The sequence below is a fragment of the Xenopus laevis genome, chromosome 5L, assembly GCF_017654675.1.
Source record: "Xenopus laevis strain J_2021 chromosome 5L, Xenopus_laevis_v10.1, whole genome shotgun sequence".
In the NCBI taxonomy this organism is placed as follows: domain Eukaryota; kingdom Metazoa; phylum Chordata; class Amphibia; order Anura; family Pipidae; genus Xenopus; species Xenopus laevis.
In genome coordinates this window covers 160,457,511-160,601,689 of record NC_054379.1, presented here as the reverse complement: position 1 = coordinate 160,601,689, position 144,179 = coordinate 160,457,511, and the positions used below count along the sequence as shown (strand labels likewise).

The 144,179-nt window shown below is 39.7% G+C and overlaps 3 protein-coding genes and 1 pseudogene across 3 annotated transcripts in view; 3 read left to right on the top strand and 1 right to left on the bottom strand.

The window, feature by feature from the left end:
• The window catches only part of crisp1.1.L (cysteine-rich secretory protein 1 gene 1 L homeolog), a 21,820-nt gene extending 14,920 nt beyond the window's left edge, over positions 1 to 6,900 (bottom strand). Inside the window, exons 1-4 of the mRNA XM_018262372.2 lie at positions 6,868 to 6,900; positions 3,894 to 4,013; positions 2,026 to 2,116; positions 1,240 to 1,385 (exon numbers count right to left, since the gene is read on the bottom strand). Of these exons, the coding sequence (XP_018117861.1) occupies positions 1,240 to 1,385; positions 2,026 to 2,116; positions 3,894 to 4,013; positions 6,868 to 6,900 (390 nt within the window). The remainder of the gene's footprint in view (positions 1 to 1,239; positions 1,386 to 2,025; positions 2,117 to 3,893; positions 4,014 to 6,867) is intronic.
• Positions 6,901 to 67,145: 60,245 nt separating this feature from the next.
• rhag.L (Rh associated glycoprotein L homeolog) lies at positions 67,146 to 103,563 on the top strand. The gene is made up of 10 exons (XM_041563597.1): positions 67,146 to 67,359; positions 88,173 to 88,356; positions 91,742 to 91,889; positions 92,982 to 93,129; positions 93,601 to 93,767; positions 95,025 to 95,162; positions 96,465 to 96,586; positions 96,954 to 97,027; positions 100,696 to 100,769; positions 103,080 to 103,563. The coding sequence occupies exons 1-10, from the start codon at positions 67,191 to 67,193 to the stop codon at positions 103,146 to 103,148; spliced, it is 1,293 nt and encodes a 430-aa protein (XP_041419531.1). The 5' UTR covers positions 67,146 to 67,190; the 3' UTR covers positions 103,149 to 103,563.
• A 6,372-nt stretch (positions 103,564 to 109,935) lies between these two features.
• Positions 109,936 to 115,634, top strand: LOC121393859 (annotated as a pseudogene).
• Positions 115,635 to 122,029: 6,395 nt separating this feature from the next.
• On the top strand, positions 122,030 to 133,479 carry XB5848842.L (cytochrome P450 2K1 L homeolog). Its single transcript, NM_001089919.1, is given in 10 exon segments — positions 122,030 to 122,185; positions 122,188 to 122,254; positions 123,762 to 123,924; positions 125,601 to 125,750; positions 127,224 to 127,387; positions 129,935 to 130,108; positions 130,957 to 131,098; positions 131,489 to 131,673; positions 131,954 to 132,095; positions 133,057 to 133,479. Coding segments are annotated over 10 exon segments (1,485 nt in total). The 5' UTR covers positions 122,030 to 122,069; the 3' UTR covers positions 133,239 to 133,479.
• The last annotated feature ends 10,700 nt before the right edge of the window (positions 133,480 to 144,179 follow it).

The following is a 144,179-nucleotide window of genomic DNA, read 5'->3' as shown; positions in this document are numbered from 1 at the left end:
TTTTGAGATTAGGAGAAAGGAGGTTCCAATTTAAAGTGCAGAAAGTGATTTTTACAGTGAGATGCGATATATATAACTCTGAGTATCACTCATGTATTATAAGGGATAATGTACCCCCTACTGTAAATGATAAGGATATTAGAAGTCACTGAGGGGTTCTGTGACCATATAAAGGCACAAGGCTGAGTTATACAGGGAACTCTGAGTATCACTGATGTATTATAAGGGATAATGTACCCCCTACTGTAAATGATAAGGATATTAGAAGTCACTGAGGGGTTGTTCTGTGACCATATAAAGGCACAAGGCTGCAGGCTGAGTTATACAGGGAACTCTGAGTATCACTCATGTATTATAAGGGATAATGTACCCCCTACTGTAAATGATAAGGATATTAGAAGTCACTGAGGGGTTCTGAGACCATATAAAGGCACAAGGCTACAGGCTGAGTTATACAGGGAACTCTGAGTATCACTCATGTATTATAAGGGATAATGTACCCCCTACTGTAAATGATAAGGATATTAGAAGTCACTGAGGGGTTCTGTGACCATATAAAGGCACAAGGCTACAGGCTGAGTTATACAGGGAACTCTGAGTATCACTCATGTATTATAAGGGATAATGTACCCCCTACTGTAAATGATAAGGATATTAGAAGTCACTGAGGGGTTGTTCTGTGACCATATAAAGGCACAAGGCTGCAGGCTGAGTTATACAGGGAACTCTGAGTATCACTCATGTATTATAAGGGATAATGTACCCCCTACTGTAAATGATAAGGATATTACAAGTCACTGAGGGGTTGTTCTGTGACCATATAAAGACACAAGGCTGCAGGCTGAGTTATAGAGGGAACTCTGAGTACCAAAAGACATAGGAGGCACACACTTATTATTATTAAATTGCTACAGTAATTATACACCATCAGAATTCAGAACAAAAAAAATCACTGTTGCTAAATCGACAAAATCCAACAAATCGCTGTTTCAGTATCAATAAAAGTGTTGGTTGAATGCAGTTCTTGCCAGATAGGTATGAAAATGGCAGATCCACAAACCAAAGCCTGGACTAATCGCACAGTCGCACCACTAGGCATAAGGCTTCCCATGCGAGAGAAATAGGGTCCACAAGGCAGAGGGGCAATAAGTTCCACCCCAATCACATGGCAAGTCAAACAGTCTTTACTGATCAGAGATCAAAGACAGGAGCAAATACAAATATAAACACTGTAGGTACCTGGGTATAATGTCCAACGACAGCTTTTGGGGTCTTGGCTCCTTTACCGTATTCAAAATCCTTATATTCATTAAACCATGCTGTAATTGCCTCCCTCCAAGAGGCGGGATAGGACGACATGAAAAGGTTTTCCCCACATGTGAAGTCTGAAATTGATAGGAATAATATTGCTCAGTATTTACCAAGCCTGTATATTGTAATGACTGTGGTTTGGAATATATATTGCACTTGTTGCATGTTGTGCTTTTATTCTTTATATAAAGTTAAATTGTTTTACCGCAAACTGTGTGTTTTATTTTCCTCGTGGAATTCCCCCTGAAGGTTTGCTCCACTAGGTGGAGGCGCTGCGCTGCAAATCCCAGTTCCCAGTATCTTTCATGCAAAGGGAATTCAGGGCCCTGGATTGCAATGGGTTAATTGCTATTTCAAAGGGTGTGATCTGATTCACAAGCAGTGTGGTAAGGAAAGGGTTACACATGCATGGTGCTGTCTTTTTGAAAAGAGTAAGAAGGGGTGACGCAGATGCTATTCTAAAAAGAGTAGGATGGAGTCAGTTCCATCAGTAAATGTTTTCCTGTGTGCAGTGCCTGCAAAAGAATCTAAGCAATAATTACATTTCTGTACCTTCAATATTTCAGTATGGAAAAGCAGGACAATTCATGCCAGGCACAACCCCACCCCATTTCCCATAAAGCCCTGCCCATTTTGAGGCCTGTTATTCTGGACTGTTCCACCACAAGAAGGACTGTATTTATTTATATATATTTCTGATGACTTGATACTTACTGGTAATCTTGCGGAGATCTGGGCTACTATGATTGAGGCTGCAAGTTTTTGCCCAGTCCTTTGCTGTTTTTGCAACTTCATCATTCCACACCTACAAAAAAATAAAACCCATCTATTGACATCTCAGGGCAGTCTAATGGAAGATTCTGGCTTTGGTGGATGCCAGGTCTAGGGAAAAAAATCCTTAGGGGCCGATTCACTAAGCTCGAGTGAAGGATTCGAATGAAAAATACTTCGAATTTCGAAGTATTTTTTGGGTACTTCGACCTTCGACTACGACCTTCGACTTCGATTCGAACGTTTCGAACGAAAAATCGTTCGACTATTCGACCATTCGATAGTCGAAGTACTTTCCCTTTAAAAAAAACTTCGACCCCCTACTTCGGCAGATAAAACCTACCGAAGTCAATGTTAGCCTATGGGGAAGGTCCCCATAGGTTTGCTAACCTTTTTTTGATCGAAGGATTTTCCTTCGATCGTTGGATTAAAATCCTTCGAATCGTTCGATTCGAAGGATTTAATCGTTCGATCGAACGAAAAATCCTTCGATCGATCGAAGGAACGTTTAGCGCTAAATCCTTCGACTTCGATATTCGAAGTCGAAGGATTTCAATTCGAGGGTCGAATTTCGAAGTATTTTTTACTTCGAAATTCGACCCTTAGTGAATCTGCCCCTTAATGTACAGAGTACAATGGGGTAAATTTATCAAAGAGTGAAGTTCCGCCACTAGAGTGAAATTCCGCCACTCTCCATTCATTTCTATGGGATTTTAAAAGGCGTATTTATCAATGGGTGAAAGTGAAAGTTCACCCTTTGATAAATACGCCTATAAAAATCCCATAGAAATGAATGGAGAGTGGCGGAATTTCATTCTAGTGGCGGAACTTTACTATTAACTTCACTCTTTGATAAATATACCCCAATGACTTTTGTAATGAGTGTTCCATCAGTTGTATTGTCACTACTGCCATTGTATAGTATACTGTAGTATCCCATTGCTGCTGTCATTGGTGGAATGTCTTTGGGCCATCCCACAAACAGGAATCCTGGAATTTCTTCTAGAATTAGATACTATATGACCATCAGTGCTTTCAGGGCACATAATGGTTGGTATTAAACCACATACAGTAGCATGTATTTTGGGTAATTGTACCAGAGAAGGCAGTGCTGTACCGATGAGGGCCATTAAGAGATTCTGCCATGGGTTATTTTTCAAAGTGCATCAGTTAATAGTGCTGGTCCAGCAGAATTCTTCACTGAAATAAGTTTTTCAAATGTGTAAACAGATTTTATATTTTTTATAATTTATTTTGAAATCTGACATTGGGCTAGGCATGTTGTTAGTTTCCCAGGTGCCCTCAAATCACAAAGTGCTGGCTCTTTCTGAAAGCACAGGATCAGTGACTTGAGATGTCTACCTACACATCAATATCACAACGAAAAAATACGCTTGCTGCTTAAATGGGGTCCTTGTATGGGTCCTCTCCAAGTGCCTCCTGACAGATATTTGGTCTAAAATTGACCCAGTATATCTATCAGCAGGAAAATCCAGTCAAACAAGGAACACATTGTTATGTTGATGAGGTCCTCTTCTCAATAGGCATGCATTGGCCGCACTGTATGATCCAGTTTTTGGACCTAGGGCCAATGATTGGGTTGTCCAGATTTAACTCTCCACATAAGTGGTCGAGTTGGGGTCAAAAGTCATCAAGCAAATTAATTTGACTGGGTATGCCAAGCTTGAGAGTTGCACTCATGTGATAAACATCTAGGAAACTGCACCCTCAGAGCCAGCCAATAAGTACCAGCAACAGCTTATTATTTACATGCTCCTCTGACTTTAACTCTATTCTTTTTAAGCTCTTACCATTTTCAACATGTTCATCGCTGTCGGAGTTGCATTAATTCTGAAGTTGTTGTGTATGTCAGTAATCATCGCTTGATTGGTTTTATTGTCAACTGAGAGTGTAGAAAATGGAACTCCAATCTAGAAAAGTTATAGTTTCATTGGACAGCAATCAAACATCAACATTGCCAGAGTCAACTACAGCCATTTGGACTAAGATCTATTATATTCATGTCATCATATTAAGAGTAGAAGAATGCAAAAGAATCTTTTGAAGTTTCCATATGGTACAGGCATCTTGAGACTATCTTGCACGTCCTGCCCTCTTGTCTTATCCTAAGACTAAACCAAAACATAATTTACAGTGGCCAAACCCAGGAATACATTCTTCAACTATAAATTAGAAAATTCCACATAGCGAAGTCTACTCTGGTGATGGATGCTCTCCACCTGGTAATTTATACCTTCACACAGAATGATTCGAGTGATTGTAGTTTTATTTTCACCGAAAACTCGATCTCGCAGAATCAAGATACCATTCGAGTTTATTTGAGGTATAAAAAATTCTAACACTTGTTTGATAACCCCCATAGACCTGGCACCTGTCTGTACTGGAGGGTTTAGATTGAGGATAGTAATAGGTGGTCCAACTAGCTCAAACCATAATCTCTGGGTTTTTGTTGTTACAAGCTCTCGATGAGGTCTGTAGATTGGGGAGTAAAACTTTTTTTTTAGGGTTTGTTGGTTTAATTGTTATTTTGGAAGCAACGACAACTCACTTTAACCATCAATTACACTTTCTTCTCCACCTGAAAATCTGTAGAAGCAAAATGTATATCTTTCTATGGCCTTTAGCCACCAAACATGTATGTGTGCATTTCCCCGGTTATGTTTGATTTCCTAAATACCAAAACCTCTTGATCATTTTGACCAAGTTCTGCTTTTCTTATAAACCATATTCCTCACCCCTTGTGGCCATTTCCTCCATCAACTTCGCTTCTTAGTATGAAAGGCTATTGAGTCCTCATTTACCTTTTACCTTTTTCTTTACCTATTGCACTTTTTTTTTATTTTATATAATCACCAAACAAGGATGCAACAAATCCATGATTTTTTTTCAGATATGAATATGCAAAATTAGCTTATTCAGTTCTGCATTTGACCTAATTTTTGGTGGAGGATACAGGTATTTGACCAAAACATTATAGATCTGATACATCCCACCTTAAAACACACAAATAAAAATATATTTCAGTATGCCTGTTGATTTGTGATCCAACTAATTTGCGGTACAGACTACATAGTGTTAGGAGACCATTATGACCATTATATGCGGTATCTGGCCCATCAGTAAACTAACCTTAAATCAACATACTGGGAAGGGTTTGTAAGTGAACAGCTCCCGTTGACTTTTTTAATAAAGTCTGCAATAACTGTGACATTTTGTCAGTACAACTGTACTAAGGCAATACTGTACCACTTTATAATAATCCATGAAAAAGATATTACTGGGGTAATTTATTAAAGTCCAAATGCCAAAAACTCAATGTGAGGGTTTTTTTACTATAAAATCTGAGTTTTAGTGGAAAAAAAGCTCAAATTTTCTGAGATCATTTATTTCCAGAGGATGGAAAAAGTCTGAATCTGAAAATCTGAAAAAGTACGAAAAAAATCTGAAAAAATCGTACAATTACAATTTTTGCTAAATTTTTTCATGTTTGTCCCAATACGATAAAGTCATGATTTTTTAATAATAAATACAGACCAATCGTGGATTCTAGTTTGGTTTGACTTTTTTCATTAAAATTTCAGATAAATTCGAACTTCGATAAATAAAGCCCTTCAAGTTGATGCTCAGTAACCACCATATGTTGCATAGTTTGCCCAGGTACACTAACCCATAGTAACCAATACGATTTTTTTTTTTAAACAGGTGACCAATAAATGCTCCCTGCTTATTGGTAATTAAGCCTCTAGTAAACTTTGCATATAATTAACATAATATAAAATATATATAAATAGTATTCATTACATACCGCCAGAGTTGAATACTGACAGAAGGACGTGACACAGAGGACCAGAAGCAGCATCATTATCCCTGAAACAACATTTTTACAGTTTACAACAATGTCATTATTGTTCAGGCTGAAGAAGAGGTGGCTTAGAAACTTCTGTCTGTAATTACTAAAAGACGTTTTGCTCTGGGAAATTATTTTTGTATTAGAGGTTTGTCACTTTTGAAATTGAGTTAATAAGGATGGTTTTATTTTATTATTACACCTCTCAGGTTCATGAACTGTGTTAGTTCACTGAGAAGTGGACGTGTCCAACAGGTCCTTCTCAGTAACAAAGTAGGGTGTTGGTAGCAAGTCCGTACTCTGGTCATGATCAGGTTTAGCAAATTCACAGTTCATAACTAAGAGAATATATATATATTCAAATCTATCACAAATCTATTTTTCTCTAGAGCAACATTTTGCTCTCCATCTCCTTGGATGTTGCTCACGGTGGCCTCGAAGCAGTTGCTCATTTTTGATTTCCAGGCTTGGGGCAAGTTTTTGTTGCATAAAAACCAGGTCTACTGCCAAAAAGAGTCTCCTGTAGGCTGCCATTCCATATAGGGATTACAAAATAGTCAACCACAGCCTTTATTTGGCACCCCAGGAACCCTTTTCATGCCTGTGTTGCTCCCCAACTCTTTTTACATTTGAATGTGATGGGTATAAAAGGTTGGGGACCCCTGCTCTAGAGTAACCAGATAACCAGGCAGAGGTCATCATGAGATTATAATAATATATAATAAGATCTTTCTTTCTTTCTTTCTTTCTTTCTTTCTTTCTTTCTTTCTTTCTTTCTTTCTTTCTTTCTTTCTTTCTTTCTTTCTTTCTTTCTTTCTTTCTTTCTTTCTTTCTTTCTTTCTTCTTGTGATGTGGAAGCTCTATCAAGAAACTGCCTATGAGTGTCATATATTTAGGGGCTATCCATGTTTACTTACTCTGTCCAGCCAAATTTTCTCCACTCGCTCCATCCTGGTCCAGTCCTTGGGGCAAATTCACTAAGATTCGTAGTTGCGCCAGGCGTAACTTCGCCGCACTTCGCCGCACTTCGCCACACTTCACCAGGCGTAGTTTCGACAGCGCTTCGCAAATTCACTAAAATCCGAAGTTGCGCTCAGGGGTAGCGTAAGGTTGCGAAGTTGCGCTAGAGTTGATTCGCTATGTAAAGCGAAGTAACGCTAGCGAAGGCTAATTTGCATACGGCGCCAAATTCAAATTTCAATGGAGGAATACGTATCAGCACTAAAAATGCCTAGAAAACCTTCAAATCAGCAAATAAAAATTCTATTTTGCCCTACACATGTAGGGGGGAAGGAGGGGAGCCCCCCAAAAAAATTCGATCTTTTTCAGCCTATCACCCATAATGTAGAAAACACGCCAGCGTTTTTTGGGAAAAATCCCTATCTACTCGGAAACAATCCCTATCTATTGCGCTTCGCCAGGTCTGAGGTGGCGAAGGAAGTCTGGCGTAAAAGGTAGCGTTCAGTACACTGCGCGCGTTAGTGAATTTGCGTAGTTACGTCGCTAGCGAAACTTCGCCAGGCGTAAGGGTGCGAAGTAACACTAGCGAAACTACGCCAGCGTTCGTTAGTGAATTTGCGCAGTAACGAAAATGACAAACGCTATCGAAGTAACGCTATCGTTCGGCGCTTCGCGCTTAGTGAATTTGCCCCCTTGTCTCTTCCTACTCTATCCTATTACAGGTTCTTCCCTCGCTCTATCTTGGTCCAGTCCTGGTCTCTACGCACACTCAGTCCTTTCACCAGTTTTTCACACGCTCCGTCCTACTCCTGCCAGTCTCTGACTCTTTGTCCACATTGTCCCTATCCTGTTCCTGACTAGCGATGAGCGAATTTTCCCCGTTTTGGCAAAAAAATTGCGAAACAGTGTGAAACAGCGAAAAAATTGCAAAATGCATTAAAGACTTTGGATGACTTTTTTGTTGCGCAGACTTTTTTGAGTCTATGGGCAACTTTTTTTCTCACTCCAATTGAATTAAAGTCAATGGGCGTTTTTTTTATCATTTTTTTTCCTCACCCCTAATGTTTGTGTTTTATCTCTGCAAATTGTTTTTCTCTCTGCAAATTGTTTTTTTGTGAAAAAATTAGAAATCTCGCCGTGAATCCATGTGTGGCAAATAAATTCACTCATCACCTGACCTTTAGCCTCTCCTTTTTCATTACCTATTGGGCGTTAACAGCACCTTGTCTGACTTGCTTGTTCATCTATATGGATTCATGTACATATGATAGGTGCTGCCATTAGTGATGGGCGAATTTTTGCCCGTTTTTGGCGCCGGCGCCCATTTTTTGACGCCAGCGTCCGTTTTTCGAAAAAAAAAATTTGACGCCGGCGAATTTTTACCGCGAATTTTCGCAGGCGTTTCGCAAATTTATTCGCTCGGCGCGAATCGCGCAAATTCGCCGCGAATTCGCGCCTGGCGAATAAATTCGCCCATCACTAGCTGCCATATTACTTGTGCCCGAAGTAATGCACTTGTACCCAAAATAATGCACTTGTACCCGAAGTAATGCACTTGTTCTTGAAGTAATGCACTTGTACCTGAAGTTATGCACTTGCACCTGAAGTAATGCACTTGTACCTGAAGTAAAGCACTTGTACCTGAAGTAATGCACTTGTACCTGAAGTAATGCACTTGTACCTGAAGTAATGCACTTGTACCTAAAGTAATGCACTTGTACCTGAAGTAATGCACTTGTGCCCGAAGTAATGCACTTGAACTTGAAGTAATGCACTTGTACCTGAAGTAATGCACTTGTGCCCAAAGTAATGCACTTGTACTTGAAGTAATGCACTTGTACTTGGAGTAATGCACTTGTACCTGAAGTAATGCACTTTTACCTGAAGTAATGCACTTGTACCTGAAGTAATGCACTTGTACCTAAAGTAATGCACTTGTACCTGAAGTAATGCACTTGTGCCCGAAGTAATGCACTTGTACCTGAAGTAATGCACTTGTACCTGAAGTAATGCAATTGTATTTGAAGTAATGCACTTGTACCTGAAGTAATGCACTTGTACCTAAAGTAATGCACTTGTACCTGAAGTAATGCACTTGTGCCCGAAGTAATGCACTTGTACCTGAAGTAATGCACTTGTACCTGAAGTAATGCAATTGTACTTGAAGTAATGCACTTGTACCTGAAGTAATGCACTTGTACCTAAAGTAATGCACTTGTGCCCGAAGTAATACACTTGTACTTGAAGTAATGCACTTCTACTTGAAATAATGCACTTGTACCTGAAGTAATGCACTTTTACCTGAAGTAATGCACTTGTACCTGAAGTAATGCACTTGTACCTGAAGTAATGCACTTGTACCTGAAGTAATGCACTTTTACCTGAAGTAATGCACTTTTACCTGAAGTAATGCACTTGTACCTGAAGTAATGCACTTGTACCTGAAGTAATGCATTTGTACCTGAAGTAATGCACTTGTACCTGAAGTTATGCACTTTTACCTGAAGTAATGCACTTGTGCCCAAAGTAATGCAATTGTACTTGGAGTAATGCACTTGTACCTGAAGTAATGCACTTGTACTTGAAGTAATGCACTTGTACCTAAAGTAATGCACTTGTACCTAAAGTAATGCAGTTGTACCTGAAGTAATGCACTTGTACTTGAAGTAATGCACATGTACCTGAAGTAATGGACTTGTGCCCGAAGTAATGCACTTGTACTTAAAGTAATGCACTTGTGCCCGAAGTAATGCACTTGTACTTGAAGTAATGCACTTGTACTTGAAGTAATGCACTTGTACCTGAAGTAATGCACTTGTACCTGAAGTAATGCACTTGTACTTGAAGTAATGCACTTGTACCTGAAGTAATGCACTTGTACCTGAAGAAATGCACTTGTACCTAAAGTAATGCACTTGTACTTGAAGTAATGCACTTGTGCCCGAAGTAATGCACTTGTACCTGAAGTAATGCACTTGTACCTGAAGTAATGCACTTGTACCTGAAGTATTGCACTTGTACCTGAAGTATTGCACTTGTACCTAAAGTAATGCACTTGTACCTGAAGTAATGCACTTGTACCTGAAGTAATGCATTTGTACCTGGAGTAATGCACTTGTACCTGAAGTAATGCACTTGTACCTGAAGTAATGCACTTGTACTTGAAGTAATGCACTTGTACCTGAAGTAATGCACTTGTACCTGAAGTAATGCACTTGTACTTGAAGTAATGCACTTGTACCTGAAGTAATGCACTTGTACCTGAAGAAATGCACTTGTACCTAAAGTAATGCACTTGTACTTGAAGTAATGCACTTGTGCCCGAAGTAATGCACTTGTACCTGAAGTAATGCACTTGTACCTGAAGTATTGCACTTGTACCTGAAGTAATGCACTTGTACCTGAAGTAATGCACTTGTACCTGAAGTATTGCACTTGTACCTGAAGTATTGCACTTGTACCTGAAGTAATGCACTTGTACCTGAAGTAATGCACTTGTACTTGAAGTAATGCACTTGTGCCCGAAGTAATGCACTTGTACCTGAAGTAATGCACTTGTACCTGAAGTAATGCACTTGTACCTGAAGTATTGCACTTGTACCTGAAGTAATGCACTTGTACCTAAAGTAATGCACTTGTACTTGAAGTAATGCACTTGTGCCCGAAGTAATGCACTTGTACTTGAAGTAATGCACTTGTGCCCGAAGTAATGCACTTGTACCTGAAGTAATGCACTTGTACCTGAAGTAATGCACTTGTACCTGAAGTATTGCACTTGTACCTGAAGTAATGCACTTGTACCTAAAGTAATGCACTTGTACCTGAAGTAATGCACTTGTACCTGAAGTAATGCACTTGTACCTGAAGTAATGCACTTGTGCCTGAAGAAATACTTGGGAGAACCACTTGATCCCCTTGCTTCTAATAACTTTATGTGCATCAGTGTAATAAAAAGGTATTAGTGACTCAGAATTAGTTATAGGATATCCTGGCATGAACCTTGAGTTGTTCGAATGTTACAGGTACTGATCACTGTATTCCTGTAAAGTCACCGGTAACTTGAGTTCCATCTTTGTTATGTCACTTCTCCTGCTTCTACTGGGAGGGAACTCTCTGAGAAGAGAGAGCTTCATTTTAGCTGGGAACATCACCACCCGGTGTAAAAGGAAGGGTGAGAAATTCCAAACTCTTCTATGTGATCCGTATAACAAGCAACCTTTTAGCAGTAGTAAAACAAGTGTCCTAGTCCCTGTATGAATGCATTGTGCAGTTTATTCGGAATTATTCACCTTTATACAAAGTAATCTGATATGGGAGCATAGGATCTCTTTTGTTGTCAGTACTTATTAACCTTCAACTTCTGTAAGGCAGGGATCTAGCTTACATAACATTACATTAAGTTGAACCATGCCAAGAGGAAGGAAAAGAAACCACCAGTCACGTAGTGACCTGATTTATGGTCTGTTTATAGTACAATTTATCAAAACACAACCAGCAACATAAAAACATAAAAGAGATTGTGCAAGGGCTTATTAAGACTATCACAATATATCTATAAAACACCCACACATTTCCAGGGATTCGCACTGGGATTTAATACAATAGACACACAACCCTCTAAAACAACAAAAGGCTTTATATCTTAACTAGTACTGACTGTGCTAAACCAGTTATATCAGAAGTGCTGTGTGTCTTTGCTTTTCAATCACATGCAGAAATTATAGTAATTGAGGCTGTGGCAATTTATTTAGAATAGAACAATATTCATTTATGATACATCCGTTTTCTTTTGTGTTTTATCAACACCGTGTGCTCCCCTCTTTCTTTTTGCTGTTTTCTGTTCTTCAATGCAACTTTTGTTTCACTTTCTTCTTCTTTCAAGACCGAGGGGCCCATTCACTAAGTTCGAGTGAAGGAATAGAGGAAAAATAGTTTGATTTTCGAATGGTTTTTTTGGCCATCGAATTGGCTACTTCGACTTTCGATTACGACCTTCGAATCGAATGATTCGAACTAAAAATCGTTCGACTATTCGACCATTCGATAATCGAAGTACTGTCTCTTTAAAAATTTCTTCGACCCCCTAGTTCGCCACCTAAAACCTACCGAGGCCAATGTTAGCCTATGGGGAAGGTCCCCATAGGCTTTCCAAGTTTTTTATGATCGAAGGATAATCCTTCGATTGATGGATTAAAACCCTTCGAATGGATTTAATCGTTCGTTCGAACGAATTGCGCAAAATCCTTCGACTTTGATATTCGAAGTCGAAGGATTTTAATTCGGCAGTCGAATATCGAGGGTTAATTAACCCTCGATATTCGACCCTTGATACATCTGCCCCTATGAGACCCATTTATTAAAGGTTGAATTGTGGTGTCTAACAGCTTTTTGAAATCAAGATAAAACTCTTTCTAAAACTACAATTGCCATAAAAATGAAAAGATCCAAATTCATAGGGGTATTAACTAAAACTCGCTTTTTTCTCACTCTAAGAAAAAAAAATTAGACCAAACTCCCAAACTTGAATCCCCTTAATTTACTTGTAAATCATCTCAAAAAAAGTTGTTGTGAAACTTTGCAACAAAATTGTGTATCAATTCCAATCATGCAATTTTTTCGGATTGACGCTCCAAAAACTTGACTTTATTGAATTATTGAACTATGATTATCGGACTAAAACCACCGAAGATCACAACGTCAAGAAACATCTTCAGGGACCTCTGCCATTGACTTCTACGTGACCTCGACAGGTTTGAAATGGAGTATTTTCTGATTCTAATTTTTAGCAGCTTTGGGGTATAGTAAATCTCTAAAAATTCCAGTTTTTTTCCTCTAAAAATTCAAGTTTTCCCCTTTAAACTCAACCAGGACAATTTGAAATTTAATAAACAGGCCCCATAAAGTACAAATGGAAAAAAAGTGCTGTACAACTCAAAAAACTAAATATTGTGAATACCTCTAAAAATTCAGATTTTTCAGACAATTACTAGGGAAGAAAAATCTCTAAAAAGTCTGAATAGGATCAACTCCCATTGACTTCTATGGGACCTTGACTGTTTTACATGGTGAATTTTTGTATTAGAGTTTTTTGTGGTTTTTATATTTGGGGGCATATTTATCAAGGATCGTATTTCAAATTGAAAAAACTTTGCAATTCGAATTCAAAAAGACCAACCCAAATTAAGTCAAAGTTTTTTTGGTCAAATAGGTCAGTTTTAGATTGAATAGGTCCATATTCGGCCAAATTTGAATTGTACGAATAGCGCATTCGATCGAATTTGATTCCCAGTTTTTCCCAAAAAAATCTTATTCCACCAATTGACTCCAAATAGGTTCTAGGAGGTCCCCCATAGGCTAAAACAGCAATTCGGCAGGTTTTAGATGGTCAAAGCCTTATTTTTAAAGAACTAGTACATGATAAATTTCGAGATTCGATTTTTTTTCAAATTCGAATCGAATTTGGACTATTCCCTAGTCGAAGTAGACAAAAAATAGCTAGAAATTCGATTTTTTTTTCAATCGAAAAGTTCACCTTGACCTTTGATAAGTCTGCCCCTAAATAAATCTCAAATTTTAGAGTAATAAAAATCATGAACTTTTGGAGGAAAAATGAATTTGTGGCAAAAAAAGGAAATCCGAATGTTAGTTAATAGGCCCCATGGGGTTAAGTTTACAGTTTTTTTGAAAAGACTCATCTTCCTTTTAAATGAACCTATCTCTCAATCATTATATGGCACTGAAATAAATTCAAAAGGGGGATTAAAAAACACAGTCCCCAAGCTGGACTTCTACCTCCTCCATCCCAAACAAAAAGTCAGATTGCTACAGGAGTGGATATTGGATGTGGACATGTGAATGTCAGGAGGACCAATGATTTCTAAGGTTTGGTTTATATAATATATATATCAATAGTTTCTCAATATTAATTGAGCTTTGATTTCATCTTTAATTGGATAAATGGGAATGGAGAATGCATTGATCAGCCATACTTGCCTAACTAGAAATCATGAAGACCACAACAACCATGTCTTGTGTGGCTCTATAATTATATCTTTCTGTCTATAATGTGTCACATAAAATTGAACTATATGTGTCATGACCGGCACCCAATACCAGAACAAGTGCCAAGCACCCTGGTCTCGGCTTCACCAGTAGTGTGACCACCGTTGGGCTTCGGGAGGAGCCCTCATCTTACTTGGGTGCCATCTGGACTTAACGAGGGGCAAAGGGGCACGGCTGTTAGCAAAGTCTTTTGGGCCGAAGGTCAAGCAGGAAGAGTTGTCGTAGGCAGGCGAGGGTCAGGATACAGAATGCAGAGTAGTCAAGAACAGGCTGGGTCAAACATGGGTAATCAGACAGACAGGATACAGATCAGATGCACAAGGCTACAGGGAACCACAAGAAATTAAGTTCTATCACGGGCATCTGTCTGCAGTCAGAATGGGCCTTTTATAGGGGAAAGAATTAGTGCCAAAAACGTGCACATTCGCGCCAACACGCAGACCCACTAGATCACCAGGGCAGGTAGGTTTTATTACATTATGCATGATGAGTCAATTTATCGCATTATGATATGTTGTGCCTCACCAAATGTTTCATGTCTAAGGCTTTTACTAAAAAGTAAAACAAAGTGACGTTGCCTCCTTGATATGTATTTCAGCCATGAGGTGAGGTGGAATGTTTGTCCAAGTCAAGTTGATTGGGTTGTCTGTTTTGCCACTTCAGTAGGGAAATTGCCTGGATTGTTCCTAAATAACACTTGCTAAATCAAACAGGTTTCAGGTTTTTCATACCAAACTTTTGGGTGGGAAACACTTATCTCCTACACATCAAAAAATGTAAAAACAGTCCTTCCTCCTGAAGACCGGGTTTCTAGAACACTTTTTATCATAGTTCTTTCTGTGAGACAACTTTGAATTTCAGCCTCCCATAAGGGTTCAGCCCTTTTTTTGACTTCCCCTCAGTCTTCATGTGTCCTCCAATTGCAGTTTGTCCCAACAGTCTCTTTGCTGAGGTCCCCATTTGGATCACCAAATCTTCAAAACTCTCTTTCATCAGCCACCCTAAGATGCTTCCATTGCTTGCATCCATCGTCCATCATGAGTTTTTACATGTTAAACCCGTGAGATTACTTTTTCTTATTGAATCTGGTCCATTAAACTTTTTTTCACCGAGGGCCAGATTCAATTCAGTGAGAAAAAGTTTTATCACATAAAAAGTCATGGACAAGATTCAATTTGAGATGAAATTCAATTCAGAAAAACTTATCTCACTGTTTATCACGTGAAGTCTATCGGCAAAAACACTAGAACCGAATTTGGAGAAAAGTTTTCTCCTCAAATTGAATCTCGTCCATGTGTTTTCATGTAATAAACTTTTTCTCACTGAATTGAATCTGGTCCATTGAGACAGATTCAATTCAACGAGAAAAAGTTATCTCAGGCTTTATCACATAAAAACTCATGGGTGAGTTCAGTTCAAGGAGAAAAAACTTTTCTCCAAATTCAATTCCAGTTTTTTTCCCATAGACTTCAAACGAGTTTTCACTAGTGATGGGCGAATTTTTCCCGTTTCGCCTTGCAGAAAAATTTTGGAATTTCCCACGAATTTTGAAGCCAGCATCAAAATAATTTTGATACCGGTGACAATTCCGACGCCGGTGACAATTCTGACGCCCATTAAAGTCAATGGGCACCTTTAATTGACGCTGGTGTCGGAAGTGTCATAATTAACTTGCCAATCACTAGTTTTTACGTGATAAATCTTGAGATAAGTTTTTCTGAATTGAGTCGCATCTCAAATTGAATCATAACTTTTTATTTGTTAAACCTTTTTCTCACTGAATTGAATCTTGCCCATTATATGAAAACCAGAATATGCAACCTCAAGTGGAAGTTTAATAACCTTAAGCTCTGTGTCACCTCCCTTCCCATTAATGGCACTTGCTATTCATTCCTGCTCCTCCCGAAAATTAATAGCACACAGGTATTATGTTTATTGGTGACAAGGCTTACAGTTAATACTACTTTATACATCACGACTTACAGTATAATAGCATTGTTTCCAGCTGGCTGAGAAAATAAAGGTGAGGCAGCATCAGCTTTCCAAAATCCCGCATAAAAATTGAACTATTTTTGAATAATTACTCACAACTTGTTTTACTCTTTAATGGGGTTTCTCAATATAATGAAGATTGTAGGGGTCATTTGAGACTCCGTGGGTGCAAGAGCACCTCAACAGACCAATGATGGGTCTACTACATAAGCAAGCACCTCCGTGTGCATTATATATGTGCTGCAGATGATTTGCATCTACTTTCCCAGTGTTAGTGGTCTTACATATCCACAGTAAGACTCACAGCACTTGGTGTATTATCCACTGGTGTTTTTAGGACGGCAGATAAGCACCAAACCAATTTGTTCAGTCTATCATTAGCTTTAATAGATATAGGAATGCATGGTTTATAATGGAAATGTAAGAGAAGAACTCATGCCAGGTTATCCGATTAATATGAATGCTCCCAACACTACCCACCCGGTTGCCGCTGTATTATGGCAACTCCCAGTGAGGTGCAAATATTACCTTGAAGATGTAGTTCACCTTTAACTTAACTTTTAGTATGTTATAGAACATCCAGTTCTAAGTATCCTTACAATTGATCTTCATTATTTATTTTTTATAATTTTTTAGTTACTTGTCTTTTTCATCTGACTCTTTCCAGCTTTCAAATGGGGGTCACAGACCCCATCTAAAAAATGAATGCTCTGTAAGGCTACACATTTACTGTTAGTGCTACTTTTAATTACTGATCTTTCTATTCAGGACTCTCCTATCCATATGCCAGTCTCTCAATCAATGCATGGTTGCTAGGGTAATTTGGACCCTAGCAACCAGTTTGCCGAAACTGCAAACTGGAGAGCTGCTGAATAAAAAGCTAAATCACTCAAAAATCACAAGTAATAAAAAATGAAAACCAATTGCAAATTGTCTCAGAATATCTACTCATCATACTAAAAGTTAACTCAAAGGTGAACAACCCCTTTAAAGGAGAAACAAACCCCTGGTGTTCAAGACAGCCATTTTACGAGTCTTCGGTAATCTGAGAACGAGACCAGCATAGCGGCGCATGCGCAGTTGGAGCAATTTTGTGGTCTGCGACAACTGCCCATGCGCCAAAATGGACGGAAATTGCCAAAGGGCCGAAAAAAGACACGGAGACCCGGAAGATGGCTACGATGAACTCCAATCCCTGAATCTGCACCGAGGTATACTACCCCCTCTACCCTACATAGATCCCCCTCCCTCCTCACCCCCAGCCCGGGGTAGCAGCTAGGCTGGGGGTTGAGGAGGGAGGGGGGTTTATGTGGGAGTAGAAGGGTTTTTTTTTAATAAGGGGTTTGTTTCTCCTTTAAGGCTTCTCACTCCAGCAGATCACTGATTGATTTCTAGGCACAATTCAACCAGCTTGGAAATAAACTCCAATCCAGGTGCTTCTCCAACAATGAATTTCTTTATAATGCAGTCAATCCGAATATCACACAATATCCAGACAGTGGAATCTGATGTGGTAGTAAAACCTGTCTTGGTGATCCTTCCCCAGTACTAGGGTTTCCTCTGGGTATCTTTCTTTGCTTCTGAGCTCACCCACTCATGCCCCTGTCTGGCTGCTTTATCACCTCAAGGGTGCTGACCCCAACTAATCTTGGAGCGCACAGCTGCTCACTAAATAGACTGCCACTAATTTTCGCTCCTAGAGCAACCCTTACCCTGGAAAGAGAAATAGTCACCCAGGGCTTACTGAGGACCACCATAGGTGTCCAAATTAAAAGCAAACTGCCTGAGAAAAGCACATCTAACCCTCAGGGTCTCTACAAATATTATTGATACAATTGGCTGCTTTGTTCTACTCTACCTGGTGACTAATCTCCTTGTGCTTATTATTCTTTGACTGAAGCAGCAGCAGCAGCAGCAAGATTTTGCACTGTGGGATATACCATGACAAGTGGCAATTATTAACATTCCATATCCTTGTCAATGGATCAGTACTGCAGCTCATCATAATTCAGTAAGAAATGTTCCTACCAGGTACAGTTACTATTTGCCACCATGAATTGGTCTATTGAAATACTACACTTGATTTTTCAACTTGATTTTTCAACTACGTAGTTTCTATAATCTAAAAGACCAAAAGAAGTTGGGATCCCAAATAACAATGACTTGTTTCCTGTCGATTAGTTCATTTCCAGTGTTTTAGAATAGGTAAATATTTAGCATGAATTAGTGGCCAACCATTCAGTCTCCAGAGAAGGAAAGCAGTCTCACGGCTAACTGTTCCATACATTACTTTTTAGATCACAATCAATAGGAGCCCACACCATACAATACAAAGAGGCAGATTTAAAGGGATGCAAGGAAATGGGGGCTTCCTCCCTTCCCATACATTAGAGAGCATTCGTTAAATGAGTAACCTTTGAAATGTCAAGTTCAAAGAGTTAGAGTTTAATGGATTCAAGAACAGAAGAGAAATTTCAGCAAGGCTGTTTTCTTAACTTAAATGAGATTAAAATGTAAGTGATGTGGCCCCCCTCGGACCCCAGGAAAGTCTGGGATCAGCAAAATAATAAAAGATAAAAAGATATATGAATTATAGGGTATCATCATCATCATCATTTATTTATATAGCGCTGTCAAGATACGCAGGGTATAAATATAAATAGAAACAGAGGAGGATGGGGTGTTAGGTAAGGGAATATCTTAAATGAGGGTTATAAATGAGAATTGGAAAGGTAGAAATAGCGGGTGGGGGTTTTGGTAAATGGAATCAAGTGAAACTATTATTTAATCAATCTTTGAGTCAAATTAAATTCATTGAGAAGAAGTATCTCATGGTTTATCACGTGATAAACAGTGAGATAAGTTTTTCTCAATTGAATTGCATCTCAAATTTAATCTCGTCCATGAGTTTTCATGCGATAAACCCTTTTTCTCACTGAATTGAATCTGGCCCTTTGTGAGTCTCAGTTGGGTCTAAGCTCCTGAAATCTATGAATCTCGGTCAAGTTGTAAAGCCAGTCTTTTATTAGGGGTTTAACAGGTTTAGGACATGGACTACTTATGGAGACATTGTACTGGTACCTATGATACCCAGGCTGCTTTAGGGCAGTAGCAACTCAATGCAAATCCCAGTAGACACATATTACATAGGACTCTTCTCTCTCAGGTGGCTCCTGGCTTAGCTTTTGGAGGAACAGTTAACCACACAGTATCTCCACCACATATCAGATTCTTTAATTAAACTTGGGCGTAGGCTCTCTCAAACAAATTAATCTTTTATAGGACAGATGATACACAATTTAGAAATGGCGGTGTTAACTTTAATCTTCCAGTTTTAAATCAGTAAATGCTTCAAACCCTTTCTCAATCAGTTCTTACTCACACAATGAATTATTCACAACACCCAGAGGTAGTGTTGTCTTGGTGAAAAATACCGAGCTCCAGGAATCTATTTCTGAGCCTGACCCCTTGAGGCCCTTTACTGGTAGCTTTGACACCACAGATTACTTACCCTTACTAGCCTCCTAGTTGGACTAACTGCTCTACTAACTATCTAGATCCTGCCTCTCATTCCTAGAGTGAACAATTACAAAGCTATCCTTGCATTTACTTCTCCCGCTGGAGACTTTCTCCATTCCAGGCCCTCCATTACCACACCTTCTTCAGCAAGTGGGTAGATCAAAAGAGACCGAGCACATGTGGGCTTTACTTTTTTTATAAACTAGTGGAATCCTGGTAACCTCTGACCAAAAACTGATCTGCCAAGGAACCTGCTCCTCCTCCTAATTGTTATATAGACCCAAATCTAGCTGGCCAAAACCTTTCTGGAAAACAAAATTGCCAAAACCTTTACCCTCCTGCAGGGGACTATCAGTCTGTCTCCATTTAATTGGAATAAGGGCCTTTGCCAGATATAGCATTATATCTTGTATAAAAATTGTCGCGCCTAAATTGCTGTACGTCAAAATAATTTTGATGCCCATTGACTTCAATGGGTTTTGCAAATTTTTTGCTGTTTCATGAATTTTGTGGGAAATGCTCGAATTTTTTCAACAAAGCGAAACCGGACTAATTCGCCCATCACTATTAACGATTTATAACCACAGTTTTTAATAAATTGGTCCCTACATGAAGCCTATGATTAAGGGATTGAATGCCATCCTCTTTGGTTGTTGGAACCTACATAGCCATTGCCATTTAAATTAAATCCAAAAACAGATTTGGTGTAACATTGTTTGGACTCTAGTATACAGGAGAGGACTTTGGACTGGTGAGCATTAGAGTTTCCCAACCTTTCAGGGTAAGATCTTAGGCAGTAAGCCTCATGAACATTACAAGGCTATTATATCCATTTTTGTAAAAATCTGAAAAGTAGCAGAGAATGAAATATCTTTTAAATGTGCGTTGAACTGGTTCCAGATTTCCTTGTTTTATGGGTTTCCCTTTCCTTGCTGTAGGATGCTGCTTTACTCTCTGACATACTGGAACAATAAGACTGACTGTAAAGCTGTCTAAATATTGGTATTCGGACAACATTTTAGTGCTTTTTCTACGAACTACTAATTTTGAGCTGCAAAATAATTAATTGTTGTTTTGCCTTAAAACCAATTTTGCCTGAGAAAATATTGTCTTTATTATTTATTTACATTTAAAAGAAGATATATTTATATATTTGATTTATGATGTAGACATTACAATTTTCCCAACAAAAACTATTTTTGTTTGCCTGCATACTGTATACAGATATGGGACCTGTTATCCTGAATGCTGTTTTTCCAGATAACATATCTTTCTGTAATTTGGATCTTCATACCTTAAGTCTACTAGAAAATCATATAAACATTAAATAAACCCAATAGGCTGGTTTTGCTTCCAATAAGGATTAATTATATCTTAGTTGGGATCAAGTACAAGTTACTTACAAACACAGGAGTTAGTGGGGGATCTGTAAGTGGAGTTACAAACACAGGAGTTTCAAACTAAAGGAGGTTCAAACTAGGTCAAAAGCTTGTTCTAAACCCTAAAAAATGTTTTTCCCCGTTTTGATCTGTAGCTGGGATAATGAGTGCTGGCAAGATTGAAGGTCTGACTCAGTGCACAGTCTGCCATATGTATGCAGATTTGGAACAAGAGATCCAAAATGTTTACCTCTGTGGGGGTTGTGAGCAAATTGCCACTTTTGAGCACTAGACACTGCGGTCAATTCACAATCTTGAAAGGAGTCTCTTGCTCACTGAGCAGGACCTAGCGGGGTCAGATAGTTTGGGGGGAACAGAACAGCAGCAGGATATTGAGGCAGCTAGCTGGGTGACAGTTAAAAAATCTAAGGTGGGCAAAAGGAAAAGGGAGGCTGATCCGGAGCTTATACATAGCAAACAAATTTGCCGGATTGTGTGATGATGATGGAAGTATGACCTCTGAATTCTAGATGGGGCTGATCTCTCTAACAGCCGAGAGACCAGTTTCTCTAGTAGTGGTGGGGAGGAGAGTAGAGTCAGGCCTAAGCAGATTGTGGTTGTAGGGGACTCAATTATTAGGAAAGTGGATAGGTTAATTTGTCGTCCGGATCGCTACAACCGAACAGTTTGATGTCTACCTGGTGCCAGGGTTCTGCATGTGGTTGATCGGATAGACAAATTATTGGGTGGGGCTGGGCATGACCCAACTGTCTTAGTGCATATCAGTACTAATGACAAAATAAATGGTAGATGGAAGACCTTAAAGAGGTCTAGGGATCTAGGCTCTAAGATCAAGGAAAGGTCTTCCAATGTGATATTTTCGGAAATTTTGCCCCTTCCACATGCAAGTTTAGGAAAACAGTGTGAGTTTAGGGAGCTAAATGCGTGGCTCAAGTCTTGTTGTAGGAAGGAAGGGTTTGGGTTCCTAGAGCACTGGGCTGATTTTTCCTTGGGGTACAACCTATACAGCCGTGACGGCTTGCACCTCAATTGAAAGGGGGTCCGCGGTGCTAGGGGAAAGAATGGCTAAGAGGTTGGAGGAGTCTTTAAACTAGGCAAGGGGGGTGGGTGAGAAAGAATTATGGGGAAGCTAGGGTAGACGGCGCAGTGGGATTAGTAAGGGGTCATGGGGGAGGAGTGAGGGGGGCATACAGTTTACCAGCTAAGGAGGTTCCTCTATTACAAGGAAAGCAGAATAATACTAACTTAACATATAATTCTCCACTAAGTAATGCAAATTTCAAAAGTAAAAGTACTAACCTCCGCTGTGTGCTGCAAATGCACAGAGTTTGTCAGGTAAAATGGGAGACCTGGAATTAATTGCATGCTCTAAAAATTATGATATAATTGGTATCACTGAGACCTGGTGGGATGAAACATGTGACTGGACTGTGAATTTAAATGGTTACACACTTTTTAGGAGGGACAGAGGGATTATATAGCGGGTGGAGGAGTGTGTTTGTATGTAAAGCCTGAATTAAAGCTATGCGCTAAAGAAATAACCATAGCTGGCACTGGTGAGGGTGTAGAATCACTCTGGGTAGAGATTTTGAATGGGCAAAAGGTAACAAAAAGAATTATCATTGGTGTATGTTATAAACCACCTTGTATAAGTGACGAGTATGAACCCCAGCTACTCTTGCAGATACAAGCGGCTTCACAACTGGGTCAAGTTGTTGCTATGGGCGACTTCAATTATCCAGACATTGACTGGAAGGTTTGTAAATATGCTGAATGACAACTTTTTATTCCAGCTCATTCAAGAACCTACTAGGAATAACTCACTTTTGGACCTTGTAATAACTAATAATACTGAACTCATCTCTAACATTTGTGTGGGTGAGCATTTAGGGAATAGTGATCATAACATGGTCTCCTTTGAGATTCTGTTGCAGAAGCAATTCTATAAGGGAGTAACTAAAACACTAAATTTCAGACGTGCAAACTTTGACAGTATAAGGGCATCTCTGCAATATATTAAGTGGGAAATGCTTTTCACAGGGTTAAACACCGAACAAAATTGGGAAGTCTTTAAAATGCTGCTTAATAAACTTGTCAGTATATTCCACTTGTAAGCAAGGAACGTCGTTGCAAAGCAAAACCTTTTTGGTTCAATAGAAGGGTTGGTGTTGAGGTGGGTAAGAAAAGACCTGCTTTTAAGGCTTTCAAGTTAGCTGGTACAGCCGAAACATTTATAAGGTACAAGAGGCCAATAAATCATGCAAAGAAGCTATAAGGCAAGCTAAAATTGATATGGAAAAGGATATTGCAGCAAGCAGTAAAAAAATCCAAAATTATTTTTTAAATATGTTAATAGTAAAAAAATGAAGCAGGAAGGGGTGGGACCTTTACTATCAGAGGGGGGGCATCTGGTTGATGAAAACAAAATTAAAGCGTAGATTCTGAATTCATATTTTTCATCTGTCTACACAAATGAGGAACCAGTTAATGACGGTTTCCTTCTTAATAGTCCCAATTCTAGTAATACAACTAATGATGTATGGTTCACACATAAGGAAATTCAAAAGAGACTAGAACATGTTAAGATTAACAAAGGTCCGGGGCCAGATGGTATTCATCCCAGGGTACTTAGCGAGCTTAGCTCTGTGATTGCCAAACCTCTTTACTTAATTTTTCAGGATTCATTGAGATCTGGCATAGTGCTGAGAGACTGGTGAATTGCTAATGTGGTGCCTCTATTCAAAAAAGGATCCCGTTCTCAGCCTCAAACTATAGGCCAGTTAGTCTGACGTCAGTAGTAGGAAAGCTTTTAGAAGGGTTAATAAAGGATAAGATACTGGACTTCATAGCAAATCACAATACTAAGAGTTTGTGCCAGCATGGTTTTATGTGTAATAGATCTTGCCAGACTAACTTAATTTCTATTTATGAGAAGGAAGGTAGGGACCTCGATTCTGGGATGGCAGTGGATGTGATTTACTTAGACTTTGCTAAAGCATTTGATACAGTGCCACACAGAAGGTTACTGGTTAAATTAAGGAATGTTGGCCTGGAACATAGTATTTGTACCTGGATAGAGAAGTGGCTAAAAGATAGACTACAAAGAGTGGTGGTAAATGGAACATTTTCTAATTGGACCAGTGTTGTTAGTGGAGTACCGCAGGGCTCTGTACTAGGTCCCTTGCTTTTCAACTTGTTTATTAATGACCTGGAGGTGGCCATTGAAAGTACTGTTTCTATTTTTGCAGATGAGACTAAATTGTGCAGAACTATAGGTTCCATGCAGGATGCTGCCACTTTGCATAGTGATTTGTCTAAACTGGGAAACTGGGCAGCAAACTGGAAAATGAGGTTCAATGTTGATAAATGCAGGTTATGCACTTTGGCAAAAATAATATAAATGCAAGTTATATACTAAATGGCAGTGTGTTGGGAGTTTCATTAAATGAGAAGGATCTTGGGGTTTTTGTAGATAACAAGTTGTCTAATTCTTGGCAGTGTCATTCTGTGGCTACTAAAGCAAATAAAGTTCTGTCTTGTATAAAAAAGGGCATTAACTCAAGGGATGAAACATAATTATGTCTCTGTATAGGTCCCTGGTGAGGCCTCATCTGGCCATTTCTCTTGGCAGTTGGCTGGTGAAAAAATTTGTTAGTGATCAGCCATGGAGAAGGTCAGGGAAGGAAGGGATTTATAGGTAGGGGTGCCACCCTTACAAATACTAGTATGGCATCCGTTATTCGAAAACCCGTTATCAAGCTCCAAATTACGGAAAGGCTGTCTCCTGTAGACTCCATTTTATCCAAATAATTAACATTTTTACATATGATTTCCTTTTTCTCTGTAATAATAAAACAGTAGCTTGTACTTGATCCCAATTGAGATATAATTAATCCTTATTGGAAGCAAAACCAGCCTATTGGGTTTATTTAATATTTACTTGATTTTCTAGTAGACTTAAGGTATGAAGATCCAAATTACAGAAAGACCCCTTATCCAGAAACCCCAGGTCCTGAGCATGCTGGATAACAGGTCCCATACCTGTATACTGGCAAATGTATTTTTGGAAATTTTAGTCCCAGCCCTAGCTGCTGATTTGCTGGCTAGGCCGCTGAAATACTGTCTGGGCACCGACCCTATGTACTGGTCTGAAGTAATTTCTCATCAGACATGTATAATATATATATATATGTAACGCTATTTTGGTTACTGTCCCTTTAAATAATAGCTTCCTTGGCAATTCAGGGGCCCTGAGTCCCTTTTGCAAGTCGAAAAGTACTGGGAACTAGGAATCACAGCGCAGTGCCTCCACCTAGGGAGCACTGAGGAACTTACCTCAGAGGAATCCCCTAGGAAATAATAAACACACACTTTGCGGATAACAATATTTAACTTTATATAAACTGTAAAGTAGTAGCTAATACACAAGTCACGCCTGTATGGGAATATAAGGGACACCACCTAAATCCTTATTAGGTTTTAACTATCTGTTCAACACAGTTCTTATAGTATCACAGTCCCACTTGTCTGGAAGGGTTAAAAGCACACAGTTCAAATTGCAATGTCCCTTTCCCCAGAGCTCTTATTCCCCCGGTAGCGCTACCTTTCCCAGAGTACCTTTTCCCTCGGAAAATAGCAGCTTCCCACGTAGCAGGCAAAATTACACAAGGCCTGTCTTCCTGTGGCAAATCCTCTCTTCAAGGGATTTACTCAGCGCTTTCTCTCAGAGGCAGATCACATTGGAATCACAAATAACTCTTCTCCAGAATCACTCTCACCAATGGCACTTTCCTCCTCTGAAGCTTTAGCAGCGTGGCAGGGTCAGACAGCCTCTTTCTGCACTCCTACACACCTCACAGATCCAACAGGGCCTACACACACAGCTTCACAGTCGGGCACACCCTCTCCTCCCAGGATGCACTGCGGTCTCCAGCCAATCAGGTCGCTCTCCAGCCTGTTACTGGGCTGAATGATGTCACAGACAGAAAAGCAGGGGAAGGATTTCTCTTCTCCCCTACATTCTCCCCTTGGACAAATCGGCAACGTCCTCGCTTGCCGTATGCCCTGGCATGCCTGGACAGCAAAACAGTCAAAAATGTCTTTATCACTATTGTTACCTGGGACCCTAACATTGGCCTTACCTGGAGACCTGCGCTTACCCAGACCCAGTACTTTAGATCTATCGGGGGTATCAAAGGTTTCAGGGGCCACCTTCATGCCAATAGGGTTCTCCACAGTAGTCTTCTCTCGACTCAACACCCTATCCTCTTCAGGGGAGTCACTCTCACAGACAGAAGGCTCATAATAAGACTTCTGTATGTTGGGATTTTTGTAAGTCTTACAACTTCGGGCCTGATGACCCATCACCTGGCACTTGTAACATCTCCCATGGAATCTTCTACGCCTACGGCGTACTTTACACAGTGCAGATTGGGTTTCACCTTCATCAGGAACTGGACAGTTTGGCTGGATGTGGCCAAGCTTGCCACACCGGTAACACTTAGGAACTTTCTTAGCCTCAGCTGGGGGTGGTCTGGCTCTCTCAGACAGTTGAGCTTTTAACTCCTCCAACTCTTTGCGAAGCTTCTTGTTTTCCTCCAACAGTTTAGCATCAGCAGTGGATTTCTCTGTATGCCCTGAAGTGGGACTTCGTCTGACCCTCACATAGGCATCCGCCTCTTCTCGCCGCACTCTCTCCATCAGAGCAATGTACCCAGGGGTAGCTTATCCTGGTAGTGTGCTCTAATTGTCATGGCAACAGGGTCACTATTCAGGGTCCCTCTCTTCAATTGGCGAATTCTCAGAGGATCCATTTCACTGTCTGTAATTGCACCACGGCTCACTAGCAGTCTCAGGCCTTGTTCTAGCCGCACAAGATAAACAGACAAATCTTCCTTCTCTTTCTGAAAGGTAGAGTGGAAGCGATGAAGCATCTCTGTAGCACTCTCTACAGGGCCGAACGTCACCTCCAGAACTTCAATCAGATCACCTGAAGTAGCATCAGGGTGGCCAACCATATAGGATTTAACAACATCCACGGCAGGACTACGGAGACTCTCAAGGATTTTCCTTCTCATAGTCATCTCGGGGCCAGTCCAATCTCTCACGGACACAACAGTGGAGTCTCTCCAGCTCTCAAAGGACTCTTCACCAGTAGGTACAGGATCTGTCCCGGAAAACACTTTAAGTCTCTTAAAATTACCATTCCAGGCCAGCTGTGTCAGTTGGTCAGTCAGTTGTCCCAGCGCGCTCACAATCTCTGGGGTATCCAGCCGGCCACCAGAACTATGGCGACTCCCCTTGGAGACCACGCTCTCACAGGATGGACATCTCTTTATGTGACTCTTTTCAGCTGGCGAATCAAACAACGTCTTGTTCAGTTGCACACTCTCCGGTGCCTTCACTGCATACTGAGTAGTAAGGGCATCACCCTGGGAAGTTAACTCATCTGCGTCATCAGACATATCAGGCAGAACAATCTTCCAGGGCCCTTCACTTTCAGCATCAATATCAGGGGGAACACGGTCACGATCTATCTCTCTGGGGCTGTCTATAAGAACATTCAACAGGACCCCGGCAGAATCCCGCCGTGACGCAGCCACCCTTGGGCGGTAAAAAATCTGTTCCCCATCCAGAACTTGATAAATAAATTCTTCCTTCACTCTGGGCACCATGGGCCCAACAGCGGCAACCTTTCGGGGGTTAAGTCCCAATGCAGTACACCATTGGCGAACACTTTGTGGAGTTTCAAAGGCAGACATATTTTCATCAAACATCCCCAGCTTCCCAGTCGACATCTCAGCAGTGCCTCCAATGTAACGCTATTTTGGTTACTGTCCCTTTAAATAATAGCTTCCTTGGCAATTCAGGGGCCCTGAGTCCCTTTTGCAAGTCGAAAAGTACTGGGAACTAGGAATCACAGCGCAGTGCCTCCACCTAGGGAGCACTGAGGAACTTACCTCAGAGGAATCCCCTAGGAAATAATAAACACACACTTTGCGGATAACAATATTTAACTTTATATAAACTGTAAAGTAGTAGCTAATACACAAGTCACGCCTGTATGGGAATATAAGGGACACCACCTAAATCCTTATTAGGTTTTAACTATCTGTTCAACACAGTTCTTATAGTATCACAGTCCCACTTGTCTGGAAGGGTTAAAAGCACACAGTTCAAATTGCAATGTCCCTTTCCCCAGAGCTCTTATTCCCCCGGTAGCGCTACCTTTCCCAGAGTACCTTTTCCCTCGGAAAATAGCAGCTTCCCACGTAGCAGGCAAAATTACACAAGGCCTGTCTTCCTGTGGCAAATCCTCTCTTCAAGGGATTTACTCAGCGCTTTCTCTCAGAGGCAGATCACATTGGAATCACAAATAACTCTTCTCCAGAATCACTCTCACCAATGGCACTTTCCTCCTCTGAAGCTTTAGCAGCGTGGCAGGGTCAGACAGCCTCTTTCTGCACTCCTACACACCTCACAGATCCAACAGGGCCTACACACACAGCTTCACAGTCGGGCACACCCTCTCCTCCCAGGATGCACTGCGGTCTCCAGCCAATCAGGTCGCTCTCCAGCCTGTTACTGGGCTGAATGATGTCACAGACAGAAAAGCAGGGGAAGGATTTCTCTTCTCCCCTACATTCTCCCCTTGGACAAATCGGCAACGTCCTCGCTTGCCGTATGCCCTGGCATGCCTGGACAGCAAAACAGTCAAAAATGTCTTTATCACTATTGTTACCTGGGACCCTAACATTGGCCTTACCTGGAGACCTGCGCTTACCCAGACCCAGTACTTTAGATCTATCGGGGTATCAAAGGTTTCAGGGGCCACCTTCATGCCAATAGGGTTCTCCACAGTAGTCTTCTCTCGACTCAACACCCTATCCTCTTCAGGGGAGTCACTCTCACAGACAGAAGGCTCATAATAAGACTTCTGTATGTTGGGATTTTTGTAAGTCTTACAACTTCGGGCCTGATGACCCATCACCTGGCACTTGTAACATCTCCCATGGAATCTTCTACGCCTACGGCGTACTTTACACAGTGCAGATTGGGTTTCACCTTCATCAGGAACTGGACAGTTTGGCTGGATGTGGCCAAGCTTGCCACACCGGTAACACTTAGGAACTTTCTTAGCCTCAGCTGGGGGTGGTCTGGCTCTCTCAGACAGTTGAGCTTTTAACTCCTCCAACTCTTTGCGAAGCTTCTTGTTTTCCTCCAACAGTTTAGCATCAGCAGTGGATTTCTCTGTATGCCCTGAAGTGGGACTTCGTCTGACCCTCACATAGGCATCCGCCTCTTCTCGCCGCACTCTCTCCATCAGAGCAATGTACCCAGGGGGTAGCTTATCCTGGTAGTGTGCTCTAATTGTCATGGCAACAGGGTCACTATTCAGGGTCCCTCTCTTCAATTGGCGAATTCTCAGAGGATCCATTTCACTGTCTGTAATTGCACCACGGCTCACTAGCAGTCTCAGGCCTTGTTCTAGCCGCACAAGATAAACAGACAAATCTTCCTTCTCTTTCTGAAAGGTAGAGTGGAAGCGATGAAGCATCTCTGTAGCACTCTCTACAGGGCCGAACGTCACCTCCAGAACTTCAATCAGATCACCTGAAGTAGCATCAGGGTGGCCAACCATATAGGATTTAACAACATCCACGGCAGGACTACGGAGACTCTCAAGGATTTTCCTTCTCATAGTCATCTCGGGGCCAGTCCAATCTCTCACGGACACAACAGTGGAGTCTCTCCAGCTCTCAAAGGACTCTTCACCAGTAGGTACAGGATCTGTCCCGGAAAACACTTTAAGTCTCTTAAAATTACCATTCCAGGCCAGCTGTGTCAGTTGGTCAGTCAGTTGTCCCAGCGCGCTCACAATCTCTGGGGTATCCAGCCGGCCACCAGAACTATGGCGACTCCCCTTGGAGACCACGCTCTCACAGGATGGACATCTCTTTATGTGACTCTTTTCAGCTGGCGAATCAAACAACGTCTTGTTCAGTTGCACACTCTCCGGTGCCTTCACTGCATACTGAGTAGTAAGGGCATCACCCTGGGAAGTTAACTCATCTGCGTCATCAGACATATCAGGCAGAACAATCTTCCAGGGCCCTTCACTTTCAGCATCAATATCAGGGGGAACACGGTCACGATCTATCTCTCTGGGGCTGTCTATAAGAACATTCAACAGGACCCCGGCAGAATCCCGCCGTGACGCAGCCACCCTTGGGCGGTAAAAAATCTGTTCCCCATCCAGAACTTGATAAATAAATTCTTCCTTCACTCTGGGCACCATGGGCCCAACAGCGGCAACCTTTCGGGGGTTAAGTCCCAATGCAGTACACCATTGGCGAACACTTTGTGGAGTTTCAAAGGCAGACATATTTTCATCAAACATCCCCAGCTTCCCAGTCGACATCTCAGCAGTGCCTCCAATGTAACGCTATTTTGGTTACTGTCCCTTTAAATAATAGCTTCCTTGGCAATTCAGGGGCCCTGAGTCCCTTTTGCAAGTCGAAAAGTACTGGGAACTAGGAATCACAGCGCAGTGCCTCCACCTAGGGAGCACTGAGGAACTTACCTCAGAGGAATCCCCTAGGAAATAATAAACACACACTTTGCGGATAACAATATTTAACTTTATATAAACTGTAAAGTAGTAGCTAATACACAAGTCACGCCTGTATGGGAATATAAGGGACACCACCTAAATCCTTATTAGGTTTTAACTATCTGTTCAACACAGTTCTTATAGTATCACAGTCCCACTTGTCTGGAAGGGTTAAAAGCACACAGTTCAAATTGCAATGTCCCTTTCCCCAGAGCTCTTATTCCCCCGGTAGCGCTACCTTTCCCAGAGTACCTTTTCCCTCGGAAAATAGCAGCTTCCCACGTAGCAGGCAAAATTACACAAGGCCTGTCTTCCTGTGGCAAATCCTCTCTTCAAGGGATTTACTCAGCGCTTTCTCTCAGAGGCAGATCACATTGGAATCACAAATAACTCTTCTCCAGAATCACTCTCACCAATGGCACTTTCCTCCTCTGAAGCTTTAGCAGCGTGGCAGGGTCAGACAGCCTCTTTCTGCACTCCTACACACCTCACAGATCCAACAGGGCCTACACACACAGCTTCACAGTCGGGCACACCCTCTCCTCCCAGGATGCACTGCGGTCTCCAGCCAATCAGGTCGCTCTCCAGCCTGTTACTGGGCTGAATGATGTCACAGACAGAAAAGCAGGGGAAGGATTTCTCTTCTCCCCTACATTCTCCCCTTGGACAAATCGGCAACGTCCTCGCTTGCCGTATGCCCTGGCATGCCTGGACAGCAAAACAGTCAAAAATGTCTTTATCACTATTGTTACCTGGGACCCTAACATTGGCCTTACCTGGAGACCTGCGCTTACCCAGACCCAGTACTTTAGATCTATCGGGGGTATCAAAGGTTTCAGGGGCCACCTTCATGCCAATAGGGTTCTCCACAGTAGTCTTCTCTCGACTCAACACCCTATCCTCTTCAGGGGAGTCACTCTCACAGACAGAAGGCTCATAATAAGACTTCTGTATGTTGGGATTTTTGTAAGTCTTACAACTTCGGGCCTGATGACCCATCACCTGGCACTTGTAACATCTCCCATGGAATCTTCTACGCCTACGGCGTACTTTACACAGTGCAGATTGGGTTTCACCTTCATCAGGAACTGGACAGTTTGGCTGGATGTGGCCAAGCTTGCCACACCGGTAACACTTAGGAACTTTCTTAGCCTCAGCTGGGGGTGGTCTGGCTCTCTCAGACAGTTGAGCTTTTAACTCCTCCAACTCTTTGCGAAGCTTCTTGTTTTCCTCCAACAGTTTAGCATCAGCAGTGGATTTCTCTGTATGCCCTGAAGTGGGACTTCGTCTGACCCTCACATAGGCATCCGCCTCTTCTCGCCGCACTCTCTCCATCAGAGCAATGTACCCAGGGGGTAGCTTATCCTGGTAGTGTGCTCTAATTGTCATGGCAACAGGGTCACTATTCAGGGTCCCTCTCTTCAATTGGCGAATTCTCAGAGGATCCATTTCACTGTCTGTAATTGCACCACGGCTCACTAGCAGTCTCAGGCCTTGTTCTAGCCGCACAAGATAAACAGACAAATCTTCCTTCTCTTTCTGAAAGGTAGAGTGGAAGCGATGAAGCATCTCTGTAGCACTCTCTACAGGGCCGAACGTCACCTCCAGAACTTCAATCAGATCACCTGAAGTAGCATCAGGGTGGCCAACCATATAGGATTTAACAACATCCACGGCAGGACTACGGAGACTCTCAAGGATTTTCCTTCTCATAGTCATCTCGGGGCCAGTCCAATCTCTCACGGACACAACAGTGGAGTCTCTCCAGCTCTCAAAGGACTCTTCACCAGTAGGTACAGGATCTGTCCCGGAAAACACTTTAAGTCTCTTAAAATTACCATTCCAGGCCAGCTGTGTCAGTTGGTCAGTCAGTTGTCCCAGCGCGCTCACAATCTCTGGGGTATCCAGCCGGCCACCAGAACTATGGCGACTCCCCTTGGAGACCACGCTCTCACAGGATGGACATCTCTTTATGTGACTCTTTTCAGCTGGCGAATCAAACAACGTCTTGTTCAGTTGCACACTCTCCGGTGCCTTCACTGCATACTGAGTAGTAAGGGCATCACCCTGGGAAGTTAACTCATCTGCGTCATCAGACATATCAGGCAGAACAATCTTCCAGGGCCCTTCACTTTCAGCATCAATATCAGGGGGAACACGGTCACGATCTATCTCTCTGGGGCTGTCTATAAGAACATTCAACAGGACCCCGGCAGAATCCCGCCGTGACGCAGCCACCCTTGGGCGGTAAAAAATCTGTTCCCCATCCAGAACTTGATAAATAAATTCTTCCTTCACTCTGGGCACCATGGGCCCAACAGCGGCAACCTTTCGGGGGTTAAGTCCCAATGCAGTACACCATTGGCGAACACTTTGTGGAGTTTCAAAGGCAGACATATTTTCATCAAACATCCCCAGCTTCCCAGTCGACATCTCAGCAGTGCCTCCAATGTAACGCTATTTTGCTTACTGTCCCTTTAAATAATAGCTTCCTTGGCAATTCAGGGGCCCTGAGTCCCTTTTGCAAGTCGAAAAGTACTGGGAACTAGGAATCACAGCGCAGTGCCTCCACCTAGGGAGCACTGAGGAACTTACCTCAGAGGAATCCCCTAGGAAATAATAAACACACACTTTGCGGATAACAATATTTAACTTTATATAAACTGTAAAGTAGTAGCTAATACACAAGTCACGCCTGTATGGGAATATAAGGGACACCACCTAAATCCTTATTAGGTTTTAACTATCTGTTCAACACAGTTCTTATAGTATCACAGTCCCACTTGTCTGGAAGGGTTAAAAGCACACAGTTCAAATTGCAATGTCCCTTTCCCCAGAGCTCTTATTCCCCCGGTAGCGCTACCTTTCCCAGAGTACCTTTTCCCTCGGAAAATAGCAGCTTCCCACGTAGCAGGCAAAATTACACAAGGCCTGTCTTCCTGTGGCAAATCCTCTCTTCAAGGGATTTACTCAGCGCTTTCTCTCAGAGGCAGATCACATTGGAATCACAAATAACTCTTCTCCAGAATCACTCTCACCAATGGCACTTTCCTCCTCTGAAGCTTTAGCAGCGTGGCAGGGTCAGACAGCCTCTTTCTGCACTCCTACACACCTCACAGATCCAACAGGGCCTACACACACAGCTTCACAGTCGGGCACACCCTCTCCTCCCAGGATGCACTGCGGTCTCCAGCCAATCAGGTCGCTCTCCAGCCTGTTACTGGGCTGAATGATGTCACAGACAGAAAAGCAGGGGAAGGATTTCTCTTCTCCCCTACATATATATATATATATATATATATATATATATATATATATATATATATATATATATATATACACACTGTATATTTTGAGGGGGCCCTAAGCTTAGGGATGTGGCAGAAGCCCAGAGCAGAAAAGAAGATGGGGAGCTACTAGGGCATCTTCATTAGCACCAATTCTCCCTGCTAAAGTTTTGTCCCATGCAAATAATCTTTTATTAATGTATTAATTAATTAATTTATTAAATGTATACAAATTAAAATGTGAAAAAGCATCTGTATAAAAATGTGGCCATGCCTTAAGTTTACACACAGGGAAGGGCAGGAGGCGACCATCGCCTGAGAAAAAGCTACCGATGAATTTTATCTGTAGAATTCCTTTGTCACATTCCCTGGATTCTGCAGCTTTCCAGCTCAGTTTCCCATGAGAGCGGCCGAACACAAAAGAGGACAGGAAACATAGTGGGACTGAGTACCTGCCCTTCCAGCAAAATACTGATTAGCTGCTGTCATGGGGCTGCCTGTATGGAAAGTTATTCAGCCCTGTCAACAGGCCGGTGTCACTAGTTCAGATGTATAGCGTGCGGCACGTACATAAACTGTCATTATTTCCTCAGCCTTCAATATATTTCTCTGTGTTTTGTGCCTCCTCCTCTGCCCTTCCTGCAGCAGCTTTATGTGTGCGTGTGAGTAATAAATGTTGTTTCTGCTGCGGCCAAACTGGGCGTCCCTTCAGTCTGTTGAAAAGATGTTTGTTCCATATAGAGATTTCATTCAGCAAGTCACAACAAGATTCCCGGTGCTATTTGGTCTCCTGTAGGACTTCTGTATGGATTTCACTTAAAGAGAAACATTATTACTGCCCTTTTTGTATTCGGGTTGTACTTATTTGTTCCTTTGTACTAAAGGTTCCAATTTTATATACAAGTATCTGTTATCCAGAAAGCTCCAAATTATTTGCAGGCCGTCTCCAGGGTTGGACTGGACCAGCGGGACACAGGGAAAAAACCCGGTGTGCCCATGGCTCTTGTAGGCCCCACCGACCCAGATTCGCACCCACATCTGCGATAAGAAGGCTTGGTAATGAAAAACATTACGCACTGGAACATGCGCACACACTCGGAGCGCCGGCACATGCGTACATACACGCAAGCACAGCAAGGTGGGGGTCCGAACGGGGCCCCCCAGTCCAACCCTGGCCCCCTTTCATAGAATCCATTTAATCCAAATAATCCTAATCTTTAAAAATGATTTACCTTTTCTCTGTAATCCGTATTGAGGCAAATCCAGTCTATTGGGTTTATTTAGGGATGCAACGAATCCAGGATTCGGTTCAGGATTCGGCCAGGATTCTGCCTTTTTCAGCAGGATTCGGATTCGGCCGAATCCTTCTGCCTGGCTGAACCGAATCTAAATCCTAATTTTCATATGCAAATTAGGGATGGGAAGGGAAATTGCGTGACTTTTTGTCACAAAACAAGGAAGTAAAAAATGTTTTCCCTTTCCCACCCCTAATTTGCATATGCAAATTAGGATTCGGTTCGGTATTCGGCCGAATATTTAGCAAAGGATTTGGGGGTTCCGCCAAATCCAAAATAGTGGATTCGGTGCATCCCTAGGTTTATTTAATGTTTACATGATATTTTAGTAGACTATTAGGGGCATACTTATCAAGAAAAAACTTCGAAATTCTAATTCAAAAAGACCAACCAAAATTAAGTTGAAGTTTTTTTTTTTTGGTTGAATAGGTCAGTTTTCGTTCGAATAGGTCCGTATTCGGCCATATTCGAATTGTACGAATCGAAGGAATAACGCATTCGATTTTGATTCCACCAATTGACTCCAAATAGTTCTAGGAGGTCCCCCATAGGCTAAAACAGCAATTCGGCAGGTTTTGATGTCGAATTTTAAAAAAGGCAGTACATGATAAATTTCGATATTTAAATTTTTTTTCATGTTTCAAATTCGAATCGAATTTGGACTATTCCCTAGTTGAAGTACACAAAAAATAGCTTGAAATTCTAGTTTTTTTCATGTGAAAATTTACCTTGACCTTTGATAAATCTGCCCCGTAAGTCCAAATGCAAAAAACTCGAAAAATGTTTTGTTTTTTGTTATTAAAGGGGTTATTCACCTTTAAACAACTAGTTGTTTTCAGAGAGATCATCAGAAATGACAACTTCTTCCAATTACTTTCTATTTTCTATGTGTGGGCGTTTTTGTAATATTGTGTAAAGTGTCATTTTTCACCTTCTAAAGCAGCTCTGGGAGGGGGTCGCCGACCCTGTAAACTGTTCTAAATGGATACATGTAGTTGATACATTTCTTATTTTTGTCCCTGCTGAGCAGAATCTCTGGGTTTCATTACAGGCAGCTGTTAGGATTGATACAATAGTTGGTTATACTTCAGAGATGTTGCTGAGAAATGGATCAGTAAAAAATAAATAATGGAAAGAAATCATGGAAAGTAATTGAAAAAAGTCTTTATTTCTGAACAACAGTCTAAAAACAACTGAACTGAAAAAAACTTTGAATTTTCCGACATTTATTATACCCTAGAGGATGGAAAAAGTCTGAATCTCCTTATCAGACCTGCCAGGGTTGTATATAAGTCAGTGGGAGAGGTCGCTGTCCTATTTGGAAGTTTCTGCGCTGGAATTTTTCATGTAAAAGTCGTAAAAAATTTAGCAAAAAAACAGTTTTATTGAGTTTTTCTACAATACGATTAAATTGTGCTTTTTAAATAATAAATAAGGTCAAATCGTGGATTCTATTTTGCTCAGACTTTTTTAAATAAAATTAGAAGAAAAGTTCGGATTTTGATAAATAGCCCCTAAATGTATGGGGATCCAAATTACAGAAAGACCCATTATCTGGAAAACCCCAGTTCCTGAGCATTCCAGATAACAGATCCCATACCTGTACTTTTGTGCTTTAAAGATTCCTGTTTGCTTTGCTCGGTTTGAATAAGAAACGTTTACGTGTGGCCCCCATCAGGGAAGGCTGCAGTGAGTGGGTCCCGAGTTTCATACACCAGGGGTCCTATATATTATAAAAAAATAAATGTGTAAATAAATGTCATACTTTGTACTGATTTTTAGTGACTGCTTCCCTACGAGTACAAATTCGGCATATTTATAAGGAGCATTGCTTTGGAAATATACGGTGATCATTCATCACGGCTTTATATGTGGTTTCTCCAAGAGCAACTGCTGTCTGGAAGCTTCTTGTCTCTTGAATTTTCCCCAGTGGCGTATAGTATAGGCGTCAAATCCAGAGTTTCAATGGCATACACACCTTGATAAATTTGCTATTTATTGTTTTACATTAACAGGCCCCTACATTTCTTGCTTGTTATGGTCAACTCATTACTAAATCATTAGTGAATTCTCAGCGAATTTGCACGATTCAACACTGGCAACTAGATTTGCGAAACGGTCGCGAAAATTCGCTGGAAAAAATTCACATGCCGTTTCACTAATTTTTCGCCGTTTTGCGAATTTCGCGGGAAATTTGCAAATTTTCGGGCGAATCGAAACGGTGCAAATTCACCCATCACTATAAATCATTCATGCACTTGACTTCCCTGTGATATTCAGCTAATTGTCTTGATCCTTCCAGTGATGCCACGGAGCTCACCCCTATCAACCTTGAACAACAGATGGCAGTTTTGATGTCTCTGGATCCTACTGAACTGCCACATAGTTAAAAGGGTTGTTTATTATTAAGTTAACCGATGATGTTGAGAGGGATATTCTGCGACAATTTACAATTGGTTCTCATTTTTCATTATTTGTGGTTTTTGAGTTATTTAGCTTTTTATTCAGCAGCTCTCCAGTTTGCAGTTTCAGCCATATGGTTGCTAGGGCCCAAATTACCCTAGCAACCATGCACTGATTTGAATAAGAGACTGGAATAGGAATAGGAGAGGCTGAATAGAAAGATGAGTAATAAAACGTAGCAATAACAATATATTTGTAGCCGTACAGAGCATTTGGTTTTTTTTGATGGGGGTCAGTCAAATAATTCCAACACTATACAAAAAGAATGAAGGTCAACGTCATTCAGAGTTGTTGAGGTTGTAAATAAAAAGAAAGGAGTAACAGGTGGTGCAATGTGCAGTCAGAGCCGTGTACTTACCCTCTGCTTAAAGGAGAAACAAACCCTTAATCAAAAAAAACCCTGCCCTACATAGACCCCCTCCCCCCCTGGCTAGCTGCCCCACCGGGCCCTAACTCTTTACTTACCCCTCCATGCAGATTCTGTCCAGCGGAGTTCACAGGCTCCATCTTCTTCTCTTCGGAAATCTTCGCCATGAGAACGTCGAAGGGGCGCATGCGCAGTTGGAGCAGTTTTCTGTTTCGAAAATTGAGGAATCGCTGGTCTCATTCCGAAGATTAGCCAAAGTGGCTGAAGATGGCGCCCGTGAACTCCGCTGGACAGAATCTGCATGGGGTCTATGTAGGGTAGGGTTTTTTTTATTAAGGGTTTGTTTCTCCTTTAAGGAGCATTAAAGAGCATAGAGACATCATTTTGCCATAAAAAAACAAGAAGCAGAAATTGCTTCCTCATAAAAGTGTTTATATGATATTATGAGATGCTATTTAGCAATACGTTACAGACCATAAATGAATCACCGGGTCGGCTCGGTTTTATGAAGATCTAACAACAAACCTGATCACCGTCTCTGAGGAAGTAGGAGGAGGTTCATTAAGATCATTACGACACATATGTAAAGTATGATTTTGTACTTCCTACAAATCTGTGCATAGAAATAGGTCAGTAAGAATAGTAGGCTGATTTGGGATCCCTTATCCGGAACCCATTATCCAGAAAGCTCTGAATTACTGGAAGGTTGTCTCCCAGTTCTTTCTAATAACAAATTAGTACCTTGTTCTTGACTCCAACTACTACTATAATTAATCCTTTTTGGTGGAAAAACAGTCCTATTGTGTTTATTTAATGTTTAAATATTTTTTTTAGTAGAAAGAAGTATCGATGGGCGAATTTATTCGACAGGCACACATTTGCGGGGAATTTCTGTGTTTTGAAATAGGGGAATAAATTTGCAAATTTGCAGCAAAAATTCGCCGACGTCAACGTTTTTTTGATAATTCCGACACCATCGATAATTCTGACACCGGCGACAGATCTGATGCCGACGACAATTAAAGGCACACCCATTGACTTTAATGCGCATCAAATTGTCAATTTTGACATCCGTGAATTGACGCCTGCTGGGGACAAATTCGCCCATCACTAGATATAAGGTATGAAGATCCAAATTACAGAAAAATCCCTTATCCAGAAAACCCCATGTCTCATGCATTCTGGATAACAGATAACAGAAGTGCAAGGGTTTCTGTATTACTGGGTACAAAGCTGTACCCCTAAGTTAGGGAGCACTTGTGCTTGTTGCTACTGGTGGTGCCAGCTACTGTCTGAATTATAAATCCAGTACAAGGTGGGGACTGGGGACAAGTCAGTGGGAATATGGTAAATCACTCGCCATGAATATGAAATGGGTGCCGTTTTTACAAATATGGCCTGGGTGCCTCAGTACTCCATTAGTATTAATTAAGTATAAAGAATGGTGTAATGCTAGAGTGACCCCATTCCAGTGGCTCAAGTAAAACTATCAGAGATCTTGAACAGACTTATTTAGGGGGTTATTTACTAAAACTCAAATTAATCTTTCACAAATTTAACTCATTTATCGAAAATCAAGCATCAATTTGTATGGTACGATTGACGCTAAAAATACTTTATCGAATTGTCGCTGCGAAGACTTGACTATATCCACGATGTCAAGAAACAACTTCAGGGACATCTGCCATTGACTTCTACGTGACCTCGACAGGTTTGAGATGGAGTATTTTCAGATTTGGATTTTTAGCAGTTTTAGGGTATGATAAATCTATAAAAATGTTTCCCTTTTAAAAACTGGACCAGATAAATTTGAGGTTTAATAAATGGGCCCCTATATATCTACAGCAGTGATCCCCAGTAGCTCATGAGTAACATGTTGCTCTCCAACCCCTTGGATGTTGCTCCCAGTGGCCTGAATTCCAGGCTTGGAGGCAAGTTTTGGTTGCATAAAAACTAGTTGACTGCTAAACAGAGCCTCAATGTAAGTTGACAATCCACATAGGGGCTACTAGGTGGCCAATCACAGCCCTTATTGGCACCCCAAGAACATTTTTCATGCTTGTGTTGCTCCCCAACTCTTGGGGATCCCTGATCTACAATATAGCCAATGACAATGGCATGGTGATATTACAAAGGCCTACTTTTGAGAACACCTACATGTAATACGGTAAAATGTTAATGGCTTAATATAAAGGTTTGAGTTTTGGTTAATACAGATATTTAGGTTGGCCACTAAGAGGGGTTAGAGGATAACAGTTTTAAGGGAAAGGCCCTAATGGGTGGAGAATCATTGGTCAGATAAGGGAAGGTTTCAGGAAGTGATTGTCAGGGCCTTAAGGCTTAGTTTGAAGTAGCGGACCAAGGAGGAAGCTTTGAGGTTTCCAAACACAGTTTGCGGTACAAATGGGGTCAAGAAGAAGGATAGTCAGACGGGCAGAAGATCGGTTCAGACGGCAAGGATTCGTTAATGGGAAACAGGCAGGAGTCGAGATCAAGAGTCCAAAAACACAATAATCGCACCCAGGAACACAGTGAAGTAGAACCTATTCACGGGCAAGGGCTGTAGGCCTCAGACATCCTTTTATAGCAGATTTAAAACGTACATGGTGATGTCATGCATCACTTGCTGACGTTTCACATTTGACGCTGCATGTTTTGACGCCGGCGTTGTGATGTTTTAACGCAGACGTCGACATTTGACTCAGGCGACAAATCGCTGTGTCCAGATCGAGGCGCTGGCGTAGGCTTCCCACGAGGTTGTAAGGGAGAATTACCTCCTGCCTCCATGCCGACGCTGTCCTGCTGTCCAAGATGGCGGTGCCCAGTCCTTCCACGAGGTTCTTCCCAGACTGTGACGCCAGCGCGTTTTCGCCAGCGTCAGAATAGATGCCGGCGCCTGGATGGACGCCAGCGTCGGAACGCCTGCGCAATTACGCCAGCGCAGTGACGTCATCACGTTTGTCTTTTGGCGCCAATAGAGGCCTATTTAAGGAGCCTAAAGGTCTGCAAACATTGCCCAATTATAGGTTCTACTTCGTGTGTTCCTGGGTGTGCTAGTGTATATTGATTCCTGTTCCTGATCTTGACCCATTGCCTGTTTATCGTTATTGAACTCTTGCCGCCTGAACTGACCTATTTGCCTGGACTTTGACCATTCTTTTGCCTAATCCTATTGTACCGCGAACTGTGCTGAACTTCAGCTTCCTCTTTGGTCCGCTACTCCAGTTTGAGCCTTCGGGCCCTTACAGAGGTCTGCCCTGGGCGCCGCCATTTTGGATGAGATGCCGGAGGGGAAGGACGCGCCGGACCGCGCTCCTTACAGTGATATTAGAGATGAGTCATGGGAAGGAAGACAAGCTAAGGGCACTGCAGCAGTATAGTCATCTCCTGAAAGAGGTACTGAGCCTAGGAAGTGAGAGATCTAGTGGTGTTACAGTACACTCTAGGACAGGGGTCCCCAAGCTTTTTTTTTTTACCCGTGAGCCACATTGAAATGTGATGGGGTGCAGCACAAGCATGAAAAAAGTTCCTGGGGGTGGAAATAAGGCCTCTGATTGGCTATTTGTTAGCCCCTATGTGGATTGTTACAGGAAAATTGATATAAAAACCCCTATTGGGAAACATTTTAACTCATGTAGCAGTAGAGGCACTTCTGATCTAAGTGTAAAGATCATTGAAAAAGGATATATTCCTTTGAGAGGTGGTGACACACTCTGGTCTCTAAATTTGGAGAGATATATGTAGAGAGGACATATTGGATTTTCACCCTACGTACATGTTTTCCCCAGGCCCTTAATACCAGATTTGATATTTCTCATTTTACATAAATTAGTTTTTTTTATTTTATGTGAGAGAAAAAAAAATTCTTTACTATAATTATGATTTTTGTTTTTCTTTACTTTGGTTTATTGTATATGGATTTCTATATATAGAATTTTGACTTGTATTGTGTTGTTTTGTTTTTCTATATACATTTTTTGGAACATGGATTATTTAATATAACTGGCCATCAGTATGTATTTTGTGATAATATTATTTATTCACCAACAGAGGGCGTTACTCTTCGTATCTATGTATATAGAAATCACTCTTTTGGATTATGTGCTGTGAATGTCCATTATTAGGCCACTGGATGAGCCCCATTGCAGAAAAAGCGCTCATGCTTGAAACAACAGGACAAGTACCATCTGCAGTGACTCTCATTGTACAACCAACAGAGACCCTGCATGTTAGTTGCCACCAATGCCCCTGCTCTGTAGGCACCGGCAACTGACTGACAGCCAGATGTTGGTTGGCTAGATGTCATAATTAATAGCCATAGCCATGCGTCTCTGAAGCTGCTCATCATAACAAAGCCAGCAGCCATCCCCATATGTCCTGTATGCCCCCAGATGAGTTCTATACAGCAAAACAAAGAGGTACCCTATGGACATTTTTCATAAAGAACACTAGCATACACAAAAAAAATCGTTAATCGTTAATTCCTCACAATCTCCAGGCCTTCTATATGGCTTATCATTATGTAGCGCCCCTGTATGTGTTGGCTGTAGTATATATAAGTCTGCTTTCCTTAAAGGGATCCTGTCATCTGAAAACATGTATTTTTCAAAACATCAGTTAATAGTGCTACTCCAGCAGAATTCTGCACTGAAATCCATTTCTCAAAAGAGCAAACGGATTTTTTTATATTCAATTTTGAAATCTGACATGGGGCTAGACATTTTGTCAATTTCCCAGCTGCCCCTGGTCATGTGACTTGTGCCTGCACTTTAGGAGAGAAATGCTTTCTGGCAGGCTGCTGTTTTTCCTTCTCAATGTAACTGAATGTGTCTCAGTGGGACCTGAATTTAACTATTGAGTATTGTTCTTAGATCTACCAGGCAGCTGTTATCTGTGTTAGGGAGCTGTTATCTGGTTACCTTCCCATTGTTCTTTTGTTTGGCTGCTGGGGGGAAAAGGGAGGGGGTGATATCCCTCTAACTTGTAGTACAGCAGTAAAGAGTGATTGAAGTTTATCAGAGCACAAGTCACATGACTTGGGGCAGCTGGGAAATTGACAATACTGTATGTCTAGCCCCATGTCAGATTTCAAAATTGAATATAAAAAAATCTGTTTGCTCTTTTGAGAAATGGATATCAGTGCAGAATTCTGCTGGAGCAGCACTATTAACTGATTCATTTTGAATTTTTTTTTTCCCCCATGACAGTATCCCTTTAACCAGGTGACACCCCAAGGCCCCAGTAACCAGGCACACAAGATGGCAGTGCAACAGGCACAACCTGACTTTATTAAACAGCTGCAGCTGTAAGAGAGAATTGGTTAGAAATAAAACAATAATATGACAATTAGTATTCTGATAACACTGCAGTAACTATGACAATTTAACAAAAACAGCCCCTGAAAAACCCTTCAAACCCCTGCGTGCACACCTAAGTCCCGAAACCGTTGTGTACCAATGGGGGGCCCCCTTACTGGGTTGAAAGAACTGGTTGGGCTGAAGATAGCACAGCAGTCTAAATGAATGGCAAATTCCACTTTGGGATGCTGCTGAACTGTGCAACTGGATTATCTCCCTGAATGTAACCACAATAAAAGAACTGGTGATGTGTCCCTTGGTAAGGGTATAGATGGTGCTCCCTCTGGTGCTGTTGGAAGTGTGTAGCAATGCTGTCAGCTCTCCTTGCACAATATGTCTCACCCATCAATGGACTAGCAGGATAATGTCTGTTAATATAATTCCCAATGTTCCTTAAACTGGTAGCACAAGGGTTAATAACTTACAGTTGACAAGGAACCTTGCTTCTCTCCACACTGTAAATGCAGGGGGGTTGTGGGAGCACGCCACATTGCTAAGTAAAAATGTATATAAATATAAGGGAAGTGCTACTGACATGTCCAAATTGGTCAGTGCACATTCCCTGGGCCCCTGTCTAGGTAGTTCAGTAGATATGCAAATGCATGTGTTAACTAAGACAGGGGTTTTTAGTTACAAAGTTATGATCATAAAGTTGAAAAGCCACCATACCACGTCAAGGTAAACCCCACATGGCGGTCCCTAACTTGTTTACCTACCAGTCACATTATTGAGGATCCTATGTCTCTCTGCATAATAGCATTAGTAGAAGTCTGCTGAACCTTGGTTTCTATCTATGGGCTGAATCCTCCCCCGCTACTGACTCGCAGCTTTTAAGAGAGAGTGATTGCCCAAACCAACGCCCATTTTTTGAAAAAATGCATATATATATATATGTATTAATATGGTGCGGTTAAAAGCATAGGGCCACAATTAATAAATAGGGGTGGGTATGGGGGGTGCTACAAACCACAGGAAGCTTAGCCAGAGCTTCAGGCTATACGGCAAATGCAGGGGGGGTTGTGGGAGCACGCCACATTGCTAAGTAAAAATGTATATAAATATAAGGGAAGTGCTACTGACATGTCCAAATTGGTCAGTGCACATCCACACTGTAGCTTTCTCCTTATCAAGATGACTGTTGTACTCCTGGATCACAGTGGGTGCCTGACAACAAAACTTCCTCCAGGGAACAGCAGCTAATAGCTTCAAGCAGGCTGCACACTGCAGGGTTTTCCCCTTGCAGATTAATAGCATTTTCTCTCTCTGGCTGGTCACTCAGCAGGCTGGAACACAAACCCCCATACGGAATGAATTTTAGGACCTCCTGCGGCGAAGTACCCTTCCTTCCTGCGATGTCCTATGCCTTCTGAATGGCGCATTGGGTGCTTTTATTGTCACTCATCGTCCAAATCTGCAGTCACACCTCTGTCCTCTTCCCTCCCTTCTCCCGTCAGTCATGGTAACTCCGCCCTCAGCCTTCAGCCCTCAGCCTTCAGCCTTCAGCCCTCAGCCCACAGCCTTCAGCCCTCAGAAGAGGACTGAAGGCTGAGGGCTGAAGGCTGAAGGCTGAGGGCTGAGGGCTGAAGGCGGGGTTAGCATGACTGACGGCTGAAAAGGGAGGGTAGAGGACGGAGGTGTGACTGCAGAATTGGACGACGAGTGATGGTAAAAGCACCCGATGCGCCATTCAGAAGGCATAGGACATTGCATGCAAGACAGGTATTGAGCAGCAGGATGTCCTAAAATGCGTTCCGTACCCCCAGTCTCTAGATCTCTCAGCACATCTCTGTATGCTGGCTAGTCCCTCCTCCTCCTGTTCCAGGCTGATTCCTCTTCCTGTTCCTGGTTAGGTTAGGGCACAGGCTGTCTCCTTTTTCATTGGCTGGAGAAAATCCCTTCCTTCCTGCAGCCGGAAGCATTAACTAGTTCCTCTGTACTGTAGTGGAAGGCACGGGGGACTACATTAAGCGGCACATTTACTAATGGTCGAATATTGAGGGATAATTAACCTTCGATATTCGACCCTCGAAGTTAAATCCTTTGACTTCGAATATTCAAGTTGAAGGATTTAGCAATATTCGTTCGATCAAACGATTCGAAGGATTTTAATCCAAATACTGAACGATTTTCCTTCGATCCCAAATTGTCTAGAAAGCCTATGGTGACCTTCCCCATAGGCTAACATTGGTGCTCCGTAGGTTTTAGGTGGCGGAGTAGGAGGTTGAAGTTTTTTTTAAAGAGACAGTACTTAGACTATCGAATGGTCGAATAGTCAAACGATTTTTAGCTCGATTCGAAGTCGTAGTCGAAGGTCGAAGTAGCAAATTTTAAGGTTGAAGTTTTTTTTAAAGAGACAGTACTTAGACTATAGAATGGTCGAATAGTCAAACGATTTTTAGTTCGATTCAAAGTCGTAGTCGAAGGTCGAAGTAGCCAATTTGATGGTCGTAGTAGCCAAAAAAATACTTTGAAATCTGTTCCTTCACTCGAGCTAAGTAAATGTGCCCCTAAGTGTGCTACAAGTAAATTGACCTTGCCATATCCTAGTCTTAGTTTCATCATCCAAATGCTACCCTGGGGGAGCAGATTCACATAAACAATTCAAATCCCTTCTAGGAGATCTATTCATTACTCTTTCTTTTACCAGGTGACCAATTACTGGGACCAGGGGATATAAGAGACCTGTATTCCGATATAGAACACTGTGACTGAGGAAAAAGTCTGTCCATAAAAGACTGCAACATATTCATAAAATCATCACTACTGCCTGATTAGCTGCCCAGGCCCATTCATGGTGGTACTTCTAACAGGAGGAAAGATTATTTTATCATGCGACCATTGATAAGTAGTGATGGGCGAATTTGTCCCGTTTTGCTTTGCTGGAAAATTCAATCGCAAACTTTGACGCCTGCATAAATTATAATGCTCGCAGCAATTCTGGCATTAAATTAAATGAGCGTCCGAATAATGTTAACATGTGACGGTTTTGATGCATGCGACTTTTCCAATGCGTGTCCAAAATGTTTTGACTGCGGCAAATTTTAGCCGGCGGCGAAACGCGGAAATTCGCTGTAAATTATGCCAGCTGAATTTATAGCCCATCACTGTTGATAAGCAGATGAGGCATCATATTTTTTTTTTATGGCGACTTTTTTGTCACCTAAAAATTTTTGCCACAGTTTCGCAAAAAAATTCATAGATAGCGAAGTGCATAATTTCTCTGCAAATCCATGCCTGGCAAAAAATGAGTTCATCACTAATCACTACTCACATCCCATAACGTTAAGTCTTATCTTTGTGCTATTATTTCTGTATAGGGGATCCCATCCTTAATTTCACCTTCTATATTTCCTTTCTGTAGTTGCTAATGATTGAAAATGCATTTCCATAGTGAAAAAACAAACGCTCAGGAAAGAAAATCTCATTATTGCTTTGATCTGTCCAGAAAGGAAGTGACAAGTTAATTAAATAAGACATTGTGATTCAGTTTTAATGATACAGTGGAAAAAATGGGTCAATTTTGTCATAACACACCATAATTGTATATATTAAAACATAAAACACTTTAAAAAAAAAACCTCCATAATCTAACATGACATGGTGTGATGCTTGTTCATATTCGCTCCTTGCTTCATTTGGGAATTATTTGCCTAGAGTTTTGATGTTCTCTCTCTGTGCCTTTAAAGGTTTCTACATTTTCCCTCCCATAATCCTGTTGTGTAATATGTTGATCATTGTATCCATACTTGCAAACATAGGTATAGATTCAAGTCAGTGAGAAAAAGTTATGTCATGGTTTATCATGGACAAGATTAAAGTCGACGAGAAAAAACTTTTCTAGGTTTTACATGGGTTCACCAATCAGCAGACTGTTTTCCATTTAAAGGACCACAACTATGGCCTCCCAAGTTGGGGTTTGGACCAATATTGACAATGATGATTTGAAAACTCCATTGGGCGATATCTGCAACAAGCTGCAGATGAGACCTTCTTGCGATGGGCCTGCTTGTGACCCCTTTGGGGACCAAGTTAGTCAAAGATCTGCTAACTTGGTGACACAGCAAGTACATCTACCCAGTTGCATAGTCTCCTGAATTGATTTGTTATTAAGGAAAGGAGACAAAGGACTTATTGGACTTTACTATAAATCAGAATGGAGCACAAAGCCCTTCATATTCCTTTACCTGGACCAGGGGTCCCCAACCTTTTTTACCCGTGAGCCACATTCAAATGCAAAAAGAGTTGGGGAGCAACACAAGCATGAAAAGGTCCCTTGGGGTGCCTAATAAGGGCTGTGATTGGCTATATGGTAGCCCCTATATGGACTGGCAGCCCACAGGAGGCTCTACTTGGCACTATACTTAGTTTTTTATGCAAATAAAATGTGGTTCCAAGCCTGGAATTCAAAAACAAGCTCCTCAAGAACAAGCTTTGAGGACACTAAGAGCAACATCCAAAGGGGTTGGAGAGCAACATGTTGCTCACAAGCTACTGGTTGGGGATCACTGACCTAGACAGTAGGCTATAACAGGGTATCCTAGTACTTCTCTACATCTGTGTCATTTTGAAGTGCAGTGGTCTCCTATAAATGCAGCATCATTTTCTTACATTCCATCTGTGAGTGTTAGCAGTGTCAGACTCGGACACCAGGGCCCCCCCCCCCAAAGACCAGGGGCCTACCATAAAACCTTAGATCAGGGGCCCACTCTCAGTACTAATATTCTTCCTCTCCTCACGCAACCTCTATTCTCTTTTCCTTACACACTATAATCTATTATTCCATCTATTTAGCCTCTTTGTTCTCATAGAAATAGGGAATGGCCATGAAATAGTCAAAAGTTAAGCAGCATGAGGGCCCACTGACACCTGGGCCCACCGGGAGTTTTCCTGGTATCCCTGTGGGCCAGTCCAACACTGAGTGTTAGAGTGTTTTATTCCACATAAAAACAGCCTTCTATTTATTATGGTTTCCCTTGGTATGCCAGTTTGCCTTTATGAGATAAAAGCTGGCTCATATTTTACAAAATATTTATTAGATCTTAGATAAGGTGGATTTAGTATAGGACTCTAGAAAGAATCTCCTTTAATTTGTTCTTCCTTTTCTTTTCAAGTATGCCTGCTCCCCTTTAACTTAGGTTTAAGTCCTGCATGTAACTTGACAATATTTAGATGTTATATCTGTTTAAATGACCACTGTAAAATTACCGGAATGTAAATGCACAGAGACCATGTAGGACTGCACTTATCTAATGTTTTACATGTTTTCTGTACCCTCCCTTTCACTTCTGTATCCTACAAAATAGAAAAATAAAGACTTACAACACAAAAAGATGAATCCATCTGGAACAATTCTTCCTTTAAATAGGACTTACTTTTATACAGAAAACTTAACATTTTCTCTAAACTAAAGGAGAATAATTAGGAATAAGTAAATACCAAAAATAGAATTTTACTATTTTTCTCATATGGAAAGCATTGCATGGAAGGCTAAATTTATTGCAAACACCCCTTCACCTAAGATGGAACATTCCTGCATTGCATTGGAGTCGAGCACTCAATCATTTGTTCTGTCTGTTTAATATTTAATATAATGGTATCTGCTCAGTGTAACTGTATTTATCTCCCAACATTAATAAGCTGGAATGCTTACGGTAACATCATATGGCTTTTAGAACTGAACTTTTCAACATTTTTACCTGTAGGTTGTTGACCTAAGCAAATGAAATAGCAGGGTGGTTAGAACTACAGGGTAGGAGTGTGCATGCATAGGGCGATATATTCCAAAAAGTAAATAAACTGCAAAGGCACTCTGCTGGGATTTGACTATACGATGAAATGTAACTAAAATCCCATATTTAAAATCAGATTTTTACAAATGTTTAGTGCTGCTCACAATGTAAAATCATAAGCTGGTGAATATTACATCGTTCCTTATCACAAAGCAAAGTTTAACTTTTACACCTTTGCTTTGTTAAATATTTTGGGGCAAAAAAATGCTTTGCCATTGCGAAATTGTATTACATACACTGTCCCTGTTTGCAAAAAAACAGTTTTGTTGCAAACTTCGCAAGGGAGTTGTTGAGGTCTGAAATCAAAAAGGACTCAAACAATAAAAACAGGATAGGACTAGGCCAGCGGGTCAATGGGAAAAAACCTGGTGGGGCCCTCTGACCCAGATCTGATCCCTCCCTGATCGTGGAAAAAATACGTTGAGTACGGGGGGGGGGGCAGGGAGCTGTGGGGGGCCCTGCGGTAGCAGCCCTGGTGGCTTGTCACTCACCAGTCTGACCTTGAATGAATATCTTGATTGCTAACATTCAAATTGGTCTTTGTTTTTTGTGCAAAATATAGATACTGTAATACATTCCTCATAAATATACACCTTATTATTAAGTGCCAAAGCAGATAGATCAGCCAACAACAGAACCACCTGACAAGCACTTGCTCCAACCTCTTATCCAATGATGGTTGGAGATGCATCTGAATTATTATAATAATGCTAAGTCAAAATGTTTGCACACTCAAAACAAAAAACAATTGGACATAAGGGTGGTTTGAAAAAATAATTTTTACTATTATACAAAAAAACATTTTACATAGATAATGCCATACACATGGCGCAATTTATACAATGTTAAAAAGTAGCATAGAAAATCAATCACCCATTCGTCTCATGTAGCAAGCAAGAAATCAGCAAGGGAGCGGATACACCTACCAGAAAAATGAGAATGGCCCCAACGTTTCGGCACCAAGGCCTTTGTCAAGGGGATTCAGAATCCCCTTGACAAAGGCCTTGGTGCCGAAATTGCGCCATGTGTATGGCATTATCTATGTAAAATGTTTTTTTGAGTAATAGTAAAAATTATTTTTTCAAACCACCCTTATGTCCAATTGTTTTTTGTTTTGAGTGTGCAAACATTTTGACTTAGTATTGACATTGGTTACCTTTGGTAGGGGTAACATTTGTTTTTGCACCTCTTGCTAATTTTTGAATGTTTTTGGTGTGCCCTCCATCCATTATTAACTAATTATTATAATAATGCACAGGACCCTACATGCCAAACCGTGTTTGCCTTCAGCTAGGGTTTGGCATGTGGTGGAGCACGAAGGCCTGTGGAAGACTCATGGTACACATTGGTAACAACAACAAAGTAAGTAGAATGGGGAAATCCTCAAGGATGTTCTCAGAAAAAGTGAAATACGTATTCCCTATGTCAGGTGCTGTGTTGTATGGGGGAGGGGGTTAAATGTGTGGCTAGGAGATTGATGTAGGATGGACTGCACCTCAGTGATGGTGGGAGAGGTTAGCTACTTAAACTAGACATGGTGGGGAGGGAGCTAAATTAGGTGAGGATCTGTAAATAGTAAGGGTAAATGGGGGTGGAAAGGGGAAGGGGGATATCACGTATGATAATGAGTTATATGTAGACCATGTACCGGAATCAAATGTATCTTTATGTAAAGCTCTGCAGGGATTGGATCCAGGGACCTTAGACTTACTTAGGCTTGTCAACTGCCTACAAAATCCCAGCAACCTTATTGGCTGTGTGGAGCCATCCAATGAAACCTGGTTTCACCCTACATAAACCATTTTCCTTCCCACTGTCCCACTAAAGTCAGTCTTTCTTTTCTACCTCCTTCAGTCTAACCTGTATCTCTACCTCCTCTGCCCTGCTCCAGTCTGTCCTACTTTACCTACTTCAATATATTGTTTATAGGAGACGTTTAAAAAGGTCTTGTTAGAAGCAGACACAGAATTCCCCATTAGATACTTCATGAACTTAGTTCTGCTTTATCCAGGCCACTTTTTTTTATTTTCTCAGATGCCCTTTGACACGGAATGGTACCATTGGGATGTGGACAAACTGGCATTCTGGGCAACTAAATAGCAGATAAGATTAGATGTTTCACACTGTTCCCTTTCTATTGTGATTCATTGCTTTTTCAGAGTGTATTGATAAGCCTGGACTGTTTCCCCCCCTTTATCCCCTTTTCTTACCCCCCTTTATATGTTCTTTGATCAGATTGCACTATACTAAGATTGTATATTACTGGCAGCGTACCGAAGACAGATCTGTCTGATTTATGAAAGGATACATTGTTTAGCCTACATTTATGATTTTCTATTCATATGCAAGTAATGATAACTTCAGTAGCAACAAACGTAATGTGTTTTTGAAATGTTGACCTATTGGCTATGTCTTTGATGACTATGTGCAATTGCTGTAATATTTTTTATTGCTTGACAAAAAATATAGATTTTAAAAAAAAGATTAGATGTTGATCAGCATAAGTCTATATAATTAAGATTTAAATTGTAGACACAAAAATAAACTCATTATGATTTAATGGCAAATCCTATTTGGGAAGGCCTAGGGGGACTTGTGTATACTAAACTTAGCTTTAGCGAGCAAGGTAACAAAGTATTGCATTTTATTAAAAGATGAATAGACTTTAATGATTAGTGACTCTTCTCCTTAAAAAGCACTGGTTTGGCTCTATTTAAAATATGGAGCCTCCCCAAACTTGCGTTACAATAATAATTTAAGGGGGAGCTGTTCCAATAGAAATAATCAGCCTGGTCAGTAGATCTCTCTGGCTGTAAAGAGAGAGGCAGTAGCCAGAGTAATTCTACAGGCCAGAACCAAGAGTCCTATCCCTGGTGGGAGTGCCAAAGACCAGAATGTGGACGATATTCATCCTAACAAATGCCTTGTGGGTGATAGTAGTAGCTAAAGGGGTCTGGCAAGAGCATCTGTCTATTCTCAGACCTCCCGCTACCAAAATGATCACTCCAACCCGAGCCCACTGCTTTCTCAATGGCATTCTCATATTGTGATTGAGTCTTTCCATTTTGTTGCTCTTCCTCTTTACCCTTTAATATGTCTAAGTGTAACCATATTTTATAATGATCTGGCCCTTCTCAATATCCAAAATAAGTCCCCGAAAATCTAGTCATTTGCAAGTGGAAGGTAAGGCTTCATTTTGTCAAGGATCCATTTGTTTGTTCTCCTTGTGCTCCACCATATTTAGCTGTCCTCTACAAATGAGATCCTGTCTAGATCCTGGAGACCAAGATATCATCGAAGATCCAAGAATGAGGGAATTGATGCTGAGCAGGGCTCAAATTCAAAACGTTGGGGTTTTTAGAGCAACAGGTGCCACTATAAGTAACCAGTGGAGTTGGTTTCTCTTGTACTGCTGAAAGGTTACGGTCAATAGATGCAAGAATTTAGGCAGAAAGGATTAATTTACCAAACAAGTTGAACTTACCCAAGCTTAAAATATTAAATTACAGTTTAATAAGTAGAAGGCAGCAATGGACAAGATTGATTACTGACCCATATTGGTCTTAACACCTCCATATATGTAGGAATACTCAACAAAGAATAAAACTTGTATGACCATTCCTTTATAAGTTCCATTACTACGTCACTGGGTACCCAGTAGAGTGTTTTAGGAAGTCCTGGTGCCCCTCTACACTGAGTACATAACTGGAACAATGGCACCACAAATAAAGAGCAAGTAGCACGTAGACTAGAAAGACAGGAAGAGTGATAATATTGTTGGTAATTATATTCTATGAAGAGAAGTGGTTGCCGTAAATTTGAATGAGACTCCTTATAAAATAATTTCTTAGTGGATAAGTGGCTGTTATTAGGAGGTACCAGGCTGAGAGTGATACAGAATGTTAAGGAAGGGAGGAGATAAGATCAACTCAGAATTAAGTCAAGGCGTTGAAACAAAAGGGTGAAACAAAAGAAGGAAGTCAGAGAGAGAATTTTGGAGGAAATATAAGAATTTGTTTAAATGTTTGGAAGAATGGAGCAGCTTTATCAGAGCAGAGGCAGCGGGGCGGTACAAGAAGCTGGCAATCATCAGGGTGCTGTGAGGTCAATACTGTTCAGATACTCAGGAATAAGGGAAGTCCCATAAGCAAGACGTTAGGATAAGAATGAAAACATAGAGAATAATGTGCATTGTGAAAAAGTTTATACCAATTGCAGTGGTCCATGGAAATGTGGAACTTTCAGGACAATTGTGGGATGCTGCAACTTTAAATACATTGTTCATATATAGACATGGGTTCATCACTAACACTGGGCACCCATAGCAGCCATTCAGTAATCAGACTTTATTTTCAGCCAGCTGCAGAAAAAAAATCACAAAAAACATTTGATTGATTGAAATACAGGCAAAGGATCATCAGGGGCTTTAAATATCCTCTTATATGAGTGCAGTTCATAAAGGGCCCTCAACAAGTCATCTTTGCCCATTAAAGACTTTGTTTGCCGTCACAAGCCCTTAAAAGGGGCGGTTCACCTTTAAGTTATAATATGTTATAGACTGGATAATTCTAAGTAACTTTTCAACTGGTCTTCATTATTTATTTTTTTTATAATTTTTGAATGATTTGCCTTTTTCTTCTGACTCTTTCCAACTTTCAAATGGGGGTCACTGGCCCCATCTAAAAACAAATGCTCTGTATGGCTACAAATGTATTGTTATTGCTGCTTTTTATTCATCTTTCTATTCAGACCTCTCCTATTCATATTCCAGTCTCTTATTCGAATCAATGTATGGTTGCTAGGGTAATTTGATCCCTAGCAACCAGATTACTGAAATTGCAAGCTGGAGAGCTGCTGAATAAAAAAAAAAAAATAACTCAAAAACCACAGATAATAAAAAATGAAAACCAATTGCAAATTGTCTCAGAATATCACTCTCTACATCATACTAAATGTTCATTTAAAGGTGAACAACCCCTTTAAGACACCCATTTTAGGGCCTATTAAATTGGAAAACAGCCCTAATATTAATAATTGTATAATGCTTATTGCAATGAAGAAATCATTAAGAAATAATTAATAATTAATCTGAAATAATTAATATATTATTTCAGATTATTTTTTTTTATTTTAAATGTCCAATATTTTTTCAGGCCCCCTGTAGTTCATATTAGGGTTACAGAGGCACAAGGTATTAGTTACACTGTACTTATAGCAAATAGGCATTCATCCCAAAATCTAAATCTAACTGTAGTGTTCATCTCTTTTTCCCTGCTAAACTACTTTTTGAATTCCCCCCTTTCCCACCCCAAAAAAAAAATATATGTAGGTTTATGAATTTCCAATAAAACACAAGTTTCAAAGAGTGACATCACTAAGCACCAGGTAAGAAGGATGACATCATGAAACTCTGTTCGTCAAAATAAAGAGTTATTTTCGTATTCATAAAATGCTTCAAAAGGCAATGAATGTTCTGCTCTTAGTAATTTAATTTCTCAGCTTTGCTTGCCAAACGGCTTGCGGAATTCCCACTTGGAACGGGACCGACCAAGATTGTTTATGTGTTGAAGCATCAGTTAAGAAAATGTCGTTTCCTGCACACTTTCTAAATACACAGTGTAAAAATACTGTAAATATTAGAAGTGGAAAGTACTTCCTATTATTTGTTTTATACTGTGTGATTCATTCCCTGCAGAAAGATGTTATCTGATGTTAGAATAGTCCTGCGTGTTTTATTAACTGGTGTTGCGCTATCATTGTAGTGGAATTAGCCAATCACAAGCCCGGAGCACTGGCACTATACTATGATAAGGATGTTTTGGGGGGAGGGGTGCTAGAGGACAATCTGTATATCTATCTATCTATCTATCTATCTATCACCTATCTATCGATCTATTATCTATCTACTATCTATCTATCTCTCTATCTATCTATCTATCTATCTATCTATCTATCTATCTATCTATCTATCTATCTATCTATCTATCTATCTATCTATCTATCTATTCTCTCTCTCTCTCTCTCTCTCTCTCTCTCTCTCTCTCTCTCTCTCTCTCTCTCTATTATCTATTACCTATCTATTATCTATCTATATCTATCATCTATCTATCTATTATCTCTCTCTCTCTCTCTCTCTCTCTCTCTCTCTCTCTCTCTCTCTCATCTATTACCTATCTATCATCTATCTATCTATCTATCTATCTATCTATCTATCTATCTATCATTATCATCTCTCTCTCTCTCTCTCTCTCTCTCTCTCTCTCTCTCTCTCTCTCTCTCTCTCTCTCTGCTTAGGTTGGGCAGTTATTAAAGAAATGTATCTCAGAATATTTAGACAGACCATATATCTAGTATACTGTTAATAAGTATTAGCAGGCCAGAGGATACGTGAAATTATACCTCCTAGCCCTCATGCCTCTGCAACCCAAGCCTCTCCATGTCACTGAAATAAATTGACTTACAAATGCTGGTTCCTTATTGGTTGAGGATGATATGGGAATCTCAGGGCAGCACATACACACATCAGTCTTACTCTCAGGGAACCGGCCAGGAAACATACCAGCCCTACAGAACTTGCTTTAGTAAGACAGCTTGTGGGTCTCAAAGACTTTATCTGCCATTGACCTCATGACGGTTCAGAGCTGTCAGTCACGGTGCCGTCCCTTTATGTTCTATGTAGTAGCGTGACTCCTCCGAGCAGCACTGTGATTGATTACTCTGACTCTTGATATTATTTCCAGCAGCTGAAGGCTTAGCCGCACCTGTTCATCATACATAAAGAACCAGCTGTTGACACGGTTTTATATTTATAGTGTTTATTTACTACATTTCCATATTCTGGGACTGATATCATTTTGGCAGTGACACCATCTGCTGAGATCTCTCTGCACTGTCCTCTCTTTCCACTTTATTCTATGTACCGGTATTGGACCTGTTATCCAGGTTGTTCAGGACCAGGGTTTTCCAGATAAGGGATCTCTCTGTAATTTAGATATCCATACTTTAAGTCTACTAAAAAAAAAAAAATTAAATATCAAATAACCCCAATAGGCTGGTTTTGACTCCTCGGGTTTTAATTAAGCCTACGTTGGGATCAAGTACAAGCTACTGTTTATTATTACAGAGAAAAAGGAAATTGTTTTTATAAATATGAATAATTTGATTTAAGTGCAGTCTATGTCGCAAATTCACTAACCTCTGAAAATTCGGCAGCGATGGCTTCGCTCACATCACAACACTTCGCCAGTCTTACATTCGCCAGGACAACACTAATTCACTAAAATCTGAAGTTGCATCCAGGGCACCGAATGCTCGCGAATTTGCGCTAGCATTACTGCGCCAAGCGAAGCGAAGTTGCGCTAGCGATGCCTTATTTGCATACGACGGGAAGTTAAAGTACAATGGACGTATATGTTGCAGCAAATACATTACACTACACAAGCCCAGGGAACCTTAATAAAATAAAATAAAGTTGTTATTTTGCCCTACACATGAGCCCAGTGTATAGTTTATGTGCCATATGTTAGGAAATGTAGAGGGGAAGCCTGTTACCCCAAAAAAATTTACACTATTTTTCAGCCTATCACCCTAAAAGAAGGAAGACGCTACTATTTTTTGGGACTTTTCAACTATATTTTTAGGAACTCGTATCTACTACTGCACTTCGCGTGGTCTGAGGTGGTGAAGGCAAGTCTGGCGCAAGAGGTAACGTTCATTAAAATCTGAATCTTAGTGAATTTGCGTAGTTATGTCCCTTCGCCAGAGCTAAAATTCGCCGGGCGTTAGGGAGAGTAGTACCACTAGAGTCTATCTCCTTTGATAGAGAAGTTATGCCAGCGAACGTTAGTAAATCATCGAAGTACCGAAATGATTTCACACTGGCGATTTTTCGCCCGCTTTTGTTACTTCGCCCTTTAGTAAATTTGCCCCTATGGGAGATGGCCTTGTAATTTGGAGTTACAAGATAACGGGTTCCTGGATAATGGATCCCATACCTGTATTCATTCCAGCTAAATGCTAAGGTTTCTCACATATCGGTCTGCAAACATGGACAATTGTACTGAACTCCACTCATAGTGAGACCCAACAAAGCAGCAACTGTACAGAGAAAGAGTAATGAACAGCAGGTAAACTAACTAACAAAAGATTGAAATAGTGATAGTAGGGCAAGATGGAGAGAGTAAGACAAGATGGAGACAGTTAGGCAAGATGGAGACAGTAGGGCAAGATGGAGAGAGTAGGACGAGATGGAGAGAGTAGGACAAGATGGAGATAGTAGGACAAGATGGAGACAGTGGGACAAGATGGAGACAGTATGGCAAGATAATGGTAGTAGAGCAAGATGAAGGCAGCAGGACAAGATGGAGACTGTAGAGTAAGATGGAAACAATTATGGAGAAATAGGGAAAGATGAAAACAGCAGGGGGAAATGGGGGAGTAATGAGAGATGTTGACAACACTGCATTCTGGAAAAAAATGGCAGATTGCACCTGTTTCTAAGGCTTGCATTTTTACACCATTAGGAAATTACCTACTACTATATATCTCTGCTACTCAACCTGGGGACTGTCATCAGCTATTGAAGTACAACTGGAATCACCCACTCACTTACTTGAGTGCTGCACATTGTACAAGAACAAGTCATTGTACCTACTTCCACTATGATTTTGTAGATTTCACACAACACACACACTGTTTTTAATTGCACTGTTTTTAATTGCCACCCCAGAGTCTGTTTTCATACACATAGGCCAGAGTATTTTGTTATACATAGGAGCCACATTATTGATGTCAGACATATGGGCCAGAATGATCCATTCAGTTGTATCTGTTGATCAGACCTATTTGCTGTCCTGTGCAATGAGAGAGCTGAGGAGTGGGCACTGCCCCTGAAAATGGACAGAAAACAAACCCAAGGATCACAGATCAGATCGGGAGGGAGAGGGGTTTAGTAAAGCCAACTGTCAATTCAAATTCCGATGATTCACAGGATTTCCTCCTAAATGCCAGCTTTTCAGGGATTTGGTTCCAAAAATAACACCCCCCGTTATGCCTTAATGCTGCCAGTTAGCCGGTGTTAAGCAGTTGGCATAAACTTCTTAAAAGTATCAAGTTCGACTGATAGTATAAACAGATACATTTACAGTCCTCAGGGTTGGGCCCAGGGCTAATGCCGGACTATTCTGTAAATAGGTGAGCTCCTCCGTGCTCCAATTTAAAATAAAATGTTTTTTGTTGATGGGTTCATGTAAACTGGGTTTTTGTACAGCTGAGTTGTACTAACAATGATATTCTGCAAAGCGCTAGCTAGTGGTTGTACCCAGGACTGTCATTTATATATCGGCAAAATAAGAACTGTTCAGTTTCTAAGGGGAGGGGCGACCTACTGTACAGGTGACTATGTAAAAAAAAAAAATAAATAATTGAAATGGAAGAGCATATAAAAAGAAACTCTACTAATAAGTATACACATACAATTATCCACCTTATAAAGAAGAAAGAGTATGAATACATTTGGAAAACCTTTAGGTATAACAATGAATATTTTATGAATATTATTTGAATATTATTTGTCTAGGCATCATATTGGTTTCAGTCCCTGAAACAACATTCTTTCCAAATTTTAGGTTTCTCGGAATACCAGCATGTTCCTTTGTATGTAAACCGTTGACAGATGTAACCTACTGTAGAATGGGAATCTAGAAACTATTTGATCTCCAGTATTAAGCAACAGAAGTCTATGAACACATGATACAGGATATAAAGTAGTGATCCCCAACCAGTGGCTTTTGGGGGCCTGAAAAATAATTTGATCTGGCGCCCAGTGATATCTACTTACGTCACTGCAATTTGCCAATCACAGCCCTTATTTGGCACCCCCTGGGACTTTTAATGCTTGTGTTGCTCCCCAATAGTGATGGGAGAATTTATTCGGCAGGCGCGAATTATAAATTTTTTCATGGACCGTTCCGCCGCACACACCAATTTTGATGCCGGTTAATGGACTATTAACAGACTATATACTTAAATGGGTGTCAACTTTGACGACGGCACCCATTTTGACGCCAGAGAATTGTCGCCGGCTGGAAATTTGCGAAATTCGCGGCAAAGCGAAACGGCCCAAATTCGACCATCACTACTCCCCAACTCTTTTTACATTTGAATGCGGCTCACGGGTAAAAAAGGTTGGGGACCCTGATATAATGTGTTCTCAGATGAATGGTGTTATGAACAATCCTACACAGACCCATTATTAGATCTGGCTGCCAGTTTATTCTTTATTTAGAGACAAAATGCACCAAGGAATGTGCCACCATATGTATTGTTCTTATTTGACCCCAGGTCCTCCAATAGGCATAAAGTGAGCTGGGGAATATTTTAGCCAACATGGCTGCCCAAAAACCACTCGTCAACACAATCTCTTTGATAGTGTTTGAAATGAGCAGAGATAAATACACGTATAGGAGAGTATAAGATTTGCACACCTTCAGTAGTCACCACAAGTGTTAATCCAACCAAGTGATGGGTCTGTTGAGAATTGGAAGGGGGAGTTGTTTCCTTTTGCAGGAAAGAGGTTTCCCTGGTCTGGGCGTTTGGCATCCCTAGTCTTTAAAAGTACAGTCGCCATATGGTTCTGTGTCTTTTGCCCCCTTAGTTTCTCTGGGTTAAATGATTATCCATTATGAATGTCATTCCCACTCTGGAATTCTGCCCCAGTCTCCCTTCTGATTACTCTTCCTGACATCCTATTCTTATGTTGGCATATTCACTCATTTATATCCCTTTTCCATTCCCACCTCAAACTTCATTCCATTTCATCAACATGATGCTTTCTTTTACTTTATGTCCCTGTTGTCCCTGTAATTAAATATATTTTCTAACCAGATATCAGTCAAATAAACTGTGCAAAGGTAAAGTGTGACCACCATCTAGATTGGAGAAATTGTGGTTGTAGAATGTGGGACCCATCAGTTCTTGCAGTAGGCGCATTAATTATGGAACGGCTATGGGGTATGCTATCTGGCTGACTTTATATCTGTTGGCTTAGAAACATTTTCTGAAGCGTGATAATAAAAGTAAAAGCAACACCCATGAAAGTCTTTACCAAACAGGAAGTTTTTTAAAATATACCAGTTGTTTCAACTGCCACTGAGCTGTATTACTGCCTCTAGATCTGTACTAATCACTTCCAATGCCTTGCAATGCATAGTCACACAATTAATTTCAGATGATAATTTAGAGATCCCTGGCTCTTCACTTCAAGGCCATTAGTGAGGAGCAAGGATGACCCTTAGCATTTAGTATATCATATAACATTACTTCTCAACAGGTTCTTTTCTATGGACACAAATGCTACAGAGGCAACACCAAGGCCATATTCATTTTGAGATCCCCAAACAAAGTTACATTAAGGATTACAGATATCTGTAAAAATTACTGTTACAGATTAGGATACGTTGTTCTTCTCTATATTTAAAAGTGTCACTACACCTGTAAGAGGATACCCTTACTAAACTCACAATGCACCCACTACCTCCCTGCCGCCCACCTTAAACCTGTATGCTAGTGATGAGCGAATGTTTCACCAGCCATGGTATTGCAGTGAAATTCCGCATTTGGACAAAAACAGTCACCATAAGAAAAATTCGGACATTGAGTTTAATGCATTTGGACAAAAAAGTCGGCTTAAGAAAAAACGCCCATTGACTTTAATGCATTGGGACCAAAAAGTCACCATAAGAAAAAAACGGCAATTGACTTTAATGCATTTCGACAAAAAAGTCGCCATAACAAATAATGGCCATTGACTTTAATTTATGTGGACAAAAAAGTCACCATTAGAAAAAACAGCCATTAACTTAAAGGAAAACTATACCCCCCAAACAATGTAGGTCTCTATAAAAAGATATTGCATAAACAGCTCACATGTAAAATCCTGCTTCATGTAAATAAACCATTTTCATAATAATACACTTTTCTAGTAGTATGTGCCATTGGGTAATCATAAATAGAAAATTGCCATTTTAAAAAAATAAGGGCTTCCACACTTCTTCCTGTTACAATTAGAGCTGCAGTATTTCTGGTCAGGTGATCTCTTCCTGTTACAGTTAGAGCTGCAGTATTTCTGGTCAGGTGATCTCTGAGGCAGCACACAGACCATCACAAAATGGTGGCTCAAGGCAAGAGATGTAAAAGGGCAATATTTACTCAAATATATATTCCAGTTTGGTGAGATACTTTAATATGCCACTTAATATGATATGAACTATCTGTTGCTAAGTGTTCATTTTGGGGGTATAGTTTTCCTTTAATGTATGGGGACAAAAAAGCCACCATAAGAAAACTGGCCATTGACAAATTCATTTGGACCAAAAAGTCACCATAAGAAAAAACTGCGATTGACGTTAATGCATTTGGACAAAAAAGTCACCAGAATAAAAAACATCCTTTGACTTTAATGCATTTGGACAAAAAACAAAATGTTGCCATAAGAAAAAAACGGCCATTGACTAATGTATTTGGACAAAAAAGTTGCCATAAGAAAGAACGCCCATTGACTTTAATGCATTTGGACAAACTGTTTAATCTTTTTGTACTAAAGCAATCAGTACAGGTATGGGATCTGTGACCCAAAAACCTTTTATCCAGAAAGCTCCAAATTACAGAAAGACTGTCTCCTATAGACTCCATTTAAATCAAATAATGCAGATTTTTTTTTAAATGATTTCCTTTTTCTAATAAGTAATAATAAAACAGTAGCTTGTACTTGATCCCAACTAAGATATAATTAATCCTTATTGGAGGCAAAACCAGCCTATTGGGTTTATTTAATGTTTAAATAATATGTTAGAAGACTTATGGTATGGAGAACCAAATTACAGGAAGAACCCTTATCCAGAAGATCCCAGGTCCTTAGAATTCTGGATAACATGTCTCATGCCAGTACAAAAAAAAAACCCAGTGATTTGCACCTAGTGCCTTAAATCAACTGTTTTGTATTTTTTTTCTTTCAGTGCTGCAGTTAAAAATTACATTTCCTGGCCACCATATGTCAACTTAAAACACTGGGTAATTCCCCGCCCCCCAGGCGAAACCAGAGAATTCCTCCTCCATCAAAACTATAAATGTACCCCCCCTTAAAAACCAGTAGTCTTTTTTTTTCTCTGCCTAAGGTGGCCAGAGAAATTTTTCCTCCTTACCTAGCAGATCTGGACCTGTGGCTGCATTAAGAAGACATGACTATCAAGGTTTGGGAAACTCCAAGGTGGGAGCCAGACTTGGTGCATTCCTAGATCAATGGAAGCGTTCGGTCACCGATCAATGGGTTCTGTCAATAATCCGATCAGGGTACCTAATAGAGTTTCTTTCAGTTCCAACTCAAGCACATTTTGTGAAGTCTCCAATTCCAAGCGTATCAGAAAAAAGGAAGATTTTGTGGAAGTATCTAGAGCAATTGCAAAACGAAACAGTGATTTTTCTTGTCCCAGGAAAGGAAAGAGGAAAGGGTTTTTATTCCATTCTATTCCTAGTAAATAAAGCTGCGGGAGGATGGAGACCAGTTTTCGACTTAAAGGGCACCAATCATAACTAAAATCATTTCCTAAGTAAATACACTATGTGGAAGTTCAAGAAATCCAATTTTTAAAACAGTTAGAATTGTCTGTATAATGTAAATGATCAGCTCACTAATCCTTCTGCAAGATCTCCCCTATCTCCACAGAGGCAGCCATCTTGGATTTCACTGGCTCCTCCTACCTATATCTTCCCAAGCCAACTGTAGCTCTGAAATCTCACACATGCTCAGTTGAAATTCCTTGTTGCTTATCAACCCTTCTAAGCTATTTTCAAATCAGCCAAACCTGTGTGTTAGCTGCTGTTCAGTAGTGCTGCCCCCTGCTGGAAGTTAGTGTGTGCCCTTCATTTGCATAATGACATCACCAGCAGGGGACAAGATAGGGAAATCTCCTGATACTTCTATTGGAGGGGTTTACTAAAACAAGGCATTCTGGGTAGAATACTCAAAGCAGAGCATGCTCCTGAAATTTGCATATTATAGTCTCAGTATGGCCTCCCTCAATGAAAGAATCCATTTGACAAAGTAAGGGATTTTTTAAAACCAGCAGTTTTTTTCAAAAAACTATATATGTAGTTTGATTAAACGTGTTTATGTTGTACTGGTCAGATTGTTAATATGTGTTTGATTTTGGCTGTGATAGGTGCCCTTTAAAGAAGATCAACGCATTTATTGAAGTGAAAAGGTTCAAGAGGGAATCCATTCACACTATAATCCCAGTTATTCAGAAGGGAGATTGGCTTGTGTCGATCGATTTAAAGGACACTTATTTTCACGTCCTAGTGGCAGCATGTAATTTCCCTTTTCTCCGTTTTGCAGTAGGAGTTCGGCATTTTCAGATCCAGTGCCTACCCTTTGGTCTTTCAACAGCACCCAGAACATTTACAAAGATATTAGTTCCCCTAATTGCAGAGCTCAGGAAAGAGGGGATACAAGTCTGGCATTACCTGGACGTCGCAGACGCCCATTAAAATCTGGGCGTCAAAATCTGGGCGTCAAAAAAAAAAAATTGTCTTGACACGCATCTTCTTTTTTTTTTTTACGCACGCCGCCATACAGTTCAATGGGTGTCCTTTTTTCGGCAAAACGAGGCAAAAAAATTTGCCCATCCCTAATTAGTCCAAAGGGAAAGAGTTCTCAGTTTTCTTGTCTCTCACGGTTGGCTGATAAATTTAGAAAAGAGTATGCTTCTTCCAACACAGAATAGGAGGTACCAAGGTTCTCTCTTCAATACACAAGAGGGTTCAGTTTCATTACCACAATACAAAGCTCAGAAGATAAAACAGAGGATTTTAGCCATGATGGGAGAAACAATGATTTCAGCCAAGGACTTTATGTCAATCTTAGGTCTGATGGCTTCCACGATTCCAGTGACAAGATGGGCTCAATGGCATATGAGACCTCCCCAGCAGGTGTTCTTGAGACAGTGGAACAGATTTCAGAAGGATTGGTGTCAAATGATTCATCTTCCGTTTTCTCTAAAGAAAGATCTTCAGTGGTGGGTTGTCTCTGCCAATCTGTTGAAGGGGTTTCCGCTTCATCAGTGGGATTGGGAGATCATCTACACCAATGCTTCTTTACAAGGATGGGGAGCCCTTCACAATTTTCAGGGAACATGGAAGTTTCAGACTACCGAAATTCCATCGAATATTCTGGAGACGAAAGCAGTTTACAGCTCTTATGAATTTTGCTCCAGTCTTGAAAGGGACTCAACAGCAGTTGCATACATCAAGAAGTAGGGAGGCACGAGAAGCTCTCAGTTGTTGATGGAGGTGGCTCCAATTTTGAATTGGGCAGAAGTGAATCTCGAAGCCCTATCAGCAGTTCACCTTCCAGGGGTGTTAAATCGCCAAGCAGATTTTCTGAGCAGAAACTGGGTGTGCAAACATGAGTGGCAGCTCAACCCCCTAATCTTTCGTCAGATAGTAGAGGTGGGGGAGGCCTAGTGTGGATCTTATGGCTACACCAAAGAATGCTCAACTGTCCCTTTTCTACTTGAGGATGTATCATCCATCGGATGCTCTACTACAGAGGCGGGATTTCCCATTAGTGTATCTTTTCCCTCCTGTGCCTCGCAGCACTTCTGAAGATATACAAGGAGAAAGTGGAAGCAATTTTGATTGCACCAAATTAGTCAAGACGTCCTTGGTATCCTCTTTTAATGAAGATGCGGAGGGAGGATCCATGGCCGTTACCTCCAAGGCAGGATCTTCTTCTTCAAGGTCAGTTGTATCATCCGGATCTGGCAGCTCTTTCTTTGATGGCTTGGAGACTGAGTGGGCAAGTCTAAATTCTTTGAGTCTTACGGATTCTGTAATCCAAACTCTTTTGAAAGCATGAAAGTCATCTACATCCAAGACCTATTACAGAGTTTGGGAAACTTTTACAACATGGCGAGTTCAACAAGGGTTGAAGAATCCAGAGATCTCTTTATCTCAAATTTTGAGTTTCCTTCAAAATGGTCTGGATAAAGATTTACATTACAGAACTTTGAAAGTTCAAGTGTCTGCGTTATCAGCAATATCTAAAAAGAAAAACAGTTTTCTTGGTGGCCATTTCTATGGCAGCTAGAGTGAGTCTTCTTCAAGCTTTGTCTATTAAAGATGATAACATGATGTTGTTTCCATATAGGCTTATTTTGAGGCCAGATGCTTCCTTTTTCCCCTAAAGTGGTTTCATCCTTTCATTTGGTCCAATAACTTATACTACCAGCGATTTCCAGTTCCCAGGCTACGCTAGAAGATCCTCTCTTGGAAAAAGCTGATCCAGTAAGAGCAGTTTCTCAATATTTGAAAGTCTCAAAGGCTTTCAGGAAAACAGAAAGAATGTTTGTGATTCCTGCGGGATCAAGAAAGGGTGAATCTGCCCCTACATCTACGATTGCAAGATGGTTGGTTATCCTCATATCTAAGGATTACCAATTACAAGGCAAACTAGCTCCTAAGGGGATAAAGGATCATTCTACAAGGGCAGTGGCTTTTTCCTGGGCGGCGATAGCACACATTCCAACAAAGGAAATATGTAAAACAGCAGCTTGGAAGTCAGCTCAACTTTCTTCAACCATTATAGGAAGATCGTGAAACCTTTAGGGGGGGGGGGAGTTTTTGCTTCCAAAGTAGTTAAATCCTTTTCCTCCTTTTCTAATTAAACAACCTTAAGCATGATTGTCCCTTCTTCTTTTTGTATTGCTGGGTACATCTCAGTGTTTTATGTTGACATATAGTTGCCAGGAAATAGGAAAATTGTTGTCATACTTATTGTAATTTTCTTTTCCTCCTCCCCCCAGCCTAAGGGTTACCCCAGGCAAATGCCCCTAATGTTTTACTTACCCCTCGGTAATCTTCGTAATTGCGCTTCGGCAATTTTTGTGAGTTTCTGAGCATGCACAGTTTTCGCGAAACAGAAAATTGCTCCAACTGCGCATGTGCCGCTATGCCGGTCTCATTCCAAAGATTTCCGAAGAGAAGAATATGGCGCCAGTGAACTCCGATGCCCTGAATCTGCACCAAGGGATAAGTAAAAAGTTAGGGGCATTTGCCCGAGGTGATTTTTTTTAATAAAATCGGACAATTTTACAAAAATCACAATTTTTTTGGAATTTATTAAACCCAGAGGATGGAAAGATCGGAATCAGAAAATCCGGCATTTCAAACCTGTTGAGATTGCATAAAAGTCAATGGGAGAAATCCCAATCATTTTTTGATGTGCGCTGGGTTTAGTGCAATACCCCGAAGTTTTTGGAGTTTTCGGGTATAAATCCAAAAAAGATCGGGAAAATCAGATGAAAAATCCCAAAAAATTGTGAAAATCTGATTTTTTCATGCAAATTTTTTTTCGGTAAAATGTAATAATAAATATTACATTACAGAGTGGATTTGATCAGAGAAAATATTGAGAGAAATTCGGACTTTGATAAATAACCCCCTTAGGCTGGGGGGAGGAGGGAGAGGGGTCTATGTGGGGGGGGGGTAGGGTTTTTTTAAATAAGGGGTTTGTTTCTCCTTTAAGGTATGAACATCCATTTTATGGAAAGATCCCTTATCCAGAAAACCCCAGGTCCCAAGCATTCTGGATAACAGGTCCTATAGTTGTATTAGAATCCTGCAGTTGCAAGATAAAATATGTTTATTGGTAAATTTGATAAACTTTTCATGTGTTTGATAAGATTAATGGCAGGTTCTGGCCGCCTGAAAACAATCATATTTAAAAAAAAAAAAACAACGAATTATTGAGATGCTGTAATTTAAAAGCAAGTAAAACAATTTATTGTTTCTAAACGGGTTTCTTATTTTTTAAAGCAATGGATGAAGGCAAGTGAAAAGAATGTGCATAGGAAAAAAAAAATGTTTCCTTTATTTAATTCACTGATAAACAGAATTCAGTGGTTAAAAAAAAAAGTTTGCAGTGGAGTTTTGAGTTGTGTTATTTGTGTCTGAGAGGGTGTGTCCCAGCCCCTAATTGTGCAGTGTCATTCATATCTCTGTATGGGCAGCCCATTAAATGTGAGCAGCACAACACATCCCTTTATCAGTCCCCTGCAGGTCTGAGATCAGCTCACTCACCATGTCCTACTCAACCAACATGAGGTTCCGACTCCCCGCTTTAGCCCTTGCGCTGGAAATAATAATTATTATTTTATTTGGAATATTCGTCAAATACGACACCAGCGAGCACAATGATCCTCAACACAATTCCACGGCTGGTTACAGCCAATTCCTCAGCCTGTATCCTTGTAAGTATCCGCTTTTATTTGTATCACATGGAAATGCGTCTGATTTTGTCTTGTTTTTTTTTACAAATATTTTTTACATGGCTACATGCAGTTCCCTTCATCTATTTTCATAGTGCTATTTATCATTATTAGGATAAATAAAAATGTTGCATTTTAGATTTCCTCCTTCTGCATAATCAACTGGTTGCAAACAAATTTAATGGAAAAAACAAGAAAAAACGTTTTTTTGAGAATAAGTACAGGTATGGGATCCGTTATCCGGAAACCTGTTATCCAGAAAGCAACAGTTATCTCACAAATAGACTCTATTTTAATTCAAATATTCAATACGTTTAATTACAGTTATTTAATACATTTAATTTAATAAATAATTCAAAGTTTTAAAATATTCAGGTATGGTATCTGTTATCCGGAAACCTGTTATCCTGAAATCTCTGTATTACTGAAAGGCCATCTCCCATAAACTCCATTTTATCCAAATAATCCAAATTCTTTAAAAATAATTTCCTTTTTTTTCTCTGTAATAATAAAACAGCAGCTTGTACTTGATCTCAACTAAGATACAGATATGGGATCCGTTATCTGGAAACACGTTATCCAGAATGCTCTGAATTACGGAAAGGCTGTCTCCCATAGACTCCATTTTATCCAAATAATCCAAAAAAAATTAAATGTTTTCCTTTTTCTCTATAATAATAAAACAGTAGCTTGTACTTGATCCAGACAAGGATATACAGTAATTAATTCTTATTGGAAGTAGAACCAGCCTATTGGGTTTATTTAATGTTTATATGATTCTCTAGTAGACTTAAGGTATGAAGATCCAAATTACGGAGAGATCTGTTATCCGGAAAGCCCCAGGTCCCGAGCATTCTGGATTACAGGTCCCATACTGTATAATTAATCCTTATTGGAGACAAAGCTAGCCTATAGGGTTTATTTAATGTTTACAGTATGTTCTAGTAGACTTAGGGGCCCATTTCCTTAGCTCGAGTGAAGGAATAGAAGAAAAAAAAACTTTGAATTTCGAATTATCTTTTTGGCTACTTCGACCATCGAATTGGCTACTTTGACCTTCGACTAAGACTTTGAATCGAACGATTCGAACTAAAAATCGTTCGACTATTCGACCATTCGATAGTCGAAGTACTGTCTCTTTAAAAAAACCTTCGACCCCCTACTTCGCCACCTAAAACCTAGGTCCCCATAGGCTTTCTAATGTTGTTTAAAATCCTTCGAATCGATGATTTTTCGTTCGTTCGAACGATTTTTCATTCGATCAAACTATTTGTGCTAAATCCTTCGACTTCGATATTCGAAGTCGAAGGATTTAACTTCGACAGTCGAATATTGAAGGTTAATTAACCCTCTATATTCGACCCTATGTAAATCTGCCCCTTAAGGTATGAAGATCCAAATTACAGAAAGATCCATTATCCAGAAAACCCAAGGTCCTGAGCATTCTGGATAACAGGTCCCATACCTGCATTTCCTTTTTCTCTATAATAATCATCCTTATTGGAAGCAAAACCAGCATATTGGGTTTATTTACAGTTTAAATGATTTTTAGTAGCCCTAAAAATTCAAAGATCCAAATTATGGCAAAACCAGTTCTCTGGAAAACCTCTGGTCCCGAGCATTCTGGATAAAAGGTACCATACCTGTACCTAAATAAAAAATGAATTGCACAATCTGCAGTTTTGTCTTAAACCATCTTGAAATAAAGTAAAAATGATTGATAAACATGGCTGTAAAAAATATGGTAGAATTGTGTAGTTTGTTTTAATAAGTTATTACTATTATACAGATAACAACATGCAATAAAATGATATTCAGTTTTTTTAATAGTTTTTAAAATTGATATATTGAAATATTAAATGTGACCTAAAATATTGTATTTATTTGGTTTTTTCCCCCACGCTATATTCTGTTGCAGCGAAACTGTGGAACCAATAATCTATATTGCTGTTATATAAACATATATTTATATATATATTTGCTTTCCAAGTACATTACTATAGCTTGATACGCCATACACACCCCCTGTGGTGAGCACATAGTACACTATCATCTTGCTTGTGTTTGCACGAAGGTCTCGGCTAAAAAGGTAGCCCTGGGCTGTAAATCATCATATCCCGGTGCCAGAGCCCAGGGCTGTCAGATACGGAGCTGCTGGTTGCCCATTCCAGACATTCAAGTTGTGCGCTGAGAGCTTGGAGTTGTTTACTTGATGCTGCTGATAAGCGACAGAGAGAAATGCAGTAAATGAAGGGTATTTGCGGTGACAATCCTATGGTGAATTGAATAGTTTTATTATTTTGCCCAACTTTATTGGGATCATTTAATAAATATTTGTTTGTTAGATGGGTCTCTTAAACATCAACTGTCTTTTCCTTCCTCTTTCACTTGATTGTAGGGATGCACCAAATCCAGGATTCGGTATTCGACAAGGATTCGGCCATTTTCAGCAGGATTCAGATTCGGCCGAATCCTTGTGCCTGGCCGAACCGAATCTGAATCCTTAAAATCATGTGACTTTTCGTCACAAAACATGGAAGTAAACATTTTTCTGTCACGCACTTCGTGCGCAGCACTATTTCCCCCTTGCTAATTTGCATATGCAAATTAGGGTTCGGATTCGGTTCACAAAGGATTCGGGGGTTTGGTCGAATCCAAAAAAGTGGATTCAGTGCATCCCTACTTGATTGGGCCGCTCCAGGCTGCTGTGCAGTAAAAGTCAAATAGAATTTCAGATAAAATAACATTTTTACTAATTGGGAAAGCGCAAAAAAGTTGTTGAAATCTGCAAAGGTTTTCACAAATATTGCAGAAATGTTTTGCCAGAATTCCAATAAAAAAAAACTTTTTTACTAATTGGGAAAGTGCGAAAAATTGTTGCCATCTGCAAAGGTTTTCACAAATATTGCAGAAATGTTTTGCCAGAATTCAGATAAAATAACTTTTTTACTAATTGGGAAAATGCAAAAAAAATTGTTGCAATCTGCAAAGGTTTTCACAAATATTCCAGAAATATTTTGCTACTATTCAGATAAAATAACTTTTTTGCTAATTGGGAAAGAAAGAAATTGTTGCAATCTGCAAACCTTTTCACAAACATTCCAGAAATGATTTGGCAGAATTCCAGTCTCAGAACACTTGAAATTAGGCTATCTTAATACACTCTAAAACTTGCCCCTATTATAAATGTGACTCCAGTGAAATCTGTGTCATTATGACCCTCGCATGGGCGGGGCATAGGGGTTCTTTAAAGGGGTAGGTGACCAATATTTGTTTGTTAGATGGGTCTGTTATACATCAGCTCTCTTTTCCTACCTCTTTCACTTGATTGATCCCCTCCAGCCCACTGTGTAGTAAATGTTAAATAGAATTTCAGAAACAAAAACTTTTTTACTAATTGGGAAAGTACAAAAAAATGTTTGCAATCTGCAAATGTTTTCACAAATATTGCTGAAATGTTTTGCCAGAATTCAGATGAAATAACTTTTTTACTAATTGGGAAAGTGCAAAAAATTGTTGCAATCTGCAAAGGTTTTCACAAATATTGCAGAAATGTTTTGCCAGAATTCCAATAAAAAAACTTTTTTACTAATTGGGAAAGTGCAAAAAATTGTTGCAATCTGCAAAGGTTTTGACAAATATTGCAGAAATATTTTGCTACAATTCAGATAAAATAACTTTTTTGCTAATTGGGAAAGTGCAAAGAAATTGTTGCAATCTGCAAACTTTTTCACAAACATTCCAGAAATGATTTGGCAGAATTCCAGTCTCAGAACACTTGACATTAGGCTAGCTAAATACACTCTAAAACTTGCCCCTATTATAAATGTGACTCCAGTGAAATCTGCGTCATTATGACCCTCGCATGGGCGGGGCTTAGGGGTTCTTTAAAGGGGTAGGTGACCAATATTTGTTTGTTAGATGGATCTGTTATACATCAACTCTCTTTTCCTACCTCTTTCACTTTATTGATCCCCTCCAGTCCGCTGTGTAGTAAACGTTAAATAGAATTTCAGAAACAAAAACTTTTTTACTAATTGGCAAAGTACAAAAACATTTTGCAATCTGCAAATGTTTTCACAAATATTGCTGAAATGTTTTGCCAGAATTCAGATGAAATAACTTTTTTACTAATTGGGAAAGTGCAAAAAATTGTTGCAATCTGCAAAGGTTTTCACAAATATTGCAGAAATGTTTTGCCAGAATTCCAATAAAAAAACTTTTTTACTAATTGGGAAAGTGCAAAAAATTGTTGCAATCTGCAAAGGTTTTCACAAATATTGCAGAAATGTTTTGCCAGAATTCCAATAAAAAAACTTTTTTACTAATTGGGAAAGTGCAAAAAAATTTTGCAATCTGCAAAGGTTTTGACAAATATTGCAGAAATATTTTGCTACAATTCAGATAAAATAACTTTTTTGCTAATTGGGAAAGTGCAAAGAAATTGTTGCAATCTGCAAACTTTTTCACAAACATTCCAGAAATGATTTGGCAGAATTCCAGTCTCAGAACACTTGACATTAGGCTAGCTAAATACACTCTAAAACTTGCCCCTATTATAAATGTGACTCCAGTGAAATCTGCGTCATTATGACCCTCGCATGGGCGGGGCATAGGGGTTCTTTAAAGGGGTAGGTCACCAATATTTGTTTGTTAGATGGGTCTGTTATACATCAGCTCTCTTTTCCTACCTCTTTCACTTGATTGATCGTCTCCAGCCCGCTGTGCAGTAAACATTAAACAGATTTTCAGAAACACAAACTTTTTAAGTAATTGTTGCAATCTGCAAATGTTTTCACAAATATTGCAGAAATGTTTTGCTAGAATTCAGATAAAAGAACTGTTTTACTAATTGGGAAAGTGCAAAAAAAATTAGCAATCTGCAAAGGTTTTCACAAATATTGCAGAAATATTTTGCTACTATTCAGATAAAATAACTTTTTTACTAATTGGAAAAATGCAAAGAAATTGTTGCAATCTGCAAACTGTTTCCCAAATATTGCAGAATAGTGATGGGCGAATTTGCGCCGCAAAAAATTAGTGAAATGGCACCGGCGTCTCGTTTTTGACGCCGGCGTCCGTTTTTGACGCCGGCGTCCGTTTATCACACAGGCGTCCGTTTATCACACAGGCGTCCGTTTTTTTTCCAAAATTTTTTTGACGATGGCGAATTTTCGCCTGGCGAATACAATCGCCCATCATTATTGCAAAAATGTTTTGCCAGAATTCCAGTCTCGGTACACTTGAGAGTCAAGTATGATATAGACATTGATATTCTGAGACAAGTCTCACCCTAATTGATCTCCTACCAGGACTTTCAGAGGCATCTAAAAGAATATTATCCACACATTTCACCTACATTGGCTAAATCCTACTGCTTCTTTTACATTCTGTATCTCTAGTTTATTAGCGGGAGCCAATGCTCTTGTATAAAACATTCTGTTCTATATTTGCAGTATTGTGTCATTCACACAATTTTATCGCCATGTTAGTCCCATTGGATCATAAAGGGCAAGTAAATACAATGTGAGTATTTTCAATAACATACAGTACATTGCTGAAGTTACTCACATTGCACTTACTTGACCTTTATGATCCAACAGGACTAATACGGCAATAAAATAAGGACATTGTATATTTTATTTAAGGATCTGAAAATATACATTCTGCTTGTATAGCCACTATTACTGAGATTTTATCTTTCCTTTCACCACAAGAGCTTTCCTGAGTTGTGTTTAAACATCTCTACAAATCAAAGGGCCGGTGTGTAGAACATGAGGTTGTCCTGGGCGGATACCAATCGCTGCTCTGATATTCTCTCTCCCAGCTTTTTCAATTGTATTAGAAAGTATCCTGTTTATTCACTAGAGTATCCTGCTTTGTTTTTAGAAGAGGAAAAAATCTCCAGGGAGAAAAAAAGTTTGGCAAGGCTACTATTTTTATAGGTAGATTTAACGTACACAGGAGCCTAACTTGGCTTTGTGGGTTGGAGAGAATCATGGGAAGTGTAGGACTTGTTTCCTCTGATCCTGCTTTTGTTAATCGTCTGCTCATATAAGTGGGGTGTGGGTCTGATTTTGTTTTTAAATGCACTAAATCACCATGCTTGTTCTTAAAGAATCAATTTAAGTATAAGACAACATCAGTCTTGTAGAATCACTCACCAAAGTAGAAACGTGGCCCAGGTGCTCTGCTCAAGGGAGCGGACAATCCGTATGCAAAAAATAAATGTAGGTGCAGGGTCCACTGGTAACTCACGTATAGATCAGACCAAGGTTTGTAGATAAAAAATGGATACTTTATTTATACAATCATCTCTTGCCTGACGCGTTTCGTGTCACTAGGACACTTAGGGGCACATTTACTTAGGGTCGAATATCGAGGGTTAATTAACCCTCGATATTTGACTGTCGAAGTTAAATCCTTCGACTTCGAATATTCGAAGTCGAAGGATTTACCGCAATTCGTTCGATCGAACGATCGAAGGAAAAATCGAACGATCGAACGATTAAATCCTTCGAATTTTCCTTCGACCAGAAATTTGTTAGAAAGCCTATGGGGACCTTCCCCATAGGCTAACATTGATGTCCGATAGGTTTTACTTGGCGAACTAGGGGGTGGAAGTTTTTTTTAAAGAGACAGTACTTCGATTATTGAATGGTTGAATAGACGAACGATTTTTAGTTCGAATCATTCGATTCGAAGTCGAAGTCATAGTCGATGGCCGAAGTAGCCAAAAAAAAAACGTTCGAAATTCGAAGTCTTTTTTCTTCTATTTATTCAGTTGAGCTAAGTAAATGTGCCCCTTAATCATAGGATCAAACATTCACAAACATGAAACACTATTTAAAGGCTGAGCCAACAATCAAAAAAGGAGGGGGAGGAGGGAAAAGGAAAAAAGACCACACAAGACAAATTTAGTCCAAATTTAAAGGTATCATGTGCCCAATTACAAAAATAACAATATCAAGGACAAAAAGTGTATAAAACACTCTAAAACCAAAGGAAATTGTTAACAATGATAGTATAATTGTATGATTAAAGAATGGTTACTTAAAGAATCAATGACAGGGCCCCATTTGCAGGGTCCGACTGGGCTAGCAGGACACCGGGAAAAAAACCCAGTGGGCCCCTGCTCTCGTGGGACCCGCCAGCCCAGTCCGGCTCCCTGCACAAATCCTCTTCCAGTTACCAAATCCCTAATCCAGGGCAGTCACAGCAAAAATACACACACATGCGGCACAGGGGAGGGGTAAATGATGGTTGTGGCAGAGTGCCTGGAGGGGGGCCATAAGACAGCAGCCCCGGTGGGCCCCTAACCTCCAGGTCCGACCCTGACCAATTCTGATTAGGGTTTATATTCCCCATGTTCCTCTAATTCTATTCTAGAAGTTAATTATGAAAAAATAAGCTGTTTTTTGTGCTCAAAAAATAAGGAAAGGAGGGGAGTGCCATGTTGATAAACCCTCTCCTTTGATTCTAATTGTATACTTCATACCCCAGGTTGGCGCTCGTCTTTTTTTAAAAAAAATGCACCAGCCTCCCCCTGGAGTAATTGCACAATACCAACCTTATTTGATGCTTTTGGTATTACGCATGCACCCAGTTTCAACAGGCCCAGGGGATACCTGGGAAACTGGAACAAAATGGTGCCCCATAGGGAAAGTACTCTGGGCTGGCCCCATCCTAGTTTAGGAAGTAATTTACTAGAAAAACTAGATGGTAGCCCCAATGATTAAACAGTTCCTTCTCCTTTAAGCACCAATAACATGTTGTTTATTCAATGAATAACTGCTTGAGTATCACAGTACGATACCTCCAGCAGAGTTCTGTGCTTGTTTCAGGTGGTGTAAAATACACAGAGATCTCATCTTAACAACAAACATTTCATGTGAAAACATTTGCAGGAGGACTGGCCCATATCTTACATGTACCATTGTCTCCATCTCTAGGCACCTCTCTACTGCTGCCTATACCTATAGTATTTCTGTAGGGACATGAAAGTAAAGCAAGTATTAACCCTTCCAACACATCCCCATCCCTAGGTCCCTGTCCTTATTCAAGTATGGGATCAATTATCTGGAGATCTGTTATCATGAAAGCTCAGACTCCATTTTATCCAAATAATCCAAATTTTTAAAAATGATTTCCTTTTTCTCTGTAATAATAAAACAGTCGCTTGTACTTGATCCCAACTAAGATATAATTAATCCTTATTGGAAGCAAACCCAGTCTATTGGCTTTGTTTAAAGGGGTGGTTTACCTTAACTTAATTTTTAGTACTGGTATAGAACCCGATATCCGGAAACCCATAATCCATAAAGAGAATTGCGGAGAGGCCATCTCCTATAAAATCCATTTTATCCAAATAATCCAAATTTTTTAATATAATTTCCCTTTTCTGTGTAATAATAAAACAGTAGCTTGTACTTGATCCCAACTAAGATATAATTAATCCTTTTTGGAAGCAAAATGAGACTATTGGCAGACTATGTATGTAACTCCATGTTCTATGTATGTAATTAATGTGATTTAGTGGTATAAACACATTTACTTTACAGCGCTGCGAAATATGCTGGCGCTATTTAAATAAATGTTAATAATAATAATAATAATATTGGGTTTATTTAATGTTTATATGATTTTCTAGACTTAAGGTATGAAGATCCAAATTACAGAAAGTCCCGAGCATTCTGGATAACAGGTTCCATATCAGTATGTTATAAAATGGCCAATTCTAAGCAGATTTGCAATTGGTATTCACCTTTTGTTGTTTTGTAGTTTTTTTTTTAATTACTTGACTTTTCTTTCTGACTGTTTCTATCTTTCAAATGGGGGTCACTGACCCCATCTAAAACAAATGCTCTATAAGGCTAGACATTTGTTGTTATTGCTATTTTTTATTACTCATCTTTCTACTTAGGTCATCTCCTACTTATATTCAAATCCCTGCATGGTTGCCAGGATAATTTGGACCCTAGCAACCAGATTGCGGAAATCGTAAACCGGAGAGCTGCTAAATAAAAAGCTAAATAACTCAAAAAACACAAATAATAAAAAATGAGGAACCTATGTAGCATTATCAGTCCCCATGTCTATAAGTGAAATGAGAGTAGAACAGACATAACCATGGCTTTGTTTGGTCCAGTGTTAGATGTTTGTGTAGTAGTATCTGCTTGTGTGTCCCTGTCTGGTTACTGTAAAACATTCATTGCTAACATTTGCTAACATCTTAATCCCTTGTGAAATGATGTGTGTACCATAGAGGTGAGGAATGCACAGACTGTCATTACACAGTGAATAATGGGATGGGGCTGCACAGATGCCTATTAAGGAGATCATGGAATGCACTGGTCAGGCTGAACAGACCTTGGGGCATATTAGAACTTAAATCCTACCCTATCATCTACCCTATCCCTCCCAATCATCCAGGGCTATTAATGTCCAAAAATATGTAATTAAGAGTCCTCAATTCAAATTCTGTGAAAACATCAGATCAAGCAGAGCACCCAATACACGGAAATTAAATTGATTATATTTTACATGTTAACAATTTTTGGGTGGAGAGATCCTGGGAAGAATGCTACCCCCAGGGTCGGACTAGGGGGGCCAGGGCCCCTGCCCCCCGCCACATGAGTGCAAGGTTTTTAATGTGCATTTTTACGTGTGTCCTTTTCTATTTGCACGCACATCATTTTTTACGTACGTCCATGTTTTTTTTCTTCTGTGGCAGGAAGATTATCTAGAGGGCGAGTCTGGGCCGGCAGGGCTCGCAAGAGCCGGGGAACACCGGGTTTTTTCCCGGTATCCCACCAGCCCAGTCCGACCCTGGCTACCCCCAAAGAAAAAAGTCCATTGCCTGCACATTCATGCCCCTGATCCAACCATGCCCAATTATGTCAAAACTCTACACATAAACCACCCAAACCCGACCCATTCCCCCTCAAACCCCATACATTCCCCCTCACAATCCACCCATTCCCCCTCAAACCCCATACATTCCCCCTCACAATCCACCCATTCCCCCTCAAATCCCACCCATTCCCCCTCACAACCCACCCATTCCCCCTCAAAACCCCACCCAATCCACCTCAAACCCCCACCCATTACCCCTCAAAACCCACCAATCCACACTCAAACCCCACCCATTCCAACTCAAACCCCACAGATTCCTCCTCAAATTCCACCCATTCCCCCTCAAACCTCACCAATTCCCCCTCAAACCTCACCAATTCCCCCTCAAATCTCACCAATTCCCCCTCAAAACCCTACCCAATCCACCTCAAAACCCACCCATTCCAACTCAAACCCCACGGATTCCTCCTCAAATTCCACCCATTCCCCCTCAAATCCCAACAATTCCCCCTCAAATCCCACCCATTCCCCCACAATTTCCCCCTCAAATCCCACCAATTCCTCCTCAAATCCCACCCATTACTCCTCAAATCCCACCAATTCTTCCTCAAATCCCACCCATTCCTCCTCAAATCCCACCCATTCCCCCTCAAACCTCACCAATTCCCCCTCAAATCCCACCAATTCCCCCTCAAAACCCCACCCAATCCACCTCAAAACCCACCCATTCCAACTCAAACCCCACCGATTCCTCCTCAAATTCCACCCATTCCCCCTCAAACCTCACCAATTCCCCCTCAAATCCCACCAATTCCCCCTCAAATCCCACCCATTCCCCCACAAACCTCACAATTTCCCCCTCAAATCCCACCAATTCCTCCTCAAATCCCACCCATTACTCCTCAAATCCCACCAATTCTTCCTCAAATCCCACCCATTCCTCCTCAAATCCCACCCATTCCCCCTCAAACCTCACCAATTCCCCCTCAAATCCCACACATTCCCCCTCAAATCCCACCCATTCCTCCTCAAATCCCACCCATTCCCCCACAAACCTCACCAATTCCCCCTCAAATCCCACCCCTTTTATGACCCAGGAATCATGTCTTTCCATCTCAGTGCTCCCTCTGCCACAGTAACTACAGTACCCCCTGTACCCCCTTAATAGTGGCCCTGAGCTGCCTCAATCTTCTAGAAACACAATAATTTGACACTTTCTACACTGCTTAGTTTTGTAGGCTCCATTAATAATTATAGACAAATACAGGAAAATTGTAAACTGTAATAGAATCCTGGCAGTGTCAGTGGTAAATCTTATTTGGGGAATCACCAAGTAGACCCTGAAAAGAGTAAATTCAGGGATCCCCAGTTGTACAATACAATTCTAACTACTGTAACTATTAAATGAAGATATCATTTTATAGCTCCCGGCTGTGAAGCGAGATGTTGCTTTTCTTGGATCCCGGCCAGTGCGACTCATCCAGCAAAGGAAATTACAGTAGTTAAACTCTTAGACTCAAATAATAATATATACAAGTGTCTCAGGCGATGTCAGTCCAAGCAGTTTCTCTGCCAGGATTATATTGTACACAGGCAGGAATACACACTGACATACACAGTAATTCTTATTTGGCAAATAGTTGTTGACATTGAAGGTGTCGTTTACTGAGAATGTTCAAAAGCACAAAGGAGTAGCAAAAATGTGCCATTAATGCTCATGTAAAAAGCACTCGTGTGGGGGGTCTGCACCTCGATAATGGATAATAAAGCTCCAATATGATGCTCCCCAACTAGTGCTTCTAAGTGACATGTAAGTTATGGGATGAGTAGGGGCTGGATATCTTTATGCCTTTCCCAACCTGCCTCATGAATACATTACTGCTGAATCCAGACAACACTATCAGTCAATTGTCAAATGGGGCCTCCAGGCATTCTAGCAAATCCACAGGGTCACACGTATAAAATAATAACACTGTTTATTATAATTTAATTAAAAAGAAAACATCTCCATTGGCCCTATGCGTTTCATGCCCTATAGACACTACGTATTGTGTGTCCTATAGGCACTTCAGAGTTCACCCTTTGATAAATACTCTCTTAAAAATCCCATAGAACTGAATTGAGACTGGAGGAATTTCACTCTTGTGACTGCTGTGAGCTCTAAATTCACTAAATATACCCCTAAGGGGGAATTTACTAAGCACCGAAAATTCACCAGCGACGGCTTCTCAGGCAGCGCAACACTTTGCCAGGTGAAAATTCGCTCAGTCAAAGCTAATTCACTGACATGCAAAGTTGCATCCAGGGTGCCAAACGCTGGTGAAGTTGAGATATCGTTAATTCGGCAAACAAAGCAAAATTGTGCTAGCGTTGGCTAATTTGCATACGGTGGGAAGTTAAAGTTGAATGGACGTATATGTTGCAGCAAATACATTACACTACACAAGCCCAGGGAATAGAGTTGTTGTATTGCCCTACACATGAGCCCAGTGTATCGTTTATGTGCCATATGTTAGGAAATGTAGGGGGGAGCCCGGGTAACCAAAAAAATTTTTACTGACTCTTGCAGCCTATCACTCTGAAATAAGGAAAAGACACCAGCGTTTTTTGGGACTTAGAAAAATTTTCAACAAAATATTGAGGATGCCCTATACACTCCATTGCACTTTGCCTGGTCTGACGTGGCGAAGGCAAGTAAAATGCGCATCTTAGTGAGTTTGCAGAGTTACGTCCATTCGCCAGAGCGCAAATTCGCCAGGCGTAAGAGTGCAAACTAACGCTAGAGTCTATCTCCTTTGCTAGCAAAGTAACGCCTGCGTCTGTTAGTAAATCGCAGAGGTACCGAAATGACGTCACACTGGGGAATTTTCGCCAGAGTTAGTCACTTCACCCTTTAGTAAATGTGCCCCTTAAAGGGCATGTAAAGTCTAAAATAGAATAAGGCTAGAAATGCTGTATTTTGTATACTAAATATAAACATGAACTTACTGCACCACAAGCCTAATCAAACAAATGATTTATGCTTTCAAAGTTGGCTACAGGGGGTCACCATCTTGTAACTTTGTTATACATCTTTGCAAGACTAAGACTGTGCACATGCTCAGTGTGGTCTGGGCTGCTTAGGGATCGTCATAAACAAAGCTGGTTGAGTTCTGCATGGCTGGGAAGTAAGACGGAGGCTCCCCCTGCTGTTCATAAGTATGATTGTTTCCCTGCAGAGCAGTTAGGGACCGTCTGACAATTCCTATCCACAGCAGTAAATGAAGGGAGAATTTCACTGCATACAGTCAGGTTTCTTATAAAAACGGTACATATTTTTTAATTAAAGTATATTGGAGATAGGTTTCTTTTTCATTAAAGAAATTAAAAATGGGATTTTATTTTTTTGCTTTACATGCCCTTTAAGTGTCTATAGGTCATGAAATGAGTAAGGCCAATAGTGACATTTTACGTTATACAGTATTTGTGGCCCTGTGGATTTCCTTGAGTGCCTGGAGGCCATTTTTTGTCAATATTGCTGAGGATTGAATTGTTTTGCACACTGCCCTTAAATGTGTGGGTCTGGAGTCAATATATTCTCCTTGTGGCAAGCACCAATGCATCCAGGCAGCCTGCATGGGGAACACAGGAATTATTAGCAGTTTAGACTAAGCAGTAAATCCAGGGTTGCCATAAGTAGTCAAGTTCTTGCATGCATGCCTTAAGTTGCATGACATTTTCTAAAATAAACACTAATATGCATCTGTATTGGGGTATCTCTCATGCACAAGTTGTAATGTGTGTGACACCTACTCTAATCTATTGTAGTCTATCTACAGGGTAACACTGTGAGGTTCTTAGATGTTGGCAGCACTTGCAGCAATATCATCCTCCGAGGATGCTATCAGGCTATTAACTAGATTTCACTGCATGCACCAGCTACTGGCAACATGGAGAATAGGTTTAGTCATTTTATTTCAATGATGAAAAACATATGGTTTCTTTTCGGGGTTTTTTTCTGGTAAAACAGGATAACTCAGCATTTGGTCTGGTAGACCTTATATCTTAAATTAGTTATGCAACACATGGACAATAAAAATAAAAAAAATTTGATTAACTTAATTTTGGACATACCTTATACAGGACCATTTAAGCTGTGCGCACACTAGGGTTGCCAAATTTTGAAGTGGTGGCAGGGCTGTGATGTCAGCGGGCGGGCTGTGACATAGATGGGAGTGTCCATGATGTCAGGGGACGGGGTTATGATGCGGTGCTCAGCCAATCGCCATGTCAATCAAGGAAATCCTTGAAGGGCTGCCCAGGTCATAACTTCCTGCCCGGTTTTCCAAATAAAGAAAACTGGGCAGGAAGCTTTGACCTGGGAAGCCCTTCAAAATATTGGGCTGTCCGGGCCAAAACCGGATAGGTGGTAACCCTAGCACACACATAATATTACAGTATACTACCATGAATATCCTGTAAACTATATAGTGAATAAAGTTCCCACTATTGTAAAAGGATATTATAAGTTACCGAGGAGTTTCACGACCATATAAAAGCATGAGGCTGAAGGCCTTTTATACAGGTCATGGAATGATAATTGGGGCACCTTGGAGTTCCATGACCTGTCTAAAGGAACTCACCTATGACTTATAATATCCTTATATTTTACAATATGTGTTCATATTAATAGCCGCTAGTGAACCAAAAAAATATGTAGGTATCTCTAGGAAGCTGTAAAGCATTGCTACATTGCGTCTCTATCTCTATCCCTCATAGAGGAAAGGTGTTGCGAAACTGTAACTTTAGCTGCTGTGACAATAAGATATTGAAAGAAATAGGTGCCAGTGGTTCTTAACCATGAACAGAAGGTTTAATGAATAGCAAAGGTCCTTTCTTTGTATGTTGCCAGTGGTAGTGGTAATAAGGAATAGAGAATGGTTAGGGTCCATTTGTATTTTTCTCCACTGATACCAAGACCTACAACCACCTAAGGTTCTCTGGCAGATCCACCTCCTACTATGGTGGAGTCCACAAATGTTCCTCCCCTTTTCTAAATGAAGGAACCATTAAACCTTAATTAGACAAATGAAGAATATTTCCCTCTCATAGGTCATGAATTACTAAGGACACTAGTGGAATGCTAAGCATATAGGTCCCTACAATCCTCTTTTTGTAAATCTCTTTTTCCTTTTTTGTATATTATGGGGTAGATTTGTCAAGGGTCGAAGTGACAATTCAAAGTAAAAAAAATGTTGAATTTCAAACTATTTTTGTGATGTGAATTTGAAAAAAATGTGACTATTCGAATATCGAAATTTATCATGTACTTTCTCTTTAAAACTTCGACTTCAACCATTCTCCATCTGAAAACCTGACAAATTGCTGTTTTAGCCTATGGGGGACCTCCTAGAATCTATTTGGAGTCATTTGGTGGACTTTAAAAAATCAAATGCGCTAAAACTTCTATTCAAACGATTTGAATACAGCCTATTCACCCAAAGTTAAAAACGTTAATTTCTATAATAATATTTGATTGTTCTTTTTTTTAATTCGAATTTCAAAGTTATGGGATTTAAAAAAACAACTCCCAAATTCGACCCTTGATAAATCTGCCTCTATGTGTTCATTAACTGCATTGGGCAGAATTATTCCCTTTCCCCCAATTTGGGCATGTCATTCTTAAAAAACTTTGGGGCAAATTCACTAAGCGCCGAAGCGCCTAACGCTAGCGTCAATTCGCTAGCGTTGGTCATTTTCATTACTTCGCAAATTCACTAACGAACGCTGGCGTAAATTCACAAGTGTTACTTCGCACCCTTACGCCTATCGAATTTTCGCAACGGACTTAACTACGCAAATTCACTAACGCTCGCATTGTTCTGAACGCTATCTTTTACGCTAGACTTCCTTCGCCACCTCAGACCAGGCGAAGCGCAATAGAGTAGATAGGGATTGCTTCAAAAAAAGTTCAAATTTTTTCTAAATCCCAAAAAACGCTGGCGTGTTTTCTACATTATGGGTGATATGCTGAAAAAGATTTTTTGGGGCAAGAAAATTTTTTGGGGCTCCCCTCCTGCCCCCCTACATTTCCTAACTCATGGCAACTTAACTATACAGTGGGCACATGTGTAGGGTAAATAAAATTTTATTTGATGTTTTGAAGGTTTCCCAGGCATTTGTAGTGATTCTACGTATTCCTCCATTAAAATTTGAATTTGGCGCCGTATGCAAATTAACCATCGCTAGCATAACTTCGTTTCGCTTAGTGTATCAACGCTAGTGCAACTTCGCAACCTTACGCTACCCCTGAGCGCAACTTCGGATTTTAGTGAATTTGCGGAGCGCTGGCGAAACTACACCTGGCGAAGTGTGGCGAAGTGCGGCGAAGTTACGCCTGGCGCAACTACGAATATTAGTGAATTTGCCCCTTTGTCGTTTATAAAAAGAATCAGTAGTAATGGGTGAATTTATTCACCAGGCGCAAATTCATGGCGAATTCCCGTGATTCGCCACTAGCAAATAAATTAGCGAAACCGCAGAGAAAATTCGCTCGTGTCAAAAAATGGACGCCGGCGTAAAAAAAATGGACTCCGGCATCAAAAACGAGACTGTTTCGCTAATTTTTCACCATTTTGCGAATTAAACGCCTCAAATTCGCCCATCACTAATTACCAGTTAAAACGATGAATCTCTTTTTGAAACAATCTGGGGAACATCTCAATGAGGAAGGCTTATTTTTAGAGAATTTATCTGAACATCGGGTGGTTATTTATTGTTTCCCCTTATAATAGATTTTCCTTTTTGGCATTATGAAAGGGAAATACTTGCAATACCTCAACGACTTCTTTTGTGCTGCAGTTAAAGGGTTGTTCTGTCAACACCGGCTAAAATAAGATATAACGAAAGAAATAAGTAAATGTTTTTGTATCTTGGTAAGTAAATGACGACACAGTTGTGTCGGGATGTTGGCACTACGGAAATGAACAGAGAACTGATTAATGTCTGACAAGGGGAAGTTGGCCATTTCCTCATTTTCATTTTTATGGAACTTAAATGTCAAGTTAGTAACAGTGTAAGGGAACAAGCAAACCCAAGGGCATATTTATAGAATTTTAATTCACGCCAAAAGGGAAAAAAAGGAACACAAACAAAAGAATGGTACCAAATCAAAATCCAGTTTTTCTATGTAGCACTTATAAATGTATTTTTAATAAACAGTGAAATAACATGGTATGTTTGAGTGTATTTGCAATAAATTCCATACATTATATAATAGTGATGAAGGAACACTAGTCCATGTCACCATAAGAAAACGTCAAATTTCATCAGAATTCACTGGAGTCAATGGAAAGGCAAAATTATATTGCACTTGGCTTTTTTATCTCTGCAATAGAATATCCATTGCCCTACCTTTTAGAGAAGCTCCTCTCCACTATGCTCCACTATGCTACAACTGCTCATAGAACAAAACAAGGCTCCCATATTACCATTTTTTTCCAACCTGCTCCCGGACAGCTTCTTAAATAGATATGGGGACGGCTCAAATCCAGTTGCTTAGTGTGGAATGAAAGAGGTGCATAATACTGTTTACCTGTTCCGACTTGCCCATCTGACCCCTCCCGTTGGGTGGCCGGCATGATAGGTAGCCCACAGTTTGGATGTAATGGTTAATAGCAGCAAGCATTCCAGGATGTTGTTGGTAAAGTTATTTGGATATATATACATTCAGGGTTATAATGTGTTAAAATTGTACTTTATTGGAATTTGTACAATATAAATTAAAGCTGTGGCCTTTCAATCCAAAGACTGGTGCCCTTGTATTATTGTAAGAGGTCAACATAGGGAAGTGGATATCATGGTTGGAGGTAGGGGTTGATACATACATTCCCATCTGTTGGTGATGCCAAGTCATTAAACTATGCAGGCTAAATGTATCCAAAATGGAAATAAATAAAGTCAGTCCTTAATGGATCAAAATCGGGGGGCACTGTTGATGTAGATAGCAGTACCATTCAGGAGGAGGAAAGTCCAGCAAGACACTGTCCAGTATTAGGCTACTGTCAGTCCTTTCTACCACAGGGTGGTTTGGAGATCATTTTCTCACTTGGTGGACTGGTAAAGCCCATCTGGAATATGCAGTGCCGTTTTGGCCTCTGGTACTCAAAAGAATGTCATAAAAAGTCCTGATTTTGAGGAAAGGTTGGCCAATTTGGGTTTGTTTCTGCTAGAGAAGAAGCACTTAAGGTTGGATTATGAGGAAAGGTTGGCGACGTGGGATTTGTTTCTGCTGGAGAAGAAGCATTTAAGGGGGGATTATGAGGAAGGGTTGGCAACGTTGGGTTTGTTTCTGCTGGTGAAGAAGCACTTAAGGGGGATTATGAGGAAATATTGGCAAAATTGGGTGTTATTGTTGGAGAAGGAGCATTTAAGGGGGGATTACATTTTTTTTATATAAATATACGAGGGTAGCATACAATTAACTCTCTGGTGACCTATTAACCAGGTCTAGAGAACAGGAGGGCATCTCCTGACATTAGAAAAAAAGAAGGTTTTGTCTTAAGATAAAGCAAATTTTGAACTTCCCAAAGCAATTGTACTGGCAGATACATTAGATAGCTTGAAAGAAAGGTTGGTTGGCTTTTTAGCAAGTTTACTGAATGTAACCCTTTGGTCAAAGGTCCACTCTGGAGCCAGGAGAGAATAAATTCCCCTCTGAGGCTTCATATGGAGTCATTTGTCTTCTTCTGCATTAACTTCACGTCAGGCAGGTTTCACTTGGGTAAAAGGTCAGACTTGACAGATGTGTATCTTTTGTTTTCAACCTCATCTGCTGTGTAACTATCTTGGAAATTCCACTCATTCATATCCAGGTAATCTCTTGGCAGTTTGTGCAGAAGTGGGAGTGAAGGGTATGCTCCAATTCTGAGTATATCAGTTTCTCTTCTGTATAGCATAGTGCCAAGCAATGCTGATTTATGAGAAATAAATGGTTAATGCGGGGCCAAGTTATGTGCAATAAATGGTCTATTTTCCGAAACAGAAATTCAGTTATGCCATTGATAAGGGATCCACCCAGCATTCCTGTGTTGATTATCTCCAGATTATGGAAGACTACAATTGGCACAGGCTAAACATTGTATAAAATAATATAACCTCTTGGAAAAGTCTAACCAAAGGGAATGACCAGTTTTCCTAAAATGAATAATATTGCTTTCAGTTGTGTAGTTATGGAAATAATGTTTTGCTTCACTATTTTGGAAAATGTTGTTGGAACAGTTATACTTTTGTTAAATGTATGTTACCGTCTCCTTTGAGGCAAACAACAGAAGCCCCATCTTGCAGTGATCCTCAATCAGTGGCTCACATGCAGCATGTTGTTTCCCAACCCCTTAGATGTTGCTCCCAGTGGCCTCAAAGCAGGTGATTATTTTTTAATTCCAGGCTTGGAGGCAAGTGTTGGTTTCATAAAGACCAGGAGTACTGCCAAACAAAGCCTCCTGTAGGCTGCCAGTCTACATAGGGTCTACCAAATAGCCAACCCTTATTTTGCACCACAGGAAATTTTGTCATTCTTGTGTTGGTCCCTAATGTTTTTTACATCTGAATGTTGCTCGTGGGTAAAAGAAGTTTGAGGACTCCCACTTTAAGACATTATACTCTTAGGACCAGTCTATCAGAAGACAAAGGAAGAACATAAGAACTCTTTGCAGATGGTGCCCTGGTTGGAATTGAACCTAGGACATCAGTACTGTAAAACAGCCCCTCTAATTACTGCACCATCATGCTACAAAGAATGAGCAAAAGAAATAAGGAAACTGGATTTTTGTTACCTTTGAAATATGAACTCTGTTTTTGGACTTCTTAGTTGCTAAACCTCAAAAGGAATGAAGCCTGACTTTAGCCTCAGCTGAAATGCCATTGAGCTTTATTAAAGATGGCCAATAGTATTTTGGCAAGAATTCCAGAGAACATTTTCATACATACTGTAGTCCAAGGGGCACATTTACTTAGGGTCGAATATCGAGGGTTAATTAACCCTCGATATTCGACTGTTGAGGTTAAATCCTTCGACTTCGAATATCGAAGTCAAAGGATTTACCACAATATGTGATCGAAGGAAAATCGTTCGATCGAACAATTAAATCCTTCGAATCGAACGATTCGAAGGATTTTAATCCATCAATCAAACGATTTTCCTTCGACCAGAAATTTGTTAGAAAGCCTATAAACCTGGGTAGGTTTTACTTGGCGAAGTAGGGGGTCGAAGTTTTTTTTTAAAGATACAGTACTTTGATTGGTCAAAATAGTCGAAATAGTCAATGGTCAAATAGGCGAATGATTTTTAGTTCAATTTGTTTGATTCAAAGTCGAAGTCGTGGTCGAAGGTCGAAGTAGCCAATTCGATGGTCGAAGTAGCCAAAAAAACTTTCGAAATTCAAAGTATTTTTTCTTCTTTTCCTTCACTCGAGCTAAGTAAATGTGCCCCCAAGTGTTAACTTGTCCCAGTTTGCAAATGGAGCTCAAGTTGCACAGGAATCATTATGGGTTTCATGATAGGATGGGGAATAATCATTTCTGTAGAGCACAATTCAGAAGCAACAACAGCAAACAACAAAATGTGGGTGTGAGAATAATATATCTTAGTGCCTACTAATTACAAAAGGTGCTAAGTTTGACCAGATCTAGTAACCAATAGCATCCAATCAGCACTTTTTGCTCATCTATTTGAAAGCAAGCTAAATGATTGCAATGGGTTGCTAGAATTAATCTGCACCTTTCCTTACGTGATTTTCAAAAAGCGCCTAGTTGGAACAAAGACACCAGCTCTTTATATACAACACTGTAGGACATTCAAGTTTCACTGCACCTAGTGCTGTACCTACCAAAATTGAATATGATGTTTGTGCTCTGATAGACATCAACTGCCATAATTTCATTGTTTTTTTTTTACCCTTCAGTATTCCAGGATGTCCATGTCATGATCTTCGTTGGGTTCGGTTTCCTGATGACATTTCTAAAGAGATATGGGTTCAGCAGTGTCGGGGTCAATATGCTCATTGCTGCACTGGGACTTCAGTGGGGAATATTAATGCAAGGATTCTGGCACCTTCATCATGGGAAAATTGAAGTCGATATATTAAAGTGGGTTTTTGTTTGATATGCTTTTGGAAAAGTTGCTTTCTTAATGTATTTTTTTTCCCCTGGAAACTATAATTTTTGAGAAATATCCAGAAAGATCTAGATCTTAATTTGTTTATTAAAATATACTCCCTTGTTGACAAGAGCTCATTCAGTTGTTACCAAGGTGTAGAAACACTATTTGAAATTCCAGGAATAAATATACGTAAATGTATTCCTTGTGTTTGCAGGGACCAGTTTCCCAGCCTCATTAGGCTCACCCTGTTCATTTGGTCCATCAGAATAATCCAACCCCCTCCTCAACTTGTTCCATTATGAAGTGATGGATTCTGGGACTTGAAATCCCTCTGCTTTCCATAGTGGGTGGTGGACCCAATCTCTGGAAAGTAGGGAGTCATTGAGTCCCAAAATCCATCACTTCAAATTGGAACAAGAGTTTGGATCATTCTGTGAGCATAGGGAGGTGGAGAACTGGTCCCAAAGAGATGGAAAATCTTGTTTTATTTTCAATCTGTGGAATAAGGTAGTGTTTATCTTCTTTATTTATATCTGGGGCTGAGATATTATTTATATACCTTTTTACATGAGCCCAGAATTAGCACATTCAAAAAGTGGGGGTGCATTTTCCCTTTAAGTTTAATCAAGCCACAACCCACAAACAACTTCTACTCAATCAAATAAGGTCATGTGGAATCAAGGATATTGACAGGCCTATGTAAGGAACCCCAAAAACTCTTCTATGACTTATTTTTTGGTAAAACATTTATACTACATGAGAATTCATGATTTACCAGTCTATGCATCACTTCCTGCACCACCACTTTCACACACTATGGGGACATTTATAAAACCTCAATTTTTTTCTCGTTTTTAAGGTGAAAACTCAAATTTTATGAAAAAGTAACACTCGTTTTTTAGAGATTTATCATACCACAAAGCTGCTTCAAATCCATCTGAAAATACACGAAAATAAACCTGTCGAGGTCATGTAGAAGTCAATGGCAGATGTCCCTGAAGTTGTTTCTTGACATCGTTATATGTGCTGGAAAATCTGAAAGATTCTTTGATTTTGTCCGATAATCCAAAAATTTCGAATTTTTTGCAACGAAAATTCGATAAAATCCATTTTTTGAAGAAGAATTATTGATAAATGAGTTAATTTTGTGGTCGTATTTGCTTTCTTAAAAAAATTAGATTCATTTGAGTTTTAGTAAGGGGGTTATTTACTAAAATCCGAATACACTGTATCTCATAATTAATTATTTTTTAATAAAATAACTCAAATAAATTGGATTGGGAAAAAATCTGATAAAAAAAACCTGAATCATATTATTTTTCTTTCCCGAATCACTCAATTTTTTTGCCTGTGAAAACCCTGAATTTATCGGATTATAGTTTTAGTAAATAACTCCCTAAATCTTTATTATTTTTTCGGTAAACTCAATGTTATCTGTCAAGCTCAGGCTGGTCAGTTCCTGGACAATTTAAAGGGATCCTGTCATCGGAAAACATGTTTTTTTCAAAACACATCAGTTAATAGTACTACTCAGAGCAGAATTCTGCACTGCAAAACAGACAGATTTTTTTATATTCAATTTTGAAATCTGACATGGGGCTAGACATTTTGTCAATTTCCCAGCTGCCCCAAGTCATGTGACTTGTGCCTGCACTTTAGGAGAGAAATGCTTTCTGGCAGGCTGCTGTTTTTCCTTCTCAATGTAACTGAATGTGTCTCAGTGGGACATGGGTTTTTACTTTTGAGTGCTGTTCTTAGATCTACCAGGCAGCTGTTATCTTGTGTTAGGGAGCTGTTATCTGGTTACCTTCCCATTGTTCTTTTGTTTGGCTGCTGGGGGGGGGGAAGGGAGGGGGTGATATCACTCCAACTTGCAGTACAGCAGTAAAGAGTGATTGAAGTTTATCAGAGCACAAGTCACATGACTTGGGGCAGCTGGGAAATTGACAATATGTCTAGCCCCATGTCAGATTTCAAAATTGAATATAAAAAAAATCTGTTTGCTCTTTTGAGAAATGAATTTCAGTGCAGAATTCTGCTGGAGCAGCACTATTAACTGATTCATTTTGCAAAAAATTATTTTTCCCATGACAGTATCCCTTTAACTCCTTGCCTATCTGTGGTTGCTAATCTTTAACCATGTCAGTCCTTTTGAAATTTGTTTTAACATTCCTGGTTGCAGTATCTTTTAGGTATCAGTATTAATGGCCACAAATACCAAAAAAGGAAAGTGTTGTAAATACCAGAAAAATATTTGTTGACATGTTTTTAAACAGGGGAGCTTTAGAGACTGATCTTGCATGTGTATAATGTCAGATTCCATTAATCACCAAGATCTTATATAAAACAAGCATATTTTCACCCAAATGGAAAATCTGCCATTATCAGAGTTTGTTAATATGCCCAAAACCCTACAAAAATTGATGGGCCATAGGAATAGAAGGAGAGTGTATAGCTATCTTAAAGAATATAATGTTGCTGTGGCTCCAGGTTTATACCATAGTCATGTGATAGGTATTAACGCCATCAAGTCCCCAGAAAAAATATATAACATAAATGTGGATGCTTGCCTTTTCCATCATCCATAAGCTAAACATATGGACATTTTCAATACTCCCCAAAATCTACAAATTGCCAAACAACTGTCTCATATGTCATAGGTCTTTTGGAATCTATTAATATACTGTAGTTTTAGAGACTTTTAGCAGGATGTCCATTGGTCCCATTGGATCAATCAGTGGACATGGGAAGAAATGTAGTCATACCCAGAAATAACTGTAGTCATTGTTACTTTCCACTTTGTGAACTCATTAAATCTAGGGATGGCTGGAAATGACGCTGCGGAAATGACGCCCATACGTTGAGCGTCAAAACACAATTGCCGCCCGTCAAAATTTTTTTGACGCATATATACTTTAATGGGTGTCAGTGACATGATTTTAATTGCATCAAAAAAAGTTAAAGTATAAGGAGACAGTATCAAACTGAGTCTTGAAGGGTCTTCCAAAGAACCTGTCATCTAAGGTCTACACTCATAACGAGGGCAGTGGAGAATATGGCATAGTGGGGACTCACTAGGATCTAGGCGCATCCTTTGGTCTTATCTTTTAAACAAGTTTTTTTTTCTGAAGCTGCCAACAGTCTATGGGCACACCTGCAACTGACATATTTGCTGTACAATTTACTTGAAACCAATCCTGGCGTTTTGGTTGGCAACCAGTTGTTCTGACCCTCTAAATGCCAGGTGGGACATGAATGACAGGAATCTATTGGCCATATTGGTGTCTATGATCTATTTTCTTTTAACTGTTAACTAAAAACAGTGCCCCCATGTGTATCATAAATTAAATCTTTCTATTTGCTTTATTCAAGAATGATCAATGCTGATTTCAGTACCGCGACTGTCCTGATCTCATTCGGTGCTGTCCTGGGGAAGACAAGTCCAGTCCAAATGCTAATCATGGCAATTATAGAAATTGCTATATTTGCTGGCAATGAGCATCTGGCTGGAATGCTGGGGGTAAGTAAAAAAAGATAGATATGCAATGAATCTACTGTAGTTATAGTTACATCATAACTTGTGTTTGTTGTATCGCTACCTATACATAGCAACTCCATGTAGGTGAGATGATACCCCAGTTCCAACCTCAATACACTAAACTTACTTCTGGTAATTTTCCTTGATTCCTACATGTGACATCAGCAGAGGAGCCACTTCTGATTGGCCCCATAAATTCAGCTCTGATCATGGTTTATATTTAATCCTGAGATCCAAAATCAGTGTGTAGGGATGTGAAAATCTTAGAAACCCTTACACATTACAGACAGGCACACGCCTAGTAATATGGACACCTCAGTGGGTCCTTATGGGGACCTTGTGCTTATGTCATCCCTGCAGTTCTCACAGTGGATGCTAGATGGCACTGTGGTATATAAAAGGGCTTGAAAGCCACGAGGTAGAGGCCATTGCTGCTGAACCTTTCCTCTGTTAGACCACAGAGGTTAGGGGTGGTGGAACTCAGCCTGAGTATAGTGAAGTGATAGTTATACCCTTTAATAGATCAGTCTAGGAGTGATAGATAGGGTATGTAGTTGAGCAGCTCAAAGCTCCGACGAGGATATTAGAGGGATTAAGATCCCGGGTATTACTGACCCCATAGTAGGGCCTAAGTGTTAAGCTCAGGGAAGTATGAGTTTCTGAGTTCCACTTAAAGTAATCCTGAAGATTGGGGAAATACCTTCCAACAAGCTGCATTGTTTTCTACATGTACTCCTTACTCTTCAGAGAGTTGTTCTATATTAATACAGTGAGTATGCCTTGCTACCTTGATTAAGCTCTGTTTTATTCTATGTTCCATGCTCCATGGTGAACTCTAGTTTTGGTTAATAAACTCCGTTCATTGTTCAAGCAAATAGAACTACTGGCGCCCAATTTCTTGTGCATCGCACACAGTTACAGTTACACTACACCCTGCCTCCACCCACTGCGAGGGCTTACCCCTGAGAAAGAGAGCTCATCTGTGGTCTCAGCCCACAAAGGAAAGTAGCGTAAACTGCCCTCTCATAAAGCAGTTTACTATAGCGATACAAGTGCAATTTTATTTTTTGACAGGCGAGTGACATCGGCGCTTCCATGACCATTCATACCTTTGGAGCTTACTTTGGCCTGGCGGCTGCAGTGGTTTTATACCGTCCTTCGCTGAAAAATGGCCATGAAAACGAAGGGTCTGTTTATCACTCGGATTTGTTTGCTATGATCGGTAAGCATTTACATGGCAGTAGCTCTAGATAGTACGGGCTGTAAATGGAGAGATTCAAAAGGCAAATAGAGGTATGGTTATTCTTTATAAAATGAAAAGTAAAAGTTAATTATCAGGCCCCCATTATTAAGATGGAATTCTGGGCAAATAGTTCATCAGAAGTGCATGCAGTAGGTACACAGAGGGTTATTTGTCCTGCCACTTTAAAGACCAAATCTAGCCAATCAGAGAGTTTGTCTCACATGAGCCATATTAACAATTTGATTCCGTTTTAGGCTGTTCTCTGCCCCATAAATATCTGAATAATCACAACCAGATATTGATTTGGAAAGATTTAGTCAATGATCTGCCAGGTTATTGACAAAAGGCTCCAGTATCTCCTGCTAAGAGGGCACTTTCCTTTCTGACATCCCAGATCTTTTTGAGATTGTCCCTGCCAGGCATTAAAAAAAGTATTTTTTTCATGTTTAGGAACCCTTTTCCTCTGGATGTTTTGGCCAAGCTTCAATTCTGCCATTGCCGATCCTGGCATGAACCAACAAATGGCCATTATTAACACTTACTTTTCCTTGGCTGCCAGCGTGCTCACTGCCTATGCTATTTCCAGCTTTGTTGAACACAAAGGCAAATTGGATATGGTGAGTTCTGACATCAAGTAGGTATTTGTGGGGGGGGGGGGCACCACAGACTTGGGTTAATTTTTCTCATGTTCTAGCCTCAAATGTAATTATAGTAGGTTTTATAGAATAATATACACATTCAGCTATCATTGAAGAGATTGGTCCTACATGAGAACTAGATATGAAGTCCTATGAAGACATTGATATTTGTTGGATAAATGTATGTGACCAAAGTCATTGATCCCTATGTACAGGTATAGGATCCCTTATCCGGAAACCCGATATCCAGAAAGCTCCGAATTACGGAATGGCTCTCTCCCATAGACTCCCTTTTATCCATATAATCCAAATTTTTAAAAATGATTTCCTTTTTATCTGTAATAATAAAACAGTAGCTTGTACTTGATCCCAACTACGATATAATTAATCCTTATTGGAAGCAAAACCAGCCTATTGGGTTTATTTAATGTTTAAATGAATTTCTAGTAGACTTAAGGCACGAAGACCCAAATTACGGAAAGATCCGTTATCCGGAAAACCCCAGGTCCTGAGCATTCTGGATAACAGGTCCCATACCTGTACAAGGACCCTGTGCACAAAATTGGGTAATACAGGGTTGACCTTGCAGCTGAGTGTAATTGGTGTTCTGCCCAAGGAAATCCTCTTTCATTAAATCCAAGACAGTTCTGAGCAATACACAAGCTTGACAAGTTTAGAGCTCCTACACACTTTTGTTTGTACATGCATTTTATATTTGTGTTCCATTTAACAGGAACACATGAGGTTACATAACCCATTCTTTTCTATTGTTCCCATACCCACTCCCCATTTTACAGAGCATTAAGGCATGAGTTCTGTGTATAACAAATATGTTAAAGTTATGGGATCCGTTATCCGGAAACGACAGGTCCCAATCATTCTGGATTACAGGTCCCATACCTGTACCTTCAGACTCAAACTGTCCAGCTAGTTTTCCAAAAAGGAATTCATAACCTCTGGATGAGACTCACCTGCACACTGTGTCCTTTCTTCTCCACATTTGGTAATTTTTCTTACCTACCTTGGGATAGCGCCCCTGCATATTTTAGAATGTAGCAAATGCAACAGTTGCATCAGGCTCTGCTGGATAGAAAATGTCATGGTTTCCTTAAAATATATCTTTTATAGAGGATTCAATGCCTCACCCATCCACCTGCCACCTCTGAATATATTCTTAAAATAAAATACAAACAGAAATAGAACTTATTTTGTTTTGGTCATTGGCTTTCCCTGCAGGTTCATATCCAAAATGCCACCTTAGCTGGGGGAGTGGCAGTCGGTACATGCGCTGATATGAACATCGGGCCTTTTGGAGCCATGATCATTGGATTCACAGCTGGAATCATTTCAACCCTTGGCTTCAAATTCCTGACTGTGAGTATCCGGCCTCCCGGTTGACTGGTTTCATGATAGTTATTTTATATTTATAACTGCACTAGGGAAACGAATGGCACCTGGAGCGAGTAGTGGAGCACAGGGCAATACAAGGTTCAGATGAGTGAAGAGTTTCATGCTGACCTTTGGAATAATTTGTGAATAATCTACTGTGTCCCTTATAATCATTAAAACACATGCGTAAGGGCCGTCGGGGGAAAGAAACTGTTTTGCATAAGAATCGTTGAGTGTTAATATAATGGTTATATATTAATTGTACATACAACCTCTCTTTATGTATATGTATACTAATGTAAGGGTCTTATTGTCATGCAATCATTTCACCTTTTGGTAAACATTTATCATTATCAAGCACAACTTATACTTGGCATTGAATATATATATATATATATATATATATATATATATATATATATATATATATATATATATATATATATATATTATATAAAATCCCTATGCTGAAGCATTACAGATTGGGCATCCCTAATTAAAAGATTGTTTCTTGTGTTATCTGAAGCAAATCTGAAGCAAATTTAACTCATGAAGGCTTGTATCCCTACAACTGGCAAATTGATAAGATCAGCCACCATAGCAACTAGAAATCGATTTAAATCCTAAGCTGCCAAATAAAAGTTAAATAAATCCAAACCACACAAACACTAAAGGAATTATAAACACTGTCCACATCTTCGGGCCTAATTTATCAAAATCCGAATTTTTTTCGAGTGTTTAAATAAAAAAAGTCAGACCAATCTACAATCCACGATTGGACCTTATTTATTATTATTAAAGAAAGCTTGCTTTAATTGGATCAGGAAAACACTCAATAGAAAAGACATTTACATTTTTGCAGAAAATAATCAGATTTCCGGGCTAAATCCAGCGCAGACTACAGAAACTTTCAAATAGTATAGGGACCTCTCCCATTGTCTTATATACAATCTTGGCAGGTCTGAGAGGATTTTCGGATTCAGGCTTTTTCCATCCTCAGGGTATAATAAATCTCGAAAAATCATTTTAGAAGACTTTTTCCTTTAAATCTATATAGACTATATTTATATAGATTATCTTTTAATAGTCTATATATTATATAGTCTCAAAATATTTAACGTTTTCATCATGCTTTGCACTTCGGCATGAATTAAATCAACGACTACCCCTTACTGTATAATCTTCAAAGCTGACAGTCAGAGACTAGACTTTCTAAGGGGGAAGAGGGCACATATTAAATAGGCTTGTATTCAATCAGTGTTACTGAAATTATCTTGTTCTTTTCAGCCATTCTTGGCAACAAAGTTGCGTATACAAGATACATGTGGCGTGCACAACTTGCATGGTTTGCCCGGCATCTTGGGAGGACTTGCAGGGATAGTGTCTGCAGCAGTCGGAGCTAAAGAAGGGTAAATCTCTTGCTAAGAATGTATATTAATATATGTTTTTGTAGATATCCACAGCTTGAGAAGTGCCTGTCCCACTTCAGTTTAATTAGAATGTGGAACAGTAAATAAGTATTCTCCATAACTTGCTTTAGGGTGTCCTCCAGATATTGCTTTGAGCTCTCAAGGACTCCCAAACAACTGCCTTAGTTATTTGGGATCAATACAGTGAGTATGGTAGAAAATTACTGTATACTATAGTCTATGGGGAAATATGAAATTGAATTAGGACACACGTTTTTCTCATTTAATTCAATCTGGACCAATATGTCTGTTGCGACCCTAACCGTTACATCATAATCATTTTTTATGTGTCTTCTTGTATTTGTAGCTGCACCCCAGCTATGCAAGCTGCTTCATTGGCTGCAACACTGGGAATCTCTATTGTTGGAGGAGCTCTCACAGGTTTGTACAATTCTCCAGAAGAACCAGTTCCACCGTATTATGGCCGAGTGCTTATTTGTGATTTTGCAGATGGGAATGGAAATGTTTTGCTGCTTTATTGCATCAGGTATTCTCTTCTACCTCTCCTCTCTTTCAAGGCCATGAGGTTTTCCAACACAGAAAGACAGAAAGATAGGACTGAGGATGAAGAAGGTTCTGGGAAGTCCCAGTACAAAGCAGGTAGCAGAGAGGTACCCGAGAAGTTAGACAAGAGTGCATTCAGGAAGTCAGGCACAGGTCAGGGGCAAGCAGCAATAATTGTCAGGATCAGTTAATAAACCATCAATCCAAACATAACACAAAAATATATTACTACTGTATGTACAGAAGCATGTTCAAGAAGTTGAAGTTTAGGCATACCATAGCTGAGTGTCCTATATGTTAGTATCTGGAGGAACGTTTGGGATGAGCTACTGTACCTGCCTTTCAGTGTTGCACTGGTGGTAGACTCATGTAATGTCAGTTCAGGTCAGGTGAACCCCAGAGAGTATATAAGGCAAAATTAGCCATTTCTATTTTTTGATCCATTCTAAGGAGTAGAGAGATCAACAAAGGTCTGGGGAGGAAGACTCTAGGGCAGTGATCCCCAACCAGTGGCTCATGAGCAACATGTTGCTCACCAACCCTTTGGATGTTGCTCCCAGTGGACTCAAAGCAGGTGCTTATTATTGAATTCTAGGCTTGGAGGCAGGTTTTGGTTGTATAAAAACCAGGTGTACTGCCAAACAGAGCTTCCTGTAGACTGCCTGTCCACATAGGGGATACCAAATGGCCAATCACAGCCGTATTTGGCACCCCCATTGTATTTATGCTTGTGTTGCTCCCCAACTCTTTTTACATTTGATTTGTGACTCAATGGTAAAAATGTTGGGGACCCCTACTCTAGGAAAACCAGTGTCATAGGAAAACAGGCATTGTAAAGCTTTACAATATAAGTAGGGGAACACAGAGATTCTAGACAAATAAGTCTAAGGGGTAAGGTCTGTCACTGATGCTTTAGAAAGTTATTTGGGTTTGTGTACCCGAGAAGACGAGAAGATTGAGCTCATTAAAGAGAGACAGTGTGATTAATAACATGGTTATAGGCCCCAACTTAGTGATACAGTCCTTGTAGAATTATTTGATTGGCAATTCCTTGGGGATAGCTGCTTCTATTCTGCCTTGTTTTTTTCCAATTGCACTAAAATTCCTTTTTTTGTTTGTTTATAAAACAATTATTGCTGTAATGGTAGGGTATCCATTCTACAAATATAGGGCCAGATTCAATTCGCGGAGAAAAAGTTATTGCATGGTTTATCACATGAAAACTCATGGATGAGATTCAATTAGAGGAGAAAAACGTTCTCTCCAAATTCACTTCCAGTTTTTCCCATAGACTTTTCATGTGATAAACAGTGAGATATGTTTTTCTCAATTGTATTGCATCTCATATTAAATCTCGTCCATGAGTAGTGATTGGCGAATTTATTTGCCAGGCACGAATTTGCAGTGAATTCGGCCATTTCACCGCCGGCAATAATTCGCTGGTGTCACGATTTTGCCGCCTTCGTCAGAGTTTTTTTGATGCCAGTGATGGTTTTGAATTATCGCTGGCGGCAAAATCGCTGTTTTGTGAATTTTTCACCAGTTTTGCGAATTTCGCTGGAAATTCACGAAATTCATGGCGAAGCGAAACGGGACAAACTCGCCCATAACTATCCATGAGTTTTCATGTGATAAACAGTTTTGTAAATTAATTTAATCTGGCCCATAGTGTTGGTTTACTGTGAGTTTAAATGGACTGGAATGTAACCTATATTCTTTAATGTTTGTACTGCTGTATCTACTCTATAATTACACCCCCCTTGATGTTAAATAACAAATAGTAGTGTAGAGAGTTTGGGCAAGAATAAGCAATTTGTAAACTATTCTATGAAAAATATTGCCATCATTATAATAATTCTCAGGGACTGTGATTTGGTTTTGTGAAGAAGCTCTAGAATTATTGTACATTTGGGATCCACCGGGGCTGGGAAGGAAATGGAGCATAAATCAGGAGAATGGTGTTTTCTTTTGAAATTTCCTCAGCTGAATGCACAATAATAGGTCATAGCAAAGTACTGTTTCCTGGACAACTTTCTATTAAATATATTGTGGGGCAGATTTATAAAAAGTAAGAGTTGTATTTAACCTGAAAAATTCAAGTTTTCAAGGGTATTTTTCCAGTGAAAACTCAAATTTTCGGGTTTATTAAAAAACTCAAATTGTTTGGGGTAAAAAAAACCTCGAACTCTTCTAAATTTATTTTACCTCAGAGCACTAATCCAGAAATACTCCAGCTAAAACCTGTCAAGGTCATGTCGGAGTCAATGGCAGAGTTCCCTTGAACCATTTGAAGATGTTAATAGCCTTCATGATGTTAGCGTTTTTTTCAGTGGGTTTCGCTCGAAAACTTGATTAATTCAAGCGATTCAAGTTTTTTCCCATGGAAAACTCGACTAATTTGAGTTTTTGGGTTGTTCACCTCGAATTCACTGATTAGAGGTTTTTCCATTCAAGTGTTTTTTTTTTAAATGAGAAAAATTGGAGTTGTGAGGTTATTAAATAACCCCCAAATGTATCTCCAAATGTAAGTTATTGAGAAATCCACGAACCTCAACCCACAGAACAAAGGACAAATTTTCATGGCAAAAATTTTATAACTTTTCATACCATTTGGTGATATTGTTTTGTTAGAGATCACTCATATGGCAAAAATGCTAAAAAGACTGCAACACCCAGGATAATTTCAAGGAGGTATCTGCAAGTGTTTAAGTCACAGCTGAGTGTTTTTTCACAAAATATGTTTCAATTGCAAGTAAAATATACAGGAAACATTCATTCCTTTGAAACCAGAAGAGACTGGTATGCTGGTTGTCTGAATATCCAACACACCTCTGTTACTATTGCAATTACTGTACAACTAGACAAAAAAAATAATACAGTTCCCTTCAGTGTTTGGTTGGGTTTTTTATTGCATAAGCGCCTTTACCCCACAACTTAATTGTGGGATAAAGGCTCTGTTCTTCTCCACATCTGCAGGGTCTCTAGAGCATTCTGGGAGAGACATACCTACCCTCTAGGTTGCTCTAGTCACTTGACCACATGTCTCACCCTGTCAGTTGATCTAAATTGATCATTATCCATCTAAATTGATCATAATTAAATTGAAATCTTTCTTTGAACTTAAACAACACATAGACCAAGAAAACACCCCACTTTCCCAGTTTTCATGGCAAAACCAAACCCAAAACTGCCACATCATACATGTAAATTGTGGATGTAGTTGTGAAAAGTCTGGATTTTCTAATTCTAAAGGCTGACTACCCATCAGAAGCACAGGACCATTTTCAAATGCAGTTCAGCTCTAGAAAAAAAACATGGAATGGATGTGGCAGGTGGACATCACAGCTGATCGCAATGATTATTTCTCTATTTGATGAGATTTTCCATCAGTTCCATCAATCCATCACATTATCATTGGCATTGCATAGGCAGTATGTACTGATTGATCACGGTCTACATATCCTTTGGGGAAAGGTCTTCTAAATGTCTATACAATAGAATGAGTTGTGTATCCTCACAAATATCGTATGCTTTATTTATTTCAGGATTTATCCTTAAGTTGCCTTTCTTGGGCCAGCCACCTGACCAAAATTGCTATGATGATTCCATTTATTGGGAGGTAAGTAACAACAACTAGCAAAAGTGAACTTTTAGAGATTTTATATAATTACATGGACTGTCCAACTATGTATCAGTTACTAATGGATGGATTTAAAGCCAAGTCAATTTGAAGTATTTATTTTAATGTCATTGCATTTCCCAAGAGTCAAATCAGGGACCTCGTTGTGTTATGGCTTAACTGGTTTAATGTTAGATTTGTTAAGCAAATACTAGTCAAAAGGTCTATAGATGGTATTTTCCAGCAAATACTGATGCCCTTTGCCATCCTATAGCCATCATAGTCTTGTAATTTGAGAAAATTCAATTGAAAAAATGAATCAGCTACTCTACTGCCCAATTTCTATGGAAGTCTATGGGTTTATGTGTATTTTCAACATTCAGCTCCATGTATGGGCTTCGTTATCCAGAAACCCGTTATCCAGAAACCCCGATTATGGGAAAGCTGTCTCCCATAGATTCCATTTGAATCAAATAATTCACATTTTTAAAAATCACTTCCTTTTCCTCTGTAATAATAAATTATTACCTTGTAATCGATCCCAACTAAGCTATAATTAATCCGTATTGGAGGCTAAACCAGTCTGTTGGGTTAAATTAATGTTTAAATAATTTTTTTAGTAGACTTCAGGTATGTAGAAAGGCTCCTTATCCGGAAATCTCTATGCCATGAACTTTCTGGATAAGAGGTCCAATACCTGTAGTAAAATCAAATAGGATCACTTTGGGAGACTTCCATGAAGTTGTCTTTCATTGAAGTCATGTTTAGGGATGGGCGAAATTGACCCGTTTCTTCAAAAATTCCCCGCCGGCGAAATGACGCCGACGCCCGTTAAAGTCTATGGGCATCAAAAAAACTTTGACGCTTTTTATTTTGACGCACAACGCTATACAAGTCTATGGGCATCATTTTTTAGGCAAAAAAATTCGTTCATCCCTAGTCATGTTAGGCTTTATTCATATATAGTGAGAACAGGATTACATATTATAACATATATATTTTGGTGCATAAGAAAGCAAAGCAAGCATCAATTTGAGCCCATTATGCTATTGCATTTATGAGTTTAGAACAAGAGCTTGTAGGAAACTAAATTGCAAGCATTATGTATCTACATGAAAAGTAGTCGTACAGGGAACTGGTTAATATTCAGTGGGAGCATTAAATCAGTGACTAGGTGGAAATTATTAATCCTCAGGTATGGGCCAAATACTGTAGGTCTACTGTATTAACCTTTGTATGAGTTTTCTTGCCAATACAAATGTGCATGCAGCACGCCTTGACTCTATTCTCTAAGGGGCAAATTCACTAAGATTCGAAGTTGCGCCAGGCGCAACTTCGCCGCGCTTCGCCACACTTCGCCAGGCGTAGTTTTGCCAGCGCTCCGCAAATTCACTAAAATCCGAAGTTGCGCTCAGGGGTAGCGTAAGTTTGCGAAGTTGCGCTAGCGTTGATTCGCTATGTAAAGCGAAGTTATGCTAGTGAAGGCTAATTTGCATACGGCGCCAAATTTAAATTTCAATGGAGGAATACGTATCAGCACTACAACTGCCTAGAAAACCTTCATATCTGCAAATAAAAAATTTATTTTGCCCTACACATGTGCCCACTGTCTAGGTAAGTTGCCATGAGTCAGGAAATGTAGGGGGGAAGGAGGGGAGCCCCAAAAAATTTTTCGATCTTTTTCAGCCTATCACCCATCATGTAGAAAACACGCCAGCGTTTTTTGGGACTTAGAAAAAATTTTGACTTTTTTTGAAACAATCCCTATCTACTCTATTGCGCTTCGCCAGGTCTGAGGTGGCGAAGGAAGTCTAGCGTAAAAGGTAGCGTTCAGTACACTGCGCGCGTTAGTGAATTTGCGTAGTTACGTCGCTAGCGAAAATTCGCCAGGCGTAAGGGTGCGAAGTAACACTAGCGAAACTACGCCAGCGTTCGTTAGTGAATTTTCGCAGTAACGAAAATGCCAAACGCTAGCGAATTAACGCTAGCGTTCGGCGCTTCGGCGCTTAGTGAATTTGCCCCCTAATCTCTAACATTAACTCGCCCTGACCCTTCTAATGACAGATAGATCGCTCTGCTGTGGAAGAGTTGCTGGGGGCTGAAAGTAGTAGCTCATTTCAATCTGGAACTTACTGTATCAAACTCAAACATTTTGCAAGATGGAAACCATTCAAGCGAGCCTTCAACTGTTGATAGCTTTCATAATTTCTGACTTTTTATTTTATGTTCTTCACAACATCCCATAGACATTCATTTGTGGTTTCTATTGGGCACTGCAATGTAATTAGAGGTTTCTATTTTCTTTTCCAGGTCCCCCTAGAAGAACCTGAACAGGAAAACCAACACCAGAATGAACATGGGAAAATTTTAGAAGCATAAACAGGATATACACTATATTCTGCCCCCACCCACCATCTTTTTTATTCTTTTACTAATAAACGCCAACATTCACTTAACCTCCTTTCTAATAAATTGTAAATTGGGTCAACAACTGCACAAACCATTTGACCCATAAGTAGTGATGAGTGAATTTTTTTTGCCAGGCTTTGCCATCTGCAAATGTTTTCGCAACAAAAAATTCACAACAACAAATAAGTTGCTGCAAAAAAAATGCCTACGACTTTAATGCTTTTTGAGTGAAAAATAATTTGAGAAAAAACACCCCTTGACTTTGATGCATTTGGAGTGAAAAAATGTTGTGTGAAAAAAAAAATCGCCACCTTTTGAGAATGCTGTTTGCAAATTTTTCCTCATTGTAGCAAAAAATTTTGCAGAACAGATTCGCACATCACTACCAATAAGAAGCACGTTATATAATTGAAGGGCAGATCTGCTGGGGCTCCGCTGAAGGCACACACTTGCAGTTTTCTATATGGTGAACAGACTTTATTAATGTATTTGGCACTCCATCATCACTCATGGCACACCATTTAACTTAATGGAAGCCATGGTACGGGCATGGTCGTTCTTCTCACTTCAATAAAGCCTACTATATCTGTTCTTCTGTGCCATTTATATAGACACTGCTGGTCTGGGCCAGGTTGGGGTGACTGCAGTAAATAATCTGAGACCTACAGTATCTAGTAAAATTAAGTCAAAGGCAACTAAACATTTAGGGGCAAATTCACTATGCGCCGAAGAGCCTAACGCTAGCGTCAATTCTCTAGCGTTGGCCATTTTCGTTACTTCGCAAATTCACTAACGGACACTAGCGTAACTTCACTAGCGTAACTTTGCACCCTTACACCTGGCGAATTTGCGCAACGGACGTAACTACGCAAATTGACTAACGCGCACATTGTTCTGAACGCTACCATTTACGCTAGACTTCCTTCGCCACCTCAGACCAGGCGAAGCGCAATAGAGTAGATAGGGATTTCATCAAAAAAAGTTAAAAATTTTTCTAAGTCCCAAAAAACGCTGGCGTTTTTTCTATATTATGGGTGATTGACTGGAAAAGATTGAAAAATTTTTTGGGGCTCCCCTCCTTCCCCCTACATTTCCTGACTCATGGCAACTTAACTATACAGTGGGCACATGTGTAGGGCAGAATAAAAATTTTATTTGATGTTTTGAAGGTTTCCCAGGCATTTGTAGTGCTGCTACATATTCCTCCATTGAAATTTGAATTTGAATTTGGCGCCGTATGCAAATTAACCATCGCTAGCGTAACTTCGCTTCGCTTAGCGAATCAACGCTCGCGCAACTTCGCAACCTTACGCTACCCCTGAGTGCGACTTCGGATTTTAGTGAATTTGCAAAGCGCTGGCGAAACTACGCCTGGCGAAGTTACGCCTGGCGCAACTACGAATCTTAGTGAATTGGCCCCTTAGAGTTTTTCACCACTCATCCAAGTGGCTTCTTTAATTGAACTCAATTCAGCAGTGAAACATTTTCAAGAAAAACTCTAAAATGTCCAGTTACAGTAATTCTACTAGATACTGTATATCATGACCTGGATAAATGAGACTCTTCATAGACAACCTAATACCTACCTACTCCTATGTACAGACAACCCTCACGCCAAGCCTACATCTTCATTTTCAGCTATAAAAAATACAACAGCAACAACAAAAGCGTTTTAGTGCAACATCAGTGGGTACAGTACCTGCAAGTTTATGGAGAAGCGTTCTTCCAAAAAAGAATACTTCAGTATCTGTGTTTCAGTCTAAGTGACAAAGCTGTGAGTGCTGGGGTATAATGTTGTTCAAAAGTGATAATGAAAATGAGTTTATTTGCCACCTTTTGCCAATTTTCCTAGTCTAAACTAAGGATGAACTTTCACATCCTCTTAGAGGAGGCTGATGCCACACAAGGAGCTTGGAAGGAGTCACCCATATGTTGTGGATCACTGAGCATTGCTTCATGTTGGTGACAATGGGAAGTAACCCTTGAGTGGAACAACATGTAAGCTGATAACATTGAATAAAAGAGGAATAAAATAATTAATAGTGGTATCTTTGTTCTAAGGGAAAAAAGTTTTAAATCAAAGATTTAAGAATATGATGTTAAGCCACCAATTTATATTTGTGTTTGATTTTATTCTTGTTGCAACTGCAATATTTGACTGTTTTTGTTAATAGTAAAATGTATCTCTACTGAACAATAGAAAGCAGTGTTGGACTGGGTTGCCAGGGGGGCCATCAAAATAGACCATAGGCCCACTTTCCAAACTCTTTGCACTCTTCTCCTCACGTAACCTGTTGTTCCTCTTGTGTCTTTACTTTACATCGTATCAGGTTTCCTTCCATCTATTTTGCCTCTTTGTTTTCATACAGAAATCAAGAATGACCATGAAATCGGACAAATGTTGCAGATGGGCCCACTGGGAGTTTTCCTGGTATCCCGGTGGACCAGTCCAACACTGATAGATGATATTTTATGAATCAATAATATGCTATGGCTGTATCCTTAATATCTGTGCTAACTATACAACATTCATTGTGTCTGATATTTGGCAGCAGTTTAAACTGCATAGTGGGGCAAGTTTTTTTGTGTGCATATTAAAATTAAAATTTACTTTTTTTTTTTACAAATTGTGAATTTTTTTGTTTTTGAAAAGTTGAGTATGAGAATATTTTTTTCTTTTTATATTATATATATATATATATATACACACACACAGGTATAGGATCCCTTATCCGGAAACCCGATATCCAGAAAGCTCCGAATTACGGAATTGCTGTCTCCCATGGACTCCATTTTATACATATAATCCAAAATTTTAAAAATTATTTCCTTTTTCTGTGTAATAATAAAACAGTCACTTGTACTTGATCCCAACTAAGATATAATTAATCCTTATTGGAAGCAAAACCAGCCTATTGGGTTTATTTCATGTTTAAATGATTTTCTAGTAGACTTAAGGCATGAAGATCCAAATTACGGAAAGATCCATTATCCGGAAAACCCCAGGTCCCGAGCATTCTGGATAACAGGTCCCATACCTGTATATATATATATATATATATATATATATATATATATATATATATATATATATATATATATATATATATATATATATATATATATATATATATATATATATACACACACGAGTTCTGTTTTTACAAAAAATTTACTTTTGTACCAGTGCTATGCTGTTTTTTAAACAATGGGAAAAATTGTTGCAAGTTGGCTTGGAATTCTATTGATTAAAAAGTAACAGTTTGGATTTTTGTCAGGTGAAAAATCTTATAATGAACGTATTCAGGAAATTCTTGGCTGTTTATTAATATTTTTTAAAAATATTTTAAATGAGGAATAAATTGGTTCCAATAAGTAAAGTAAAGTAAAGACCTCAAACTATAATTGTTTGGAGATTTTTGTCAGATTTTTTAAATAAATCTGCCCAAAAATATAGCATTTGAAAAAGTAAAGTAACAGCAATTCTGAGAATTTATTGAGGTCATTTTTTTAAAGGTCATTGTTGACCAGTGTTGCAATTTGACTCAAATTATGATATTTATTAAATTAAAAATTCCTCATTATAGGAGCCATGAAAGGGCCCTCACAGTGATCGTTGGATTTTTATGGCCCTTCCAATACAGAAATCAAGGGTTGGACAGTGACCACATACAGTTTTTCACTGGGAATTCTCAGTCAAGTGGGTCTTTCTTTCAGGCTGATCTACACTGCTGTTACCTTAGTAGAGTCTACACAGCCAACTTCTTCATTGACCAATAGCCATAATGGCTCATTTACTCCTTTCGGAGGGGTAGACAGGGCAAGATACATTGGCAACCAAGAGATAACTTGCTTGTTTAATAAATAATTTGCAACCCTAGCTAAACTAATTATATTCATACCTTTGCCTGATATTTGTTGAACTGATATGTTAAATATTATATTAGAGAACCCTGGTGTGATGCCTATAGCAGAACTAATGACTATGAACAGATCTCTGTACCTTGGACGCAGTAGGATTTTGTGATTTAAAATTGAAAATTCCTCAAAAAAACATAGTGCTAAATGTAAATAAATATATCATTTATAGATACAATGTTCCACTTTTTTATGAATTTGGATTTGTGTATGCTTTTCAATATAGAGAATATAGAGAATAAATATATGTACCTATAAACAATGGACAATGATATGTATGCCTTGAATGGTTGGGTAAAATTCAATCACTTACATCAACCTCAGGCAATCAGTGTATACAGTACCTGAAAATAATCTATGATTTATGCTTCTCTGATTTCTTGATCCTTCTTGGAATAAAGCATTTCATTTATTTCTACAATTATTTATACCTGGAGATATGTCGGTGATGCTGACAGCACATTGTGGTATTAGGCAATAAAAATTAAAACTGTTCTTCATGTATAATTTACTCAACTCAGTTCTGAAAGATCTGCACAATTTCTTGAAATTCCACGAGATCTTCAAATGAGAAGTTTGCTAATCCAGGAGTAGGCTGTTCCATCATTTGGCCATTGGGCTAGACATTAGAGAATTATGGGTTGGATTTCTGAACATCCCTGATAGAGATCTGGCTGCCCGCTGGCTTAATTGTCTCCCATTAGTTGGGCCAATAGAGCTGGCCACAGACGCAAAGATCTGATCTTATGAATCAATGTACGATCGGACTTTTCCGACCTGCCACTAACCATTCAGATCAAAGTCTTACCATTCCAACCAAATAAAGTAGTTAAGAACAGATCAGCCGATGTTCTGCCCCTGACAGCAATCGTACGATAGACAAAGCTAGTGACAGTCTCCCTCTGAAGATCGTACGATCGGCAATACACGCAGAGACATTACCCGCAGCCGACAGAAATTTTCTAACCCTGTCCGATCAACCAAACGACCGATCTCCGCCGGACAAAAAATGACGGGACTCTCCACACATGTTCCGAAAATCATACGAATCCTCGATTCGTACGATGAGATCTTTGCGTCTATGACCAGCTTTAGATAGAGGCTCAGTCAAGAGTGAGTCAAGTTAAAGCTAATATTGGCCATCATTATAGCTAAGATAGAACAAGGGGCCTTTTTTTTACACAACAGTTTACAGATGGCTTTACATTTCAGAACATACAAGATCTTTATCCAAAAGTCGGGAATTATACTCTATCAACCACTTAAATGGAATAGTTTAATTTCTTTAATTTGCTTTGACATAACTGCTGTATAAATATTGGTTTATGTTCCTCCTTCTCTCCACTTGCCCACCAGCTCAATATGCTTATTTGTATTATAACATCTGTACATCTGTGATATGTTGTATATGAAAAACATTGGAAAGCACTGAGATTCTAACCCTTTGAAAAGTTAGAAATGCAGCCTGACACAAGTACCTTGCCACATTATCTCTTTGACTGATGCATTCACTTTCCAGAAGACCTCTGTTGAATAATGACTTTGTGGACATTATGTATTAACTGAAAAACTGGATCCTTGGCTTGTCTAGTTCATTTAATAATAAATTACTTTGCTAACTAGTTACATTTCTCTCTCTAAAATGTAATGAATTTCAGAATGTATATTTTTAACTCATTATTTTTTTTAGTGACATGCTTTGGGACATATAATTACAGTTGATCTGCTTACTCCATGTCTAGTGATCCACGGCTGTCTATCAAAAGTAGCAGCATCAGACTAGGGGGTGCAGGGTCCACCGGGGATTCCAATTCAGGGGCCCCCACACTCCCCCGGCCCCCCCTCAGCTGCACCTACACCCCACATGCACCTTGTTCTCCTCTTACAGCACAATTGGAGCCATGGAAGGAGGTCCGTGCTCAGAGTCTCTGCCAGGGATAGGGTCTGGGTTTTTTTCAAGGTGTCCCATTGGCCCAGTCCTACCCTGGCGGGTAGCATTAATATGTCTGTTGTTTCTGATTGGTTGTTATGGGTTACTACACCTGAAGTAGACTCTTTACTTGTTTTTACATTCCCCCAGTATACATTTGAGCTTATCCTCTGACTCCATACAGTATATGTACAGGCTGTCTAACGAAGTGGGAATCACAAATACAGAAAGAAAACTGTAGAATCTTTTTCTCAAGGTTAAAGAATACCAATTTCCTTTAACTCAAATAGTAATAATATTTGAATAACTGACAAAATTGTCTAAGGTTAGAAAAATATTGCCCCAAAACAATTAATTTCACTGCTAACAGAAATTAATGGACCTAAATAAGGCAGTCATGAATGGAAATCAAGGTTTGATTTAAGGGTCATGGGTGGGGCAGGACTTGAATAGAGTGGTAGGTTGGCCAAATGTTGAAATTATTTAGGCTTTTTTTTAATTGGGGACCCATACTAGTTGGCTTGGTCTACAGCCCAGGGGGCCCAGGCAACTGGTGTACTAATAAATAGGGCCCCAGTGAGCAAAGGCTGGGGCACCATGATTTCTGATTGCAGCCTTGCTCAGAACACACTTTAGATTTAAAATGATTAAGCTTATTATCAGAATATAATATTAATATAATACAATGTACATCAAGAATTGCTGCAATCATAGAATAACGTGCTGCATGCTCAAAGTGAGCTCATACATTCTTGTGCACAGTGACTGTTCCACACAATTTTTTAGGCAGGATTAACCATGGCTCCCCACTCAGGAGCTAATTTGTTTCAGTGTTCCAAGCCCTTATCTTGTAGGGATACTGCAGGTTGAACTTCCCCACCAATGGAAAATGCTCAATTGGTTTCCCTAGGACAAGGCTCTGTAAATGTTTACCATAATTCATTTTTGCCCTCAAGCTTTAAATTGCACTAGAGAATTCCTGCAATATTCTGCTGCCTCTAGCTGGATTCACAAACAGGTACTTTGCTACCAGCTTTGAATATTTGTTGCAGAGAAAACTATATTAAGCACTTTAGGAGGGTAGTTAAATTGGTTATTCATCTCTCATATGGTTCAGCTAATAATGGGGATGAATAACAAAGTCAAAAAAGGAGGGGGGAAGACTACAAAGGAATCAGACTAAATAGTCCTAAATCTTATTCTGCATCAGGACAGGTAGAAGGAGAGAAGGAGACAGGCAGAGAAATGGATCTGGTGTATTCCCCCTCTGTGTGTCTATTGCTGGCCACAGTTGTATTAATTCTGCTTTATGCTTTGAGAGATTGGCTAAGAAGACCTTCTAAGAATTTCCCTTCAGGACCCCCATCGCTACCAGTGATTGGACATTTGCACATGATAAATCTCAAAAGGCCCAGTGATGCACTAATGAAGGTAAATACTGGCTCCAAACTTTGGCATCATCAACACACTATTCACAATAGTCTAAGAGCCCATGATCCAGTTGGACCTCACTGTATGTTAGGAGCCCTGAAAGGCTAACTAAGAACACAACCTGGAGTTTATCTATCTATCTATCATCTATCTATCTATCTATCTATCTATCTATCTATCTATCATCTATCTATCTATCTATCTATCTATCTATCTATCTATCTATCTATCTATCTATCTATCTATCTATCTATCTATCTTCTATTATCTATCTATCTATCTATCATCTATCTATCTATCTATCTATCTATCTATCTATCTATCTATCTATCTATCTATCTATCTATCTATCATCATCATTATTGTCTATCTATCATCTATCTATCTCTATCTATCTTTTTATCTATCTATTATCTCTTTGCCCATATATGCAGTAAAAGAGCAAATATCGACCTATGTGTCATCACAACTGCCTATTGTTATTTTCTAGTTTTAAGACTAGGGGGCATAATAATCCCTTGGAGGAATTTATCTGACCATCAAGCCTCCAGTTGGTCAGCTCTTCTCTAGAAAATATGTCGTCAGTTGCTATAGATTTTCCTTACATCATCCTCTCCTGTATTTCAGATGTCTAGGAAACATGGCAATATATTCAGGGTTCAGATGGGAACGGTGGAAATGGTGGTGCTGTCAGGCTATGATGCAGTAAACGAAGTCCTTATTGACAACGCAGATGTTTTTTTCTGAAAGACCTTTTGTCCCAGTTTTTGAAGACATGCACCAGGGATATGTGGGGCTATCATAGTCAAATACTGCTATCTCTTTAAGTCTAGAAATATAGATTTGATTATTTGTAGTAGTGTATTTGATATTAGAATCATATCCTTTGCTATGAAGAACATGCACTACCTTTGGAAAAAGAAAAGATTTTCCAAGCTATCAATCTTGTTATAAAGAATATACATTAGGGGGTGTTTAGTACCAAAGGAACCTGTTTAAGAACAAAGTGTATTTTTTACTTGACAGTCCCTTTGCAGTTAAATCAATTATGAAGCTTTTACTGCACATGTATTTCCAAAACAAGACCTTCATGGTTCCTGATTCCCCTGGATATACAAGGTTCCCCTTGATAATGATCAACTCAAAAGTTTTCTATGGTAAGGAACATAATTTCACATACTTCACCATTTCATGGCTTGTCACTCATACTACAGGTAGCACTTCAGGCCTTACTGGTAAAATCATAGAGGGGTTGTCTCTATATATATGTACTGTATATGAAAGGAGCAAACAAAGAACATAGATATATCCAATCTCAGAATGCACAATTGATGTTTTTTTGGTGGCTCACCATTCCCAGCTAATATTCATGTACTGTAAATATTGGAGGGTTCAGGTAATGGATAGGTTTGAAAATATCATCAGTTGATGCATCATGTTGATCATTGGTGCAATAGATGAGGAAGTTAAGTGGAACTGCAGCTTCTCTTTGTTCTGGTAATGTGTGCTATTTGTATTAACAATCAGAACATTAGAATGGAAACCATATTACTGTAAGGGGCACATTTACTTAACTCGAGTGAAGGATTAGAATAAAAAAAAAACTTTGACCACCTACTGTACTTCGCCACCTAAAACCTACCGAACCCAATGTTAGCCAATGGGGAAGGTCTCCATAGGCTTTCCTAGCAATTTGGGATTGAAGGAAAATCATTCGATCGATGGATTAAAATTAAAATGATTTTTCCTTTGATCGTTCGATTGAAGGAATTGTGGTAAATCCTTTGACTTCAATATTCAAAGTCGAAGGATTTAACTTCGAGGGTTGAATATCGAGGGTTAATTAACCCTCGATATTCAACCAATAATATGCAATAAATGTGCCCCTATGTGTGGCCCATCGTACCCTCTCTGTCTGTTTAGCCCGTGAGACAATTGGTCAGAAAGTGACACCTTTCAAATAAGGAAGGGAACTTCACCTCACTAGAGAATGAAAATTTCCGTCATGTTGTCCGCTTACTGTGCAAAGGTCACATACCATGATATGGATGGTTTGGGAGAAAATTCCCTAACCCTTCCTGATGATGTTGGAGACCCTAAACAAGGAAGCACAAGGAGGAATATAAACAAACCACATAGTGATATAACCAGTGGAAATATTACCTAAAAGGGAGGCGAGAAACAATATATATCCCTAAAATGCATTAAAGCTATGTCCGAATTTGAAACAATACAGAAATCAAAGCATTTCCTTACGATTTCCTTACGTATAAAAGATAACATACTCAAAACTTCTAAATATTTTCTTTGGGGTACACACCATGATGGCTGCACACTTTAGGGAAGCTTTGTATCTCCATGTAACTTGAGCAATGTTTCAGATTATTTCTCAGTCTCTCCATATAGCTTAATCTATCCTAGCTATCTGTATGCAGAACTGCCTAATTACATTTAGGTTAAGGCCAAAGTCCTGCTTTACATTAAGTGCATATGTGTTGTTGACTGTTTGACATTCCCACAGTTTGGTTAAGTGATAAAGTACCAATGTATTGCTATACTCTACAGGTATTCCATTCACTCATGGTGATAACTGGAGAGAGGTGAGAAGGTTTACACTTTCAGCATTCCGTGACTTCGGTATGGGCAAAAATGGACAAAATCATTGAGGACTGTGGTTTTCTGATTAAAGAGTATATAAAGGTACTTGTAATCCAAAAGTAAACAGTTTATGTAGATTCTTATTTACATTTTTTCCAGAACCTTCTGCTGCAGGGCCTCCATAATATGGTAAGATACTGATAGAGAATAAAATTATGTATATGCAGATTCCTGCCTGTGTCATGTATGGATTTTGTTCTCAATCTAGCCTTGGCCAATAGTACCCTGGCCTTGAGGCAGAAACACCTGATTGGCTGTAAGAGCAGTTCTTTGTTTTTTTGTGCTGTCAGGAGATATCTCTATGCCCTCCCACCGGTAACCCCCCTTTTCTCCCATATGCCCTCATGTCATACGCTTCCAAGTATATAAACCTCTGTGATTTCTTTGTTTATGGTTCTGACTCATTGTGAGTTCAGAAATTACAGTGCTTGTGTAAACTTTTTTCATTCATCCACGTGATAAGATGCAATAGAGATACAGTATCTATTTGTGCTCCCCATGGGTGGCAAATAATCCAAAAATATATTTCCATTGAGAAACAAAGGAATCAAAGAGAGCTGCATATGTTTCAAGTCATACAAGTGATATTAAAGTTTTCACTTATCAATATAAATATTTTCTGTCCAAGGTTCCCCACTGAGGCTGTGAGCCCAAGGTGAATGGGCTATCATGTCCTTATTCTAAAAACCTATGCTAATATGAGATGTCAGCTAATACGGGACCACTGGTAACCCATGTCTACACCTTGTAATTCCCACCAAACCCTTAAAAGAGAAGGAAAGGATAAAACTAAGTAAGCCTTATCAGAAAGGTCTATATAAATACACCAGTAAACCCTCAAGTAATGCTGCTCTGAGTCCTCTGTCAAAAGAAACATTTCTTTCCTTCTATTGTGTACTCATGGGCTTCTGTATCAGACTTCCTGTTTTCAGCTTAATCCTCCAGGGCAGGGCTTGAGCATGCTCAGTTTGTTCCTCTCCCCCCCCCCTTCTCTGCTGTAATCTGAGCCCAGAGCTATGAGTGAGCAGGGAGAGACTCAGGCAGGAAGTGATGTCACACCAAGCTAATATGGCAGCTGCTATCCTAAACAAACAGAGAGCTTCTAGAGCTTTTTACTCAGGTATGGTAAAACATTATTCAGAATAAATATAGCATTCTAGCTTGCACTATTGCAGCTTATCTATTGGCAATAAAATGCCTCTGTAGCTTTTCTAACATCTAAAGCTTGTCCACTGTATGATGTACAGTGCAATTGTTTTCTTCCTCAAAAATGCCTATTTTGTATTTCTCTACTCATCTCACAGACTTCCTTTATCTGAGGGTCACATGAACTATTTTTTTTCTACCTGCCCTACTGAAGCTTCCTATCTAACTCTCCATTATAAGTATAAATGTCTTGTCCCTTTACATGCGTTCATAGTGTTCCAATTCCAAGTATGTCTAGGAATTTATTGGGTTTACAATTTTATCTATTTTGATGATAACATCAGAGTATCCTCTACCTTACTGTATGATAGTGGCACTTTGTTTGAACCCGATCCTAACTACTGGTCATAATTTAATTTAAATTGGATCTGCTTTTTACGCAATTATCTATTTAATAATTGACTCTTATTGCACTGCACTTTATATTTATTCTATCTGAATCAATCAATTTCTTTTTAGAACATCAACTTCTTAAACTCACCTATGTTGTATAATTCATTGACATTTACCTATGAACTGTTGACATTCTTTTATTACACCTGAGCCTAATCATGAATTTCAAATGAATTGATTGTTAATTTTTTAACTTTTTTAACCTCGCTATCTTGCTTTGATATACGAACTAAACAGCACTTTATAATTATAATTAATTTAAGAATTGGCCTGGGAATTGATCTGGGAATTGATTGGGTTACATAAAATTGTTGATGAGTTAAAAGACCGGCACTGATTGCACTTTAATTTAAGTATTGTTATTATTATTTATATAGTAGTGAAGTAATTTCTAACTAGATAGAAAATTAGTACCCAACGGGGTACTTTTCTATTCGAATTTTTCAAGTACTGCCCTTCTGACGGTTGTCAGCCCCTGGTGGTAACCACTGAGATCTTTTTTCTTTACTTGTGGTAAAAGAGTTTCTCTTTTTCCTTTTTTTTTTTTGATAACATCAGAGTAGTTACAACCAAATTCTAGGTAAGATACCTTAGCCCAATGTTGAATGAAGCAGGGCCCCACTGGGTCCCACATCTTCTTATACTAATGCTACATATTGAAATAACTTCATGTGTACATGCGTTTCTGTTGAGCAGTTGAGCCTGTTGAGCTAAAAGAATTCATGTGTTGCTGTTGGCAATATCATTTCATCTATTGTACTTGGACACCGCTTTGATAATTACCAGCACCCAACATTATTAAGAGTTTTGCACCTCGTTCATGAAAATTTCCAACTTCTTGGGAGTCCATGCCGCACCTAAAACCTTGCTGCCTTAGGCCCGGGCCTTTGTGGCCTTGCCAGAAATCTAATGGGCTTCCAGATAACAGATCCCTTACCTGTACATTTTACATATTTGTATTTGCCAACTGATGTGATCAAAATAATGTATTATTGTCCATAGCCTGTGGGAATTTGACTTCTTAGATTCACTGAGACAGTTGTGAACCATTGCATGTGTTTTTTAGCGGATACGTGAGAATTTATGATTTATTATGATTCAATCAAATTCTTTATTTTCAATGATAAATCTGATAAATTCCAGAATCATTAAGGATCGATCAGAATCAACTCATCTATATTGATAATAATAGTGAAAGGGGCATGTTGTTTTTTTAAGATTGTTATCATCATGTCTGCATCATAATTAGGAATCATTTTTAATTCAATTAAATTATTAGGACTAGTATTTTACATAAAATGTTGTTTGTTTTGCAGTTATACTGATGGCTGTGGATCTGATTAACTTTTAAGTTGGGTGCCTAGGGCTGTAACCATTATTCCCAGTTTAGGGCACTTTAGGCCTATGATTAGGACCCTGTTTCACTCAGCCATGCTCAATAGGCAAAAGCAATTGGGACAATCAAGCCAAAATACAGACCATAAACTATTGGCATTAGAAAGGTATATGCAATTACTAGATATGGCTACTCCATGTTCAAAAAACAGTTTTTGGATTTTACAGAATCTTTTTGTGCATAAAATTGTTTTACCTACTTCTGATAACCATGGAACATATCCATCATGGAATTATATTTATACATTTATTGCATTGCATTTATCTTTTGTTTCTGAGGTCTTATTGTCATTGCATTTATTTACAGGAAAGAGGATCTGCATAGGAGAAACACTTGCCAAAATGGAGCTGTTCCTTTTCTTTACAAGCCTCACGCTGAAGTTCTCTTTTCACCCTCCTTCTTGGGACCCAAACTTTGAAGTCAAGCCCGCTATCGGTTTAACAAGTCCCCCACTTCCTCGAAAACTCTTCATTATGCTGCGCTCATAAGTAACAAACAAAATCCAACTTCATAAGCAAAGATAAAACTTTATTTAACTTATGCATTTGTGGTTTTTTTGATGCCCCTTTTATAAAGAGGAGGACATGCAAATGAATCAGGCTTAACTATGGAACACATAGCCACGTCCCCTTTCTCCTGAATTTAGTGATGGCGAATTTATTTGGCAGGTGCGAATACGTGGCGAATTCCCGCGATTCGCCGCCGGTGAATAAATTTGAGAAACTGCAGCCAAAATTCACCGGCATCAAAAAAATGGATGCCGCAGACACCGTTCGCGAATTTCGCAGGAAATTCGGGAATTTTCTGAGAAGCGAGACGCCCCAAATTCGCCCATCACTACCTGAAATTAATTATGTACTATTTGAACCGGAAACATCAGTAAAGCCTACTCCACCTGTATGGTATGTAATAACTTGAGAAATAAAGGGTAAGATATGTATTTATCATACTTAGTGCATTACTTATTCTTTCATTTAATGTATCCAGTTTTGCACTCGCTGTTGTCCCAATGAATAATGAGATCTATAAGAGCACAGAATATTTCTGGCTGTAGAATGGTTTGATACAATCTTTCCCTTTGTTATATTTGTTTAAATATGGTTTCAATAAAAGAGTATCATAATTAAAGAGAAGCTGTGTGAGTAAAAAATGTTTCTAAAAGTTTATATTTCTTATATATATTTACATTTAGAGGCCAATTTATTAAAGGGCACATTTTTGAATCCACAATTAAACTCTATTTCTCTGAAACCACTAATGCCATGAAAGTTATTAAAAGATATGAATATGAAAATTACGATTGAAAAATAAAGTTGAACTATACAAAAACGAATATCTCTAAAACCTCGTGTTTTTATGACAATTGATAGGAAAAAATCTGAATAGATTTAAAACAGTTCAATAGGATCAGCTCAGCTCCCACTCACTTCTATAGGACCTCGGCAACTTTTACCTGGGGAAGTTTTGTATTAGAGGTTTTTATGGTTTTTACACTTAATAAATCTCAAATTTTTAGACCTTTAAAAAAAAATAGGAAAACCACAAATTATAGAATCTGTAGAAAAAATAGAAATTCAACTGTTAGTAAATAATCCCCTAGAAGTCAGAATGACTAAATAAAATGTCCTATAGGAACATCGCAGCTCCCATTGACTTCTATGGCACTTTGACTGCTTTTATTCAGAGAAGTTTTGTATTCGATTTTTTTTGTGGTTTTTCACACTAAACATTCTAGAGTTTTATGGAAATGTAAAAAAAACCACACATTTTTAGAGGAAAAAATAGGATTCATGAAGAAAAGGAAATCCAAACGTTAGTAAATAGGCCCCTTAGTGTTGGTTTGGAACACCTTAAACCAGGCGTGCCCATACTTCAATCGAATGCGATATTCCTTCGATTCGAATTCGGACAAATACGGACCTATTCAAGTGAAAGCGGACCTATTCGACCAAAAAAAAACTTAGACTTAATTTCGGTTGGTCTTTTTGAATTCAAATTTTGACGTTTTTTTCAATTTCGAAATTCGACCCTTGAAAAATATGCCCCTTAATGTTATAAATATCTGAATGAAAAGCATGAAATAGGAGGGTGATTTAGACAAGTTGTTTGTTGACACTGTCTTGAGATCTACAGATCACTGGCTAAAGGTCTACTGGTAGATCTACTTTTTGGGCACCCCTGCCTTAAACCACATTAGTACTGCCTTCATTCTTTGCACTCTATAAGTGAACAATGGACACTTGGGAACTGCTGCCTATAAATGTCCTGCCAAAAGAGTGGAGTGGGCTAGTAGGTGTTCCAGGGTCATCTCATTAAGGAACTCCAGTATTACTACACTTCAGTCCTACTAGAATTGAAACAAGGTAAACCATGATAGTATATCTTTTAAAATCCACATTATCATTTCTTTTAGCCTGTACTTATAGTTATGTTAATGGAAACACCATATCTTTATAAAAAAGTGCTTTAAAACCAAGGTCTGCTGGTCTTGGCATGGCTGTTTGTGAAGAGTCAACAGGCTGAAGAATCATTAATGGAATCGTTGAATGACAGGACAACTTTTCTAGGCTGTAAGAAATTGCCATCTTGATTTTGTTATTTAATATGAAAGCTGTTGTTCAGGGAACGTACATGAAGCCCTGATTATCATAACAAAGGTTTTCCTGTGATCACAAAGGTCTATGTCTGCTGTGGGGACCATAAAACTGATTTTGTATGTGAGAAAACTTGCTCAACAGGATGTAGGCAAGTTGGCGGTTTATCACAGCATCTTGGCAGTTGGGAGGGTTTCTGTGGGGCAGGTGAAAACCCAGGATAAAAGAACACTAGACAACATGTGAAGGGGTTTTGGCAGCAGCTGAGGGAGCTGGGCAGCTGAGAGGAGGCAGCTAGAGAGCGGGAGAAGCCAGAGGAGCCTGGGACAAGACATGTGAGGAATGAAGACCAAAGGGGAAGGCAGAGATGAAGCTGAACTCTATTCCCCTGCCTTTTTGGTAACAACTATGTAGACTTGTGTAATGTGTAACTGTAAATATTGTAATTTTTGTTTAGTCTAAGTGTAATCATTTATGTAGAACAATCAATTGATTTATTTTACAATACATCACTTTACTATACGCTCATTGGTGTGGATTCATTGTCTGCTTGCTCAAAAGAACCAGAAACCCTAGTAAGTGGGTTGAGGTATATTATTAATAATGATATAATATATATAGAAACTTATAGGCAGCTGAAAAAAATAGAATCCAATGAGGAGTTAATTTGCTGCAAGGGACAACGACTGAAAAGCAGTTTCAATAAATATTTTAATCTCAAAGTTTACAGGGGCTCTAAAATGATCTTATTGTAGGACATAATAACCTGTAAGTTAATAGTTACACCACTGGGGTCTACTCCACAGCTGTGTATGGATATGTTTCTACTTGGACTTTGGGCAAAGTGAATTTTCACGAGGATCCCAATTGCCACTTCTACAATGTCTGAAATCCAGGTCCGGCTCTAGTTGAAAGGCTACATTGAACTAAGTTGAACTTTCCTAAGAAAAGGTTTACCGAACATACCCGAGTATAAGCCGAGTTTTTGAGCATCCAAAGTGTGCTGAAAAAGTATACCTCGGCTTATACTCGGTTCAGCGGTACCCGACCCGAATAGCTGAGATTGCAGTCACTTTTAATCATTCCTATACCAACAGTTCACTTGGGGAGAGACTGCAATATCCCACAATGCCCTCTGTTGGTTATATGAAAGAATAACAGTGCGCCCACTGTTGGTTATATCAAAGAATAACAGTGCGCCCTCTGTTGGTTATATGAAAGAATAACAGTGATTGCAATATCACACAGCGCCATCTGTTGGTTATATGAAAGATTAACAGTGACTGCAATATCACACAGCGCCCTCTGTTGGTTATATGAAGGAATAACAGTGCGCCATCTGTTGGTTATATGAAGGATTAACAGTGATGGCAATATCACACAGCACCCTCTGCACATGGTAGTGGGACAGTGGGACAATGCACACAGTAATCCGTTTGGCAATTCTCTGTCACCATCAACTTTGCAAAGAAGTCTGGTTGATCGCTGGGGGGAATGTGTGCTGCTGGGAGACAGGGCTGTAGTTGTGTCTAGGCTTATACTAGAGTCAATAAGTTTTCCCAGTTTTCGTAGGTAAAATTAGGTACCTCGGCTTATACTCGGATCGGCTTATACTCGAGTATATACGGTATTCATTTTCCAGGAAATAGTGTATGAATAAAAATTAACATTTTTACTTTATAATTATCGGGAGGTAGATGTATTAATTAAATGACTCCCAGCAGTTCTGATTGTATCATAATATATAATATATTGTGAAAGTCAGTAGGTCTGGCGGTGCCTGAAGGTGAACCAAACTAAACAACGAAAGTATTACATCATCCAACAACATATATCATAGTTCTGATTGTATCACAGTTACTCAACACTTTCTTGTTTATCAGAATTAGACAAGAGGGCAGCAAATCAGTAGGACATGGTTGCAGAGCTATGGAATCCATTATCCAGAAACCCATTATCCAGAAAGATCCAAACGACAGAAAGGCCGTCTCCCATAGACTCCATTTTCTGCAAATAATACAAATTTTTAAAAATGATTTCCTTTTTCTCTGTAATAATAAAACAGTAGCTTGTATTTGATCCCAACTAAGATATAATTAATCCTTATTGGAAGCAAAACAATTCTATTGGTTTTTTTTAATGTCTAAATGATTTTTTGGTAGACTTGATATATGGCAATCCAAATTGTGGAAATACTTCTTATACAGAAAAACCCAGGTCCCCAGCATTCCGGATAATAACTCTGTAATAATAAAACAGTAGCTTGTACTTGATCCCAATTAAGATATAATTAATCCTTATTGGAAGCAAAACCAGCCTATTGGGTTTATTTGGGGGCACATTTACTAAGGGTCGAATATCGAAGGTTAATTTACCCTCAATATTCGGCTATCGAAGTTAAATCCTTCGACATCGAAGTCGAAGTATTTACCGATATTTGTTCGATCGAACGATAGAAGGAATAATCTTCGATCGAACGATTTGAAGGATTTTAATCCATCCATCAAACGAAATTCCTTCGATCAAAAAAACCTAGGAAAGCCAATGGAGACCTTCCCCATATGCTAACATTGATGCTCGGTAGGTTTTAGGTGGCGAAGTAGGGGGTCGAATTTTTTTTTAAAGAGACAGTACTCTGACTATCGAATAGTCGAACGATTTTTAGTTCGAATCGTTCGATTCAAAGTCGAGGTCGTAGTCAAAGGTCGAAGTAGCCAATTCGATGGTCGAAGTAGCCAAAAAAACACTTCGAAATTCAAAGTATTTTTTATTCTATTCCTTCACTCGAGCTTAGTAAATGTGCCCCTTAATGTTTACATGATTTTCTAGTAGACTTAAGGTATGTAGATCCATTATCTGGAATACCCCAGGTCCTGATCATTCTGTATAACAGGTCCCATACCTGTACTTTGACATTGACAATGTAAATCAAATCAGTACTTTTCCATGCTCGAGCACATGCTGCACCTTTAAAGTTATCACATTTATGACAATATTACTGCAAATCTTCATTCTGATCCTATTATTTCATGTATTGCTATGAATAAGTCTTTTTATTTGTTTTTTACCATGAAATATTATTTTGCCCAAAATCAGTACATTCTGCTACTGTATTGCGTTATTTTTCCGCTGCCTATAGGCAGGAATCACAAACATGAACTTTGCTACCGGCTCTGATTAGACATAGTAAAAAAAAAATTACTTTGTTAACTTTGGATGATAAACTGGTTAGTGATTTCTCATCTGTCTCTTCTAATAACTGGATTATAAACAAACTCAACAAAAAGGAGGGGGAAGATCAAAAAAAGAACCAGACTGGATAATTGTTTCTCCAGCAGACAGAATAGAAGAAGACGGGCAGAAGAATGGATCTGGTGTATTCCCCCTCTGTGTGGCTACTGCTGGCTGCAGTTGTATTTATTATTCTTTATACTCTGAAAGTCTGGACACAAAGTTCTGCTAGGAATTTCCCTTCGGGACCCCGTCCCTACCAGTGATTGGACATTTGCACTTGATTAATCTGAGCCGGCCCAGTAAGGCGCTAATTAAGGTAATATTATGACAAAGTTTGGGGCCCAGCAAGGTGATATCTAGAACAATGCAAGAAACAGTGATCTGATTTGTACATTAAAGGTTAAGTCAGTTCAACTGATAATATAGAAATTAGCTACAGTAGATGGTGATCTTATAGTACAAATGTTCTACAGTATTTATAATCTGAGATTACTCTTCCAACAAGATAAATACGATTATAATTACACTGGGGAAATATCAGGGAATTGGTTTAAGTAATAGTGAAGGTTTGAAAGGACCTTGTCCTAAAACAAATAACTGTTTAGTTTTTCTATTTATTCTGCGTAAGACAAGGGGGCTTTCGTGCATTAGCATTAGAGAGGAAAGTTCATGTGCAATGATTCGGGGGAATCTGAATCTCCTGGGTCTTTGCATGAATGCTGTAACTCATCAGCGGTTATCTTGTTATCCTTTTCCCTTATATGCCTTTGGATAGGGATGGGCGAATTTGACCTGTTTCAATTTGCAAAAAATTTGCCGGCGGCGAAATGTCGCGACGACCATTAAGGTCTACGGGCGTCAAAAAGTTTTTGTTGCGCGTCTTTTTTTTTTTGACGCATAACAACATATAAGTCTATGGGCGTCATTTCCGCAGTGAAACAAGGTAGGGGGTCAGACAAAGCCCACCCCAGTCTTGAGGTGATAGGGATCTGAAGACCCCTGTCTCCTGTGGGCCTTTTTGTCTGAGAAGGTTGGGGATAAAGGGGCTCACCCTATTCCTTGGATGAAGGTTGGCCAAAGACTCCTTTTTTATTTTGCACCTTTTGATTGGGTGACTAAGCTGATTGGTACTTAAAGCAAGTACATTTTTTGCACCCTTGCATTTTATGGGGTTATTTATCAAAGGTCAAATTTTAGAGCTTTGTGATCTCAACAGTTTTGTATTTTTGGATTCAAGCTATTTCCAGCTTTGGGGTATAAGAAATCTTGAAAAAATAATACATTTTTTTAACCTGAAAATTCAAGTTTTGACTGAAAGTACCCTCGAAATTTCATTTTTGTCAGGTAAAAATCGACATTTCATAAATAACCCCTATGTGTGTATTTGCATGTTTTTTTGCACTGGTTGAAGCTGAAGCACTGCTCAGAGCTTCAATGGAAAAATTGCTGCACATTTGTTCCATGTTTTAGTAACCCATTGCAACCAATCAAGTGTAAACATAATAGGTAATACGGCCAGACGTTTAAGAATAAGACTATAGGTTAAAAATACAAAGTCTTTGGAAGGGACTGGGTGAATGGTGAACGGGTGAAATTGAAGTAAAAATGTAGGCTATCATTGCTTCTGTCCATTGCTTCTGTTTACCTACAGTATTTGTCTGACAATTCTCAATCCATCATATATCTATATAGTTACTTGTGTCTTTTCACCCATTTATTTATCATTCTCATATTTATCAAGCTATTTATCAGTATGTCTCTCAGTGTATCAGTGTATGCTGTTAGCCCCTTTAGATTTCTTCTTTCTCTTTGTTGTACTTCAGATTTCAAAAAGACATGGCAATATATTCCGGATCCAGTTGGGAAGCGTGGAAATGGTGGTGTTGACAGGATATGAAACTGTGAAGGAAGCCCTTGTTGACAACGCAGACGCATTTGCTGAAAGACCTTTTGTCCCCATTTTCAACGACATATTCCACGGATACGGTATGCTTGGATGCAGTGCTGTACAATAGATCAGTGTCTACAAACAAACATATGGACTACATGCAAATACTGACTGATACATAGGGGCCAATTCACTAACTTCGAGTGAAGGATTCGAAGTAAAAAAACTTCGAATTTCGAAGTTTTTTTGGGCTACTTCGACCAACGAATGGGCTACTTCGATCTTCGACTACGACTACGTCTTCGAATCGAAGGATTCGAACTAAAAATCGTTCGACTATTCAACCATTCGATAGTCGAAGTACTGTCTCTTTAAAAAAAACTTCGACCCCCTAGTTCGCCATCTAAAAGCTACTGAAGTCAATGTTAGCCTATGGGGAAGGTCCCCATAGGCTTGGCTAACTTTTTTGATCGAAGGATACTCCTTCGATCGTTGGATTAAAATCCTCCGAATCGTTCGATTCGAAGGATTTAATCGTTCGATTCGAAGGATTTAATAGTTCGATTCGAAGGATTTAATCGTTCGATTCGAAGGATTTAATCGTTCGATCAAAGGAATAATCCTTCGATCGTTCGATCGTACTATCTGTGCTAAATCCTTCAACTTCGATATTCGAAGTCGAAGGATTTCAATTCCCAGTCGAATATTGAGGGTTAATTAACCCTCGATATTCGACCCTTAGTGAATCAGCCCCATAGTGATGGGCGAATTTGCGCTGTTTCGCTTCACCGTATAATTTGTGAATTTCCCGCGAAATGGCGTAAAATTCGCTAAACAGGGCCGGCGTCTTGTTTTTTAAGCCGGCATCTGTTTTTTTGATGCCGGGGGGGTGTTTTCGATGCCGGCGTCCGAATAAATTCGCCCAACACTACTGATACATAAAAAGAGTTCTATTCATTAGACCTTATCATCTTAAAGTCATCTTGGTTCTATCCGTCTAGAAACCACTGTAGGATCTTCTCTGTAAAAAAGGAAGCAGCTGGAAAGCCAACCTTTCCTTCTCTTGCTCCTTCACATGCTAGAGACCATAAAGCAAGGACACTTTATATTCATTGGTCAAAATATTTTCTAAGACCTGGTTGGTGCTGTCCATCATGTGGCAATGACTTCATTGAGCTGGCATGACTTGGCATCTTGGTCACATCAGCACCAATGCTTTAGTCCAAGACCAAAAGGCCTCACCCTATTGACAACGGGTGCAGACGTGTTGACCATATGACATTCCTACAGTTAGGGCCTTATTTATCAAAATCCAAATTTTTATATAAAAAAGTCTGACCAAACTAGAATCCCCGATTGGACCTTATTTATTATTTCAAAAGCATGATTTAATCGGATCAGAACAAACTCAATAAAAACATGCAAAAACCCAAATTGTTTTTTCCAGAATCCATTGATCTTTTTCAGTTTTTTTTCCCAAAAAGCCAACATTTTTGGGATTTTTGCCTAAATTGTTGGATTTTCTGGCTAATTGCAGAGCAGACCACAGAAACTTTCAAATATGTTAGGGACCTCTCCCATTGACTCTTCCACATCAGGTCTGAGATGCCGGATTTTCCTATTCAGACTTTTTTCATCCTCGGGGTATAATAAATCTCAAAAGAAAAATTTCCACTAAAAATTTGGATGTTATAGTAAAAAAAAAGTTTTTGGCATTCAGACTATAAATAAATAACCCCCTTAGCGATTATCACTGTGTTGCTATACTCCACAGGTATTCCATTTTCTAATGGTGAAAACTGGAGAGAGATGAGAAGGTTTACTATTTCCACATTACGTGACTTTGGCATGGGCAAAAGAACAATAGAGGATAAAACCACTGAGGAATCTGGTTTTCTGATTAAAGAGTTAGAATTATTAAAAGGTAAGTGCAGCACAATAGCAAACAATTTGTGTGTTGACTTCAATTCCAGAATGTTCTGTTGTGGGCCCACCAGCCTGTGATTCTTTTTTGGTCTTCCATTCTTAAAAAAAATATATATTAAAAAGATATTAATGAAATAAAGTCCAAACAAGAGAGCACAAAATTGATAAAGGCAACGGAAGGCAACTAAGTTAAACCATTACATAGTTCATTTTGGTTGAAAAAAGACAAAAAAACATCAAGATGAACCCCTCCAAATGAACCCCAGTGCACATATACACATATGTATACCAACCTATCAATACATTCACATTATATATATATATAGACAAATACAAGTTTTTACACTCCACTTTTTACACAGCAAGATAAATAATTATTATTTAATTATTTTAAAATGCTTACACTTTTTGGTGTTACTGTTCCTTTAAGAAAGAGTTGGATGCCTTTTGTTTTAGAAAATTATAATATACGGAGTTACTGAATTCTACTCTAGTACAATTGATCCAGCTATTGGTGTGATTTCCCTCTTGGCAGTAAGGGTTGATTTTTTTCCCACTTTAAGGCAAATTGGAGGGGATGGAGGTAGAGATATTTCCATTAACTCAACAAGCAGTTAGGAGGGGTGAACTTAATGGACGTGTGTTTTATTTTTTTACCCTCATCTACTATGTAACTATGGGCATTATGTAATAAAATGCATAAAACATTTCAAAATAAGAATAAATATTCACATTCCGCAATGTGGTAATGGTCATAGAGCAGTTTATTATATTGCAAATTTAATTTCTGTGCTTTACACTGGGAGGCCTGGGGGTGGCATCATTTTTGCACACAAGGTAAGATTATATAACATTTACTGAGCACATCATCACAAACATCGAATCACACAATCATTTTTAGGTTATTGGCTTTAGAGTCAAAAGGTGGTGTAAACTATATCTAGGGGCAGATTTATGAAAGGTCGAGTTGTGTTATCCTGAAAAATTCGAGGGCAGTTTTCAGTCAAAAACTCAGTTTTTTTTAAAAAAAAACTAAAATTTTTTTAGAGATTTATTATACCCGAAACTGGAAATAGCTTGGGTCTTAAAGTACACCGTCTAAAATCTGTCACGGTCATGTAGAAGGCAAGAAGGTCCCTTGAAGATGTTAATAGCTTTCATGATGTTTGGGGTTTGTTTTTTGTAGGTTTCGCTCAAAAACCTCGTTCATTCAAGGTATAACAGTAACTCACAAACCTCTGAAACTTGGCCTTTTATAAATAACCCCCCTAAAGTTGTACAGAAGAAAAATTGTTCTAATGCCCTTGGGTGGGGGAGGGGGTAAGTATGTACCATATAGAAAAGCCGGCCAACTCATTAAGCTTTAAGTTAGGTAAATACTGTACCTTAGGCCAAAGCTGAAGCAGGGTCCTACTGTATGTTCTTCAACGTTCTCTTCATCTCCTATGTATGTGTGTTTTCTGTTTAACAGATGAGCCTGTTGATCTGAGCCCATACATAAGTGTTGCTGTTGGCAATATCCTCTCATCTATTGTGCTTGGGCGCCGCTTTGATGATTACCAGAACCCAACATTATTAAGGGTTTTACAACTTACATATGAAAACTTAAGATATGTCGGGAGTCCTTCAGTTTTAGTGAGTAGTAGATAATATACTGTTGCTCTGAAGTGAGTGACAAACAAACATATTACTCTGACTTCACAAAATGAAATAAGAAAATACTTTAAGAATTATTATGTGCTGTAGCTGTTGATGGTTGAAATAAACTAAGTCTATTAGTTCAATAATACTGTAGTCAAGTCCCAATATTCTAATTATTATTTAAATGACAGATCAAGTCACAATATTCTTATTATTATTTAAATGGCACACAATTTATTAATTATTCATAAGGTGTCTTTAAATCTAACATTATGTGCGATATCAACAGTCACCAAAACTATTCTTCTCTGAAGTTGGCACCATGACCTTAAAAAATCTCTTCCTTCTTGGACCTTCCAGGCAATAAGATAATTGTAACTATAGAGGATTGTTCACCTTTAAGTTAATTTTCACATGTTATAGAATTCTCTATTCCTTGAAACTTTTCAATAGATCTTCATTATTTTTTAATAGTTTTCCAATTATTTGCCTTCCTCTTCTAAACCTCTTTCCAATGGGGGTCACTTACCCCGGCAGCCAAAAACCTATTGCTCTGTAACCCTACAATTTTATTATTTTTGTTACTTTTTATTACTTATTTATTTTATATTCAGACCCTCTACTATTCATATTCCAGTCTTTCATTCAAACTACTTTCTAGTTGCTATGGTAAACAATAACCTAGCTTCCAGATAGCGTTTGAAATCCCAAACTGGAGAGCTGCTGAAAAAAACCTAAAAACTCAAAAAAATTAAAAAACAAAGCCCAGTTGCACATTTACTATGGGTCGAATATTGAGGGTTATTAACCCTCAATATTCGACCATCCAAGTTAAATTTACCACAATTTGTTAGATCGAACGATCTAAGGAAAAATCGTTCGATCGAACGATTTTCCTTCGATCACAAATTGCCTAGAAAGCCTATAGGCCCCATGGGTTAACATTGGTGCTCGGTAGGTTTTAGGTGGCGAAGTAGGTGGTTGAAGTTTTTTTTAGAGACACTACTTCGACTATCAAATGGTTGAATAGTCAAATGATTTTTAGTTCAAATTGTTCGATCCAAAGTCGAAGTAGCCAATTCGATGGTCGAAGTATAGTGATGGGCGAATTTATTTGCCAGGTGCGAATTTGCGGTTGAATTTGCACGATTCGCCGCCGGCAAATAAATTCACGAAACGGCCGCGAAAATTCACTGGCAAAGTTCGCCGGCATAAAAAAAACGGACGCCGGCGTCAAAAATGAGACGCCGGCGGCGGTTCGCGAATTCGTCCATCACTATCGAAGTAGCCAAAAAAAAACTTCGAAATTCGAAGTATTTTTCCTTCTAATCCTTCACTCGAGCTAAGTAAATGTGCCCCATAAAGTTAATTTAAAAGTGAACAAACCCTTTAAATAAGGTCAATATGGTCTGATATTTGCTCAGAGAGACTTCCCTGAGATTTCAAATAGCATAGTAGACATGGGCAATGTTTAAATTTTTCACCTACTCACAGGAATTGACCTGTCTTATTTGATATATCATTAAAGACTGAGTGGAACCAATCCTTCCACAATGATCCTGAATGATAGTGTTATGATCTAGTGATAGAGGAGCAGTTATTCAGTGTAAAAATAAAAACTGGGTAAATAGATAGATAGGCTGTTGAAATGAAAATTTTTTCCATTACAGGTAGTTAGCCAAAAATGTAATGTATAAAGGCTGGAGTGACTGGATGTGTAACATAATACCCACAACGTTACTTCCTGCTTTTCAGCTCTCTTGCTTTCCACTGATTGGTTACCAGGCAGTAACCAATTGGTGATAAGGGGGGTGGCACATGGGTCATAACTGTTGCTTTTGAATCTGAGCTGAATGCTGAGGATCAATTACAAACTCACTGAACAGTTATGTCCCATTTGGCCCCCCTTATAGTCACTGACTAACTCAGAGTTAGAGAGCTGAAAAGCAGGAAGTGTTCTGGCTTTTGTGTTACACATCCAGTCACTCCAGCCTTTATACATTACATTTTTGGCTAACTAACTATAATGGAAAAATTTTTTTAATTTTGCACAGCCTGTTATCCAGTTTTTATTTTTATACTGAACAACTACTTTAAAGGTCAAATTTTAGTGGTATTAGCGGTTTTTGAAAACACGATTAAACTCATTTTATTTGATGCCATGATCCGAATAAAAAAAGTACAAATGGAAAAAAAAAAAAAACATTTTAGAAAACCTCTACTTTTGTTTTTTTGGGTTTTTTTGGACAATAACTAGCTACAAAAATCCAAAAACCTCTAACCTATTTCTTCAGTTCTAACAAATCTTGACTTTTTCGTTTTAGAGAAATAAAGAAACATACATTTTTAGAGAAAAATATGATTAGTGGAAAAAAATAAAAATCGTAAAAATCGAAAAATCGTATGTCAGTAACAGGGCCCATATGTGTCATATACTAATCTGCATGATAATATGGAATAACAAAGAACCTATTAGAATAAACTGCTTTTCTGCTTTTGTATAAAGAACCAAAAATAATTTCTATGTATTATTTGTTGCAGTTATACAACGTATTTCCAATTCTGCGTTTTTTCTCGGGTGACCGCAACAGACTTATGAAAAATGTGGACGAGTTGCATAGCTTTCTGCGGGAAACATTTTTGAAGCACCTTAGAGTCCTCGAACAAGATGATCAAAGAGGTTTTATTGATGCATATCTTGTCAAGCAAATAGAGGTAACACAAAGATAAAATGTAGCCTTCAGGCGTTACTCTATTGGTAACATTCTGATTTACAAAGATTTTTAAATTGACCATGGTTCTTCCCAAAATCTTCACATCTTTGATCCAACTTAAATATACTTTGTCCTCTACTGACTCAATAAATCTTTGGTTTCACCAGAGTAAATAAAATCAATGTATAGTATCAGTATCTAATAATAAACAAACAGCAGCCCAACCATAATTCACTGTATTTTTTAACTTGAAGTCAGTAGAGGACAAAGTATATTTAAGTCGGATCAAAGATGTGAAGATTTTGGGAAGAACCATGGTCACAGAAAAATGAGCTGGTCCCAATGTCAAAATCTGACCACAACATTTTAGAATATTTAATTATTTCAAACCTAAACATTTAACCTTTAAGAAAGTATCTACCCACATTAATTGCCTCCAATTTGCGCTCTTTGTCCACCCTTCCCACCATCACCTTGTAATTTAGGTGATGGCGAGCACTTGTTGTGCACATAAATACAACTTTTTGTTGACCATATTTATTGATCTGTTGGATACTTGACACTGTGGTGGTAGGATTGTCTCCAAATGAGGTTGCATTACCCATTGCTACTTATAGGTGTTGGTTAATGCTCTCCAAGAAGCCATGAAACAAATATTCCCTAAAGCTGTTCAATCAAATCAGGTACAATCCACCCAGTGGGGAATTTGGTTAGCAAATATTTAGACAATCTAAGGACACACTTCCTTCTTGAATAAAATAATTTTCTCTTGACTCGAATACTGATAATTGCACCTAGAGTATGTCTGTTGTATAATTGATACTTTCTCCATGCTTCTTTTTTTATAAGGAAAAAGAGAATCCTAAGTCTTATTTTCACGAAAAGAACCTTCTGAGTGTCCTGGTAACTTTATTTTCTGCTGGAACAGACACAACAATCGCCTCTCTCCGTTGGGCACTATCATTTATGGTGAAAAATCCTCATATCCAAAGTAAGAAGTTGGTATTTCTCTCTCACACATAAGATATTTGGGGAAAACACAAAAGATAACCATCGTTAATTGAGTTGGTTAATTATTATACCTGCACCAAATACCTGATGGTCTAGGTTATTTTTAAATGGCACATGCTACTGTAGGTAAAGCCAGAGAAGCTTGTGGTGTTAAGAAAATTCCAGGGATACAAGTGTTCATTACATGAGCAATAAGTAATGTGATTTTGTGCACCTTGGTGCTCCTTCAACTAGGGCTTTATAGAACGACCCTTAATATCTTTTCTGGCTAAATTTGCAAATATGCATTGCAGCTTCCAAGACAACGGAGGGCCTTTTTCCATCTATATAAACATTATAATATTAAAAACTGTAATAACCTACATTTCAGAACGTGTTCATGAAGAAATCGATCGAGTGATTGGATCATCTCAGCCACAATTTCACCATCGCAAAAGCATGCCCTATACCAACGCTGTCATTCATGAAACACACAGGGTTGCCAATGTGGTGCCAATGAATTTACCACATGCAACCGGCAGGGATATTAACTTCAAGGGTTATCATTTGCCAAAGGTAATTCACAAGTGTGCAGTGATTCAGTGAATATGGTTGGAATAAACATTTTTAAATCTAGGCCGTCGCAGTTAAATCAAAATTAGAAAGGGAAACAAAACACTCTTAAATTGTTCTGGGAAATCTTTCTGGGAAAATCTGTAATTGGGTAAACATCAAATTAAGGATTCAGCGAAATTCCAGCATTTTTGCAAAAACTGTATAAATAAAATATAGAAACAATATGGTGGCACACATTTGATCTACTAGGAATGTGAAATAATGGTGCTCTTGTTTGCAGGGTACCTATGTTGTCCCTCTACTTGAGTCTGTCCTCTTTGACAAAACACAGTTTGAAAGAGCAGAAGAATTTTATCCAGAGCATTTCTTGGATTCAGAAGGGAAATTTGTCATGCAACCAGCCTTTTTGCCCTTCTCAGCAGGTATTTATATTGCAATGAACTCTGGTACCTAAATGCAAGGGATTTAAAAAAAGATTATGGGATATATCAAAGGCCAACTTGGGATTTCTACTATTTTCTGAGCAGTTTTGAATTTTATTACATTTAGGGGCCAATTCACTAAGGGTCGAATATCGAGGGTTAATTAACCCTCAATATTCGACTAGGAATTGAAATCCTTCGACTTCGAATATCGAAGTCGAAGGATTTAGCGCAGATAGTTCGATCGAACAATCGAAGGATAATTCCTTCGATCGAACGATTAAATCCTTCGAATCAAACGATTCGAAGGATTTAAATCCAACGACCGAAGGAATATCCTTCGATCAAAAAAAGTTAGCCAAGCCTATGGGGACCTTCCCCATAGGCTAACATTGACTTCTGTAGCTTTTAGATGGCGAACTAGGGGGTCGAAGTATTTTTTAAAGAGACAGTACTTCGACTATCGAATGGTCGAATAGTCGAACGATTTTTAGTTCGAATCCTTCGATTCGAAGTCGTAGTCGAAGGTCGAACTAGCCCATTCGATGGTCGAAGTAGCCCAAAAAATACTTCGAAATTCAAAGTTTTTTAACTTCGAATCCTTCACTCGAAGTTAGTGAAGCGGCCCCTTATCTACATTTTCCTGGCATTCTTGAAATTTGTTCAGAATTGTTCTGCATAATTGTTCACATTTTTAACAAGAGTGCTTACGTCTATATCAAGATATTACAGATTTGATAGAATGCAGTTTAGGGCTTGGTGCCAGCTATTGTCCAAAGTAGGAATTAACATTAACTTAGGTTGAGCAATTACTTGATACAGTTTCACCTTTTCACCAACATTCCAGAGTCTTTTGGGTGAATAATATTATTTTACCCACTTCTGGTTACCGTGGACCATAGTCATCACGGAATTAAATGCATTATGTGTTTCTCATTATGGCAATGCTATTTATTTACAGGTAAACGGGTCTGTATTGGAGAAACACTTGCCAAAATGGAAGTGTTCATATTCTTTACAAGCCTCATGCAGAAGTTCTCTTTTCACGCACCTCCTGGAAACCTAAACTTTGAAGTCAAGCCCGCTGTTGGTTTAACAAGCCCTCCACTTCCACAAAAGCTCTGCATTGTGCGGCGCTCATAACTAAATTGCAAAATTCCATTAACATAGATCAAGTCTATTTGAATTTTGCTTTTTTGTTATTTTGTTCCCCTATTATGAACAGTGAGACCTGCAAATGAAGCAGGCTTACTTGAGGTACCTGGCAAATGCAACCCCACCATTTTCCTAATTAAATTAACAGAGCTTGTGTTGGATACATCAATAAAGCCAGAACTTGATACTATAGTATGTGATCAAATCAGAAATAAAAGGTTAGATACTTGTGCCTTATGTTTTCCTTTTATGTCTCCATGTTTCACTTGCTGTTATCCTATTGAATAATAAGATCTAGATCAGTGGATATTTCTAACTGTAGAATGCTTTGGCTCAGAATGTCAGGAGGTTCTTGTATAAAACCAATAACAACAAGCTTTATTCTATTAAAGCTCCACAGGGCTTATATAATTACAAATCATTCGAGTTAGTGCAGAAATAATATGAGTACAGCCAAGGCAGGGAAAGCTTTTTTGTGACACCATATGAAAACAGCTCGGGGAAGATAAGTTTCATCTTCTTGGGTTTCATGCCTCATGTGGTCCGGATCCCCTACTGCAGAAATGGATCAGGAGAAAATATAGCCTGAGTCTGTCTGTTCTGCAAGAAAATGTTTGTATAAACCTGACACACACCTGGACTAGGGATGTAGCGAACGTCGGAAAAAAAGTTCGCGAACATATTCGCGAACTTGCTTCAAAAATGCGAACGGTTCGCGAACGTCGCGAACCCCATAGACTTCAATGGGAAGGCGAATTTTAAAAGCTAGAAAAGACATTTCTGGCCAGAAAAATGATTTTAAAGTTGTTTAAAGGGTGCAACGACCTGGACAGTGGCATGCCAGAGGGGGATCAAGGGCAAAAATGTATCTGAAAAATCCATTGTTGACACAGCGCTGCGTTTTGTGCTGTAAAGGGCAGAAATCACACTACATTTCTAAACCTGTGTAATAAAATGCTTTAAAACGTCCGGCGTCTACATGCCAATCAAGTCGTGTAAAAGTTACAGCCTGTTCACACGCAAAGACGAAACGCGGTGCTTACTGCAACGCAAAAAGACGCAAAGAGCTTTAATGAATGATACCGTCAAGTGAGCAAATAATAGTTTTTAATTACTAGTTGCTTGTCACCTCCAGGATGTTCGTCCTGTTGGTGGCAATATTTCTGTAGTGGTGTGTTTAGCAGTCACCGTGCTTGTGCGCACGTGCACGGTCAGGCAGAGGTAATTCAATGTACAGTGAAGCGAACCAAAAAACACTGATTCTGCAGTGTGGGCCCAGTTTTGGTCTACTTTATTGATCACCTGCGGTGACCATAAAAGATGCGATTTTGCCACTGTTGCAGAACCCTGAAAAATTAGGCATGTGTACTTTCCTGAAAAATTATGTTTTTTTTGTCGCAGCCACTATACCAGAAGTCCAGAAACAATATGCCATATAAATGCTGAAAATATAAATTTTTTTTTGTGGCAGCCACTGCAGCACAGAGGCCAGAAAAAATATGCCATATAAATGCAAACAATATTAATTTTTTTTTTGTCGCAGCCACTGCAGCACAGAGGCCAGGAAAAATATGCCATATAAATGCTAACAATATAAATTTTTTTTGTCGCAGACACTGAAGCACAGAGGCCAGAAAAAAATATGCCATATAAATGCTGAAAATATTCTGTTTTTTTTTGGTCGCAGCCACTGCAGCACAGAGGCCAGAAAAAATATGCCATATAAATGCAAACAATATAAATTTTTTTTTTGTCGCAGCCACTGCAGCACAGAGGCCAGGAAAAATATGCCATATAAATGCTAACAATATAAATTTTTTTGGTCGCAGCCACTGAAGCACAGAGGCCAGGAAAAATATGCCATATAAATGCTGAAAATATTCAGTTTTTTTGGTCGCAGCCACTGAAGCACAGAGGCCAGGAAAAATATGCCATATAAATGCTGAAAATATTCTGTTTTTTTTAGTCGCAGCCACTGAAGCACAGAGGCCAGAAAAAATATGCCATATAAATGCTGAAAATATTCATTTTTTTGTCACAGCCACTGAAGCACAGAGGCCAGAAAAAATATGCCATATAAATGCTGAAAATATTCATTTATTTTTGTCGCAGCCACTGAAGCACAGAGGCCAGAAAAAATATGCCATATAAATGCTGAAAATATTAAATTTTTTTGGTCGCAGCCACTGAAGCACAGAGGCCAGGAAAAATATGCCATATAAATGCTGAAAATATTCTGTTTTTTTTAGTCGCAGCCACTGAAGCACAGAGGCCAGAAAAAATATGCCATATAAATGCTGAAAATATTCAATTTTTTTGGTCGCAGCCACTGAAGCACAGAGGCCAGGAAAAATATGCCATATAAATGCTGAAAATATTTTGTTTTTTTTAGTCGCAGCCACTGAAGCACAGAGGCCAGAAAAAATATGCCATATAAATGCTGAAAATATTCAATTTTTTTGGTCGCAGCCACTGAAGCACAGAGGCCAGGAAAAATATGCCATATAAATGCTGAAAATATTCTGTTTTTTTTGGTCGCAGCCACTGAAGCACAGAGGCCAGAAAAAATATGCCATATAAATGCTGAAAATATTCTGTTTTTTTTGGTCGCAGCCACTGAAGCACAGAGGCCAGAAAAACTCAGGATTTACCTGGATTCAAATTAAACCAGTAGGGTTTGCACCCTAGTTTGTAACGGTGGTGGAGGGAGGAGGACGCTAAAGGACAGCTGTATGTGGAGTCATGAGGCGTGCAGAGAAGGACAGCTGCATGGGGAGTCAGAATCAGAAACTCAGAACAAGTCTTCCGGCGTGCAGTAACCCTCTGAGATCCACCCCTCATTCATTTTAATAAAGGTCAGGTAATCCACACTTTTGTGACCTAGGCGAGTTCTCTTCTCAGTTACAATCCCTCCTGCTGCACTGAAGGTCCTTTCTGAGAGGACACTTGAGGCGGGGCAAGACAAGAGGTTCATGGCAAATTGTGACAGCTCTGGCCACAGATCAAGCCTGCGCACCCAGTAGTCCAGGGGTTCATCGCTCCTCAGAGTGTCGATATCTGCAGTTAATGCCAGGTAGTCCGCTACCTGCCGGTCGAGGCGTTCTTTGAGGGTGGATCCCGAAGGGTTCTGCCGCTGCCTTGGGCTGAAAAACATTTGCATGTCTGACGTTACAGAGTGGCCAAAGTGCTTTGTCCTTGCAGGTGCGCTCGTGGCAGGATTACTGGCACCTCTGCCCCTGGAATGTTGATGAGTTCCTGAAGTGACATCACCCTTAAAAGCATTGTACAACATGTTTTGCAGGCTGGTTTGTAAATGCAGCATCCTTTCAGACTTGTGGTATGTTGGTAACATTTCTGCCACTTTATGCTTGTACCGAGGGTCTAGTAGAGTCGCGACCCAGTACAGGTCCTTCTCCTTAAGCCTCTTGATACGGGGGTCCTTCAACAGGCATGACAGCATGAAAGACCCCATTCTCACAAGGTTGGATGCAGAGGTATCCATCTCCGCTTCCTCGTTATCAAGGACTGCATCATCCACGGTCTCCTCCCCCCAGCCACGTACAAGACCAGGGGTCCCCAAAAGGTCACCACCAGCCCCCTGGGAAGCCTGCTCCTGTTGGTCCTCCTCCTCCACAAAGCCACCTTCCTCCTCTGACTCCACTTCTGACACCTCTCCCTGCGTTGCAGCAGGTGCCTGGGTTCGTTCTGGTGATTCCGACCAGAAATTGTGCGCTTCCTGCTCCTCGTCACGCTGGTCTACAGCCTCATCTGTCACTCGTCGCACGGCACGCTCCAGGAAGAAAGCAAAGGGTATTAGGTCGCTGATGGTGCCTTCGGTGCGACTGACCATATTTGTAACCTCTTCAAAAGGGCGCATGAGCCTGCAGGCATCGCGCATAAGCACCCAGTAACGGGGGAAAAAATCCCCAGCTCTGCAGATCCAGTCCTACCACCCAGTTCAAACAGGTATTCGTTGACGGCTCTTTGTTGTTGCAGCAGACGTTCCAACATGAGGAGCGTTGAATTCCAGCGAGTCTGGCTGTCGCAAATCAAACGCCTGACTGGCATGTTGTACCGCTGCTGAATGTCAGCAAGGCGTGCCATGGCTGTATAGGAATGTCTGAAATGGGCCGACACCTTCCTGGACTGCCTGAGAACGTCCTGGAATCCTGGGTACTTTGAGACAAAACGTTGTACTATTAAATTCAGAACATGTGCCATGCAGGGCACATGTGTTAAATTGCCCAGTCTCAGTGCTGCCAACAGATTGCTTCCATTGTCACACACCACTTTTCCGATCTTCAGTTCGTGTGGGGTCAGCCACCGATCGGCCTGTGACTGCAGAGATGACAGGAGTACAGATCCGGTATGGTTTTTGCTTTCCAGGCACGTCATCCCCAAGACAGCATGACAACGGCATACCTGGCACGTCGAATAGCCTAGGGGGAGCTGGGGGTGCACAGGTGTGGAGGAGGAGGAGGACCCAGCAGCAGAGGACGAAGAAGAGGAAGAAGACGAGGTAGAGAGCGAAGGAGGAGTAGAGGTGGTGGCAGAACCGCGTGCAATCCGTGGCAGTGACACCAACTCCACTGTCGTTGTTGAGCCACACATTTCCTGCTTCCCAGCCATGACCAAGTTCACCCAGTGGGCAGTGTAGGTGACATACCTGCCCTGACCATGCTTGGAGGACCATGCGTCAGTAGTCATATGGACCTTTGGCCCAACACTAAGTGACAGAGATGCGGTGACTTGGCTCTGCACATGGTGGTACAGGTGTGGTATTCCCTTTTTTGAAAAAAAATTGCGGCTGGGTACCTTCCACTGCGGTGTCCCAATTGCTACAAATTTGCAGAAGGCCTCAGAGTCCACCAGCTGGTATGGTAAAAGCTGGCGGGCTAAGAGTGCAGACAAGCCAGCTGTCAGACGCCGGGCAAGGGGGTGACTCGCAGACATTGGCTTCTTACGCTCAAACATGGCCCTCACAGAAACTTGGCTGGGGGCAGATGACTGGGAATGGGAACTGGTGGTCAAGGTGGAAGGCGGAGTGTAGGGTGGTTCAGACGGGTCAAGGACAGCAGAGGTAGAGCAGTAAGATGCTGGACCAGAAGGAGGGTGGCTTTTAGTTTGCCTGTTGCCTTTGAGGTGTTGCTCCCAAAGTGCTTTGTGCTTGCCGTTCATGTGCCTTCGCATAGAAGTTGTACCTATGTGGCTGTTGGGCTTCCCAAGACTCAGTTTCTGACTGCACTCATTGCAAATTACAACGCTTTTGTCAGAGGCACACATTAAAAAAATCCCACACTGCTGACCTTTTTGAGGCTGGCAATCTGGGGGTAAAAGTAGAAGTCGGCGGCGTTGGCGGCAATGGCGGGTGCGTTGGCCGGCTGACCACAGGTGCCGATACATGTTGTTGCCCTACTGTTCCCTGCGAGCTGTCCTCCCTGCTTCTTCTAAGTCTTATTCTCCTCCTGCCTCTCTGACTCTCCGTCTCTCCATCTGAACTATCCTCCTCTTGCTCTCTTCTACTGGGCACCCACAAAACATCAATCTCCTCATCATCATTCTCCTCAGATGCATCAATTTCTTCTAACAGCTCACAGAAGGAAGCAGCAGCGGGGACCTCCTCGTCATCACTCATTATGTCCATCTCTGTTGTGTTCTCTGCCAGAATTAAATCTGGTGTAACGTCCTCATCTCCTTCATCTTCTTCTGCCAATAATGGTTGCGCATCACTCAGTTCAAGAAACTCATGTGAAAATAACTCCTCTGACTCCAGTGAAGAAGGGGCGCCGGTGGTGGAGGAAGTGTTACGTGGGGTGCCCATAGCAGTGGAGGATGAGGATGTTGTGGTAAAGTTAGAAACGGTAGAGGATGGGGTGTGCTGTGTAAGCCAGTCAACTACCTCTTCAGCATTTTGGGAGTTCAGGGTCATTGCCTTTTTAAAACTGGGCAACTCAGGTGCTGTTTCTGGAGACGGTATTATTATTGATATTTAGACAGAATGTGAACAAGCTCACAGAGCTAGATGGGAGTTGTTTGAAAATGAAGAAGAAGAAGAACACACTGGGCAAACAAGGCCTACAAGGTCAACGTATACACTACTACAGCAGTGGATACGGAATATATTATTGCTGCCTGAAAAACGTCACTCGGGTGGTGTTTCTAGAGACGGTATTATTATTGATATTTAGACAAAATGTGAACAAGCTCACACAGCTAGATGGGAGTTGTTTGAAAATGAAGAAGAAGAAGAACACACTGGGCAAACAAGGCCTACAAGGTCAATGTATACACTACTACAGCAGTGGATACGGAATATATTATTGCTGCCTGAAAAACGTCACTCGGGTGGTGTTTCTAGAGACGGTATTATTATTGATATTTAGACAAAATGTGAACAAGCTCACACAGCTAGATGGGAGTTGTTTGAAAATGAAGAAGAAGAAGAACACACTGGGCAAACAAGGCCTACAAGGTCAACGTATACACTACTACAGCAGTGGATACGGAATATATTATTGCTGCCTGAAAAACGTCACTCGGGTGGTGTTTCTGGAGACGGTATTATTATTGATATTTAGACAGAATGTGAACAAGCTCACAGAGCTAGATGGCAGTGGTTTGAAAATGAAGAACACACTGGGCAAATAATGCCTACAAGGTCAACGTATACACTACAGCAGTGGTGGATACGGAATATATTATTGCTGCTTGAAAAACGTCACTCAGGTGGTGTTTCTGGAGACGGTATTATTATTGATATTTAGACAGAATGTGAAAAAGCTCACACAGCTAAGTGGCAGTGGTTTGAAAATGAAGAACACACTGGGCAAATAATGCCTACAAGGTCAACGTATACACTACAGCAGTGGTGGATACGGAATATATTATTGCTGCTTGAAAAACGTCACTCAGGTGGTGTTTCTGGAGACGGTATTATTATTGATATTTAGACAGAATGTGAACAAGCTCACACAGCTAAGTGGCAGTGGTTTGAAAATGAAGAACACACTGGGCAAATAATGCCTACAAGGTCAACGTATACACTACAGCAGTGGTGGATACGGAATATATTATTGCTGCTTGAAAAACGTCACTCAGGTGGTGTTTCTGGAGACGGTATTATTATTGATATTTAGACAGAATGTGAACAAGCTCACACAGCTAAGTGGCAGTGGTTTGAAAATGAAGAACACACTGGGCAAATAATGCCTACAAGGTCAACGTATACACTACAGCAGTGGTGGATACGGAATATATTATTGCTGCTTGAAAAACGTCACTCAGGTGGTGTTTCTGGAGACGGTATTATTATTGATATTTAGACAGAATGTGAACAAGCTCACACAGCTAGATGGCCACTGGGCAAATAATGCCTGCAAGTGCACTACTATTGGTGCACTACTATGAAGAACAGCAAACAGCACTGGACACCTTAAAGAACAGTAAGATAAGTAAAATAAAAAAAAAAAATTATATGTATATTAAAAAAAAAAATATTCTCGGGTTGGTGCTGCTGAACTACTAGGAGCAGCACAGTAGCACACCAGTCCCACTCCCTAACACTGCTAGACTAATAGCACTTGGCTGTTAAAGTAGCAAAGTAAAACAACAAAAAAGAAAATAAAAGCAGTCCTTACAAGGACTATTGGGTTATTACAGCAGTCAGCAGATGAGATCAGAAGAGATCAGTGCCCACAGCAGGCAGCTACATACAGAGCACTGCAGTAGAAGGTAGATTACTAGCCAGCAAAGCTACCCTAAAATGTCCCTCAAATCCCTGCAGACTTCTGTCCCTCCAATACAGAGCAGTATCAAGTAGATTACTAGCCAGCAAACTTACTATCAACTGTCCCTCAAATCAGTGAAATCACTAGCAGCTCTCTCCCTACACTAGCTCTTCCAAGCACACACAGGCAGAATGAAAAAACGCTGCAGGGCTTCAGTTTATATATGGAAGGGGAGTGGTCCAGGGGGTGTGGGGGTGGTCCAGGAGGGAGAGCTTCCTGATTGGCTGCCATGTATCTGCTGGTCTGGGGTGAGAGGTCAAAAAAAAGCGCCAGGTAAGGCGAACCCAAAATGGCGAACGTCGCGCGACGTTCGCGAACTTGCGGCGGACGCGAACAGCCGATGTTCGCGCGAACAAGTTCGCCGGCGAACAGTCCACGACATCCCTAACCTGGACCCCTGGCTGCCCCACCTGCCGAAAGTGACCGAGAAGGGAGATTTCTTTACTATCTTCTTTAACTTCTTAACTATAGAAAAGTGTGAAGTCCGTTCGCATACGATGGGGGAAAGTATCATAAACTATCCTGTATCTGACTAAAGCCTCTGTAATGCTATCTTGGATAGGGATGTAGCGAACCGCCGATTTGATGTTCGCGAACACCGGCAAAAAATGCGAACAGTTCGCGAACTGTTCGCGAACTTCGAACATCCTAAAATCGTTCGATTCGAACGATCGAAGGATTTTAATCGTTCGATCGAAGGATTTTCGTTCGAATCGAACGATCGAAGCCATTCGATCGAATGATTTCATTCAATCCAATGGCTTCGATCGTTCGATACGAACGAAAATCCTTCGATTTTAGCGATCGAATGGTCGAATGGTCGATCGATTTTTGACGCGAACGCCTATTGGCGAACATCGCGCGACGTTCGCGAACATTCGGCGGACGCGAACAGTCGAAGTTCGCGCGAACTAGTTCGCCGGCGAACAGTTCGCTACATCCCTAATCTTGGACTATAATAGGTTATGTCCTGCTAAAACAATAGAGCACAGGTTACACTGGACTCTAAAACACAAGGCTGGGCCTTTGCTATGTGAAAGGTATGATGAAGAGGATGTGTAGTTGAACTGCAATTCATTTAGTCTACTGTGCTTGAAAATAAAATAAGGACACAATGAGGTTCTTGCAGTACTCACAAATGCACAAAGGTGCAGCATAAGATTATAAGTGTCAGGACAGTTGTAACATAGTCGGCACAATGTGACACCATGTGGAAATAGCTTTGGGTAGTTTAAGGTATACCTTAAGGTTGTAAATGTCCCATGTGGTCTGGATCCCATACAGTGAAATGGATCAGGGAGAAGACTACGTCTGAACCCCTCTTAAAAAAAGCAGTCCCTTCACTTTACGTCAGAATCTAGGATAGAATGACTCCCTGATATAAATCCTTGGAGCACAGGCTGCTCATTTTATCTAATCTTACTATTCCACTTTCCTAGAAAGTGCTATGGCAATAATTAACCTGTCATTGGCTAAGCCTCGTTCTTTGACTTTCACTAGACGTTGTGTCCCTCTAAGACAGCACAGCTTTACTGGGGTCTTGTTGATCCCAGGCACCATGGAGCACATCCAGCTGGGTCAACAACTGAAGGCCAAATTGAAAGAAACACTATATTAAAGTGTGGCAGGAAATGGTCATGAGGCTATGGGCCAATGATAGAAATATGTAAATTAGGTAACTAGAGACATGGCCATCTGCCCAGCAACTAGGAAGAGAAAGAGATAAGGAAATGTAGGAGATTAAAGCCAAAGGGAGGGTACTAAAACTTACACCTCAGTCACAGGGTCCCTGCTGCCTGACTTCACGAGAGAAATGGTCCCTCTAGTGGACCACACTTTACCTGGCCTTGTTGATAGAGCAAGTTCCACCACTTGCCAAACACTATATTACATTATGACAGTGAGTAGCCATAAGGCTTAGGGCCAAGGATACAAATATGTAAATTATATAAGTTAGATACATGGATGTTTGCCCTGCATCTAGGGAAATAGGAAGGGTAGGGAATTACTAACTCTATGGATTCCTTCAGAACCCTGCAAACAGTGATGCCCAAAAGCTTACGGAGCACATAAAAACGGCTACCTACATGTGTCCAGACAGAACCATGAAGTGGGATAGTGGTGTTCCAAGTCCATCTCAGTGTGCACACCAGTGGAGTATTCCATAAGCTCTACTGGGATTTAATAAAGGCAAACCATGGGACTGAATCTCCATGTGCCTATTAAGCAAGAGTGAGTTACAGGACAACCCTTTTGAAATAAAAAAATAACAAAAGTGGTGTATAAAGGTGATCCCTTTATTGGCTAACTAATATAATCATAGCAAGCTTTCAGAACATTTTAGTTTCTTTTTCAAGCTGATTACAATGAAGCTGTGGTGTTCTCTGGTATATATACAACATTCAGCTCATAGGTCAAATGACCAACAAAAAGGAATATCAATCTGTGTGTGAGGTGTCAAAGTCATTTACGAGGGGATCTGCAAGAGACAAGCAGATAAGGTACAAGATAATGTGGGTCAAAGAGGCTGAGTATAAATTAGGGCTGAATTATTGGAGTGTAGAATCAAAGGAATTCCATATGATCTCTTAGTCCATATCCAGACATGTTGGTATTTCTGACCTGGTGCAGTCCTTTCTTAGTCCACATAATTAGCCATAAATCCAAGGCCCAGGTTTAGTCCCTTCTTTAGAGAATTGAAAGTTTCCATTAATTTGTATTCCCACACTTTTCTTTCATTATCTGTTTTAAAATTGCCCTTAAGAACCAGAATTCTTAAATCCTTTTATGGAGTGATGAGGGCTATTGAAATGATTTCCTATTGGTGTGTCCAATTTTTTATTGGTTACAGTTAATCGGTGGTGTGTATTTCTCTTTGTCAGACTTTGCCCAGTCTCTCCTATATATATAGTCCCCCTGTTATGCATTTAGTGCATTTTATTAAGTACACCACATTGGAAGAATAACAGTTGTAGTGACCATGGATGTTGTATTCCTCTAATGTGTCTGGAATTGGTATTTTGAGCTACAATCATGGGGTTGTAGCCCCTGTTGATGAAGTCTGTTGATTTGAGTGCCTGGTTAGAAAATTGCCTTATTGCACTGCTGTCTTGTGTATGTTCTTAGCACGGGCAACGTTTGT

Coding starts and splice junctions, on each gene's coding strand:
- rhag.L (XM_041563597.1), top strand. CDS start 67,191: ATGTCCTACTCAACCAACATGAGGTTCCGACTCCCCGCTTTAGCCCTT. Junction 91,890..92,981: donor ATCTGGCTGGAATGCTGGGG/GTAAGTAAAAAA, acceptor ATTTTTTGACAG/GCGAGTGACATCGGCGCTTC. Junction 96,587..96,953: donor GCAGTCGGAGCTAAAGAAGG/GTAAATCTCTTG, acceptor TTGTATTTGTAG/CTGCACCCCAGCTATGCAAG.